The following is a 109,895-nucleotide window of genomic DNA, read 5'->3' as shown; positions in this document are numbered from 1 at the left end:
TGTAAGACCATATGAAATAGTAGTATTAAGTCATTGGACCCATTGAGTCTGCTGTGCCATTTGATCACAGCTGATTTATTTGCCCTTTCAAGATAGTCAATCACTCAAGGTCTCGATCTCTCATTCTCCCTAATGTGGAATCAGGTCCTTAACAAGCATATTTCCACAACCTGTCCTGAAGGCTTTCATGCTGGACAGAGTTCCCTTGAAGTAAATCTTAGAAACTGTAGATGTTTGATTTGTATGTTATGTAGGACTAGATGTTAATATCCCTTATTTGCACTCCTGAGACATGCTGCCTAGACTCTGTGGGGTAGCCAAGTGAGTGGTGGTATCTTCTGGGTTATCAAGTGGGCGCCCCCTTTCCTCAGTGTTTTGCTGATAGGCCCACGACACCTCCAGAGGGTTCAGCAGTGAATCCGGCATCCCAGGCTCACCCCCTAGATGCCATTCACTCACTTGGGGGCCCAGATGGAATTCATTCTCTTCATCCAGAGCCACTGACTACCCTTTTCAGCAGCTCTGGAGAGGTCTTTTTTTTAAATTTTTTAAAATTAGTTTTTCAAAACATTTTACAAAATTAAAAACCCCAAATCCCAATGAGGAGCATTAATACAGTGCAAGATTAAGCATACAATAACAATATGCTACAAAGGAAGAGAATTTAACAAAAAAGCACCTAAATTAAAGACGTGAGCTTAGTGTCCTCCCCAAGCCCCACAACACAAGAAAAAAACAACAACAACTCCAGACCAACCACCACACAATATAGAGAGTATAAGTCCGGACAGTCAAACTTCCAGACTGTGAATACACTTAGCAACAGAGGATAATAATGCCTGCTACCAGAAAAAAAAGGGAGCTGAAAGCAAGAGACCGAAAAGAAGAAGAAAAAAAGAAAAAAAAAACCCTAGTCAAGAGGAAGGTTATGAAAGTACTCGATAAAAGGTCCCCAGACCTTATGGAACTTTAGATCCGAATTAAGAACTGAATAATGAATTTTTTCGAGGTCCAAGCAGGCCATAATGTCGTTAAGCCATTGCGCATGAGTGGGCGGGGCAACATCTCCATCTAAGGAGGATCAAGCGTCTCGCCAGGAGAGAGGCAAAGGATAGTATTCGGCATTTGGTCGGACCCAGACATAAATCTGTCTCGCCCCAAAAACCGAACAGAGCAATTAAGGGGTTAGGTTCTAGGTGCTGATTCAGAATACCCGATAATGTAGTGAAGACATCTTTCCAGAATTTCTCCAAGCTAGGACAGAACCAGTACATATGGATGAGAGAGCATTTATCACAGAGCGGACTAATTCCAGGGTAGAATCGAGATAGTTTAGATTTAGACATATGGGCTCTATGAACAATCTTAAACTGTAAGAGGCAATGGCGAGCACAAAGGGAGGTTGAGTTAACCGATTTGAGAACTGAGTCCCAGCTCTCCTCGGATAAGGAGATATTTAAATCCTGCTCCCAGGCCATTTTAATTTTATCCACAGGGGCCCATCGTAAGGCTGCTAGTTTATCTCGGATAATTGAAATTAAACCTTTACCTAGTGGATTAATGGAAAGAAATAGGTCCATAGCATTTTTCGCAGGCATTTCAGGAAAGTTAGGAATTAAAGAGGCAGTAAAGTGTCGGAGTTGGAGATATCTGAAAAAGTGAAAAAGGTTGAACTTAACGGACAGCTGCTGAAAAGAAGCGAAGCAATTATCAATGAAGAGATCTTCAAAATGTCTAATGCCCTTCCTGTACCAAACATGGAATGCTGAATCGTACGTAGTAGGTAAAAAAAGGTGATTATGTGCGACAGGGCTAGAAATGGAAAACCCCTGGAAACCATAGCATTTCCTGAACTGAGCCCATATACGCAAAGTGTGTCTAACCAGAGGATTAGCTATTGATCTGGGCAGACTGCTAGGGAGTGCAGAGCCAAGAAGTGCAGATATAGATAATTCTTTAGTGGAGCTCAACTCCATTGCCACCCAGTTAGGGCACTCGGGTTGGCCGTGGAAGAAAGACCAGAAGGCAGCACAACGTATATTAGCTGCCCAGTAATTTAAGCGAAAGTTAGGTAAAGCTATGCCACCCTCTTTTTTAGATTTTTGGAGGTGGATTTTATTAATTCTAGAGCGCTTATTCTGCCACAGATATGACAAAATAATAGAGTCTAAGGAATCAAAAAAAGATTTAGGAATAAAAATTGGGATAGATTGAAATAAGTATAAAAATTTGGGGAGAACATACATTTTAACAACATTAATACGACCTACCAAGGACATAGATAGAGGTGACCTTTGTACCAGACTCTGTTTTATAGCATATGAAAGATTGACAAAGTTTTCACGAAAGAGATCTTTAAACTTCCTTGTGACTGTAATTCCAAGATAAGTAAATTGATTATGGACTACTTTAAAAGGGAGATCACGAAATATTAGTTCTTGTGCTTCTTTATTAATTGGGAAAAGTTCACTCTTATGTAAGTTGAGTTTATAGCCAGAGATCTGGCTAAACTGGTCAAGAAGTGAAAACATTAGAGGTAAGGATGTAGACGGATTTGAGAGAAAGAGTAATAAGTCATCAGCATAGAGAGAAACTTTATGCTCAACACCCTGGAGAGGTCTTTGACTGCTTGTCGGTGTGTCTTTCCTTGCACCCCCAACTCCCGGAGTAGCCTTGACATTTATGTGGCTACAAATCCTCTGCAGCCTACTTTGACCGGTCACACCTTTGCTTTCCAGCCAAGTTACTACACATTGACTGCAAGCTCAGCGTACCTCAGCTTCTTGCGGTCGTAGGCCTCCTCCACTGCATCCTCTGAGGGCACTGTAGCTCAATAATGTAAACGAGATGGAGTGAGGCTGACCATAGCACCAGGTCTAGTCTGAGGTTGGTTTCCATGATTTCAGTTGGGAAACAGAGCCTCTGGCCTAAGATATAGAGGCAAAACTAAAAAATAACTTGCACTCAGCCATTGCAGAGTGCCTTACAATATACCTACCTCATCTAGTGTGAGAAAACAATACAAGTCTTATTTTCTGGTTTGAGTACTGTAAATGTACTGGATATCAAATGAAAAAGTATTTCTTTGCTTCATCGGAAGGCTGGCTCAATTTGGTGTTGATGCTCTGAAGTAGCTGTTGTTAATGTAGATGCCTAAATGCCCGAATTTTAAATTTTCTTTACAGGAAAAGGTTGGATTAGATTAACATGCCACATCATATTATCTTAGGTGCATGTAAATTCCAGAAAGCTGATAGGATATTTTACCGTACAGCGGTTCATCATAATATTAACCACTTTGAGAGGTGGTTATCAGTTTAGCTAGTTGTGATCAGAGCTGTAATGTCTTTGGATGCTGAGGCGTTATCTACAGATGGTGGAATACAATAGGCATAATCTGTATTATAAGATGCATCATAAAATGAATATCTCAAATGTTTACTTCAGGTTTCAAGATGGGAGTAGTTGTTAAGCACTGCATATTTAATGTAACATGAAAATTAGATGCTTTGCTCATCCCAAATCCCACAGCTTTAAGGAATTAGTGGATGTAGAGGAGGATGAAGCACAATTCTTTGAAAGATGGATCTGGTACAGATGGGAGAGGAGGTTTGTCATGCAGTGAGAAGGGAGGATAAAACTTATAGCCAGTGAGTTCAGTATATGAAAGTTACTTTTAAAGATTCTGGCCACAAGGTGGCGCTGTATTAAAATATTACCAGTACAACATTGGAACACTTGCTGGACCCGATTCATTTCTGATATTTTCTATTGCTTGGTTTTCTGCCACTTAGCTTCCTAATTCTGGTTGATATTACACTCACTTATTCTGCATGCCTAGATTTATGAAACTCTCAGCTACTGAACTGAAATATAATATTTGCAGCCACTTAAGGTGTTATATGTTGAAGAAAATGTGCACAATAATTGCAGCCTAAATGGAAATGTTACTGTTTATTTCCTATGCATTAATAAGGCACCTGATTGCTTTTTTGAAAAAAAGGCAAATTACTTTATTGAGAGTAAAATGTTCCTCCTTCGTCATATTCCATTGGCAGACAAGATTGCTGCATTTTGTGATCAGCTTGCAAGGTTACTTTGAACTAAAATGTTAAGTGTTATATATTTCTTTATTCTTGGTGTAATATTATTAAGACATACTTTGATTAACAATTCCCTCAGTTTTGCTAGAAAGAATTAATCTTGCACAAAACAAAATGCCCAATTTGAAAGAGAGTACTTGAACTTTTCAGCCTAATAGATTGCTTTTAGTTTTTGGCTATTTTATTAACTGTGTAGTTACAGGACAACAAATTATTGTAAATGTAGAAAATAGTATATAAAATTAGAGCCCGAATCTCAGGTTAAAATCACAAAATTATACGGGACTGATAACCAGCAAATTGTTTTAATAACATCAACAAGACTAGAAATAAAGAAAACCTAAGATATTATAGTTGAAAAAGTTGCTCTCCTTTGCACAGTTGGAAATAATATGGAAGGATAATTAACACAAGTCCGGAATCATATAATTTTGAAATTAGCCCAGAGTTAAAATTAAAACATAAACTCCTACATGATTTTTAATGAGCCCAATTTTACAAAGCAAGCACCATTTTAACTAAATTAAATAAGGATATGCACCTAGTGACTGAACCTTTCTGAGGTAAAATTATTGATTTGAAATTGACAGTTGGATCAGCTTGCAGGTTATATCTAGCTACCTATCGAAGGATTTATGTTGGTGGACAGGTCCTGTCACGTGATGGACATAATTAAAAAGCTCTATGTTGTTCAGGGCTTCACCAGTACGATTGGAGCTGACTTCACTAAGAATCTGCTTAAGATAATAGCTTGGAGAGCAGATAGGTTTAGCATCAACAAGAGCTATTCTGAAGAATTCTGGGCCATTATACACTTTCCTTTTATAATATATGGTCATTGACTTTAAATGTTAATTTCGTTTCTCTGTTCATGGATGCTAACTATGTTGCTGAGTGTTTAGAAAATAAAACAGTCAATCCTTTAGCCAATGCTCTCCAAATGCTTTTACCTTTAAGAATTTGTCACAAAAGTCCTGTCACATGACTTGGTCACTTTGTGGCCTATATAGCAACTGTTTCCATCTGTTATCAGTTGCTTTCGACCTGTGAAGCCAAAATGCAGTACTGCCAGTTAAACACAGACTGAAACATTTATTTTACTGAAATCTTCTATTTCAGTATTCAGATAAGTACTTGTATCTCATAAGTGTCTTTATCTGCCACAGGGTAAAAACTGTAGAGTTCACATTGAATTTATGCATTTTAATCAATCACAATATGTATCTCAGGCAATTCTTGATCCAGAAGGTCATAATATATTATTTACTTTGTGAAGAACTTAATTAAAAAAACAAGTTACATTTTAAACTGGAGTAGCCTACTCACCAATTCAATAAGATCATGATTGATCTGATCTTTGACCATAACTCTTTGATTTCAAAGCCAGCCATTCCCCCATGGTCCAAAAATCTGCCTGACTTAATTGCTGTTCTTGAAGCACAATAAATATTGATTGTTGTGCTTGCCCCACTTATTACCAAAAGTTTTCATGGAAAAAAACCTTGCTCTTAAATTATATCACATCAGTTGATCAAAAACAGAACCCAGGGCGATGTAGATTAAGAAAATTACACAGGTTTGTTTGAGTTCTTTCTACCTTATCACTACATTAATAACTTAAGTATACCATCTGATAAAATTAGGAGCCTTATTTGTAAAACATTATAGTTGTATTTGAGGACAATGTTTTGTAAACTTAACATTTTAAATATGTATTTTCTTGGGCTCAAAAATAGACTTACATGAAAGTAAGAAAAGATCCCCTTAAATGTGAATTTATTTCTCTTTAATTGTTCTGTTGTACAGTCTGAGGAATTTGTTTCATCTTTTTGGCTTGGTTGTCTGCAATCCAAAAAGATTGTACCATTTGCTAATCTTTGGCTACAAACAAACTCATTTTTAGAAAGGATTAAACTATTGATGCCCTAAAATACACCACAACAAATTCAAGTATTATAGAATTACTGATTGGAGTACGTGAGCTTCTTGTCCATATATATCAAATATTTAAATAATAACTTTTTGCCACTTGTAATCTTTTGAAATAATGTGTTGATATTCAAAGGCATATTATCTGTTAAACATCAACATACTTGAAAAGCCAGGGTTAAATTAATTACACCTTAGAATGAATATTCCACTGTGTACATGATTTTTAAAATTCAGAGAATAGAGAAACATATCTGAATATGCTTTTTTAGCTGTTTCTGTTATGGAAATATTGTAAATTCAATACAGTACTTTCATAAATTCTTATGTTTGTTTAAGTGTGATCTGATACATAAGTAAATCGGTTCCTACAAATCTTGATGTCAGCTCTGTAGAGCTCCACCAGACTAATTGAGGGTATGGAAAATAGTTTCAGCATACCATGGCCTCCTTTTTACATTTCATGTGGTACCGTGGCTTCCGTTATGTGTGTGCTGCATGCAAGTGTGTAGCTGATCCCCGTGGGGTGGTAAACCATATCAACATCAAATTGCCCTTGTGTCTTGTTGTGAGCCTTTTGTTTGTAGTGATGGCTCAAATGCACGTGGCATAATCAATTACTACAGAATGAAGGCATTTTATCAGTTGTCAGGATAGTGGGTATTAACCTGAATGAGTTGCCACCTTGTTTGTAGGCGTGCTGGAAGTTATTTTTGCCGGTGCCTAGCTAAACATGTGAACCACTTTCTAAAACTGCAGTCATTCTGGGAAATCAAGGCCCAAAAATGCTGTTGGGTCAAGACATCCAGGATTTAGATCCAGCAATTGTGAAGAAAGTGTATTGTATGGTGTTCAGCATGAAAGGAATGTGTAAGTGATGGTCTTTCCAGGAACGTTTGTTGCTCTCTTAATTAGAGGGGCACCACAGAAATCAGTGCTATGGTTCCAGTCACAATCAAAATCAATGATACAGCCGCAGGGCTCAAATGCAACACCAGACTAAGTGTAGATATCAGTAGCAATTAGGATTCATGGAAGCTTCAAGTGGATATAGACAAGCTCATTGATTAGGCAAAAACATAGTAGATTGAATGCAATGCGGAAAAGTGATGTTTGTCCATTGGTGGGAAAATCTAAAAGACTTTTCAAATGGTAAGAACTGGGAAGTATTGATGATCAAAGGTCCTTCTATAAGGCACTGAAGAAAACAACATTAATGTGCAGCAGGTTTCTGGGAAAGAAGATCACTGTATTAGCCTTTATCACAAGAATTTTTGAGATTAAGTCTTAGCGTGTCAATCAAATGGTCCGAGAAAGTTCTATCAAGGCCCGTGCCTTGCAAATAGATAGTGGAATGTGAATAGCTGAAAAGTAAAACTAGTTTAGATCTTAGTCTGGGGTCCAAGTTTCTGGAATTCTCTTCAAACCCCGTAAGTTTCTATTTCATTTAAACTCATTTTAAAAACATTCTACAACGGGTTAAGGTGCTGCTAATTAGTTTGGTCGAGTTCCTTTAAAGCAGTGAGAACTAACTGTAGCAATTCAATGATGTTATTCTGTTTTAACAGGATGCATTTGGTAGCAGAGTTTGCTGGGTAAATGCAGTAGGCGGCGTTGTTTGCACAATGCAGAGAGGAGCATCGAGGGTTCTGGGCTGGACGTCAGTGTCCCGCAGCGCACGGATTTTTCACTTTCAGCACCAAACCTGTTCAGTCTGCGGCAGGAGCGCTCTCTGGTCAGAATCTACTGCAAAATCTTCCCCTTACCAAACGCCATCTTGTGACATTAGGTGCTTTTATTGTAAAGGTAAAAACCACCTACACTGTAAGTATGCATCAAAGAGCATAACACCAAACTGTCACATTTTATCGAACGTAATTCGGACGGTCTGGATTTCAACCGACGTCATTTAGCTCCAAAAAGGCAACATTCGACTGGCATTTCCAATATGTGAATTGTCTGACTAATATTAATTCGCGTCGAGTCAATATGAATGTAACGGAGTGCTAACCTTTTGCGGAACAATTACATTTTTTTCTTTATGATTTATCATGGTTGCGTTGAAAATTAGGCAGGTATAAATGATACACCGTGGATTCCAGATTAGTACAGGTGCTGTGCTTTGGTGGGCGAGCTCGAAGGGCAGAGAAAATGGCAGTGGGGTACGGTCATCCACTACATGCGGGAATTATATTAAATACTTTGTTAAAGTGCAAGCGTTCGTGTTTCGTCTTTCCTATCTGGGGAAAAATTCTTCACAATCAAGTCGTAAGGAGTCTGTACGCATAATCTACAAGCCGACATATCGACAACAATGCAGTCATCGTTCGGAATGCAGATCCCCAGACATGAAAACGCGAATTCTGCTCCTCTTTGTACTTAATAAATGTCACATAGGAATGGGAACAAGTTCAATTGTGCGGGCTTTTTTCTATGATCGGGATTGTATTTAGTCACGTACACAATTCTGATATGTATATGGATGTAATGTTGCACGTTGCGTTGGCATTAACGAAGATTTTCTTTCGTACGCTGGCTGAAATTTGTCGGCTTGGAGTCGAGGATCCTTGTGTGTTGTTGTGATGGTTAAATTATTTTATTTAACATACGACGCTTTATTAATCGCTTTGGGATTTATTACAGCACGAAATAAATCAATTAGTATTCTAACCTCGTGCCAAATCCTTTCTGAAAAGAAGATGGCATTGTACTGAATTCACGGTGTGGATTTAAAAGGGAGATACGTGGAAAGGTTTTCTGTAAGAGTCTACTGTGTTCTTTCTGCTCCGTGTCAAAACACTGCTTCTCTCTTTCTCTTGTTTTCCCAGGATTTGGAAAGTACGTGAAGTAGCCGCCCTCGTGAATAATGGTGAAGCTGGGGAGTAACTTGAATGAAAAGAATGCCAAGCAGTCTTGTAGCGATGATAATTTTCACACCGTCCCTTTGATCACACCCTTGGATGTGAATCATCTGCAGTTCCCCGCTCCAGACAAGGTACTAAGCTTCTTCCGTCAACTCACCGCAGAGCTGAACCACAGTAATACAAACGAGCTCAGCTTTTGAGTCGTGTATAATTTATTGAATAATACTAATTAATTGCAACAGCATGAGGAAAGGATAATGTATTACCTGGGTCCATTTTGGTTATGGCTATGATAGAGTTCCAGGGGCTACTATCGGTCAATCAAAAGTTAGTAAGGACTAATGAAAATTGACCGAATCAGCGCATTAGGTTGTTTGGTGTTGACTCCGATGAATAAACACTGGGCCGAACAGCTGCGGAGGGGAATCGGGTGGGGCAGGAGGCTTGGGTTAAAGAATGCATCACAATTGCGGTGCATTTTTGCTATCGTTATGTTTATACATTTTCAGTATTGGTTGAGAGTAGCTTTGTAGGTTAAAGAACCGGCACGCCCTGATTTTTCCTTTATTATAGGTTGTGGTGAAAACGAGAACCGAATTCCAATCGGATCAAAAGAACAAAGGGAAACTGCGGGTACCCAAAATAGCTGAGTTCACTATTAGCTTCAACGACGGAGTGTCCGAAAGGCTCAAGGTAAAGGTTTCAATACTTGTTCATTTTATCATAATGGAAACACATTTCAACACATCTTCGGTCCAGTGAAGTATTAGGTACATAACCAACCGAAAAATCCTGCATTAAAAATCATCAAAGAAAGATATTTACAGTGGAATAAATGGGGAACCATTTATATCTTTTCCAGAATTAAACACATTGGTATATGTATTTTTTAATAAAATTGAATGTATTGTAACACCAACTTTATTTCTCTAATTTTGAGAAACGTTCATATTTTTTCCTGAATCAAAGTACTTATGATTATATAGAGAATAATATGAAGATCGTACCTGTCAGAGAAAACCATTTTATTGTAGATGGACTGAAAATGTTTCACATATCTTGGAGATATAGCCAGCGAATTTAAATGAATGGAATATTTCACACACAGCTGGCATCTATAAAATATATATTGAACATAGGAAAGTAGTCACTTTTTAAATTAAGAATTATGATGTAGTACAAATTCTCCTCAAGCACAAAACAGATAGATGACACAATCTATCCTTTAAAATAATCTAGTTATGCATGCAGACTAATGATTAAGGGGACTTGGCATCTATTGTTAATTTCAAAGGGCTGGAAATTACCCAGCTTACAGCAAAGAGATCCGCAAATAAATATTGTGGCCAAGTTGCTTGGCTTATAAAATACAAATGCTCAAACCAATCAAAAAATTGGTGAAAAGTCATCTCTGTGAAATGCTGACTTTGTTTCTCTCTTCACAGATGCTGCCTGACTTTTGAGTATTTCCAAGATTTTCAGTTTTTTTAAAATTTAAGTTTGCAGCTTCTGCAGTTCCCCCCGTTTTTAGGTAGTCCGTCAATTACATGCAGGTTGGTTGCTGACTGTTTCGAAGATGAGATTGGTTGTTGAGAAATATCCTTCCTGTGTGCAATCTTCATGCAGTTTCAGTACTTTACAGGGAGTTGTAATGCAAAAGTAAGATATGCTTCCTGACATCTAAGGTTCTTGTGAGTTCTGGTGATAGTTCCTCTTGGTGTGCATGAAGAGTCAGTATGCAGAGAGGACCTACTAGAAGAGGGGGAGGAAAAGAGCCTCAGCAGAATCTATTCATCAAGCGAGCATGGAAAGTAGTTCAACGTGCATCTTGCAAGGAGCAATGCCTCGGAGGGCTCTATGTTTGAAGGGTGATGCTATATGGGATGTGTCACAAAGATAGTTGCAACTCGTCTGCACCGTTAATCAGAACTATGTTGCCAGTGGTTGTAAAAGGCCAGGGTGAGCATTAATTTCAGTGTTTCTGCATCATTCCTGATGGGTTTCAGAGACATCAGAAATGCTTTTCTGTTTGTAGTATGTTCTTGCATTAGGAGACTCTTTTACTTCTGGAGAATGGTATTCATTTCCTGTCACTGAAAGCTGTGAAATACTGCAAATGCAAGAGTGCATTGATGACCTTTTTCAGTGGATTTTTATTGTCACTGCCTGATGCTAGATAGCAGCCACAATCTATTTATTTTATGACATTCCCTCCATCTTTCACTGTGGGGTGTCTTCTCATCAGCAAATTCTTGACTCCTATCAGAACCACATACAGAGGGACATGGCAAAATTCAGAGTGGGTATAGTGCTGCTGCATGCAACCTCCTAGAATAGATTGTTATATCCACACAATGCTTTCACTGCCTAATTTGCTCTGGTATAGGATGCACAATGAAACTGGACTCCAGGTTCTATTTTCAGTTGTATGTTTCATACCTGTCAGTTATCATCTTGCCAGCAACCTGAAGGTAGTAGGAGAACAGAAAGAAAGGAGGCAATGTTAGGATCCGTTTCATGCTGTCAGTGATCACATCTGAATTATCTTTTTCACTATAGTTCCTATTTTACTGTCCACTTAAACACATTGAACAACAAAAGTCAACACCAAATCAACAGTTCACACTTTACATCCAATTATAGCAAATGATTAAAATCTAAAGGAAATACTTTCACTGTTTAAAAGCAAAGGAGGTTAGTGCCCAGTGGAATCATTACCTCTCCCTAAGGGATTATAGCCCAGAAATCCTTGTAGTCTTTTGAAGAACTGGTTACTGGAATAGTGATACATTTTCAAAGCTCTTTGAAATACTGCTGTACAGAGCCATAATAACACCATTTTAGTTCTTATCTAGCATTTTTTGGCTGTTGACTTTAGCATGTAGTTTACTTGTGGCGTCTGCTTCTGCAAGTAGAAGATAGGAACTCACCATCAGATGGTGCATGAAATCTAGGTCAAGAAGTGCCTTTGTACTGGAAAGGACGGGTTCTAAGTTTTGTGTAGAGCCCACTAGTCATAACTGGATTCCTGTGTGGTTCCCAATGTTGCATGTGTGTTTTTCATCCAGTTGTCCAATCCATCAGGCATTTTGCAGTGCATTCAGCCTCCTATGGGCTGCTCAGAAGAGTATACTGAATGCACTGTGCTTCAGAAGTTTATACTTTAGCTACCTTTTCCCTTTGCCCTTGCAACAGCCCATATGTGCCCGGTAACACAATATATGTGGGTACAGCTTCTGAGCTGACATCTACAATATACAAAATTGCCAGTAACTACTGGGAGTTACATCTGTCAGGTAGATTAATAGGGTGTCTTTGCCCCTGTTATTTTGCTGTTAAGTTGTCTCCTGTCCATGTTTTGTTGTTGGCTAACTGAAAATGAAATGCCATTGTGTAGGGTTGTGGAGAGGTGGAAAGAGCTTTACACTATGTGTATCTCTTAATCTGAACAGATTCTGGGGTGAGTGAGAAATGGGAATTTGCATTATATTGCATCATATCATCATTCTCAAAGTAAGGATTTGACCATTATCTCTATGATGGCTTGCGTCAGTCCTCTAGGGTGGTTAGACATTGTAGCCTTGAATTTCCATTTCTTGTTTTGCTGCTGTGGCACCAGTTATGTGCCTCCCCATTGTGCAAGTGGAAGTGTATGGTTATGTTTATCATAGTTAAATAGGGTGTGCATTCTGTGAAATGGGGTTGTGAGACTTAGAGCGGTGCTAGATGTGTAAGAGTGTACTTTGTCATATGAACATTGAGTTCAACCTATGATTTATGAAGACAATTGATAGCTGAGTGATGGGCTATGTGGTGCATTGAGTAGTGTGTGCGTTTGGTTCCTCATATGGAAAATATCATTTGAAAATCATTTCCCTTGTGGTCATTAAGATTGACACCACTATGTCGATGGCCTTGGTGCTGGACTCTCCCTGTTGCCTTGCCAGCTACTTTTGGCCAGTGGTATTTGAGCATATACCTGGAGAGATACTCTTACTGAGTATCTCTTGCCATCTTAATTGATAAATGTTGTGATGGAAAATAACTGGTTCTTTGAGTCTCAACAGTAGAGGCCTGGACACACACAGTTTTAATAATAAGGAATTTATTTACAAGGGGAAGTCGGGTCAACACAAGCAACTACAATACACAGGAAGCAGTGTGGGGACAGGGTACGGTTACACAAACAAAGAACAAGGGAAAAGCACTACGACAGCTATCCCCCTTGACCTTGGATAGCTGCAGCTCCCTTACCAGGACAAACGATAGACCTTCCCAAACATAAATCAATGCACTTACCTTTAATGAGGTGGTCTGTAAGAGAGAGCGAGCCAGGCACAAGTCTCACCTTTTATAGAATGGGGCTGGGTGAGATAATCCAATTAAGGTAACCAATAATTTAGGTGTGCATTGATTAGTTGGGAGGGACCAAATGTTGATTGGCATGTGGTGTGTCCTCCGACCAGCCAGGTGGTAGTTCGTCTGTCACGTGACCGGTATCTCAATACACTCCACCCCTCGGAAGACACACCACATAGCCAACACACATAAGAGGGTGAAACAATATCACATACCAGAAATAACCATTTTTAAGCAGCTAAGTAAATGCAGAGACACTCTTAATCAGCTGGCATGTGCAACATAGTATAGAAATGGCTATGATTACAAGAATGAGTGCGATGGACCAGTGAATGACAGTTGCCCACCACCCCCCTGGTTAAGCCTTGGGTTCCAAAAAGTTCCAAAGACCTCCACAATGACTTCTATTAGTAGTTTTTGCCACCAAATTCCCCTAAGTTAAGAAGTGGAGACTGTTTTTAATAATTTGAAACATCTTAAAATACTACTCCATAAAAATGACACCCATGATCATGCTCCAAGTCAATAAATAATGTTGTAAACATATTTGCAATCACAGTAATGATTAAGCAGTACCAAATTTGCTGCATCAAGCCAAATGGACATGTCTTAATTGTGCTTTGTGGCTCCAGCTCCTGTCTTTCAATACTATCCAGTTTTTGACTCTACTGTATCTATTCAGACATCACAATTATCTTGTCAAGATGAGTCCTCATTGCCTTGAAATAATTCTATTAATTGGATGAATGTGATAAAATTCCATCATGCCATTGTCAATAGAATTAATTTGATTATTAAAATAGCAAAAATGACAACAGAAGAGCAGCCAATATAACAAAACTCAATACATTTTACAAAATGTAGTAAGTAATGATGTGTTCCTTGCCAAATATATTTATTTAGATGTAAAATTAATAACGAAGCATGAGACTAAAACAATATATTTTGGGAAGTAAAACCACGTAAAATATTTTTAAAACTTTGTTGGCACCTCTGCCTGAGTAAACTGGATTGCTGCCTAGTTCTTTCATTACAATCTAGTTATATCTTTCTCTTAGTTCTTTGCATATATTTCGTTCAAACAGGTGAGATAGAAAACGTAGCTGCTAACTCAACTCCTGATGTCGATTGAACTTGAAATCTCTATTCATCTAAATTTTTATTTGCTTATTTTTAAATATTTCTAACATCACTAGATTAATAAAAAGGGTGGGATCATTTTTATTTTTTAAAATTTTATTTGTATTTTTGTGAAATGCAGAACTGCAATAAATGAGTGACAGCACACACAGCTAAAATCTCTATGTAAATGTGAATTCCGAAGGTCAACAGAATACAGGGAAACAATTTATAATCTCCACATGGCAAAAGTAAAGTTTATATATTGAATTTCACAAAATCATCGACCTTGTTTGATGCTTGTTTGGTAGAATTATGCACACATCTCAGTCTCGAGGCTTGGCACCACAATAGCTTAGCAGTTAGTGCGACAGTATCACAGCTTGAGGCAATCTGGAGCTCAGTTTAATTCCAGCACTGTTCTGTAAGGAGGCTATATGTCCTCCCCATGGAAAGTGTGTTTTCTCCCCGGGTGCGCCGGTTTCCTCCCACAGTCCAAAGACTTACTGGGTAGGTGAATTGGTCATCGTAAATTGTCCTAAGATTAGTGTAGGGTTAATCAGGTTTGTCGGGGGTTGCTGGGGCAACATGGCTCGAAGGGCTAGAAGGGCCGACGTTATACTGTACTGCAAAATAAATAAATATATATGTGGGTTGATATTCCAGTTCACTACTGAGATCCCATCCATTTGCCTATGAAATATTTTAGAACAGGGATATTTTCTCATGGGCAGAATCTAGGTCTTAATCAAAATTACTTTGAAAAAGGTGGATTAATCATACTGCTGCTTGTGGAATTTTAGTGCACCAATGGCTACCAGCTTCCCTGTATCACCAGGGTGAATATATTTCACCACGCGAGGGATATTTGTGAGAGAACAGTATATGCAAATTAGTGGTTGCCTTTCCCACAGTACCGTTAAAGGCATTATATCAGAAGGGAGTGAACTTCTTTAGGACATTCTCTTGTTGTGAAAAGCCCTACATACATGCAGTTGTTTTGTTTTATCTTGTTCACTTGAAATTGCAGCTCTCCTGATTCTCATTACCTGGCTCGATATGCTTTGAGAAACATACAGTTAGTGTTCTGTTTTTGACAGGGTTCTTAATGTTCAGAGGAGAATTTCTTTCTTCTGTTTGGGCATAGTGGTAACATCATTGCTCCCTTTACTCATGTCACTGTTGATCCAATTTGATAAGCTCTTAGTGGTGCCAGGTCATGACATACTATCTTTGATAGAAATAATCCTTTTGATAACCTCAGAATATTTGAAGTGTGTCACAACCCATGAAGTAATTTTGAAATATATTCACTGTGGTGATCCAGGGAAGCTGGTAGCCATTGGTGTACAAAAATTCCACAAACAGCAGCATGATTAAGCACTAGCCAAGACTCTGGAGTAACCCTCATGAAGTTCTTGCCATGATTTTTAAATGTCTGGCAAAACCTTTCCAACAGCCATTGTATTCAGCTCTCTGGAATAATGGTTAGCAGCACTAACAATAATCAACTTTAATATCAATCGGACTATCTTCAAAATACGCAATATCTCTGCACATTCTGCATTACACTATTATCACAGTAGCACAGGTTCATCGTGAATTAGTTTAAATTTCCTATTTGTAAATTGTAGTCAAATTAAAAGTCAAAATAAGAAGATTCTACTTATCAATTACATAAATTAACCCGAATGTAGTTCTACTTCCACAATTTTTTGTCTGTAGTTTGTACCCCTCGAGGAAATATATTTTCAACTATCTTTCTAACATGGTAATCCTGAAAAGTTACCCTTTTCACAATAACATGATTAAAGCTCAAGTTTGTGTCTAAATAACTTAATTCATTTTTAAAAAATTTGCAACGTCCAGTTTCAATATCTTAGGTGCTTCAACTGGATTTTTCAGGCAGTGGCAAAATGTTTTCGCAATTGATTTGATTTAATATTTTCAATTAGTTATGAAATGGTAGAGGAAAAAATTTAATAGCTGAAAGGTAGGAATAAGTATTTTATCTTAAGAGGGTGTTAAGTGGAGAGGGAGGGAGAGAATATAACATAAGAACAGGGAAATATCACTGGATTTTTAATTTATTTAGATACAGTTTGGAACAGGCCCTCCCGGCCCAATTAGCCACATTGTCCAGTAACTCATCCATTTAACCTTAGCCTAATCACAGGACAATTTACAATGACTGATCTATTAACCAGCACTACTTTGGATTGTGGGTGGAATCTGAGGAAACTCATACAGTCATGGGGAGAGCGTACATACTTCTTACAGATGGCACCAGAATTGAACTCTAAACTCTGATGCCCCGAGTGGTGATAGTGTTGTGCTAACAGCTACGCTACTGCGGCACCCACAGTTTTGACCTTGTATTATAAATCTAAGTTCATCTTTTTTATATCTTCATTATCCAAAACAATCTATTTTTTCTCTGAAAATATTGTTGTATATTTACATGAAGCATTATTTTCAGATGCATTGTTGAGAAAATTGAATCAAATTATAGAACAGTACAGCACAGGAAAAGGTTCTTCAGCCCATGATGTTGTGTTGCCCTAACTAAACTAATGACACTTAATTAAACTAATTCCTTCCATTCTCTGCATATTTATGTGTTTTTATAAAAACCTCTTAAATGTCTCTATCGTATTTGCCTCCTCCATCACATCTGACATCTACCACTCTGTGTGTAGTTGGAAAGGAAACTTGCTTTGCACATCTCATTTAACATTCCCCCTTTCATATTAAATGCATGGCCTCTAGTATCAGACATGTAAAGCCTCGGGGGCGGGGGAAGATAGTTGCTGCCTACTCTATCTAAACCTCTCATTATTCTATAAACTTCTGTTGGTATCCCTCAGGCTTCCACTGCTCAAGAGAAAACAACCCTGATTTATTCAACCTCTCCTTATAGTGCATTCCCTCTAATTCAGGCAGCATCCTGGTAAACCTCTTCTCCATCCTTTCCAAAACCTCCACGTGCTTCCTATAATGGTACCAGCAGAATTGAATACACCACTCCAGACGTGGCCTGCCTTGAGTCTGATTCTTGAACTCATTGCCTTGACTAACTTGTGCTGCCTTTACCACCCTATCAACTTCTTGTGTAGCCTCTTTATGGAGAGTGAGTTTGAGAATGATGACTTTGTTTGAGAATATTTTAAGCTAAAAGTTTCATGTAAAGTCATTTCAGCTTCAAATCATTGTAGGTCTAGTGCCAAACCAAGCATTCATGCACTAAACTTATTTTCAGCAACCTCTTGTCGGAGCAGAGACAGAGTGGAGGTTGAAGGGAAAGTTGTGAGCAGGGTGCACCCAAGGGAGAGGGGAAGAATCTGTTCCTGAATCGCTGAATGTGTGCCTTTAGGCTTCTGTACCTCCTTGATGGTAGCAATAAGAAGAGGGCATGTCCTGGGTGATGGGGGTCCTTGGTGATGGACACTGACTTTCAAGGCACCACTCCTTAAAGATGTCCTGGATACTATGGAGGCTGGTGCCAATGATAGACCTGACTAATTTTACCACTCTCTGCAGCTTACTTTGATCCTGTGCAGTAGACCCCCATAGAAAATGTTCGCCATGCTGAAACCTGTAGAAATTTGTGAGTGATTTTGGTGACATACCAAACCTCCTCATACTCCTAATGAAATATAGCCCATGTCTTGCCATCATTATGGCTGCATCGATATGTTGCATCCGGGTTAGGTCCTCGGATATCCAGGAACTTGAAATTGCTCATTCTCTCCACTTCTGATCTTTCTGAGGACTGGTTTGCGTTCCCTCATCCTACCCTTTCTGAAGTCCACAATCAGTTCTTCGGTCTTAATGATGTTCAGCGCAAGGTTGTTGCTGCGACACCACTCATCTAGCTGATATATCTCGCTCTTGTACGCCCTCTTGTCACCATCTCAAATTCTGCCAACATTAGTTGTATCTTCAGCAAATTTAAAGGTGGCATTTGAGGTATGCCTAGCCACACAGTCATGGGTGTAGAGGGAGTACAGCAGTGCACAAAGGACACAGGACACATCTGAGGTGTGTCAATGCTGATCGTCAGCAAGGAGGAGATGTTACTTCCAAAGGATGCCAAAGGCAATATTTTATGGTATTCTCACATTTGAAAGTTGCAGTAGGATTTATGAAAGTGTTACTTTTCAATCAAGGAAACAATCGTCATTGTAAGTTGACCAGAAATATCTCTGTTTAAAGCAGTAAATCTTATGGTTTGTATCTTAGGCTAGACACATAAATATCTACCTTTTGTTGCAGATTAAGTGTTGTGTGGTACAGTGTTTTATCCTTTGTAAGAAGAATATTCTTTAACTTGGAATAACCTGACAAGTGTTATAGTATGAATAAGTTTATTATAAGCGAAGATTTTGGTGCACTATAAAATTGACTGAATATTGGCACATAGCTCGCCCAGTTTCCATTCCATTAATTTTAGTGGACAAGAAAATCCAGCAGGAGATTTAACCAGTGGTTAATCCATCTATTTCATGGTCCCAAGAAAGTTTCATCACAAATACTTTAAAAATAGTCTAGGATTCAAACATTGATTGTTTAGCAATATACTGGTATGGCTTTCTGTTAACTAAAGTGTTGAATGAGTTTTTCTATGACTAGAAATTCTATTATTTTGAACTGAAACCAACCAATTTTCAAGGAATGGGTTGTATAGTATTACATGTATTATTCCAAAGAAATAACTTCTGTTAGCCTCCAGCATTGATTTTGGAAATGGCTTTTATTCTTCAGTATGTGATTAAAAAGGCAATGTCGCAAATAGCAAGTTATCCTTCCTTGTTCAGAAATGACGCCATTTGGCGACACATTTCTATAATAGGAATAAAAAAAATTGGAAATATGAAATAAATGCATATTTTGCCAGAAGTGTACATTGGATGCATTAGGTATTCCTAACAAGAAAATGCAGGGCAGCTATTTAGATACAAATTCTCTGTTAATGGCTCACAAACCCAGAGCATGTGAACCTCTTTAAATATATTGATGGACATCAATTATTTTGAGTAAATCGTGTTTCTATTTTGGTTACTGTTACAGTTTATTCCATATATCATATTACTTTGGGGAGGGGGGGGGGTAATCTTTGCTTCCTAAATTTGTTGTATGTCTCATCATTACTGATTTAGACCTATCTGTCTGCTCCATTTTTTTTTAGATATTTCACACTTGGTACAAGTCTTTAAACAGAATATTTACTTTGACCTTTCAGAAAACCAAACTAATCCTCTCTTTATTTCCTTTTTCATCTCATGTGCTTTGGAACCCAGCAGCCTTATAAATACATTATACTGCAACTGTACTTTGCATCTTCATTTAGACATTTTAATGGTCAGGAAACCAGAATGCTTACAGAAGTTCAGTTTTCAATGAAATTTTGTTCCACTCTTTCCAACATGGAATTTTGATGTGACTGTTTTTCTTTCATCAAATACAAATTCAATTTGCTAATTTTACTGCGTAATTCTATTGATTTGTTGACTGTCAGTTTGTGGCTAACCCACATCAACATACATTAAGTCCCTGGATGGATTTTCCTTTGACTATTCATTCTGATCATTAGATAAGACATGCTTTCGTAGCTTGATATTGACTGGCTCATATAAATCAGCTTTCATTTCTTTGGCATAAGGCTTCATTAGATGTGAAGCAAGCATTTTGTCATATATTGTATATTAATCCTTAATACAATCTACTATGATAGACAACTCGTTTCTGTATTTATTCCAAATAAATAGTTTTCTTTTTCTTCTGTTTAATATCATTACAGTATGAATACATATCTTTTTTGAGATTTTGCATGAAAGTGCAGAATGGAAGACATTTTTTCATATAACAGTAACAGCTAAACCAGAAAATTTATTGCATTCCTCATTAGATATTAGTTTTATTTTGTAATACAGTTTTAGATTCTTTCACATTGTTTACTATATTTGAAAGCTTTGATGTTTTGATCCAAAATCAATTATGCATAAAGAGCTTTGAGGTTAATGCCTTGTATTTCCATAATTATGGGATAGATTATTCAAAGAATATCTGTAGAAAAGCATGTTTTGAGTCAAACAATATTTTGCAATAGTAACCTTTTTTTAGCTGTACCTAATATTTTTTGCACACATAATTAGTTATCTATTCTTTCTGTTTAATTATTAAACCTCAGAACTGTAAAGGTTCAGTGGAAACTAAAGTCTCCATCATACATTGATGATATCAGTGCATAAATGTGTTTTCACTTCTGATCTAAATTTTTGTGATTTAATGATGCCATTCTAAATTACAATGATAGTTTTAAGCAGTATGTCCAGAGTCTCTAATGATCTTAACAGGCTTCCGTAGTGTGGTATGTCTGTGCACAAGGTAGGGCATTGTGTCAGTTTGCATTGTCTGGGTGGATTTGGCTAAACATTCCATACAGCATGATTTACGAAGCTTCAGTATCTGGTTCCTGAGTAGAATGAAGGCAGTGCAGTGAATTTACTGGCCTGGAGCTTTCAGTTCATTTTTAGAATGGTGGGTGCCTGGAATGTGCCCCCTGGGCTGGTGCCGGAGGCAAGTACGAGGGATGAGCACATGAATTTGCATGAAATGCAAGGATATGGACATTGTGTGGGCAGAGGAGATTAGTCTGGCATTTGAATATAAATTTAATGAGATGGCACATCATTGTGAACTGAAAGGCCTGTTCCTTTGCTGTACTGTTCGAGGTTCTACATTGCCCTTCTGTATTCTATGAGGTGGGCATGCTCTGCACATGTGATACCTGCTCAGTGGAGAGAATAAACCTGTGTGTGAGCCAAAGCAGTCCGTCATCACTTGCTGTTCTGTAATCTTGTTTATTACTTACAATTAGGCCAAATTCAACTCATAACCGCTCCCCCCAAAAAAAGTGTGATTGACCTCCACATTGCCTTGTTGCCATTTTGGGAGATAAACTTCCCTGTCCATTAAGTTTGCTGCTGAGCTAGTCAAGGAGTAAATACATTCTAATGTCCTGCTGTTTAGTTTATTAGTTCCTCTATGGACCCTGACTTTACATTGTACAGTATTCTCTTTGTCACCAGGTACTGCTGCTGCCTCTCTGATTCTTTCTTAAATATTGATGTGGTGATTTCCTTTCTCATTGAACCATGCATGAGCTTGCTTAGTACGTGGAGGCATAGACATTCTAATTAAACATATGCTTCTGTTGCTGATGTGAGGCGATCTGTGTCCTGATTTCCTTTTCCAAACTGGTTGTAGAACAAATACCAGCAGCTTGCATAAAAGAAAAAGGCACTGCAAAATAAATGTATAGAAATTCATTTGCACATAAAACCATGAATGAATTTGATGCTGTGCAGAGTATCCATTGCAATGACATTAGCAAAATATTTTCATTGTCAGGTATTGTGCAAAGCTTCATGCCTGAAATTGGTCCAATTCACAATTTTATTTTTTTCAGGATTATACAGTTGTCTTAATTTTGGGATTTGAATGCAGTACAGTAAGTAAACCTGAACTGTCACATGTAAAGGCTGAAACTCCTAAAGCACAACAATCAACTATATTGTAAATTGTGAAAAATGCTGAAACATATGGAAGTGGACACTCTGGTTTTCTGCCCTTGACTTTGGGATTGTGCAGATGTGAGCATCTATACTGACTGTCCTCTACCCCTTTCAGCAAAAGGTCACATTATCCATGAATGAACCAAAACGTCTTACTATGTTTGCAGCTCAGCTGAGTTCAGTGTGAAGTGGCGTGCGGCGGTTGATTCAAGTGTGTAGTATGTGATCCTTGGACTACACTGTGATATGTTCAGGCAGCTCCAGGCATACCACTAGGAGGGAACTATCTGATCAATAATTTTAGGGTGCACTTGCACCACAATTATCTTGTAGCATAAGGTAATTGTAATGCAAGTTTAAGATGATTGCAATTATCTTGTAGCATGGAAGTGCACCCTACCCCTATAAACTACATTTTTATCCATTCAAGTACATACCCAATTTAATTAAAATAAGCCTGCTACTACCCCCTTTCAGTCAATGCATTCAAGGTCAGATGACAAAAATGTAATAACTGAATGATAACTAGGGACAGGTGGGAATATTAATTTAAGGAGGCAGCTGGATCAACTATGAGCTTTTGAGTGATGGAGTAGAAACTAGTGGCCTGCTGATGTTCTTAATACCTATGTTTGCATTACACTATGTATGGATATTCATCTTTAACAGGAAAGAATTGTATGTAATCTTCAAGAGCACAATGTACGACAATCACTAATTTCATTGCTGGATAAATCAACTGTTATTGTTCTACAATTTACTGCTATCATATTTGTTATGATTGCTTTTTTGGACACAGATACTTGGTTGAAACTTGCAGCTAAATATTAGCTAATTTCTTTCTAATTTTGTTGCTACTTTGAAACCGTGGACAATGTAATGATCTTGTTAGCCCAGTAATATTCTACATCTTATGAGGCTGCTGTCGTAGTCAGTGCCCCAATAATCAACAGATGTGTTAGTTGATACTGGAAGGTTAGAATTAAGTAAGCTATGCTCAGGAATATGTCTACATACTCTTAACTAGCAGAAACCCTGTAACCACTGCCCTAAAGATCATTGAGTTTCAGCAGAGATAATCCTAATAATAAGGGCCTTGGCTACCAACCATTCTTTGAAATACAATATTTTTGTTTGCCGATCTGTTTTAGGTTCTCTTCCCCTGTTCCCTCTGAGCTGATTGTGGAGAGTCTATGGCAGATGGTTGATTGGAAAAGGGAACTAGAATTAATCTTTTAAAATACTTTAAATTTTAATTATTCCATGTATTTCATTACTAAACATGGGATGTGATTGGATCCCACTTAGGAAGAATTCCAAAAATTTGGCTTCTATGCGGCATCACGTTTTGTGCAGTAGTTCATTACTAGCTAATCTCAATGAAGAGGCTGCAGTGGAGCTATCCCTTACACCAGGTGAAATGTACACTGCCTTTATTTGAATAGAGTTAGTAACCACTCTAGTACATTTTTATTTATTAGCCTGTCTGTTGTTATAATCCATAACATCAGCAACAGCTGGGACTCTTTTAATGCTAAGCTGTTTACAATAGTCATTGTGGGCATATATAATTCCTTAAAGTTCGGTTGTCACTTACACTGAATCATGTCTGCTCTGATCATAAGAATAAGGAGGTCTTGCTTTGCATTGAGAGCAGTGGTTCCTTTCAGTTCCCTCTTTACTTTGTCAGGACTGCCTTGCCGGGCCTCTGACTTTAACTCCTTTTGTGAAAAGAAGGCCACTGTAGCTGTGGAAAGACTTTAATGTTGCCCATTAAATAAAAATCTACATCTGACATATGGAGCTCTGGCTGCATTTGCAGACTGTAAGTGGTAGAGGGAGTGAAAGTCTACAAGCAAATAATTCTCCTTATTTGTCAGGAATTTTGTGATTGATATGTTAATTATTTTTGTACGGCAACAGCATTGATTTTTATAATATCACTCCAGTATATGCTAGATTACTGATAATCAGGTAACCATTAACGGTGACATTACTACATTAAATGGAATTAGGTCTGACTTCTGCATGTGGAAATGGACTAACATCCTAGCAGGAAGGTTTGCTAGGGGGTAAACGAAAGTTGTAGGGGGATGGGAACCAGAGTGCCAGAACAGAAGGTTGTGGAGACGTTAAGACTTCAGACAAAGTCAGGAATCAAGATGTTGAGCATGGTGTGACTAATGTTCTGAGCTCTGTATGTTTCAATGCAAGTAGAAAAGGCAGATGAGCTCAGGGCATGGATCAACACATGGAATTATGAAATTGTAGTCAACAGTGAGACTTAGTTGCAGGAGGAGTAGCACTGGCAGCTCATTATTCTGGGGTTCTGCTGTTTTGGATGTGATAGAATGGGAGGGTTGTGTTACTAACCAGGGAAAATGGCACGGCAGTGCTCAGTTAGGGAACACTGAGAAACTTCTAGTGATGCTTTATGGGTGGAACTGAGGCGTAAGAAAGGTATGACCGCATCAATGAGGCTATATTGTAGACTACCAACAGTCCGCAGGACTTGGAGAAACATTTCTGTAGAGAGGTCGCAGACTGTTGCAGGAATCATAAGGTTGTTATCATTGGTAATTTTAACTTTCCACATATTGACTGGGAATCCCATACTATAAAAGGACTAGACGGGATAGTGTTTGTCCAGTGTGTTCAGAAAAGTTTCCTTCTTCATTACGTAGAAGTCCCAGCATGTGAGTGTGTCTCTTATTAGGAAATGTGACAAAACAAGTGACACAAGTTTGTGTAGGGGGACACTTTGCATCTAGTGAGCATAATGCCATTAGTTTCAAAGCAAATATGGAAAAAGATGGGTTTGGTCTGTGGATTGAGATTATAAATTGGAGAAAGCCCAATTTTGATGGTATCAGAAAAGATTTGGAAAATGTGGATTGGGACAGGCTGTTTTCTGGCAAAGATGTACTTGGTAAGTGGAAGGCCTTCAAAAGAGAAAATTTGAGAGTACAAAGCTTGCCAAAATAAAATGTGAAGGTAACAGGTTTAGAGAACCTTAAATTTCAGGAGATAGTGAGGTCCTGGTTAAGAAGAAGAAAAGGAGGTACACAACGGGTATAGACAGTTAGGAACAAATGAGGTATTTATGGAGTTTAAGAAATGCAAGACTTGAGAAGGCAATCAGAGGGCTAAAAGAAGGCATGAGGTTACCCTAGAAAACCAGATGAAGGAGAATCCTAAGTGATTCTAAAGATATGTTAAGAGCAAAAGGATTGTAAGGGACAAAATTGGTCCTCTGGAAGATCAGAATGGTAATCTCTGCTCGGAGCCAAAAGAGATGGGGGTGATCTTAGATGGATTTTTTTCATCTGTGTTTACTTGGGAGACGGAGACACAGAACATAGAAGTGAGGCAAAGCAGCAGTGATGTCATGGACCCTACACAGATTATCGAGGAGGAAGTGTTTGCTGTGTTGAGGCAAATTAGGGTGGGTAAATCCTCAGGGCCTGACAAGCTGTTCCCTCAGACCCTGTGGGAGGCAAGTGCAGAAATTGCAGGGGCCATAGCAAAAATATTTAAATCATCCTTAGCCACACGTGAGGTACTGGAAGATTGGAGGATAGCTAATGTTGTTCCACTGTCTAAGAAAGGATCTAAAAATAAATAAGAAAATTATAGGCCAGTGAGCCTGATATCAGTTATGGTAAAGTTATCGGAAGGTATTCTAAGGGACAAAGACATGGACTGATAAAGGATTGTCATTATGGCTTTGTGCATGTTAGTTATAACTAACCAATCTTATAGAGTTTTTTTGGAGAATTTACCAGGAAAATTGATGAAGACAAAGCAGTAGATATTGTCTACGTGGACTTTAGCAAGGCATTTGACAAGGTCCCGCATGGGAGGTTGGTCAAGAAAGTTCAGTCCCTTCTCATTCAAGATGGTTTAATAAATTGGATTAGATACTGGCTTGTGGGAGAAGCCGAGAGTGGCAGTTGATGGTTGTCTGTCTGACTGGAGGCCTGCGACTAGTGGGTCATTGTCGTTTGTTGTCTGTGTACTGTATATCAATGATCTGGACGATAATGCAGTTAACTGGATTAGAAAATTTGCAGATGACACCAAGAATGGGGGTGTAGTGGACAGTGTGGAAGACAGTCAAAGCTTGTAGTGGGATTTGGACCAGCTGAAAAACTGGGCTGAATGATCTCAAATGGAATTTAATGTAGATACGTGTGAGGTGATGCACTTGGGAAGGACAAACCAGCATGGGTCTTGCACAGTGAATGGTAGGGCACGGAGGAGTGCGGTGGAACAAAGATCTGGGGATACAGGTGCATAATTCATAATGACATCACAAGTAGATTGTTTCATCAAGAAAACTTCTGATTAAAGTATTCAGTACAGGAGATAGGATGTTATGTTGAAGTTCTCTAAGACATTGTTGAAGCCTAATTTGGAGTATTGTGTGGCAGTTTGGTCACCTACCTACAGAAGGATGTAAATAAAGTTGAAAGAGTACAGAGAAACTTCAGCAGGATGTTGCTGGGACTAGAGGACCTGAGTTATAAGGGAAGATTGTATAGGTTAGGACTTTATTGCTTGAAACATAGAATATTGAGGGGATATTTGATAAAGGTATACAAAATTAGGAGGAGTCTCGATAAGGGAAATGTAAGCAGGCTTTTTTCACTGATGTTGAGTGGGGCTACAAGTAGAGGTCATGGGTTAAGGGTGAAAGATGAAAAGGTTAAGGAGAATGTGAGGGGAACTGCTTCACTCAGGGCAGTGAGAGTGTGGAATGAACTGCCAGTGCAAATGGTGCATGTGAGCTCAAGTTTAAGAGAAGTTTGGATAGGTACATGGATGGTAGAAATATGGAGGGCTGTGGTCTGTCCCAATGCAGGTAAATGATTCATCATGGGCTAGATGGACTGTAGGGCCTGTTTCTGTGATGTACTCTATCCCGTGTTTTTGGTGATGTTTAGAAGAGGTCAGAGGTTTCCAGCGCTTTTGGACTTTTCGCATATCAGAATAGAGGCTCACTTTCAGAATGACCTAACAAAATAGTGCAAGATTTTTAATTGATATATTTGATTTATTAACAGACTCAAATAAGTCATGGGAGCATTGGAATTTTCATTCACCATTGAACAGTAATATGTTTGACCAGTTGATTTTGATCTGTGTCAGGATGCTATTTGTGCCTGTACTGGGGATGTTACCCATTACAGCAGGTAGCCAGCACTGATGATGCTTGGTACATAACTAGAATGCTGTACAAAATATTTTGAGGTTATGCAGGAAGTGAAGTATTCAAATTTTTGGATGATCCTTGTCCATTTTTCTTTTCAAGGTTTAAAGATGAATCAGCATGGAATCCTGATTATCACTTGCCTGCTGAGTGTACATTTTTCTACTTCTCTGATTTCCAGGATATTGCAGAGAGAGAGGGGGGGGGGGGGGTGTGTGTGTGTCTGTCTGATAATTTTACTAATCTCTTGGTCTGCAATGCTTTGGCATCCTATCATTGAACGGGGACTATCTGATCTATTACTGTAAGAGGGAGAGAGAATTAATTAATTATCTGGTCAGATTGTATACAAAAGCCCAGCAAGTTTTCAGTTCATAACTCAATTGCACCTATGCTCTGGTGAGAAACATTTTAACAAATAAAGACAAACTTCCCTTTTTCATGGCTGCTTTCTGGGGATCCTTGAATCAACTGCCCATTTATAAAATCTAACCCTCAAACTTAACAGTTGCTATTTCAGACAGTAGCTATAAATGATATGATACCTTTCAGTTTATTGGCCATGTGTCTCCCTAGACTTGGATGGAACCAAAAACCCTAACCTTCTGAGTCAGGTGAGAGCATTACCTTTTAGCCAGTGTATTTTCCTATTGGGTTAATATCCAGTGATGATTGGAGAATATTAATTTCTTCATTTAGTATTGCAATCTATTTGGGCCATCTTCAATCCTTATTTATGGAATATCCCTCACCTCATATAATTTGGAGCCTCATGTAATTAAAAAAAAAATATGTTTATTTGCACCTGTTGCCAAATGGACCCTTTGCATTATATAGCATTGGAGATTGAAAAGGGTTTGCAATTTATTATCAATGGCATATGTTGTGAAATTTGTTGTTTTGTGGGAACAAATGAGAGGAAATCAGTTTGTTTACAGAAATGCTTCATAAATAGTAGCAACATCAGTGAGCAATTAGGTTTTAAATCTCTAGTTGGTTTAAGGATAAACATTGGCCAGAACACCAGGAGAATGTCCCTGCACATCAAATGACGAGGCCATCTTTTATGAGCAGCTGACAAGGGAGCCAGGATATAGATTAGCGTCTCATCTTAGTGCTGCTTGACTTGTTAAATCTTCACCCATTATATGGTTTCCCAAAATATTTAATCAGTTCCTTCGACCTTAATAATTTACAGAAGTTCGTTTATGTCAAAAATAATGAAGAAAGCACTGGAAGTTCAATATATAGTTTTGCTAAGATTTATAACCTACTAATGAACACTAGTCATGAATGTCAAGCATTTTTGATATATAATATTGCATTAAAATAAAATCTTGTAACAAGTCTCTCATTATTCTGCCATGAAAAATTACCTAATCTTGGCAAACACATCTCTTTTTGGTTAAGGGAATTCCAAGGAGATGTGTGGGGCATGTCCTTCAAAAGAGTGGTAATTGCCAGGGCTACTGGTGGAGGCAAATACAACAGAGTTTAAAAGCTTGTTGCTTGAATGTGCAGAGAATGGAGGGATATGAACATTGTGTAGGCAGAAGGAATTAGTTTAGTTAGACATATAGTTACTAGTTTAATTAATTCAGCACAATATCTTAGGCTGAAGGGCCTGTTCCTGTGTTCTGTTCTGAGTGAAAATTAAGTGCACTGTGTAAGTTAAGAGCTTGTTTACTTGCCATATATCCTCATGTGGTGTCATTGGTAAGGTCACTATTTATTGCACGTCCCTAATTGACCTAAAGGAAAATTGTAGAGATCCAACATCTTGAACTGCTGCTTGTCTTCCAGTGAAGGCGTTTGCAATGAAGGAGCTGCAATATATTTTCAAATTGGGATAGTGCAATTTGCAAGGATACTGCAGGTGAGGCACTTCCAAGCACTTTTTTTCATTAGATGTCCTGGATTTGGATGAGGCTGTTGGAGCAACCTTGGCAAATAATTGTAGATTTGAACAAGTGACTACTTAGGGTCGTAAGTGATGTGGCAGGCTTCTTAAGTGGTTGGACCTGAACTCAGTGATATATCTACAGAGCATCTATTCAGAATTTGGTTCCATAATTGTTTTCAGAATGCTCCCAACTATTAGAGGACACTTTCATCCCATCTACCTGGACTGAGTTTGAATGGAAATCCTGGTGGTAAATATTCTTAGTGTGTCATTACACAAAGAGGCTGAGCTTATCTACAAGAGATGCATTATAATCTTCCAAACTAAGTGGCAGTGATAATTTAATTCTTTCTACTGTACAAAGTACAAAGTAACTTAGGATTTAAAATGAAAAATAATTATTTGAGAAGTCTGACAGAGTAGACTCTTATGATTATCTCACGACACGGTGCAGTTTTGTTATAGTTTGGAAAAAAACATATTTAACCACTTACCATGGAATCACAAAATCTTCAGGTAGAAGTTCACTGGGGGGAAAAAAGTCCCATTATCTCTGTTCTTTTACTCCTTTAGCTATGCCTTGATGTCTTCTCCATTTCAAGTAAACATTCAATTTTCTTTTACCATTGGAAAATAATTTATCGAGTGCAGATAGATATTTGGTTCACTGCAAGCCATGCAGGTTTTAATGCTCCACTCTCACCCCACCTATCTTCTCATCCTTTCTATTTATTTCTTCTTCCTAGTTTATCTGCATTCCCTTTAAACAGATCATACTTCCTTTCTCGGCTACTGCTCATGTCAGTGAGATTCACGTTCTTGCCCCTCTTGGGATAAAGAAGTTCCTCATGAATTTCCTATTAGATATATGAGTAATTATTGTACATTTCTAGTTTTGCCTTTTGTTGATCTACTGTCGAATCTTAGTTAGACCACACTGCTCTCTCACTATAAACAGAATATAAAACACAGTAAGACATAGGAGCAGAATTAGGCCATTCAGCCCATCAAGTATGCTCCACCATTCTATCATGGCTGATCCCAAATCCCACTCAACCCCATTCACCTGCATTCTCGCCATATCTTTTGATGCCCTGATTGATTTGGAAATGATCAACTTCTGCCCACAGACCCACAGACTTGGCTTCCACTGCAGTCTGTGGCAGAGCATTCTACAGATTCACCAATCTCTGTCTAAAAATATTCCTTCTTGCCTCTGTTCTAAAAGGTCGCTGCTCAGTTTTGAGCTGTGCCCTCTGATGGATACCCCCACAATGGAAACATCCTCTCTGCATCCATTGGTGAAGGTGTGAAAAAAATTTAGTGAAATGATTCTATAAATACAGTGATCGTGATTGAGGAAATGTCAAAGAAGATAAGACAATTCCTCCACATTTAGCTCAGCAAATTACTTCACAAATTTATGGATCTCCTCAGAACTGTTTTTATTATTACTGAAGAAAATAACCCCAGTTTCTTGTCCAGTAGTGCCCTGAGGTATAACTTTATATGTTGGTTGGTTGTTGGAGCTCTGTGCTTCAATTTATATTGAGAAGGACAGAAATAAGGGATTTATGATGTGACATTATTAGATGTGTGTCATTCGTGCTAGTATGAACAGCACACAGACTACTCCTGCCCATTTTGGTAATCGGCATGATTTTATGCAGAAGTGATCTCAAATGCAGTATAAAATATTTTAAAAAAATGCTTCTCTGCAATGCCAATCCGGTTTCTAAATGTTAATATGACTCATGGGAACTCTCTAATGGAAGGCTGATCCATAGCTATTAATTTAGGTTTTTTATCAATAGAGTGATGGCTATGCACTTGAACTAGATGTAAATGCAGTTCAGGAGTAATGCTTCATCCTGAGATCCATTCACATACTTCACAAAGATCAAAGTAAATTTATTATCAAAGTACTTGTATGTCACCTTATACAACCCTGAGATTCATTTTTTAGTGGGCATACTCAATAAATCCAATAACCATGATAGAATCAGTGGAAAAACTGCACCAACTGGGCATATAATTAGTGTGCAAAAGACAATAAACTGCACAAACACTAAAAGAAAAAAGTAATAATAATAAATAAATAAGCAATGAAGAATCATTGAAAATGAGTTCATAGGTTGTGGGAACAATTCAGTGATGGGATAAGTGAAGTTATCTCCTCTGGTTCAAGAACCTGATGGACGAGGGGTAATAACTGTTCTTGAACCTGGTGGTGAGAGTCCTAAGGCTCCTGTACCATCTTCCTGATGCCAGCAGCAAGAAGAGAGCATGTTTTGGGTGGTGTGGGGTCCCTGATGATGGATGCTGCTTTCCTGTGACAGTATTCTGTGTAGATGTGCTCAGTAGTGGGGAGGGCTTTACCTGTGTTGAACTTCTGTATCTACTGATTTTTATAGAATTTTCTGTTCAAAGGCATTGGTGTTTGCATACCAGACTGTGATGCAGTCAGTCAATATACTCTCAGCTATGCATCTCTAGAAGTTTGTCAAAGTTGAAGCTATTTTCAGGTTTTCTTTATGCCAGCTTAACTATATACTTGGTAATGTTATAAAATATACATTTTAAGACTATTCAGAAAGCATTTCTTATTCAAGTATAAAGCTTCTAACTAAAAATGATAAAAAAGAAATTGCAGATTGTACCCAAACTGTACTTCTGTTGTGGGTTTTGCACAATATTTTTTAAGATGGTAGACAGCATTGTGAATAGAATACAACAGGAAAAAAATCTTTTTTTTTGTCTTAATACTCCAAGGCCCAGAAAATTCTGAGCCTATCCAGGCCCCTCTGATGGTTCAATGAGTGGTTGAAGTGTATACATTAGTATTTTCATGTATTTGATGCCTGAGTGCACTATACTTGTTTATTCAACATATGGCTGCGTAAATGAGCCTAATGCTTCTGGATTATAGGGGACAAAATTAGAATACTTAGAATAAGTTTTATTCTGGATGTAAATTCTATATAGAGTTATGAGAATATTGGAAATCAGAAGGATTGGGTTTCCCAGAAGTCTTGTGAATATAAATGCAGCGTTACTGACAAATGAGAAGATTTTTGGATGGGCAATCTCCTTCAGAACACCATGTGAGCAGAAACACCGGAGCGAGGGAGAGAACTGGAGTGGGGGCTTGGTTGGGGTGGTTCCAGTTGGAGCGGAGACAAAACTTTGAAGCCAAGCACGTGAGGGCTTATATCCTGTGATCAGAAAATCAGAATCAGGTTTATTATCACTGGCATGTGACGTGAAATTTGTTAACTTAGCGGCCGCGGTTCAATGCAATACATAATTTAGAACAGAAAAAATAATAAATAAAATAATAATAATAAACAAAATCAATTACATAATTTTGCCAAAACAGAAATACTGTATATTTTTTTTTTAAAAAAGTGAAGTAGTGTCCAGAGATTCAATGTCCATTCAGGAATCGGATAGCAGAGGGGAAGAAGCTGTTCCTGAATCGCTGAGTGTGTGCCTTCAGGCTTCTGTACCTCCTACCTGATGGTAACAGTGAGAAAAGGGCATGCACTGGGTGCTGGAGGTCCTTAATAATGGATGCTGCCTTTCTGAGCACCGCTCCCTGAAGATGTCCTGGGTACTTTGTAGGCTGGTACCCAAGATGGGGCTGACTAGATTTATAACCTTCTGCAGCTTCTTTTGGTCCTGTGCAGTAACCCCTCCATACCAGAGAGTGATGCAGCCTGTCAGAATGCTCTGTACGGTACAGCTATAGAAGTTTTTGTGTGTATTTGTTGACATGCCAAATCTCTTCAAACTCCTAATAAAGTATAGCTGCTGTCTTGCCTTCTTTACAATTACATCGATATGTTGGGACCAGGTTAGGTCCTCGGAGATCTTGACACCTTGAATCTTGACATCTTGAAACTGCTCACTCTCTCCACTTCTGATTCCTCTATGAGAATTGGTATGTGTTCCTTCGTCTTACCGTTCCTGAAGTCTAAAGTTAGCTCTTTCGTCTTACTGATGCTGAGTGCCAGTTTGTTGCTGCAGCTCCATTCCACTAGTTGGCATATCTCACTCCTGTACACCCTCTCATCACCAACAGAGATTCTACTAGCAATGGTTGCACTGTCAGCAAATTTATAGATGTTATTTGAGTTATGCCTAGCCACACAGTCATGTGTATATAGAGAGTAGAGCAGTGGGCTAAACCCACACTCCTGAGGTGCGCCAGTGTTGATCGTCAGTGAGGAGGATATGTTATCACTAATCTGCACAGATTGTAGTCTTCCAGTTAGGAAGTCAATGATCCAATTGCAGAGGGAGGTACAGAGGCCCAGGTTCTGCAATTTCTCAATCAGGATTGTGGGAATGATGGTATTAAATACTGAGCTATAGTCGATGAATAGCATCCTGACATAGGTGTTTGTGTTGTCCAGACATTTTGAGGTTTAATGGTGGTCGATGGGACAGACAGATTGTGGAAACAAATTCGAATCAGATTAATTAACAGTGACATATGACATCGTATTTGTTTTATAGCAGCAGGACAGTGCAAAGACATAAATTTAGATTTAGATTCAGATTTAGTTATCACGTGCACATCAAAACATATAGTGAAATTACAATAATATATAAAAGTAATTAATGCAACAAAAGTATAAGAGATAGCGTTCATTGAACACTCAGAAATAAATAATTGTGTAGAATTTGATCACTGTCTTTCTCCTAGTGTACATAAGTGTCTCCACACTCATTATTTGATTGTCAAGTCAAGTTTATTGTCATTTCGACCGTAGACTGCTGGTACAGTACACAGTAAAAATGAAACAACGTTCCTCCAGGACGCTGGTGCTATGTGAAACAACACAAAGCTACACTAGATTACGTAAAACAACCTAAAAACTGCACTAGTCTACAGACCTGCACAGGACTACATAAAGTGCACAAAACAGTGCAGGGCAGTACAATAATTAATAAACAAGACAATTGGCACAGTAGAGGACAAATCACAATATAATAATAAATGTTGTAGATGTCGGTCTAGACTCTGGGTATTGAGGAGTCTGATGGCTTGGGGGAAGAAACTTGCACAGTCTGGTCGTGAGCCCTTTTGCCAGATGGCAGGAGGGAGAAGAGTTTGTGTGAGGGGTGCGTGGGGTCCTTCACAATGCTGTTAGCTTTGCAGGTGCAGCGTGTGGTGTAAATGTCCGTGATGGCAGGAAGAGAGACCCCGATGATCTTCTCAGCTGACCTCACTATCTGCTGCAGGGTCTTGCGATCCGAGACGGTGCAATTTCCGAACCAGGCAGTGAATGCAGCTGATCCTCTGTAGAATGTGGTGAGGATGGAGGGGTGGAAGATGGACTTTTCTCAGCCTTTGCAGAAAGTAGAGATGCTGCTGGGCTTTCTTGGCTACGGAGCTGGTGTTGAGGGACCAGGTGAGATTCTCCGCCAGGTGAACTCCAAGAAATTTGGTGCTCTTAACGATCTCAATGGAGGAGCCATCAATGTTCAGCGGAGAGTGGTCACTCCATCCTCTCCTGAAGTCAACAACCATCTCTTTTGTTTTGTTCACATTCAGAGACAGGTTGTTGGCTCCGCAACAGCTGATGCACCTCCTCTCTGTATACTGACTCGTCGTTCTTGCTGATGAAACCCACCACAGTCGTGTCATCGGCGAACTTGATGATGTGATTCAAGCTGTGTATTGCTGCAGAGTCATGGGTCAGTGGACTGAGCACACAGCCCTGGGTGGCCCCCGTGCTCAGTGTGATGGTGTTGGAGATGCTGCTTCCGATCTGGACTGACAGAGATCTCTGTCAGGAAGTCTAGGATCCAATTGAAGAGGGAGGTGTTCAGGCCCAGCAGTTTCAGCATTCCAGTCAGGTGCTAAGGAATGATTGTGTTGAATGCTGAACTGAAGTCATTGGACAGCATTTGAACAAATGTCTTTTTTGTCCAGGTGGAGGGTGGTGGCAATGGCGTCGTCTGTTGAGCGGTTGGGATGATATGCGAACTGCAGGGTGTCCAGTGAGGGGGGGCAGTAGGGGTCTTTATGTGCCTCATGACGAGCCTCTAGAAACACTTCATGATGATGGATGTGAGAGTAACGGGATAGTAGTCGTTGAGGCAGGACACTGAAGACTTCTTTGGCATGGGGATGATGGTGGCGGCCTTGAAGCACTTTGGAAAGACGGTGCTGCTCAGGGAGATGTTGAAGATGTCAGTGAGAACATCTGCCAGCTGGTCTGCACATCCTCTGAGCACTCTGCCAGGAATATTGTCTGGTCCAGCAGCCTTCCGTGGGTCAAACATCACCTCCACTGGCTGCAGGCCATCTGACTTCTCTGCTCCCACCTCTCCAATAGCACAACACCACACTACCTTTGATAATCTAAAACCACTCTCAGAAAAGCCTTATCATCTGACCTCCCCACTTTCATTACATGATACCACAGCCCCATACCTATCTATCGATTATCTGACATTTTGCCTGCACAACACATGACCCCATACCCAGAATGATATAGCCACTGTATTACTGACTGCAGCTACCTACAAGTTCTTCCTTGTTGGCAGACAGTTCTCATCCTGACCTTTTTATTCCAGCACCAGTCTTCGCATAGTATTAGATAGCTCCCAGACTTGGCCATGGTCATCGGATACCTTTGTGCAGTGTGCAGAGAAAATATCTTTTCATGTGTGAGGCCAATACTCCCTGGGGTGCTATTACAGGTGTGAAAATTCTAAACTCATTACTGGTAAAATTTCACAATAATGTTTAAATGATTAATCCACTTCTCACTGCTAGATTATCCTTCTGCTGTGTCTCCCTTCATTAAAACTGGTAGTTAAATGATTCATTTTTTGTTCCAGGGCTGATGGAATTTCAGTTAAGTGAAAAGCGGATGATTACCCTTGGCCTTCTGCAAAATCCCTCGTTCTAAAAGCCAGGTTCCAGCTAATTTTGTTTACTGCTTATAATGCTAAGAAGCATTTGAATGTACTGGTCTTGAAGAAGGTTAAAAGAGAGCATTGTGATGGTGCTGCTCACTACAGCAAAGCAAGCCAAGCAATTTCAGAGCAACACTAACAATGGCAGTGACTCACAATATGGAGCAATTACCCGCTGTGCAGAAAAAATAATCAAAACCAATCAAATTTCATCAATTATCACTGTCCTAGTTGTCAGTAAGTTATGGAAGAAGTTACCAGCACTGAAAAGGCACAACCTATCAGTAATCTGTTCAGTGATGTCTAGTTTTGTTTCTAGAATTTCAAAAGATAAATGCCGAAGAGGAATTGAAAGGATCTCCCCTTAAACTCCAATAGTATTTGATCAAGTATGACACTCAGGAATAATAGCAGAAGTGTGATAGAACACAAACTACTTTTCTACATTACTCAAGCCTTCAGCTAGAACCACTGACTTCACCGTTCACAACCACAATCATCTCTCTTTGTGTCAGTTATAATTTAAGCCACTGGGACCTTTCATCTTGATCACTGGTGACTCTGATTTTGCTGTAGCTTCTTGATGCCATACTGAATCACCTGTGCTTTGATGTTAAGACAGAAATACTTGCAGTTACATAGCATTTTTGATAACTTCAGGGCATTTTTTGAGATATAGTCACTGAGAGATGTGGCAGCCAACTGGGACATGTTAAAGCTTCAATGAACAGTTTCTTGCCTAGAAATTGGATTGTGCTAAACAGGAACATAAATCTTGCATTGTATGTTGTGGGTAGAGTTGAGAAACTGCAAGGGAATTGTATACAGACCTCCAAACAGTAGGCATGATGTGGGAAACAAATTACAATGGGGGATAGAAAAGGCATGTAAAAAGGGCGATACTACAAACTTCATGGTAGATTTCTATATATAGGTAGATTGGGAAAAATCAGATTGGTGCTGGATTTGAAGAGAGGGAGTTTGTAGAATGCCTTTGAGATGGTCGTCGAGAGCAGTTTGTGTTCCGAGTCCACTGGGGGAAAAGCAGTTTTGGATTGAGTGTTGTGTAATGAACTAGATTTAATTAGGGAGCTTAGGTAAAGGAGGCAGTGATGATAATATGATAGATTCACCCTACAGTTTGAGAGGGAGAAGATAAAGTCAGATATTTCAGTATTACAGTAGTTAAACGGAATTATAGTAGCTTGAGAGAGGAGCTGGCCAAAGTTGATTGGAAGGGGATGGCAGAACACCAATGGCTAGAGTTTCTGGGTCAATTCAGAATACGCAGGATAGATAGATCCCAAAGGTGAAGTATTCTAAAGGGATAATGAGGCAACTGTGGCTGACATAGGATGTCAGACATTATAAAAGGAAAAGAGAGGGCACATAATATAGCAAAAATTAATGCAAAGTGAGAGGATTGGGAAGCTTTTTAAAAACCAACAAGGTAACTAAAAAGGTCATGAGGATAGAAAAGATGAAATATGAAGATAAGCTAATGTATAATATAAATGAGGATACCAGACATTTTTTGAGGTGCATAAAGAACAAAGGAAAATCGAGAATGGACATTGGATTGCTGGAAAATTGTGCTGGTGAGGTAGTAATAAAGGGGGTGGCAAAGAAATGGCAGATGAACTTGAATATTTTTTGTCAGTAATGACTGTGGAAGATACTAGCAGTATACCAGAAATTTGAGAGTGTTAGGGGATAGAAGTGAGTGTAATTGCTATACTAAGGAGAAGGTGCTTGGGAAGCTGAAAGGTCTAAAAGTAGCTAAGTCACTGGGACCAGATGGACTACACCCTAGGGTTCTGAAAGAGGTAGCTGAAGAGATTGTGGAGCCATTATTAGTGATCATTCAAGAATCATTAGATTCAGGAATGGTTCTGGAGGACTGAAAAATTCCAAATGTTACTTCACTCTTTAAGAAGGGAGGGAGGCAGAAGAAAGGAAATTATAGATTAGGAGTTGGGAAGACCTTGGAGTCTATTGTTAAGGATGAGGTTTAGGGTGCTTGGAGGCACATGATAAAATAAGCCAAAGTCAGCATAGTTTCCTTAAGGGGAAATCTTGCCTGACAAATAAGTTGGAATTCTTTGAAGAAGTAACAGGCAGGAGAGTTAGTGGATTCCAATCTGTTGCACATGAGGCTGCTTAACGTGATAAGGGCCCATGGTATTACAGGAAAGATACTTGCGTAGATAGAAGACTGGCTGAATGGCAGGAGACAAAGAGTGTAAATAAAGGGGGCCTTTTCTGGTTGGTTACCAGTGACTTGTAGTTTTCTGCAAGGGTCAGTATTGGGACCACTTATTTTTACGTTATGTCAAAGATTTGGATGATATAATAGATGGCTTTGTGGACTATATGAAGTTAGGTGGAGGGGTAGGTAGTGTCGAGGAAGCAGGGAGTCTGCAGAAGGACTTGTACAGATTGGATGAATGGACAAAGAAGTGGCAGATGGAATATAACGAAGGGAAGTGTATGGTCAGGCACTTTGGTAGAAGGAATAAAGGTGTAGACTATTTTCTAAATGGGGAGAAAATTCAAAAATCAAAGGTGTAAAAGAACTTGAGTTTTTGTGCCGGATTCCCTAAAGCACGGGTTTCCAACTTTTTCTGTGCCATGGACCAATACCATTAAGCAAGGGGTCTGTGGACCCCAGGTTGGGAATCCCTGCCCTAAACATTAACTTGCAGGTTAAGAGTGGATTATTTATTATTTACCATTCATTATTTCTCATTCAGAATTCTATAAAGGCGCTGAATACAAACACGGTAATTAAGTTAAATCAAGACTGACTGCATATTGATCTGGATTTGATGGGAAGGAGAATCGCCTGTTTAACCAACTGCACTGTCATTCAAAGAAATAATGGTTGGCGAATTTTGTCAATTTTGTTATATCTAATCCATTTTTCTCAACCTTTTGCTTCACAGGTAGATAGGGTAGTTAAGAAAGCTTATGGGGTGTTAGCTTTCATAAGTAGAGGGATAGAGTTTAAGAGACGCGATGTAATGATGCAGGTCTATAAAACTCTGGTTAGGCCACACTTGGAGTACTGTGTCCAGTTCTGGTCACCTCACTATAGGAAGGATGTGGAAGCATTGGAAAGGGTACAGAGGAGATTTACCAGGATGCTGCCTGGTTTAGAGAGTATGGATTATGATCAGAGATTAAGGGAGCTAGGGCTTTACTCTTTGAAGAGAAGGAGGATGAGAGGAGACATGATATAGGTGTACAAGATATTAAGAGGAATAGACAGAATGGACAGCCAGTGCCTCTTCCCCAGGGCACCACTGCTCAATACAAGAGGACATGGCTTTAAGGTAAGGGGAGGGAAGTTCAAGGGGGATATTTGAGGAAGGTTTTTCACTCAGAGAGTGGTTGGTGCATGGAATGCACTGCCTGAGTCAGTGGTGGAGGCTGATACACTAGTGAAGTTTAAGAGACTACTAGACAGGTATATGGAGGAATTTAAGGTGGGGGTTATATTGGAGGCAGGGTTTGAGGGTCGGAACAACATTGTGGGCTGAAGGGCCTGTAATGTGCTGTACTATTGTATGTTTCTATGTTTTTCTATGATGGTAAGGAAGGCAAATGCAAAGTTGGGATTCATTTCAAGAGGACTAGAATATAAAAGCAAGGATGTAATGCTGAGGTTTTATGAGGCATTGGTCGGACCGGAAGAATATTGTGAGCAGATTTTGACCCCTTGTCTAAGGAAGAATATACTGGTATTGGAGAGGGTCCAGAGGAAATTCACAAGAATGATTCCGGGGATGAAAGGCTTAACATATGAGGAGCATTTGATGGCTCTGGGTCTATACTCGCTGGAGTTTAGAGGCCTAGATAGAGTGGATGTGGAGAGGATGTTTCCTATAGTGGGTGAGTTTCAGACAAGAGGGCATAGCCTTAGGATAGAGAGATGTGTATTTAGAGCACAGATGAGAAATTTATTTAGCCAGATGGTATTGAATCTATGGAATTCATTGCTGCAGCCAGCGGTGGAGGGCAAGTCATTGAGTATATTTAAAGCAGAGATTGATAATTCTTGATTAGTCAGTGTATCAAATGTTACAGGGAGCATGCAGGAGGATGGGATTAAGCGGGATAATGAATCAGCCACAATGGAATGGTGGAGCAGACTCGATGGACCAAATGACCTACAATACTGTGCAAAAAATCTTAGGCACATGCAAAGAAAAAATTCTGTAAAGTGAAGATAATGAAGTGAAAAGTTTCTATAGTAAATATCAAGAAATTTGCTGTGAAGAGCAGTAAACAGTAAAAAAAAAGCTATTTTGGTGTGACCACCGTTTACCTTTAAAACTGCATCATTTTTCTTGTGTGCATTGTTGTGCAGTTTTTTAAGAAAATTGGTTGGTAGGTTGTTTCTTCAAGCATCTTGGAGAACTTGCCACAGTTCTGTAGACCTTGGCTGTCTTCCTTGCTTCTGTCTCTCCACAGCTTCAATGATGTTGAGATCAGGTCTCTGTGGAGGCCATAACATCTGTTTTAGGACTCCTTGTTCTTCTTTTCACTGAAGATAGTTCTTTATAACCTTGGGCATCTGTTATTGTAGTCATTGTCCTGCTGCAAAATCTTCCCTGACGGTTGTGGTAAACTATGCATAAGTGTCTGGACACGCCTCCCTGCTGACTGCTCCTGATGCTCCTCCCACAGACCCCTGTATAAAGGCGATTGGGGCACTGTTCCTCCCTCAGTCTCCGAGATGTCGTGCTCCCTTTTTGCTGCTAATAAAAGCCTATCGTTCACTTCCAGTCTCGAAGAGTTATTGATAGTGCATCAACGGTATTGTGTGATGGATGAGAATCTACTTGTACTTCTCTCAGCATTCAGGATTCCATTAACTCTGACTAGATCACCAGCTCCATTCGGCGAAAAGCAGCCTCACACCTGCAGGGACCCTCTGCTGTGCTTCACTGCTGGCTGCAGACACTCATCCATGTAGTGCTCTCCTGCTCGTCTATAAATAGACTGCTTCCTGTTTGAGCTAAAAATGTCAATTTTTGACTCGTCAGTCCAGAGCATTGCAGTCATTGTTCAGCACCTTTGTCCTTATGTTTTTGTGTGTAGGTGAGTCTCGGCTTTGTTTCCAATTTGGAGGAATGGCTTTTTAGCAGCACTCTTCCCTGAAGACTACTTCTGACAAGACTTCTCTGGATTGTAGGGGGTATATTTGGGTTCCAGTGGTTTCTGTGAGTTTTGAGCTGATGGCAGTGCTGGACATCTACCAGTTTAGAAGGAACATTAGTTTGATGTACAGGCAGTCCCCGGGTTATGAATGAGTTCCATTCCTGAGTCCATCTTTAAGTCGGATTTGTATGTAAGTTGGAACAAGTACATCCAGTATTATTTAGTGTGCGTTAGTCAAATGTTTGTCTTAGTATATAGTATATATTTTACCTTTCTATGCATATAAAGCACTTAAGAAACATATGTATTCCAATAATTAAACCACTGTGTTGCTTACTAATAATTGTAGCTTTCATCAGGGCAGGGCCTTTCACATGCTCCATTATTCTCACTTTATCCGTTATCCTTTAAAGTTGTTCTGATCATTGACGGACTGTAGCCTAACGCTTTTCCAAAGACCGATGGCATTTCACCTCTTTCGAAACGCTTTATTATTGCCACTTTATTTTCAATCACGATCGCTTCCCATCAACGGAACAGAAATACTGCGGGCAGCGGGTCCTGAGGACCACCGCACTGAATTCCCTGGGTCCGAAAGCCCACTGCACGGAGACAGGTTAAATGGACAAGTGGGGGCTGTGTTGGGTTTGGGTACTGTATTTGATCCTCCACAATATTCCGCGTGGGAATTTAAACTGGAGGTGGCAGTATTATTTTTTACGAGCTCGAGTTGCGCGCTCAACATCAACCCGGCACAGATGGTACGGGAGTCACTGGATTGACATCAACCCAGCACGGGAGTGGTCTGTCACTGGATTGAACTTGGGAAACTCTGTTCTCGAGCCTGGCGCTGATCTCACTGCGCCACCAGCCGACCGGAAAGTGGGGGGGTGGAGGGGTCAGGGTGAATCTTGCTAAGAAAAATTTAAGCCAAGTACAAAGTTACGACTTAAAATAGTGAACGGTGTTCTCCTTCCTTAGTTCATAAGTACGAGTTGTCCGTAAGTCGGACGTTCATAACTCTGGGACTATCTGTATTTTTTCTTCTGCTGCACTCAGTTCTGTTGCTGTCCACTGCATTTCTGTTCCTCAACTTTGCCCATTTAATGTGCTTCTTCAGAAGAACTTGGACAGCACATCTTGAAACTCCTGCCTGCAGTGAAATTTCTGCTTGGGAGATGACCACTTGTGTCTTGTTGCTGTGCTTGCTCTTGCCATGGTGTAAGAGCTGATGATTTGAAGGTTAAACTCGCACGTTTGCCACACCTTCACTTTATAGTTTGGTTATCCTTCGCCTAGTTTGGTTCCTTCTACACCAGTTTCTGTTGATAATCATTTCAGTTCATTCAACTCATTATGTCATTGATTCTGAGCATCCTGTTTGCTAGCTTTGTTTAATCAAGCACTGGGTAAAACACCTACAAAGTGATCAAGTTTTATTTGTAAGTGGTTTATTACGTAATACGTTGCTTTCTTTAATGAAATACAAAAAAATTCTTTAATGTTCAAGTTTTAGAAAAATGGATGTTTGGAAATCATAAATTTGCTTTTTTCTGCTGACACACTAATGAAGAAGACAACATGTAAGCATTTAAAACAAAATTTATATTAAAAACAACCTAGGCTGCCTAAGACTTTTGCACAGTACTGTAATTCTGCTCCTATGTCTTATAGTTCCCAGCATTTGGAATGTTAATCGCAGGCTTCCATGATGCTTGATGCAGTAGAGAACAATTAGTTCTTGAAAACAATGCCACTTCATTGAGTCAGAGAGAAGCACAACACTGAGATAAGCTCTTTGGTCTGTCTAATACATGCCAAAACCATTTAAACTGTCTACCTCCATCAACCTGCTTGGGAACCATAGCCCTCCGTACCTCTACCATCCACGTACTTATCCAAACTTCTTTCAAATGTTGAAATTGAGCTCGCTCGTACTACTTGTGCTGGCTGGTCATTATCTCACATCATGCACAAAATGCTGGTGGAATGCAGCAGGCCAGGAAGCATCTATAGGAAGAAGTACAGTCAACGTTTCGGGCCGAGACCCTTCGTCAGTCCTGATGGTAGAGGTATGGTGGGCTATGGTTCCCAAGCAGGTTGATGGAAGTAGGCAGTTTAAATGGTTTTGGCATGTATTAGATGGGCCAAAGGGCCTGTTTCAGTGCTGTGCTTCTCTCTGATTCAATGGTCATTGTAAATTGTCCCATGATTAGGCTAGTATTGTGTTGGTGAGTGGCCAAGTGGTTAAGGCATTGGTCTAGTGATCTGAAGGTTGCTAGGTTGAGCCTCAGCTAAGGCAGCATGTTGTTGCCTTGAGCAAGGCACTTAACCACACATTGCTCTGCGACGACACTGGTGCCAAGCTGTATTGGCCCTTGCCCTTCCCTTGGACAATATCAGTGGTGTGGAGAGGGGAGACTTGCAGCATGGGCAACTGCCGGTCTCCCATACAACCCTGCCCAGGCCTGCGCCCTGGAAACTTTCCAAGACGCAAATCCATAGTCTCTCGAGACTAATGGATTCTACAGGCTAGTATTAAATTGTGGGATTGCTCGGTGGCGTGGCTCGAAGGGTTGGAATGTCCAATTCCATGCTAAATCTCAATCAACCAATCAATGAATAAAGGATGTTGACAAGGGTACAGAGAAGTTCACAAGAACGATTCTGGGAATAAAAGGTTTAATGTATGAGGGGAGTTTTACGGTTCTGGGACTATACCGCTGGAGTTTCAAAGAATGAGCAGGGATCTCATTGAAACCCATCAAATATTGAAAGGCCTGGATAGAGTAGATGTGGAGAGGATGTATCCAGTAGTGGGTGAGTCTACAATCAGAGGGGACAGTCTCAGAATAGGGGGATGTCCATTTAAAAATAGAGGTAACAAGGTATTTCTTTAGTCTGTGGAGTTCATTGCCATGGTGTCTGTGAAGGCCCAGTCACTGAGTATATTTAAAGCAGAGGTTGATAGGTTCTTGATTAGTCAGGACATCAAGTGTAGCAGGGAGAAAGCAAGAGAATGGGGTTGGGATGGATAATAAATCAGCCATGATGGTATGGTGGAGCAGACTTAATGTGCTGAATAGCTTAAGTCTGCTCTTATGTCTTGTGGTCTCATTCAATTGGAATAAATGATTGTGTTTTGTTCTCTGACAAGTCGTCATATATATACTAAAGTGTGTTAAAGCATCCTCTCAATGAATCTTCAGTAGGATCAGGATGAGAATCAGAAACTCCTTGCACGGGTAGGTAAGTAGACACTAAAATCTTGTTATAAATACAACAGAGTCTGCAGATGCTGGAAATCCAGAGTAAACACAAAATGTTGTAGGAACACGAGCTAAATTTCATGTTCATTCAACTGTACACATGTATACCACCAAACCAAACAAAACAATGTTCCTCTGAAGCAAGGTGCACAACACAGTACTCACACATATAGCTCACACACACAAAGCAATGTTGCACTAGTAAATAAACAATAAGCTGTATTTATGACACATTTTGAAATTAATGCTACTGGCGCTTTATACATGGTGAAACCTGGATGATGGCTGTGAGTTCAGTAGTCTTCCAGCCTGGGGAAAGAATCTTTTTCCCATCTTAACCTAACTCAGCATATTAGGCAGCATCTACAGAGGGGAATCAGCTGTTGAAATTTTGGCCAGCACATCATGGGTATCAGAGGATTTCTACTGCTGTTCTTTAGAGGAAGATGACCAGCTGGTGTGCCCAGTTTTCTTTTAGTGGAGTCCATAAGACCGTAAGACCTAGGGGCAAAATTAGGCCATCTGGCCCATCGAGTCTGTTCTGCCATTCAATCATGGCTGATCCTTTCTCTTTCTATCTCCTTCTCAACCCCAGTTCCTAGCCTTATCCTCATAACCTTTGATGCCATGTCCAGTCAAGAACCTATCAATCTCTGCCTTAAAAACGCCCAACAACCTGGCCTCCACAGCTGTATGTGGCAACAAATTCACCACCCTTTGGCTAAAGAAATTTCTCCACATCTCTGATTTGAAAGGGGGCCCCTCTATCCTGAGGCTGTGCCCTCTTGTTAAAGCCTAGTCACTGTTAAGGCTTTCAAAAACATTAGTAAGTTACACTAAAATAAAATTACAAGTACAAATCAATTAATAAGAAAGAACAGCCCTTTAAAAATCATGCTTCTGTTGGTGAATAGTCTGATGTCGTGCTCCCTGGTGATTGATCAATGACTTTAGTGAAGTAGAACAGTACGATCTAATTTTACCTGGCAATGACGTAAATGGTGAATGATGTCAGCCTGTATCATGCATATTAAATGCCTGACCTGTTCTGGTGCACATTTTGATAGGAAGGTCAGGTCCAGTTTTCCTAGACTTTGATAATGGCTGGATATTTGAACTTTACATACATAAGTATTGATATCCAGTTGCACTTTAGTACATGATCCAACCTTAAGGCATTTATATTTTAGGTGTCACTTGAGAGTTAACTCCTGGACATCAGAATTTACCTTGAAGTTTTGCAGGAGGGTATATAGTGTGGATCCGACAGGCCTCAGTTAAACGTGCCATGCAAAAAACACAGCTGCCATAATGTAACACTCACTCAGTACTAAAGTGCCAACCAGCAGCATGATTTATATCTGACACAAAGCTGTGTGATTGTAAAAGATGCTAACTGCTGCATTTCCATTTCTGAGTGGTTAGTGTTAAGGGCTTTACTGAGAAGCATGGGTCCTATCACTGAGCCTAGGCTGACAGTAAACAATGGGATTCATTCTTTGAGCATTCAGCTCCTTCAGATCATGTTTATACCAATCTGTGATGAGGCTTGTTAATGAGTAATTTTCACAGTAGCTGAACAGCGCAGGTTATTCTTTAGTAGGTGTTTATTGATGAGAGTGTTGGTTTCAATCTATATGTTGTGATCAGATATACAAACTGACATCATTATAAAGTTGTAACTTAATAACAAATATTGAGCTTGCATCTATAAAATACTCCAGTATCACTGTCAGTCGCTTTGATTGTTACTCCAAGCTACCAATAATCTGTCCTTATGACACCAGTTTGTTTTCTATGACATATTGGGTATAAATTTCATTGAGGTTGCTTTATTTGTTTTCTGTGTGTGTGGAGGTTTTTGTACTTCCTCAATGGTACATAAAATATTTGGCAGTGTCTATTTAACTTGCTCAAGCAGCAAATTTTATAAAAATAAAAGTGACCGGGATAGTCCGTCTTTTTCCTTGAAATTTTGCAGGAAATTCTGGTGGGATGGGAGAGTTTAAAGGAGGTTTATGAGGAATTAATTTATTTTTAACAGAGTGGGTCATTGCTGGAAGGGAAGTGGATATGATAATGTTTGAGGCATTTGGGTAGGCAGATGAATGAATAAAGAATAGAGTGATACAGCCCTTGAGCAGGCAGATGGGATTAGTTAGGCATAGACATTGTGGGCTGAAGGGTCAGTTTTTGTGTTATCTAATTGAATTGAAATAAGTACAGTAGAAGGTGTTGGATCTCTGTTATTCTTCTGATCCATAGGATTCTTCCGGGGGTCAAGAATAGTGAGGAGTTTTATTTCTTAATGATCATTTATTTTAAAGTTTAAACAAGCAACAAATACTAAGCAAACTAAGTAAAGAGCTGAGAAGCAAAGTAGAGATCCAATGAAAAGCAAAGTGTTGAAAAATGTTGAAAACATTAAAAAAAGATGCGGCATCTGAAAAATCCATCAGCTGTATGATCGAGTTAAGAGAACTTCCTTGGCTAAGAATAATCCAATCAATGATTGCATAATTACATCACTTGGAGAATGTGCTAACACGTAGTCAATGAACAATGGGAAAGGTGGTACACTATTATGCAACAGCTATACTGCTTTCTGCCAGTAAATGGGGATGCACCATCACTTACTGTGGAAAATACATGGGTTTGTTAAAAAAGTGCAGATGATTAAGCTACGACTTTAGTCTTGCATTAATTTATCTCATATAAAAATTATTTTAAAAAAGTGGATCCCAACAGAGGTACATATGGAAAGCCATAACAGATGGAATTTAATCCTGAGAAAAATGAGTTAATGCATTTTGGAAGGTCTAATAAGGATAGGATATACTCGATGTATGGTAGGACACTAGGAGTATTGAGGAACACAGATCTTGGTGTATCTCTGCAGTAATCCCTGAGAGCACAGGTAGATAAAGTGGTTAAGAATGCACTCGGATAATTCTGTTTATTCGCCACAACACTGAGAAAAACAGACAGGAAGTTATTTTACAGCTAGATAAAATATTAGTTAGACCACATTAGACCACATTGGTCTCTGCCCTGTGGAAGGAATGTATTTAACTCAGTGGTTTGCGGAGATTTACCAGGATGTTGCCTAGAATGGATTGTTTCAGCAATGACGAGAGACTGGATAGGTGATGTTTATTTTCATTTGAACGGAGGAGGGCAAGGGAAGATCTGATTTGGGTTATTCAAAATTATTGGGGAGCAGTAGGGAAAAGGGAGATTAAATAGTGAAAAGTGTTTTCCCCTTAACGGAGATCATTCTCCTCCCTATCAGATTCCTTTCTCTTCAGTCCTTTACCTTTCCTACCCATCTGGCTTCACCTATCTCCTTCAAGCTATTCTCCATCTGCTCCCACCTTTTTATTCTGGTGTTGTCCCCCTTCCTTTCCAGTCCTGAAGAAGGGTCTCGGTGTGAAACTTCTGACTGCTTGTTCATTTTCATGGATGATGACTGACCTGCCGATTTGCTTTAGCATTTTGTGTGTGTGTGCGCGTGTCCCAGAATTAGCAGAATTGTCTATGTTTAGTGGATACATGTTTAAGTTAAAATGTAGGAGTTGAAATCTGGATTGTATTGCCTGAGGGGCTGACAGAGGCCGATACCCTTGCAACATTTAAGTATTTAGATTGAGCACTGAAAAGGCAATGGCATAGGAGTTTATCAACTGAGCACTAGAAAATGTGATTATTCTAGACGGTTATTTCATGGCCAGCGAGCCAAAGGGATTGTTTTTGGGTTGTTTGACCTTATGGTACTGAAACAGAAAACTGAGCAAAGTTTAATATGACAGCTTTTCTCCTTTTCTTGCTTTACTTTTCATTTTCCATAAAAAGTGGGAGCAAAATGCATGACTTTTTCATAAATCTACTCTGGTTATTAAGGATATTATTGAGCTTTCAGTGAAAGATGCCTCAGTATTCTTCTGGGTGCTATTAAAATTGCCGAGTGCTGGAAACTCATCCACTGACTGATATTAATTCAGTGATAGAGCAGTTAATCTCTTTGGTGCAGCATCTTTTTAATATGCATTTTGCTTTTGTTATTGGTTCAGTGTTGATGTTATTTGGTGAGGATTGCTTGGGGGTATTGGCTTTCACCAGCGACAAAGGACCCTACCAATTGCCTGGGTGCTAATTGCCATTTTAATCAGTGGAACAGTACTATGGCTAGGGGATTTTTAAAAATGCATGATTGGTCAACTGCTTGTAAATCTATCGGGCTACATTCCTTACGTTACTTTTCCGTCATGAGGAATTAGAATTGCGGTGTAAAAAAATCAATATAACACTGTTCTGTCAATATTTAAAACAAAATGAAAATTGATATTGTTTGGTGTTCTGAGAGTGAAATGTGATTGCAACCATTTCTGAGTCATTTTGCCTCTCTCCAGGAATGTGAATGATGCAGTTCCTCATTAAATGTCCTTTCAGTCTAAATCAGATTTATTATCACTGACACATGCATGAAATTTGTTGTTTTCCAACAGCAGTACAGTGCAAAGACATAAAAATCTATAAACAAAAAAAAGGTGCAAAAACATGACAGACAGACATACCTTATTGATCCCGAGGGAAATTGGGTTTCGTTACAGCCGCACCAACCAAGAATAGTGTAGAAATATAGCAATATAAAACCATAAGTAATTAAATAATAATAAATTAATCATGCCAAGTGGAAATAGTCCAGGACCAGCCTATTGGCTCAGGGTGTCTGACACTCCAAGGGAGGAGTTGTAAAGTTTGATGGCCACAGGTCACTGACTTCCTATGTCGCTCAGTGTTACATCTCAGTGGAATGAGTTTCTGGCTGAATGTACTCCTGTGCCTAACCAGTACATTATGGAGTGGATGGAACTCATTGTCCAAAATGGCATGCAACTTGGACAGCATCCTCTTTTCAGACACCACCGTCAGAGAGTCCAGTTCCACCCCCACAACATCACTGGCCTTACGAATGAGTTTGTTGATTCTGTTGGTGTCTGCTACCCTCAGCCTGCTGCCCCAGCACACAACAGCAAACATGATAGCACTAGCCACAGACTCGTAGATCATCCTCAGCATCGTCCAGCAGATGTTAAAGGACCTCAGTCTCCTCAGGAAATAGAGATGGCTCTGACCCTTTTTGTAGACAGCCTCAGTGTTCTTTGACCAGTCCAGTTTATTGTCAATTCGTATCCCCAGGTATTTGTAATCCTCCACCATGTCCACACTGACCCCTTGGATGGAAACGGGTGACCGGTGCCTTAGCCCTCCTCAGGTCCACCACCAGCTCCTTAGTCTTTTTCAGATTAAGCTGCAGATGATTCTGCTCGCACCATGTGACAAAGTTTCCCACCGTAGCCCTGTACTCAGCCTCGTTTCCCTTGCTGATGCATCCAACTATGGCAGAGTCATCAGAAAACTTCTGAAGATGGCAAGACTCTGTGCAGTAGTTGAAGTCCGAGTTGTAGATGGTGAAGAGAAAGGGAGACAGGACAGTCCCCTGTGGAGCCCCAGTGCTGCTGACCACTCTGTCTGACACACAGTGTTGCAAGTGCATGTACTGTGGTCTGCCAGTCAGGTAATCAGGGAAGCATCCACCTGCATCACTGTCAGCTTCTCACCCAGCAGAGCAGGGCGGATGGTGTTGAACGCACTGGAGAAGTCAAAAAACATGACCCTCACAGTGCTCGCTGGCTTGTCCTGGTGGGCATAGACACGGTTCTGCAGGTAGACGATGGCATCCTCAACTCCTAGTCGGGACTGATAGGCGAACTGGAGGGGGTCTTAGTGTGGCCTAACCATAGGCTGGAGCTGCTCTAGAACAAGTCTCTCCAGGGTCTTCATGATGTGGGAGGTCAATGCCACCGGTCTGTAGTCATTGGAGCCACTGGGGCGTGGCGCCTTCGGTACAGGAACGAGGCAGGACGTCTTTCACAGCACAGGAACCCTCTGGAGATTCAAGCTCAGGTCAAAGACATGGTGAAGTACTCCACATAGTTGGGGGGCATAGGCTTTGAGCACCCTGGGGCTGACACCATCCGGGCCTTGTTAAGAAATAACGAGGTAGTATCCGTGGGTTCAATATGGGGGAAGTCAGACCGAGGTGTCCTGGGAGCCAACACTGGTCAAGTTCAGGAAAAAAGTGTCTTGCTAGCAAAGTGGATTTGCTTTCTTTATATAGCCATAATCCATCAGCTTCTCTACCACTACACTCCCCTTCCAAACGTACAACCCTGCACCCATGCCTTCAATCTTCCATTCACTTCGTCTCCCAAAGCCCATCGCATTCTCTGATCCACTACCTTCTGTTGTCCTGACCCACTGCCCAACTCATTATTTCACGGTCTCTCTGATGTCTCTGGTCATCTCTTTGACCCTGATCCTATGACCTTCTGATCCTTGTCTTTGAGACCAAATTTGGAGTATTGTGTGCAGTTCTGGTCACCTAACTGTAGGAAAGATATCAATAAGATTGAAAGAGTACAGAGAAAATGTACAAGGATGTTGTTGGTCCTTAAGTATCCGAGTTATAGGGAAAGGTTAACTAGGTTAGGAATTAATTCTTTGGAGTGTAATTAATTTTTTAAGAAAATGAGGGTAGATTTGATGGAGGTTTATAATATTATGAGGGGCATATATAGGACAAGTGCAAGCAGGCTTTCTCCACTGAGGTTGGGTGAGACTAGAGTAAGTCATAGTTTAAGGATGAAAGGTGAACTATTTAAGAAGAACCTGAGGGGGAACTTCTTCACTCAGAGGGTGGTGTGACTATAGAGCAAACTGCTACCAGGGGAGCTGGATCTGGGTTCGATTGTAGCATAGCATTTAAGAGAAGTTTTGATATGTGCATGGATAGGTTTATTGAGAACTATGGTCCAGGTGTGGGTCAATGGGATTAAGGAAATATAACAGTGAGGTATGGATTAAATAGGCCAAAGAACCCATTTCTGTGCTGTAGAACTCTATGACTCTTGATTCAATATCAAGTTTTCCCCAGTCCACCATCCATTCATTTACATACCTTCCTAATGGACCCACCATAATTTGTTATCTCTGATCCTTTGCTCCTGACCTTAATCCCAAATGGCCCACTTTCCATTGTGCAAAGTATATAACACCCCTGCATGAGTGCCTGAAGCCTTGATCCTACACTTGCTGCACTATGTTACAAAGCCCATCTAGACTACCTCTTTTGATGTACTGTAATTTTCTAATTCATGAGCACAATTATTTAACCTCAAATGTCTCGGGAAATAATGAATAAAGTGTTTGCAACTTAATTATTTTCGTATCCTTGGGGGGAAGCCATCATGAGCTGGATAATATTAATCCTATTAATTTTAGTCATTTCTATGATAGTCATTCTACCCTGTAATAATTTTTTTCACCTCCTTGTATTCTAAGCAGTTTTGGCACAATCCATTTATTTAGCAAACTGAAAACTACCCTCTTCTACATAAAATTAGTTTTAGCCATCTCACACAGGCAGATTTGGGTCAGGTAGGAGTTTAAAATACTGAAAATTTAATACTGGAAACCCAGCCTGAACCTTAGAGGAGAAAGGTCAGGGGAGGGTGGCCAATTAGCTCCTAAAGACTCTACTGTCAGTAAGGTCTCTTGAGGACTGTCCTCCATTTTAAATCAGGACTGAATTCCATTTACTTTTATCTAATGAAGTGCAAGCAGTTGAAAGAACATCTAGTTGCAATACTATTTGTTGGCCCAGAGAGGCAGGGACATCTCTGTTCATCATCTTTATGTAATCTGGAATCTCTCATTCACTTCAATCCTATTTACTTCCATCTGCTTTTCAACGTCTTACTCTGCATTTGAAACAAGACCTGTCAACCTGTCTGGTTGTCAAGTGAGGAACCTGCTTGAGAATATAAGGAAAAGATTCGTCTGTTAATTACTGCGAATGTGTAGAAAAAACACAGATTTTAGATTACATATTTGGAAAACCATTTGGACCCCTCCAGTCCCAATCACTGTTCACCCCCTTCCACGTCCGCACCCATACGCATACATTCCCGCAATCAAATCCTAAATAAATATTGGTATCTACGATTCCTTCAATATATAATGCTTGAGTCGTGCTTAGTTTGGAGTCAAGTGGTTGTTACAAAACGCCCTAAGCCTAAAATGTGCTTAAGTTTGAATTATATTCAGGATTGTAGGACCTTCAAGTGCTCACTATGGAAATCTACCAGAATGCTAGAAGGAATAAATGTATAGTTATACAAGAAAAAATTAAGTACATTTTCAATTGCAGCAAACTATAAGAATGTTTAATAAGGCTTTTAAAGTTAGAGCTTTGAGTTGGTGAGTAGGGAAATGCTGTCGATGACAGGTCATCAATTTAAGCTTATCTTCATACAGAGGGCACGGAGAACTTTATCTGTTGTCATTATGACAGCCAACATTTCAACTTTGATGAAAAATTCATTAAGTATTTGAAGTGAAATAAGGTGCAGTGTTTCAGTGAGAGAATAGAGGAATGAATTGCTCTAGCAAAGAGGTAACTGTGACCTAATACGATGAATAGCTTCTATGGTTCTACTCTGTTAATTTCCATTGAATCAGATTTCTTGGAAAAGTATAATTTGTTGGCAAAACTATTCTGCATCTTACTACTTTTGTACCTATTCAACAAGGCAGATATAATGTTTTAATCAAGACTTCTAAATGGAAATAACTTTATGATTCCTATCAAAAAGATTACATTTTTTACTTGGTAGATTTATTTGACCAGTTCTGGAAGTATGCCATTCTTCAATATCACTCAAGCAGAGCATGAATACAAAGACTGAACAGTAAAATCATTTAATTTGAATTCCATAAGTATCCAGTTAGAATTGCTTAAGTTTGTAAAGACCTGATGAAGAAGATTTTTTCCAAAGTGGCTGGTCAGAAGTTTAGTAGTTTCTATCTGTGCAGCAATGGCAGAGCAAGAGCAAGCATTTGCTTACGCTCTCATGTCAAGACAGCATGTGCTGCAGTAGCACTTCAGTAGTCTCAGGCTTGTTCTGGGTACAAACTGCCTCAGGACATTCTAAAAGATCTGAAACTAGTCACTGCTTTACAGCGCCAGTGATCACCAATTGGGGTTCAAATCCTGCTGATGTTTGGAAGAAGTTTGTATGTTCTTCCCGGGACTGCACGTTTCCTTTTGGGTGCTCTGGTTTCCTCCCATATTTCCAAAGACAAATGGTGCATTGTGGGCATTCTCTGTTGGTGCTAGAAGCATAACGGTACTTGAGGGCTGAACCAGCACACTCCTAGGACTGTGTTGGTTGTTAACGCTTCCGAAGCCTTTCACTGTATGTTTCAATATACATGGAAGAAATAAAGCTAATTATGTAACCTCAAATATGTTTGATATTAAAGCAATTACTACTTTTTATGTTTGTACAGTACATCCCTAATATGTTCATTGAGAAGGAAAGACGAAAAGTACTTGGGCATTCTCTTCTGCTGAAGTAGAGGCCACTGAAGTACCTATCAGTAAACTATCCTGTGTATGCAGAATATTATGTCCTTGGTTTAAAGAAATTTGTAGTTGGGTGTTGCATTCTGCTGCAATGCCTCTTAGATCATTATATTTGAATGATCATAATCTAGCTTTTTTAAACATTTCTTTCCTTTCATAATCGTAATGACTGAACAGTTTGCATATTAAGCAACCTGAACTGCTGAATTTATATTGATTTGCTGGGCTATTCTTGAAATTTCAACTTTCTTATTAGGAATGCTAAGATCACGTGGGAAATCACAAATTGTGATTGTGCTGAACCTTTGGGAGCAATGCAATCATAGATTAAAGTTTCAAACACTTTGGAAAACTTGAGATAATTATTAGGAAACTAATTTCAAGAACTGAAATTTGGAGGATAAGAGATGATGTAAGTCATATTGAAATGTTTGGCTGTTCCTGGGTGAATAATATAGCTTTGGACCAGACAACCGTTGCACTCCCCTTCACCCTCTGGCCTTGCTGCCATGATTATCAGTGCCTACTTTTCTAATTAGCTGCCTTCAAGCTTCCGGGAAGAGAAAGCTCTATCCCTCTTTTACAAATCAGATGCCTATCTCAAATCCCTTTCCACTCAAAGGTTTGGAAATGTTCTGTTGTTAAATTTTTGCTCATCTTTTCCACAATGTGCAATACCAAGGTGGCTCTTATCAAGGTCACTAATTACTTCCTTCATGACTATGCAAAGGTTAAAATGTCCTTCCCTATTTTTGATGTATCAATGATTTTGACATGGTTAATTATGCAATACTCATTAATCTACTTGGGTAATTCTGTTCTGAGTAATCCAATGGAATCAGTATGTTTGGCGCATGCTTAGTGTTTTTACAGTCTTTGGAACTTCCTATCTGCAGCTGAGCTGAAGGCCTGAGTGCAGATCCTGGTCAATTTCCAGAGCTGGGCCAAGGTTTCCATATGGTAGGTTAAAAGAAAACACTAGAGAAATGTGGGGTGGGCAATCAAGCAGAAAGGGGCAGTGAGTGATGGAATATAGGGAAAATGAGTGAAAGATTAATGAGAAGTAAGTTTGACTTTTATTCCCAGTTAAATGTTGGGAATTCCAAAGCAATTTTCCTCTGATCCCTGCGTAAATATGATCTCCCACTGCTATTTCTGTTGCTCCTTCCAGCTCTAACATTACCTAAATAACTCCTTCCCTTGACTCATCTCCTGCTGGAAATCCATCCATTATGTACATTTCATAAACACAAGATTCTGCAGGTGTTGGAAATCCAGAGTAACACACACAAAATGCTGGTGGGACTTAGCAGGTCAGGCAGCATCTAAGGAGAGCAATAAACAATTGACATTTCAGATTAAAACCCTTCATCAGTCCTGATGAATAAGTACTTTGCATGCATTTGTTGTCTTTGGAGTTTATATTCCAACAAACTTCTGTCTGTTTACCAGATGCAGTGGTGCTAGAAAGTTTGAGAACCCTGTAGAATTTTCTTTATTTCTGCATAAATACTACCTAAAATGTGATCAGATCTTCACGCAAGTCCTAAAACTAGATAAATGGAACCCAATGAAATAAATAACATGAAAACATTATATTTGTTCATCTATTTTTTGAGAAAAATTATCCAATATTATATGTATTTGTTGGAAAAAGTATGTGAACTCCTGGGGTAATGCTTTCTACAAAAGCAATTTGGAGTCAGGTGTTTACATCAGTGAAATGAGTCACACCAGTTACTGAAAGCACGGGTTCTCATTCTTTTTCTAACAAATACATGTAATATTGGATCATTTTTCTCAATAAATAAATAATTGAACAAGAATAATATTTTTGTGTTATTTATTTAATTGGGTTATCTTTATCTAGTTTTAGGACTTGTGTGAAGATCTGATCACATTTTAGGTCATTTATGCAGAAATAAGAAAATTCTAGAGTTCATAAGCTTTCTAGCACAACTGTACCATCTTTCCAGACACTATTATTTTTTGACTTACACAGAGGTCTGTACATCCATGAACACTATTGGCTGACCAATATTGTGTTTCTTTTGTGCGGTGTATCAGTATTAAAATTCTCAGCTTTGTTGACATTAATATCCTTTAGGTCTGTGAATCTCTGAGGTATCTCTGCCAATTCTAGCCTCTTGAGCTAACTCTGGCAACTTTACTATCAACATTTTAAATAGCATTTTATAAACCATTTTCTATCAAAGTGTCATAAGAAAAGTATGCATGGTCAACTTTGAATGTATTGAAAAGGTACAGTATCCAAGGGTATGTAGAACATGTACAGTATGTTGTCTAGATTTCAGAAACATTTTTGATACTATTCCATATAACATGTTAATGAATGAGGTCAGAGTATGTAGAATTGGGGGTTGAGGAGCAGAATGGATAGTTGGCTGGGTTCAAGAGAAACATCAGAAAATAGCAGTGAAGAGTAAGTATTCATCATAATAGAAGGTACAGCATGAGGTTGCAGATGGATTGGTGCTGGGATCCAAGTCCATAATTTATATCAGTAATTTAAATTTTGTGGTCAAAACTGCAAATACCTAGAAAATTATTTGGGGATATGGTTAACTCTGAGAAGTGCAATGGCTCATTCTTCATTAAGAAGATACCAATAAACTTTTAGAATGAAAAATGTACTTCAGGATTTATGACTGAAGTAAGGAAAAAAGCTTGAATATTAGATAACTTGAATCCAGACTGGGAGAGAACAACAAAGGTGTATCACAAAAAATGGAAGCACAGATAAATGAGGATATAAAAGACAAAACCAATCAAGCCCTGAGATTTTAGTTTTGATATGCATTAATTTTTATGGTAGATGGCTAAACATCATCAAAGCAGTTTCTTGCTAATTAACCATCCCCTACTCCTAAATTCAGACTGAGGGGTCCCAGTTGGTGGTTGTTATTTCAGAGTTCAGATTATGTTATGTATCAGAGTGTATGATTAGTTGAATGTCCAGTTGCCTGAGGGTGAATCAGTTGTGTATTTAATATTTAAGTACTATTTGGTAGTATTTGAGTAATATTGTAAACATATTAAGTATTCTTTGATGTTTAAATAATTCATTATGAGTTTTATGTAAGAATACTTGAATTGTATATGTCATCATGTCACCACATAATAACCGCGTGCTTCACTTAAAGTAAAAACGAAACTAAGACAAGTTCTCCTGGGCTCCTGTCTTTTTGCTTTCAGTAAATTTTCTGTTTTGGAGTTACAAAACATAATGGTGGTGATGAGGACGTTTTAAGTGAACCCGAAATGAGTATGTGCATGTTGAAGTTCAGCATGATGTTTGAATTTTAAAAAAATGTGAATTGAGAAATGGTTGAGTACTAAAAGCAGTGTAGCACAAGCTTCTTCAGAAAAGAAAACAGACACAGTCAAGTTTATAAAAGGCAGAAAATGGACAAATTCATGTGTTCATAAACAATGAGTAATGGGTGATAATCATAAATTTAAAAAATGGCTGACTATATTGGAAAGATTGACAAGTTTGATTGCACAAGAAATAACTTGGTAGTGTTTACAGAGCAAATTGAGCAGTATTTTGAAACAAATGAAAGAGCCATTGAGAAATGAGTGTCAATTTTGCTGAGTGCATTGGATTTAAATGCATACTGTTTGCTTGGAAGGCCAACTGCTCTAACCAAACCTGCTGAAATGAGCTTTGCTGATATCTTGGAAGAAATACAGAAAATGCAAGAAAGTAGGACACATACAAAGAGCATGTCGTCCAGACAAAAATAAATGGGCTGCACAGAGAAGATAAAAAATTAAGTTACAATTTCAAAAAGAATACTAGTCTGCATGTTGTTGATGAAAAATCTGATGATTGAGTGTGAACACAGGAGTGGGTAGTCTTGAGATCTGTAACGTGAAAGCTAACGTGATAGACAACATGCTTACCCCTGAAGTAAATGGCAAATTAATTAAGATGGTATTGGGTTACTTGTTGATGGCAAATGAAATAAGGGAAAAAGTCCAAATACATAATTAATCACACTTTTTCTGGTAAATGGTCACTATAAGCAATAGTCTGTAAGTTCCCTGTTGGAGTTGAGCTTTTGAACCACCTGTCTGACCTGGCATCTTTCCAGTGTGAACTGAAGTCTCAGAGGTGCAGGAAAGTTGCTGTAAAGCATATACGCATGGGCTGAATCGAGGTGGCGGGATTCGGGCCGGAGAGCAGATAATGAGCCAATGTTCAGCTATTGCTGGAGTGGACTGGAAGGCAGTTTGAGGCAGAACTGAAGTGAGGTGAGCAGAAGTGAGGCGAGATTATGGAAAGACTTGAGTTTGATTGGTTTAAGTACTGAGCCGAATTGGAAAGATTGGGTCATGGCGAAATAGAGGCGGCAAGGCTAGGGCCTGTGAGCATATTGAAGTGGCAGGGCTCGGGTCCAAGAGTGAAGAACAACCCAGGTTTGGACCATTTAAGCACCGGGCCAGATTGAAAAGGTCACGGTATCGTGACCAGAGGCAAGGGACGGGCTGGTTCAGCTTCCTACTCTGAGGTTTACTTGTCTCTGCACTGAACTGAGGCTGTGGCCTGTAACTAATGGACTTCTGTGGACTCACCATTGTGAACTTTAGTTCTGAATGCTATTTACCAACTTTTATATTTTGCATGACTTTGTTTTTTTCCCTCTGTACATTTGGCGTTCGGTCTTTTATTGTTTCCATGGGTTCTATTGGGATTTTTTCGTTTTGTGGCTGCCGGTAAGGAGATGAATCTCAAGGTTGTATGAAGGATACATACTTTGATAATAAATGTACTTTGAACTTTGATTTTTGGAGTAATATCTGCACCTGCACTTTGGCAGAAAGGTATCGACCAGGTAGTGCAAGGCTGCCCAGGGACTCGCTGTTACTAAGATGACAGCATTGTTATTGGTAAGGATGACAAGGGACATTTCAAATCTGAGTATTAAGAAGATTAGAAGATTATGGGCTCAGAGCATGATGCAACAAGTGTGAATTCTTTAAACCAAGCATCACTTACTGCGGTTACACCATTGATGCACAAGAATTACACAAGTGTGCTGAAAAATTCAAGCAGTTTTGAGGGTGCCCCAAGGCTATAGTATGTGTCACAGTTGCGAATCTTTTAAAGATTTGTCAATTACTATAACGGGTACCTTCCAAACCTGGCTACTGTGCTCTACTCCTTGAAATCACTACTACAGTTCGGGAAGAAATAGCAATGGATAAAGCAGTGTGAGGTGGCTTTCCAAAAGATAAATGAAATAGTGACATAGACACTGTACTTACACATTATGATCCACATCATTCAGTGATGTCTGCAGTGCACTGTTTGGGATGCCAACATAGCCAGAAAAAAGGTATCCATAGAAGTCAGAACCAGTTCCTGCAGTGCCAGAGTCGTCACCTGCTACGCCCATGGTGGATGTCCCAGAACCTGAGATCATTGTACAGCCACATACCTCACCTGCCAAACTGAGTGGATTTTCCCCCCTCCCCCCCACCAACTCTTTTCAGGAAAGACGTTATCCCACAGAGTAAACTATTCTCTACAGTGATTAATTCTTTAGGCTTGAGTGGGACAGTAAAAAATTTACTATGCTGTGGATGTCTATATAGTAGTTGTATTATATTGTTTACTGTTGTGTACTATATTATTGTTGAGTGCCATCAAGTATACTATACTTATGGATAGCATAGTTTTCCATGGGGTTTTTGTGGCAAGTTACGGAAGTAGATTGCCAGTCCTTTCTTCCACGGCTGCTGCCCAGATTGAGATCCAGCTGGATTCAAACTCAGAACCATCTGCCTTGCAGTCCAGTGTTGATGCCAGTATGTCACTGGTTGGCCCATATATACTAAGTAGAGATGTATTCTTTATTGAGTTGGAGTTTATAGCCAAGCAGGGAGGAGTGTGGTCTATTTAATGTTTCAGTAATATTTGAGTAATATTGTAAATCTGTTGTTTAATTCATTACAGTTAAAGTTAAAGTCTGTCCCGAGCCTTATAGGCTCATCAGGCCGATGTTTATGCCGGTTTCCGTGGCGTGAAGTGACTGAGAGTATGAGACTCCTCACCCCCCCCCCCCCCCCCAGATAGGATGCCAGTCTATCGCGAGGTTAACCAGCATTTTGCCGGTACCTGTTTTCAGCTGGGTGGACTGGAGCAATGTGTGGTTAAGTGCCTTGCTCAAGGACACAACATGCTGCCTCGGCTGGGACTCGAACTCACAACCTTCAGATCACTAGTCCAACGCCTTAACCACTTGGCCACGCGCCGTCACGGGTTGTATATAAAAATCTGTGAATTGCATACATCATGCCACCACGTCATGAGTGCATGCCTCACTTAAAGTAAAAATGAAACTAAGTCAGGTTCTCCTGGGCTCCCACATTTTGCTTTCATGTTTTGGAGTTGCAAAGCATAACAAAATGTAAATATATTCCTTATATTTTGTGGAGCCCACATGTTCCATCTTCTCCCTGCAGCATTCGATGTATGGTGCCCTAATTTTTGAGGTGAACTTTCTGTTGCAAATATCTGAGATGGATTTGGAAGTGTTTAAGATGGAGGTAAATACATTTTCAAAAGAAGAGGGAATTGAAGGTTATGGAGAAATGGCGTTGAGGCTAATGTAGATCAGCCATGATCATATTAAATCGCAGGGCTGGACTGAGCACATGGTGGCCATTTGTTCTTATTGTCTTGTATTTTTCTTGTATCTAGGTACCGCTGGTTAAAGATTTTGTCTGCACTGAAAATCCTATGTCATCAGAATTGATAAATTGACTTATTATTGCCACATGTACTGAGGTGCAGTGTAAATCTTGTCTTGCAGAAAGCTATGGACCAGGTGCTGCAAGGCTGCCCAGAGTACATTATGTGGATCATAAAGTACTCGCACGTTATGATCCATGTCATTCAGTAAAGCTTGCAATGCACTGTTTGGGATGCCAACATATCCAGAAAAAAGGTATCCATAGCTGTCAATTCATTGCAACAGTATACTGAGGTAGTACAAGGGAAAGCAATAGCAGAGTGCAGAATCAAGTGTTACAGTTACAGAGCGCAGTGCAGGCAGACAATAAAGTGCAAGGTTATAATGAGATAGATTTTGAGGTCAGGAGTCCCATTTTTATCATACTGCAGAATCGTTAATAGTCTGATGACAGCAGGGTCAAAGCTGTCTTTGAGCCTGCTTTCAAGCTTTTGTATCTTCTGCTCGATGGGAGTGGAGAAGTGAGAACTTCTGGAGTGGGTAGGATCTTTAATTATGCTGGCTGCTTTACCAAGGCAACAGGAAGTGTAAGGAGAGTCCATTACAGGGTGGGGGTGGGGTGCAGGCTTCTGTGTCTGTAACCCTCTGCAGCTTAAAGATTAGCTTTATTTATCAATTGTACTTCAAAGCATGCAAAGAAAAGTGTCATTTTGCATCAATATCACAGTCCAAGGATTGTGCTGGGGGCAGCCTGCAAGTGTTGCCACTCTTTCAGCAGCAACATAGCATGCCCACAACTCACTAACCTTAACCATACATTTTTGGAATGTGGGAGAAGGCTGAACCACCAGTGCAGACCAACACGGTCATGGGGAGAACATACAAATTCCTTACAGACAGTGGCAGGAATCGACCACTGATCAGTGAATCATTGTTGCTGTAAAGTGATTGTGTTTACTGCTTTGCCCCTTCTTGTAGTTTCAGGCTGAGCATTTGCCATACCAGGCCAAGAGGTATCTAGATAGGATGCTTTCTGTGGTGCATAGATTAAAAATTGGTGATGGTCAAAGCAGACGTGCCAAATTTACTTACTGCCCATTATGCTGCTGGCATTTTGTGCAGCAATGAAGGTCTTCCATCTCTGTCTGTTCATACCATCGCACACAGATATAGCAGGATTCTTCATTGCTAGTTCCATAACAACTTTGTTTTACTAGCCAGGGTTGTTAGCTCTGGGCTGAACCCCAAAAACTTGGTGGACCACTCTTAGTCTGGCCTCTACCCTTTGACCTGTTTGGCATGGGTGACCCTACCAAGAGCCAAAGCATAAAGCTGTGATTCTAGCCAACATAGCTGTCCAGGTCATTGAGGCACAAAAGCTTCCAAACCCTAAGACAAGGTTGTGGTCCTCTTTGAGGCTGTGGAATTTCTTTAGCTGAATTTCTGAAGTTGTAGCCTAGTCGAACACCAGTATTGAGGATGATTGTGGAAGAGAGTATGCTGCCTATCGTTTTTGATGGCTGTCTGTTGATCAGGAAGTCAAGGATCTAGTTGAAAATGGAGGCTTTGAGTCCCAGGTATAGGAATTTGGATATGAGTTTGCTTGAAATTATAGTATTGAAGGAGGAACGTACAGTCAATAAACAATTGCTAAAGTAGGCACCTTTACTGGCCAGATACTCCAGTGATGAGTGTAGGACTAGGGAGGTGGCATCCAGCATAGATCTGTTTTAGAAGTAGGCGAATTGTGGTGGGTCAGGGTTATCTGGGAGACTTGAGTTAATGTGTGACATGAAGTATTTCATGATGGTGAGTGTTAAGAGTCACAGGGCGGGAGTCGTTGAGGAACACTACCTTGAGTACTGGGATGATAGTGGTCTTAAAGCAGGTGGGAACCCCAGATTGAAGCAAAAAGAGGTTAAAATTGCTTGCAAATTCACCTGCTATCTGATCTACACAGGATCTAAGGACATGGCTGGGGACACCATCTGGGCCCAATGCTTTCTGAAGGTTTACTCTTACATCTGCAATGGTGACTATGGGTTTGGCTGCATTGGAGGCTGTCTGGAATGGTGATGAAATTCCAATCCTTTTGTGTTCAAGATAGGTATAGTATGTATTATGTTCATTAGGAAGGGGTGCACGCTTGTTGGCAATGCTATCTGACTTAACCTAGTAGCCAATTATAGCATGTAAGCCCTGCCACTACTGATGGCTAATCTGAGACTTTATTTTGGACTGGTATTGTCTCTTGGCATCCCTGATAGCTTTTTACAGAGGTTGTATCTCAATTTCTGGTAAAGGTTAAGATCCCCTGTTCTGAACGTTGCAGTCCTGTGTTTCAGTAGGGAGTGGATCTCCTGGTTCATCCATTATTTCTAGTTTTGGAGTACCTGAATTGCCCTCTTTGGTATATGGTCCTGATAAAGTTTGTAATAGTGGTGACATACTCATCTAGACTGGCAGCTGAGTCTTTGAACATGGACCAGTCTACTGACTCAAAGCTGTCAAACCTGGAACATGCCATACAGTACCACAATAAGCAATGTGCTCATCCATGGCATTCACAGAAAGCCTCAGTTGTAGGGTGTTTTTGTTCTGGACAAAAAAGATTCCTTGAGATGTTGCCTGATGCATTAATTTATAATTATAATAAAACCTTCCAAATTGATTTTTGAAAATTACTAACATTTACAAATTAATTTAAAAATTCTTACAGGATTGATTTTAAACATATTGTATATAAGAAATCCAAATAAAAGTCTGACAAGCAATAAAATATATTTGCACTAAAACTTTGTGGATCTGCTGAGCTGCAGGCCTGTGTTTATTGTTTCCCAGTTGTTGCCAGAATCAGATTGCTCTTTGTGTACAAGGACCCAACACTGATTGCACCAGAAATGCAACTAGCAGGATTTATAACATGTGATTCTGTGGTAACTTCTACTTTACAAGAAGACCACTTGACAACTTGATGGCCAAAAGAGCATCTTTATCTGGGACGGCAAATGATATTCACAATACAGAGGCTTCCAGGTACCTCGTGCGGCATGGGTGAAGGAACTATATACAATGCATACTGGGAGTAGAAAAAGCGGAAGTAAAGACCCCGCCAACCCTGGATCCTACCTCTTGCTACCAACAACTTCCCGATTAGTATTAACTTACTTTTAATAATACTCACATTACAACAGATTCCATCTGCCAACCTTTTTCCTCTTAAAAATCTTAAAAGTATTTTCTTCTAATAGATTTTGTATTTGCTGAATTAAGGAGATTGTACTAAGCAGTAAAAAATAAACAGAATGTACTCAAGATACTCTGCAGGTCAGGTTGTGTCTGGAGGACAAATCAGAGTTAATGTTTAAGATCAAATTAAGGAAAGTTAGAGAACAAATGCGTTTTATACTGCAGAGAAACAGAAGTGGTGGGGAGAACAAGAGGAATGTCTGTGATGGGGTGGAAACAGATGGATTGAATGCTGGTGGTGTCAGCTGAGAGAGGGTCTGCCTAGATGAGATTTAAATAAAAGTGGATGAAAGTGGACTGAGAGGAAAAAAATCTAAACACTGGAACAGTGAGTTACTGAACATTGAGGCTGTTGTAAATCTGAAATTGAGAATACCAGGCAGCATCTGTGGAGAGAGAAAATGGAGTTAATGTTGCAGGTTGATATCTTTTTAGTCCTTAGCCATTGAGCAACAGTGCAATCCATAAGAGACTGAAGATTTCAATTGTAGTTTCAAAGATACCAAAATCATTCTTTGCAATGATTTCTCAAAAATGTATACTGTATGTAATTTATAATCACTTAAAATGATTTTTGATATATTTACAGGATTTATTATAACAGAGTATTTTGTTATTCAAATTCTGTGTGAAAACCTACTAAGTAATTTATATACAATGTTTGTAGAATATAGATGAACAGATTTAATGTATTTAAGATGTTTAATACAGTAACAGACAAGCTAATGACAAGACCCTTAATTGTGCTGATGTGCAAAAGGATCTTGGGGCTCAAGTCACTGCCTCCCTGAAAGCAGCTAGACAGGTTGACAGAGTGGTTTAAAAAAAAGGCATATGTCATGCTTTCCCTTATTACTTGAACTGAGTTCAAGAGTTGGAAAGTTACGTTACAACTTTATAAATTTCCAGTTAGGCAACATCTAGAGTATTGCAGTCAATTCTGGTTACCAGTTATAGGAAGGATGTGGAGGATTTTTTTTTGAGGGTGTGGAAGAGGTTTACCAGGATGCTGCCTGGATTAGAAGTGATGTGATATGAGGAGAGGCTGGACAAACTTGGGTTGTTTTCTCTGGAATGGAAGAGGCTGAGAGAAGATCTGATAGAAGTTTAGAAGATAATGAGAAGTATGGATAGACGATCAGTATCTTTTCTCCAAGATTGAAATGTCTAATACCAGAGGGCATGCATTTAACGTGATGAGGAGTAAGCTCAAAGGAGATGTGCTGGCTAAGTTTTGTTTACGTAGAGTGATGGGTGCCTGAAATGCACTGTCTGGGTTGGTGGTGGAGGCAAGTACAATAAAGTCATTCAAGAAGTGCATGAATGTGCAGAAAATGTAAGGATATGGACATTCATTTAGGCAATTGGGTGCTTGATTACCAATTTAATTAAGTCCAACATAACATTGTGGGCAAAGAGGCATGCTGCTGTTCTGTCCTGATCTATGTTTTAAAAACAGGGAGTAAATCCACAGGCACATCTTCTGGCATATGAACTAAACATGAATATTATCAAAGCATTCACCCTTGCACAACTTTATTATGCAGTCAAATAAGGTTGGTTAAATATCTTTCCTAGAAGATGTGCCTTTTTGTTCTTATTATATTCTTTAGAGAAAAAATCTTCCAGTAGTAACAGAAAATATCCTCTAATGGACCCAGATCAACTTTTACCTTGCTTCCAGTATTCTGGTCCATTGATTGCTCTGGTGGCATGTGTGTTTATTGGTATGAATCAAGGACAGATAATTGACCTGGCATTTTCTAGCTTATTTCTTTTATTTCTATTTTGACAGCCAAAGGCTGTTTGAACCTTTGGGGTTACTTATTTTCAGTAATGACATACTTCGGTGAACTGAAAAAGTTGATTGAAATGGAAAATGTTGAATATTGTGCTAATAAAATTACTTGTTTGCATTTAGCCTCTCAACTGTTAACAGTTCCAGTAATCCACATGGAAGAGTTGACTGCTGGCTTTTTCCATACAGATGCGTTTCTAGTAGCCAGTTTCTAACCTTCACAGTTGATAGTAATGAGCTACTGTTGTATAAAAAACACATTTTGAATTAGGATTGTGGTAAGTGGAAGCATCAGTCGACATAGCACATTTTTATTTTCTCTCTGAAGAACAATGCTTTGAAAATTGTTGAAATCTGAAATTTCTGTATATTTAATCTAAAATGGGAAGCAAATCTTGGATGATGTGAATCTGCATCAGCGTTTCCTGCCTTGTATTTCCACTTGCATTTAAAATCATGACGAGCTTACAAATTGCAATGATTTCCTCAGCTCCAGTGCTGCAAGAATTTAACTTTGAAAGGCTGGGACATTGTTATGTTTTGTTATTCCAAAACTAATTTAAAAAAAACACACCAGAGCCCAGGGATAAAACATGGCTACTTTGTTCTTTACTGAGGTGCCCATATATGATGTGGTACTGTAATGAAATATGCTGTTCACATACTTCTTGCATTTAATCCTTAGAGTATTATATAAATAACAAAGAATCCTTAATCAAATCATCTATTTACAATATAACTCAAATATTACTGAAATATTAAATAGACAATACTCTTCCCTGCTTGGCTATAAATTTTGAACTCAATATAGAATGTATTTCAACTCGTGTCTCACACACATGATATATAATCGCTGTGGAGAATTTCTTACTCTTGTGGAATAACATCTTTCCTGACAAAGGGATCACTCTTCTTGGCAGGTGAGACCTGTGGCTGCGAAACAATCTCAGATTCTGGTGCCTCCTCCATGGTGGTTGTAGGAGTTGATTCTGGAACTGCAGGGAGTTGTTCTGACAATTATGAACTACATTGCTTTCTAACAATTGACTCTGCTGTCCTCGACTGACCAATGTGTCGTCTCCAGTTCACATCAGACACAATGTGTAGCAGAGTGGTCCAGTTCTGTCCTTAATCTTTCCAAGTACCCATTTTGATCACTTAAATATTATCTCTCCAGGACTGCTTGTCCAGGAGTGAAACATAGAACCTTCTTGTGTGAGGAGCCCTCAATTTGTCTTAGCCATTTGTCCTTGTCCTGCATACTCCTTTTGTGATCGGGTTCAAGGAGATCCAAGCATGAACACAAGTGATGATCCAAGAACAGCATAGATTGGATGTAGAGTACGCTGCATTGTGTTATGAAAGCAGAAAATTGGCGAGCTTCTGATTCAATGTCAGTGTAGTGTGTTCTGCTGAGTTCTTTAAACTCTGGGCAAAACTTTCCACCCAGCCATTTGTGGCTGGGTGGTACAGTGTAGATGTAATATGTCTTATTCCATTCATTTTCAGAACTGACAGAAACTGTGGTTCATTGTTGCTGACTAAGAATTGTGGAACGCGAGTCCTTGAGGAGAGGGTTTTCAACACATTGACAATGTGTGATGCTATAATGGAGGCTATTTGGAGCATTTCTAGCCACTTTGTAGGTGAATCCACAACTACAAAGAAATTAGTGCCCATGAATGGTCCAGAAAAATCCACATTTATCATTTGCCAGGGCAATGCAGGCTATTCCCAGGAATGGAGCAGCATCTTGGCATCTTTTTCGATTAGTCACAAGGCAAGCGGCTCAATTGGCTGATCTATCCCAGGCCACCAGACAAAGCTTTGAGCCTATGCTTTTAATTTGACCGTGCCTAGATGACCGACATGTAGTTTTCAGCTTGGATAGTACAACATCTCTCAATCCCCACATGAGGCAAGCCTGTCAAAAGAAAGTTAATCTCTGTGCAGGTGAAAATGGGGGAGCTGGAGTTTCTTCTGCACATTCTAGCCATTTTAGGTAGCTATGTAGAATTGAGACAGAGTGGGGTCTTTTCTAGTTTCCTTTTAGATTATCTCTGCTGTATTATGGGGACTTCCAATTTACAATGGGAAGAATACGTCAAGAGGCATGATATCTTCTGTAAAATTTTCCTGTATTTGCTTTTCCAAGGATAAAAGGAACAAACCATCAGCATTTCCATGATTAGTTGTCCTCTTGAATTTGATCTCGTATTTGTGTCCTCCAAGAAACAGCCTGTCTCTCCATTTGTGCTACTGTTAGTGGAACTTCCTTTTGTGGATTGAAGATGGACACCAGTGGTTGATGATCAGGACAAGGGTAAACTCTCTGTGTGAACTTTCTCAGCACAGTTGTGTAGTCCTTGTGCATCGGTTGAGTGACCACAGTAAGTGATGCTCAGTTTAAAGAATTCACGCTCTGAGCTCATAATCTTCTAATCTTTTTAATACTACCTTGAGATTATGGAGATGTTCCTTGTCATCCTTACCAGTAACCATGATGTCATCCAGATAACACTGAGTGCCTGGGCAGCTTTGTAGGACCTGGTCCACAACTTTCAGTCAGACTGCAGGTGCAGATGCTATTCCAAAAATAAGCTTATAAGCTTCTTATAGCAGTAAAGCCCTTTGAGTGTTTATGGTTAGAAACACTTTGGACTGTTATTCCTTCTCTATCTGTGGGTAGTCCTCAGCTACATCCACTTTGCTGATGTATCTCCCTTCAGAAAGATTTGCAAGTATATCCTCTGTTCTGGGCAGAGGTTATTGATCTACTTTCAGAACTGGGTTGACGGTGATCTTAAAATCACCACGGATCCATTCTTCTTGGTTACTGGGTCTACTGGCATTGCCCATGGGCTCCGCTCAACACTGGAATGAATTCCTCCAGCTTCCATGCAGTCTAGCTCACTGGCTACTTTATGATGGATGGTAAAAGGAACTGGATAGGCTTGGCAAAATGTAAGTGTGGCATTTTCATTTAATACTATTTTACTCTTGATTTGTTTTGAGTTTTCCAATGCTGTCCTTGAACAGTGCTGTGGTACAACTACTATCTTTCTTAATTCGCTTTCAGTTGACTTTATTTCAAGGGATGTGGCATGCAAATTGTGTATGGATCTCCTAGCTGTCTCAGCCATTTGCATCCCCACAATGCTGACCCTCCTGTTTTTACTACATACAAGCCCAATGTGGCTTGTTGGTTGTTGTATTTCACTTTTACAAATGTCATTTCCACAGGATGTACCTTTACTCCAGTATAGATTTTTAGTTGGATATCTGCAGGTTTCAGTTTTGTATCTTTGAAATGCTGTTCAAACTCATTTTGTGGAATGATGTCCAATTCCATTTGAATTATTTGCCTTTCGCGTCTGATGTAAGCTATATTGCTTGACAGTTGTTAGTTTTCACATTATAAATCTCAATGCTCTGTCTTGTTTCACTTTTACCATCACATATTTCATCAACAAGATGCAGATCAGTGCTCTCTTTGAAACTGCAAATTGACTTTTTTTTTTCTCTTCACTGTGGTTGTTTGCTTGCTTACTACCTGTTGTACAGCTGGTGCTTAGGGCAGCAGTGTAGGCCTCCAAATTCATTGCTGTTTCTGTAACAATTCTTTTGACCAGTCGTGGTTGATAACCCTGAGCTGAACCCCTGAACGTGGGGGACCTGTGGACCACTCTTCGTTTGGCTTCTACCCTTTGATCTGTTTGGCATGGGTGACCCCACCAAAGCCCTGACTCCAGCCAATATAGCTCTCTGGGTCATTGAGGCACACAAGCTTCAAAACCCTATGACAAGGTTGTGGTCCTCTTGGTGGTCTTCCTTGTGCAGTCCAGTTATTTTTGTCTGCCTGACATGCTTTTTGTATATGTCCTACTTTGTTGCAATCTCTGCAAGTTTCGCCTTTAAACCTGGATTGGTCTGGTGTATGAGAGCCCTTGCCACAATGGTAAATATTACTGAAATACTAAATAGACTAGTCAAGATTTTAAATATTACTGTTATTTTTTAATTAAGTTCATTAAATTAAATGAACATTAAATATTAGGAAACTGGGTAAATAGGATGAGGATTTTTCTTACATTACAGGATTTTTTCAAAGTATTCCATCGTTATTTTATATTGCCAGTGGTGCTCAATTATTTTAACAAGACTTTGTTAATTTATGGATTTGAGTTTTAAGCATATGTCAGGAAAGTGTTCATCTATCATCAAATCCACTGCATGATTTTGTTAATCCTGGACTGCTCTCTTTGTGATGCATAGTGTTTTATATGTACTGTTTCCAATTAAGGTTTATACACACACCCCCCACCCACACCAAAAACCTTCATTTAAAATAGTCCTTGCTTTTCCTGACCCTTTAAGTGTTGTATTTAGTACCCTAAAGACTTTGGGTTTACTTCCTAATACTTTCTAATTCAACTTTTACATGTTACTAAACTGACACTTCCATCAGTTTTGTGACTCATGTACTCAGGACTGGCTGAGCCTGTCTTTGATAATTCAGGCTCCATTGGGAACATTTCACAAACTCACTTGCTTACAGAGAGAAATAAATGCATCTTCGTGGTACCTCAGGCTTTGTCTGGTTCATTCTTAATATACAAGCTTTACCCAGCACACCATACCATAGTGTTAAGTGATTCCATTAAGGTTTAATGTGTGTTTCAGTTTGTATATCGGGAAGCTTCATAATTTAAGGTTTAAATATTAATCTATGTTAAGAGCTATTTAAAATCATGAGGTGAAAATCTTTCTTAGCTTTTATGCTTGACATTTCTGTAATGTAAGTGAAAGAGTGTTGGTTCTATTTAATGAGTGAAGAACCACTTTAAACTGTTGGAATGAGGTTCCACTTGCAATTCAGATCTAAATTGTCCCCAGAACATTGGATGCATTGAGTAGAATTATGCACTCTCTAATTACTCTTCAAACATGTGCATGCTGTTGAATCCAAAATGTGACATAAACCTCTGCAATCAGACAGTTTTAGAAAGTAATTTTTGGAAATAAGTGCATTTAGATTTAGAAAACATCTTCCTTGTTATGGTTGAGTGGCAATCTTGCATGGTTTCCTTAGTATAGCTGAAAATGCATTTGTCACCAAAAAAAAGGCGACAGAGTGTGAGCCACCAGATTTTTATAAAACTGGAAGTGATGTGTTTAAAAATAAATTGGCATAAACAGTCCTTCCAGGTGAGGCAATAAATCTGATGGGGTCATCTATGTGTCCAGTGCTCTCAATATGGCCTCCTCTACATCGGTGAGACCCATTGTAAATTGGGGGACTGCTTTGTTTGCCAAAAGCAGAACTTCCCAGTGGTCAAGTTTACTTAGTGAATGAAGCTTCTCCAGTCTATAACCTTCTGAGGTAATAGTATTCTTCTTAGTCTGGTTTCCTGCTTATTCTTTGTGGTAGTTTAATACAGAATTGAAAAGGCTGGAAATCCTTAGCAGATTGGTTAATATCCATCAAGAGAGAAACAGAGTGAATATTTCAGGTTTATAAAATCAGAAAATAGACAGTCTGATGGCCAGGCAGCATCTTTAGAAAGAAAAAGTTAATGCTTCAACTGGTAATCAAATGGCCAACTAAACTAATCTCTACTGCCTACACAATGTCCACATCCTTCAATTTTCCTCACATTCACATGTCTATCTAAATGTCTTTTAAAGGTCTCTGTAATATACCTGCCTCTACCATCACCCAGGCAGTGCATTACAGGAACTCGCCACTCTGTGTGTTTTTTAAAAAAAAGAGAAAGATAAATAAATCTGCTTATAAATGACCCTTTCTCATCTTAAGTGCATGCCCTTTGGTATTAGATATTTCAAAAACATTAGAAAATCTGCAGAAATTGAAAGTAACACACACAAAATGTTGGAGGAACTCAGCAGGTCAGGCAGCATCTGTAGAAGTGAATAAACAGTCAACGTATTGGGCAAGATCTTTCTTCAGGATTGGAAAGGAAGGGGGAAGGCTCCAGAATAAAAAGGTTGGGGGAAGGGGAGGGAGGATATATAGAAGGTGATGGGTGAAGCTAGGTGGGCAGGAAAGATAAAAGACAGGAGAGGAAGGAATCTGATAGAAGAGGAGAGTGGATCATAGGAGAAAGGGAAGGAGGAGGGAACCCAGAGGGAGGTGATAGGTAGGTGGGAAGAGATATGAGGCTAGAGTGGGGAATAGAAGAAGAGTGCACTAAGCGCTCTAGAATTAATAAAATCCACCTCCAAAAATCTAAAAAAGAGGGTGGCATGGCTTTACCTAACTTTCGCTTATATTACTGGGCAGCTAATATACGTTGTGCTGCCTTCTGGTCTTTCTTCCACGGTCAACCTGAGTGCCCTAACTGGGTGGCAATGGAGTTGAGCTCCACTAAAGAATTATCTATATCTGCACTTCTTGGCTCTGCACTCCCTAGCAGTCTGCCCAGATCAATAGCTACGGTAATCCTCTGGTTAGACACACTTTGCGTATATGGGCTCAGTTCAGGAAATGCTATGGTTTCCAGGGGTTTTCCATTTCTAGCCCTGTCGCACATAATCACCTTTTTTTACCTACTACGTACGATTCAGCATTCCATGTTTGATACAGGAAGGGCATTAGACATTTTGAAGATCTCTTCCTTGATAACCGCTTCGCTTCTTTTCAACAGCTCTCTGTTAAGTTCAACCTGCCTAACGCTCACTTTTTCAGATATCTCCAAATCCGACACTTTACTGCTCCTTTAATTCCTAACTTTCCTGAAATGCCTGCGAAAAATGCTATGGACCTATTTCTCTCCATTAATCCACTAGGTAAAGGTTTAATTTCAACTATCCAAGATAAACTAGCAGCCTTACGACGGGCCCCTGTGGATAAAATTAAAATGGCCTGGGAGCAGGATTTAAATATCTCCTTATCCGAGGAGAGCTGGGACTCAGTTCTCAAATCGGTTAACTCAACCTCTCTTTGTGCTCACCATTGTCTCTTACAGTTTAAGATTGTTCATAGAGCCCATATGTCTAAATCTAAACTATCTCGATTCTACCCTGGCATTAGTCCGCTCTGTGATAAATGCAAGAGGGGCGTGGCCTCTCTCATCCATATGTACTGGCTCTGTCCTAGCTTGGAGAAATTCTAGAAAGATGTCTTCACTACACTATCGGGTATTCTGAATCAGCACCTAGAACCTAACCCCTTAATTGCTCTGTTCGGTTTTTGGGGCGAGACAGATTTATGTCTGGGTCCGACCAAATGCTGAATACTATCCTTTGCCTCTCTCCTGGCGAGACGCTTGATCCTCCTTAGATGGAGAGATGTTGCCCCGCCCACTCATGCGCAATGGCTTAACGACATTATGGCCTGCTTGGACCTCGAAAAAATTCATTATTCAGTTCTCAATTCGGATTTAAAGTTCCATAAGATCTGGGGGCCTTTTATCGAGTACTTTCATAACCTTCCTCTTGACTAGGGTTTTTTTTTCTTTTCAGTCCCTTGCTTTCAGCTCACTTTTTTTTCTCTGGTAGTAGGCATTATTATCCTCTGTTGCTAAGTGTATTCACAGTCTGGAAGTTTGACTGTCCGGACTTATACTCTCTATATTGTGTGGTGGTTGGTCTGGAGTTGTTTTTTTTTCTTGTGTTATGGGGTTTGGGGAGGACACTAAGCTCACTTGTCTTTAATTTAGGTGCTTTTTTGTTAAATTCTCTTCCTGTGTAGCATATTGTTATTGTATGCTTAACTTTGCTCTGTATTAATGCTCCTCATTGGGATTTGGGGTTTTTAATTTTGTAAAATGTTTTGAAAAACTAATTAAAAAAATTTAAAAAAAAAAGAAGAAGAAGAAGAGTGCATGAGGAGGGAATTTTTTTTACTGGAAGGAGAAATCGATATTCATTCCATCAGATTGAAGGCTACCAGAAAGAATATAAAGTATTGCTCCTCCACCTTGAGGGTGGTCTCATCTTGACAGAAGAGGGGAGGCCATAGGCCGACGTGTCAGATTGGGAATTGGGAATTAAGATGTTTGCCCGCTGGGATGTTCTGTTTTGGCGGATGAAGTGGTCTCCCAATTTACAATGGGTCTCACTGATGTAGAGGAGGAGGCCATACTGGGAGCACTGGACACAGTAGATGACCCCATCAGATTTGTTTCCTCACCTGGAAGGACTGTTTGGGGCCCTGAAAGGAGATGAGTGGGCAGTTATTGCCTTCGGAAGTGCTGGGAGGGATGAATGGACAAGGGAATGACAGAGGGAGTGATTCCTGCGAGAAGTGGGGTGATTGGGGTAAGGTAAGGATATGTTTGGTGGTAGGATCCCTTTGGAAATGGTGGAAGTTACAGCAAGTGATTTGTTGGATGTAGAAAGTTCTGGGATGGTTTGGGATATTTCAACCCTGGGAAAAATATGCTGTCTGTCTACTTTATCTATGCCTCTCATAATCTTATGAACCTCTATCCGCCCTCAGCCGCCTCTGTTTCAGAGAAAACAACCCAAGTTTGTCCAACCTCTTGTTGTAGCATAAGCCCTCTAATGCTGGTAACATCCTAGTAAACATTTTCTGTACCCTTTGCAAAATCTTGACAATCTTCCTGTAACAGGGCAATCAGAACTGTATGCAGTACTCCAGATGTGGTCTAACTGGAGTTTTATAAGGCTGCAACATGACTTCCTGACTTCTGAAATCAGTGCCTCAACTAATAGAGTCAGACATGCCATATGCCTTCTTAAGCACCCCATCAACTTTTATAACCACTTTTAGGAAGCTAGGAGCAAGATCACTCTGTTCATCAACACTTACAGATCTTTATCTATAGCTATCTCAAAACTTTGTTTCCACTGAAAGGTCGATCACCTGACCAGGCTCATTAACTAACAGCAGGTCTAGTATTGGTTCTATCTACGTATTGATTTTAAAAATCCTCCTGAATGCCCCTAACAAATTCTGCCACATTTAGACCTCTTCCATTAAGAGGTTCCCAGTTTATATTGGGGAAATTGAAATCTCCCATGACAACAATCCTTTTGATTTTACACCTTTCCTTTATTTGCCTGAATATCTGTTTCTCAGTGTCCCTTTGGCTATTGGGAGTCTATAGTACAATCCCATCAAAGTGATTGTACCCTTCCTATTTTTGTTTTTGGCCCATATAGTCTAGGTCATATGTGTCAAACACAAGGCCCGTGGGCCATATCCGGCCCGGCGTACAATTATATCCGGCCCGCGAGATCATTTTAGATAGATCTATTATTTTAATTATTAATGGCCCGGCGATATGAAGCGCTGATAACACACAAACTACAGATCCCATAATGCAGCGCAACAGCTGCCGATAGGCTACCCGGGAACATTCCCGCGTCAAGCGTCTGTTGCTGTATACAACGGTATTCTTCGCACTGAGTTCGCACGGCGCTTTGGTGACTTTGAAGCACAAAAAAATTAATTTCGAGCTGCTTCGCAACCCATTTGCCTTCGACGTGGAAACTGCACCTGTACAGATTCAGATGGAGCTGATAGAGCTGCAGTCTAATGGGACACTAAAGGCAAAGTACGACAAAGTACAGTTTATTCGCTCCATTCCTGAAGCAATGCCTCAGCTCCGTCTACATGTGGCTCGAACCTTGTGCATGTTTGGTAGCACATATCTGTGTGAGAAGCTTTTCTCAGTGATGAAGATTAACAAAACATCACACAGGAGTCGTCTCACTGATGAACACCTGCAGTCCATCCTGAGAATCTCCACAACACAGAACCTTACACCAAACCTAAACGAACTTATTGCTAAGAAAAGATGCCAAGCATCCAGCTCTGACAAAACGGCATAAGAGCAAAGAAAACTGAGTGTTTTGATTTGTTGTTGTTTTAACTTTTGCTGAAAAGCACAAATTTTATTTATATTTTCAGGGTTTTTTTGCAGCATGCTCATATTTCTAACTTGTATAATACTGACAGGAGATATTTTTATGGAGAGCAAAATATTTAAGTTATTTAAAGTTTTAGTTTATTTTTTCTGGAATTATATTCCTGTCTGTTTTTATTCATATTTATGTTCAAAAAATGTTTAGTTTTAGTGTGTTCAATAAATGTTTATCCTGTTCGGCCCGCGACCTAAAGTGTGCTTTGAGTTTTGGCCCCATGTGCAATTGAGTTCGACACCTCTGGTCTAGGTGGACGGGCTCTCCATTACGTCCCCTCTGAGTGCAGTTGTGATATTGTTTCTGATTAGCAGTGCAACTTCCCCTTTCCCCTCTTTTACCTCTCTCTTTATCTTTTCTAAAACATCAAAATGTTAGGACGTTAACTGCCCATTCCGGACCCTCTGTCAACCAAGTCTCTGTGATGGCCACAACATCATAGTTCTGGGATTATACACACTTCAAACTGTATGACCCATCATATATATTGCTTTGCTCCTGCCTGGCTTTACTGGCCTTGACATCTATACCTTACTTTCCATCCTCCATTTTCTGACCTGGTGCTTTGGTTTCATCCCTCTGCCAAAACTAGTTTAACCCCTCTCAAGCAGCACTAGTGAACCTCCTGGCCAGGATATTGGTTCCCCTCCAGTTCAGGTGCAATCCACCCGAGAGAGCGAAAGTAGCAAATAGTAAACATGAGATTCTGCAGATGCTGGAAATCCAGAGTAACATATGAAATGCAGGAGGTATGCAGGAATAAAGATTCGATGATTCAGGGCCAGACCCTTCATCGGGACTGGAAAGAAAGTGGGAAGAAGCCAGAATGAGTGGGTGGGGGGGTGTGGAGAAGGAGTACAAGCTAGAAGGTGATAGGTAGAGTCATGTGAGGGAAAAGGCAAATGGGTGGTGGGGAGGAGTTGAAGTGAGAAGCTGGGAGGTGATAGGTGGAAAAGGTAAAGGGCTGAAGAAGGAATCTGATAGGAGAGAAGAGTTGATTGGTGAAAGAGATATAGGGTTGGAAAAGGGGGAATCTGATAGGAGAGGACAGAAGGCCATGGAAGAAAGAAAAGGGAGAGGAACACCAGAGGGAGATTTTAGGCAGGTAAGGAGGTAAGGTGAGAGAGGGAAGTGGGAATGGTGAAGGGGGTTATTACTGGAAGTTTGAGAAATCGATTTTCATGTCATCAAGTTGGAGGCTACCTAAATGGAATATAAGGTGTTGCTCCTCCAACCTGAATGTGGTCTCAACACAACAGTAGAGGAGGTCATGCACTGATATGTTGGAATGGGATATGTTGAAGTGAAATTAAAATGGGTGGCTGCTGGGAGATTCTGCTTTTTCTGACGGACAGAACATTGGTCCTTGGTGAAGAGGTCTCCCAATCTGCATTGGGTTTCACCGGTATACAGGAGGCTACACCGGGAGCATCAGATGCAGTAGATGACTCCAATAGAGTGAGAACAAGTTCAGCCGGTATGAATGTGGTGGCGGAGAATCTGGTTAAGCCACTGTTCAGGAAGAACTGAGTGGCCCTTTGGCCATCCCGTCATCTTGCTTTGAGAAGAATTACAGTGTTAAGGTATTATGTAGAACTTGAGCAGTACCTACTACCAGCAGGAATCATCTACCTCTGACACATAAAAGGAAACAGTTCATTGATTAAATATTTTGCCTGGTAACATTTTTCACTTCACTGGTCACTTCATCATTCTTTTGATCAGTTTAAGCTGGCTGCAGAATTGGCAGATAGTTAACAGTGAAATAAAAAAAAATTAGATGTTTTTGCATTCATACTTAAATTCTTTCTGGATAAAAGAACTTTGTCAATTTCTCAAGCAATGAGATGAAGAGGGATCTTAACTAATTTCTGTGTCAGGTAGCCATATTTAAATGATTCTACAAGGATTGCTTCAAAGGACATGACTTTATTAATGGATACAAAGGCACTGGAATCAAATGCCCTTAGTCTCTTTTGATAAATTGTTATGTCCTCATCAAAAATATAGACCAGCAGCACAGAATTCTCTTCTTAGCACTACAGTGCCTGTTGGTTGACAGCTTGGATTAACTGTTCTAAATGTCATCACTGTTAGCTGGTAATTCTTAAAGGTCTTGACCTCTTAGTTCTTTGCTGCTGACCTTTCATTGCTACAGTTAGATAGATGGGAAAACGGTCTGAGGTGCATTGGCTTTATCACACTATAGAAAGTGACATTTGCGGTGTGTAATTGATGTGCTTCTTTCATTCTCTCAGTTACTGTCCAAAGCCTCTGTCAGGGAAAATCCATTTATATATTGGAAACTGCATGCCTACAAAATCACCTTCCAAAGATTAGTGTCACAGATGTTTCTGTTGTTATTTTGGTAGAAAAGTACTTAACCCTTACTATGCTAATGAGGATTACTTCAAAAACAATTAAGAGCAGTTCAGTTTTGAAGTTCCAATTAACATAAACTATAAATTAAAATCAAATATTGCATAAAGGAATTGTTTGCTTTTGTACCTAGCTGAGTGAATGTCAGTGTTTATATTCTGAATGTTCAAAGAATTTTGTAAAACATGCTAATGAGCAAGGAAAAACCCAAGAGAGAGCATTTTGCATTTCCACACACATTTGTCCAACTGTTACATATAAATCATGCGGGTAGGTTGCCAAAGTACTTATAGCTTCAGACAGGCAAATAATTGTTTCATTTTCTATTTGAGAATAACAGTATCTCATATTCATTAAGATTTATGCCCCGGTCCTCTTCAGTCTTTTTGCAGAAAGGAAATGGGTAATGCAAAGAGGAAGCAGAAGATGAAAAAAAGGACATTTTCTGTAACTCAATAGTTTTTCACGCTGCAGCCTTTTGCAAGTTGCTTAAACTCAAACTACAGATTCAGTTTTGAGCTTTGCGTCAGTCTTAAGCATTCCTTTGTATTGCTTTGTATTCTGATGATAATGCTTCATTTAAACTCCCTGTTTCCATTTTAATGTGAGAGTTAGAAAGTTAAAATATATGTGCAGGCAGGCCCTTGGCGTACTGTGCAGAGTTTTGGTCACCCTGTTAATAAGAAAAGCCTTGTCAAGCTGGAGAGGGTGCTGAAGAGATTTAGGAAGATGGTGTCTGGACTAGAGGACCTGGGTTATAGGGCGATGCTGGATCTTTATTCCTTGGAGCACAGGAGAATGAATGATGATGTCATAAAAATATATAAAATCATGGCGTATAGGGGTAAGGTGGACTGTCCTAGTCATTTACTCAGGGTTGGGAGTCCAAAACTAGAGGGCACAGACACGAGATGAGAGGGGAGAGAATTGAAAGACATAACTTCTTTATTCAAGAGTAGTGAATACCCGCAACAAGTTTCCACAGGAAGTAGTCAAAGCATGTACAATTGCAACATCTATAAGACATTTGGAAAGGTACCCGGGGAGAGGAGCTTTGAGGGTTACAGACTGAACATGGACCACTGTGACAAGCAGAAAGGATGTGATAGTTGGTGTTGACCAGTTGGGCTGAAGGACCTGCTACCATTCTGTATTACGCTGCGGAGTCTCACGGAAAGGCACAGGTTGTGTCTGATTGAGGAGATTTTTACATAAGGTTCTGATTAGTGAACATACATCACACAGAAGCAGGCTTATAAGAAGGCAAGAAGAAAAGTCAATTACTTTTTTTTGTGACCAATGCAAGTGCTTCTGTGAGTTGAACTTGTAGCTAACTGTAGATTGTGGATTGTCTATAAACTTTGGCCTCATTTCCTTTTATACTGAGCTACATAATCACTTGGTGAAAGGTACCCAGACACTAATAAGTCAAGTGTCAACCATACATAAAATTGTGAGATAATACTAGATGTGATCCACGTTTTCTAAAAATGTTATTACTAAAAGAATGCATGCTTTAATGAATAAGCAAGTCCTGCTCAGGTGAAAATATAATGAGCACGTCTTCAGTTAGGTAGTGTGAATTCTTTACATGCTTTGCAGTAAATTTCATTTAAAAGATATCCTCTTATGAGAAATTCTTGATGACATTGTATGTTGCTTACTGATGTACTCATGACTTGATAAAATTCTCCAATATTGTAATAAAAGTTGAAGTTCTTAGCAGCCTGCCATTGGGCATGATTGAATGACAGTAAATATTGGCAATAGAATATTTCTTCAAGAAGCCTCTGATTAGTGTTAGATTGTTAATTGGCTCTCGGGCATCTTTTTATTGAACACACCATAAAGTATGAATACAAGAGTCATGAAAACTGTTAAAGCAGTAAATTCCATTTTAAGATGCTAATGAACAACTAAGAATTTCGAAGTTAACATTTGGCTGTCACTTTTTCTATGTGTTACAGGTTACCATACTCATTTTTCTTGCTCTTGCATTTCTTGCCTGCATTGTATTTCTCGTGGTATACAAAGCCTTCACCTACGATCACAGTTGCCCAGATGGATTTGTGTATAAGGTACGGTTGCAGTTTGTGGAATGATTCCATCTTGTTCTTGTATGAATAACTCGTAGATTTTTGGAGTCGTCAGCAATGGCTGTCACCTGTCATTTTTTATTGAGTTACATCATACCTTGCATGTAAAAATACAAAATATGATTAATTAATTAATTAATTAATTAATGCATCTTTTATCACAAAATTATTCATGCATGGGGAAGATTCTGTGTAAGAATATTTTTATCAGAAGTAAGATTATATTTGCATGTTTGTTCTCATAAAGAAGATTCAAATGTAACATAAGAAGTAGAAGTCATTTGAGCCCATGATACTGTACTGCTATTCAATTCTTTGGTGATCTTCTACATAGGATCCATTTTCCTCCACTGTCCCCATATCCTTTGCTTCAAGCAAAGTCAATGACTGAGCCTTCCAGGTAGAAAATTTCAAAAATTCACCACCATTTGAATGAAAGAATTCCTCATCATCTGTGTCCTTAACTACCCATCCCTTTATTCTGGGATCGTAGCCATTTATTCTAGACTTCTCAGCCTGGGGAGCCACTGTTCCTGCATCCAATCTGTTGAATAGTGAAAGAGAAGGTGGAATTAATGTTTACATTTATATTTGAAACTTATTATCAAAGTAAATTTATTATCAAAGTACATATATGTCACCATATACAACCCTGAGATTCGTTTTTTTTGGGTATACACAGTAAATCCAACAAAAACAATAGAATCAATGAAAGACCACGCCCAACTGGATGGACAAACAACCAATGTGCAAATACAAAAGAAAAATATTAATAATAAATAAATAAGCAATAAATATTGAGAACATGAGATGAAGAGTCCTTGAAAGTGAGTCAATAGGTTGTGGGAATGGTTCAGTGATGGGGCAAGGGAAGTTAATCCGTTCTGGTTCAAGAGCCTAATGGTTGAGGGGTAATAATTGCTCCTGAACCTGGTGATGTGTTTCTGAGGCTCTTGTACCTCCTTCCTGATGGCGCAGCAAGAAGCATTGTGGGTGACCTTGGTGATGGATGCTGCTTTCCTGTGATGGCACTCGGTGTAGATGTGTTCAATGGTGGGGAGGGCTTTACCTTTGATGGACTGGGCCATATCCACTACTTTTGTAGGATTTTCCATGCAAGGGTATTGGTGTTTCCATCCCAGGCCATGATGCAACCAGTCAATATACTCTCCACCACACACCTATAGAGATTTGTCAGTTTCAGATGTCATACCAAATCTTTGCAAACTTCTAAGGAAGGAGAGACACTGCCATTCTTTCTTTGTAATTGCACTTAGATTCTGTGCCCAAGATAAATCCTCTGAATGATAATGTTCAGGAGTTTAATACTTGCTGACTCTCCACTGCTGATCCTCTGATAGGGACTGGCTCATGGACCTCTGGTTTCCTCCTCCTGAAATCAATAATCAACACCTTGCTCTTTCTGACATTGAGTGAGACATTATTGTCATGGCACCACTCAGCCAGGTTTTCAGTATCCCTCCTGTATGCTGACTTGTCACCACCTTTAATTTGACCAGCGACAATGATGTCATCAGTACACATAACAAGTTACTGAAAGCCAGCCTGCAGATATATCAAGCAAGGCTTATAAACTCTAGAGAATAAAAGGCTCATCTATTCCATTTCTCCTTGTATGACAAATCTGCCATCCCTGGAACTAGTCTTCACTGAATCAGATTGACTCCCTAATGCTTGTTTTCCTGTTATGCACTAAAGAGGTGATTTCACATTCATCTGTTTTATATTTTTCTCTGTGTTCTTACTCATTAATTCAGCTTGTCAATATCCCCTCAATCTCTACATTATCCCTCCTAGTTACATATTAGCTTCAGTATCGATAATTTAGAATCATAGCAAATTTGGAACATGATACCTCAGTCACATCATTGATGTAGATTGTGACTAGCTGGGGCCCAGATGTTGATCTCTGTGACACCCCACTGATCAAAGCTTGCCAACCAGTGAAAGGCCTGTTTATTTCCACTGTTTGCTTTCTGCTCAATAACTAATTCTCAGTTCTTACATACAGTATATATTATTCCCAATACTACATTGTGGAACGGCCTCCTCTGTGAGGCCATATGGAAAGCCTACTGAAAATTCAAACACAGCAAGCCTATTGGTGGTTCCTGATTTATTCTTCTAGTCATGTCCTTAACGAACTCCAGCAGATTAGTCATACATATTTTCCTTACATAAAGCCATGGAGACTTCACTCTATCCTATTAATTATTTCAATATGTTCTATAATTGCATCATCCATTATGCAGTAGATCACACATTTTCCCACCCATTGATATTAGGCGTAACATTATTCATTCACTGTCTTTTGTTTTCCACCTCTCTTAAATTGTGGGGTTAGATTTGCTACTTTTCAATCCAAAAGAATAATTTGAGTATCTGTAGAATTTTGGAAGCTGATAATTAGAGGATTCACTAAGTCTTATTAATCCCAAGGAGTTTGTGATGAACATCCTTCCTATATCTAAACACTGGGATGTAAATCACCAGGTACCTGGGATTTTTAAATTTCTAGCTCACTAATGTCTCTGGCACTAGGTTTTGACTGATGCTTATTCTTCATTTCTCTCGTTCTTGTCCGAACTCTGATTCTTCAATATTTCAGGCAGCTATTTTTGTTGCCTTTATTGATAAATGATCCATTGTTGTTTAATTTCTCTGTCATTTCTTTTATGTTCATTATAAATTCTCCCATCCCTGATTTAAAAATGCCTCACATTTTCTCTTTAGTCTTTTTCATTTTAAATATCTATAGAAGCACATCCAGCTTTTTAAGAATCTGGCCAATCCACACTCATTGTATTTTGCTTTTTTAAAACCAGCTTCTTGGTTCTTATTCACTGAGTGTTTCCAATCCTTAGGCTTTATAAGCCTCTTCCTCTGGTTTTATTCAATTTCAGACACAGATGTTTTATCCTCTTAAGCTAATACTTCTGCTAAACAATGTTAGAAGTTTGAGTTTTGATTATCAAGAAGTTCAAAGTTTTGAAAGCAAGGTTGAATAGTCAAAAATATTGTCCTGGAAATTCCTTGACTGTCAGTAGTGTGATATAAGAGCAATGGGCTAGGGTTTGTCTGTCTGAAGTGGAGGTCTCATCAGAAACCAGCTAGTTGTCATAGCACTGAGAATGAATCTTATCAGCTGGGGACTTTGTACCTTGAAAAAAGTCGGGAAGGAATGGACAAAGGCTGTTTAAATTGTATCCTGTATCTGTAGTGACAGAACTGAGAGAAACATAGAACAGGCCTTTTGGAATCTATAGCTCATTCCATCTGCATATTCATGCTCCAGATCCCTCAATTTCCTGTATGTACATCTGTTAAAGAGAAAATGAAATAGCTAGCTCCAGCAATTGATAGGAAAACACATTTATCTTCACTAAGTTTGAATGTACCTCATAGAAGGGGGTGGGGTTGCTAAAAAGAAAGTATGCAATAGCATATTTCTTGTGAAGGTTGCGGCAATGGCTGAGTAGGATGGCTAAGAAGGAAGCTGAAGAGCAGGATACTTTCTTGATCCTTGCTTTGTTGCATAGCTGGTCAAGGAAAGAATTTTTGTTGTTTAAACACTTATTGATGATCTTGATACTGGGATGCACAATGACGTGGAATCATTTACCCCTGTAATCATAGGAATCTGGCAGCTTTGAGAAATGCAATGCTTCTTTCAATCATTTAAACCAAAGCACCATTGATGAATGTTTATAACTGAAATAATACTCTGTCAAAAGCAACAATGTCTTTTTTTAGTATCTTTGAGATATTTTTACCTCAGCTGTGCACCCTGTAGATACTCCTGTGCAATTCTTTCCGTGAGTAATGCAGATTGTAGGATGAAGCTTTGAGAATAAAGTTGATGATGGAGAATGGTGGAGGAACACTTGATCCTTCCTAATTTTGCCTTTTGTATGTATCTGGCACCCAGTGAGGTTTACGGGTTCTACTTTAATGAAGTTTGAAGCTCCAGTGAAGTTGTAGAGCTGTGTTACTGTAGTAAGGATGGAATGTACTTGGAGGTGTCAAACATTTGTGCCCGCATTAGGTCCATTCCAACCCAAGAATTTTCCAGCCCTGCTATTTCTCAGTGCTAAGTTCACAAAATTAAAGGTATGTGGTTTCACAATATATATATTCAACACTTAACTAGGTCACTTATCAAAGATGTGATGTACAATTGAAAGCTTTGTCACACTAACATCCAAGAATAGAATCACATCACAATTTATGCATGATTTGTACCTTGGTTGGCTTACAATTTGCTGTGTATATGTGAATTGATTAACAGCATTATCTTAAAATATACTCATGTAAAGCTAGCCAAGGCATAATTCTAGCCACAATCCTGACATGGGGAAAATATTTTGGATAAGTACAAGGAATTAAGACATCTTTGATGTGATTCAGTTGACCATAGACCTATATGGGTGATAACAATAGATTCCAACAGCTCACCTCTAATTTCATAAGTTCTTACAAGACTTGATTTTCCCTTCGGTTTTGGAGGACAAGTCATTTGCAGGATAAGCTGATTAACACATTTCTGATTGATTAAGTAAAAACATAAATTCCCTGCGATAAAACACTCTGGGTATTTGTTGCCAACTTAACCTCAGGATTTTTCAAGCATATTCCCTATTCAGTTGTACCCGTAGAACCATAGAAAATTACAGCACAGAAACAGGCCTTTTGGCCTTTCTTGGCTGTGCCGAACCATTTTTCTGCCTAGTCCCACTGACCTGCACCTGGACCATATCCCTCCATACACCTCTCATCCATGTACCTGTCCAAGTTTTCCTTAAATGTTAAAAGTGAGCCTGGCAGCTCATTCCACACTCCCACCACTCTCTGTGTGAAGAAGCCCGCTCAATGTTCCCTTTAAACTTTTCCCCCTTAACCCATGTCCTTTGGTTTTTCTCTCCCCTAGCCTCAGTGGAAAAAACCTGCTTGCATTCACTCTATCTATACCCATCATAATTTTATATACCTCTATCAAATCTCCCCTCATTCTTCTGCGCTCCAGGGATTAAAGTCGTAACCTATTCAACCTTTCTCTGTAACTCAGTTTCTCAAGTCCCAGCAACATCCTTGTAAACCATCTCTGCACTCTTTCAACCTTATTAATATTCTTCCTGTAATTCGGTGATCAAAACTGCACACAATACTCCAAATTCGGCCTCACCAATGCCTTATACAACCTCACCATAACATTCCAACTCTTATACTCAGTACTTTGATTTATAAAAGCCAATGTAACAAAAGCTGTCTTTACTACCCTATCTACCTGTGATGCCACTTTTAGGGAATTTTGTATATGTATTCTCAGATCCCTCTGTTCTACTACACTCCTCAGTGCCCTACCATTTATCTTGTATGTTCTACCTTGGTTTTCCCTTCCAAAGTGCAATACCTCACACTTGTCTGTATTAAACTCCATCTGGCATTTTCAGCCCATTTTTCCAGTTGGTCCAGCTTTGAAAACCTTCCTCACTGTCCGCTACACTTCCAATCTTTGTATCATCAGCAAATTTGCTGATCCAATTTACCACATTGTCATCCAGATCATTGAAAAGATGACAAATAACAATGGACCCAGCACTGATCCCTGTGGCACACCACTAGTCACAGTCCTCCACTCAGAGAAGCAATCCTCCACTACCACTCTCTGACTTCTCCCATTGAGCCAATATCTAATCCAATTTACTACCTCACCATGTATACCTAGCGACTGAAACTTCCTAACTAACCTCCCATGAGGAATCTTGTCAAAGGTCTTACTGAAGTCCAGGTAGATAATATCCACTGCCTTCCCTTCATCCACTTTCCTTGTAACCTCCTCAGAAAACTCTAATAGGTTTGTTAAACATGACTTACCACGCACAAAGCCGTGTTGACTCTCCCTAATGAGTCCCTGTCTATCTAAATACTTCTCGATCCTATCACTTAGTACTCCTTCCAATAATTTACCTACTACCGACGTCCAATTTACCGGCCTGTAGTTTCCTGGATTACTTTTAGAGCCTTTTTTAAACAATGGAACAACATGATCTATCCTCCAATCCTCCGGCACCTCACCCGTACATACCGACATTTTAAATATATCTGCCTGGGCCCCTGCAATTTCAACACTAGTCTCCTTCAAGGTCTGAGGGAATATCCTGTCAGGTCTTGGGGATTTATCTACTCTGATTTTCCTCAAGATAGCAAACACCTCCTCCTCTTCAATGTGTATAGGTTCCATGACCTCACTACCTGTTTGCCTTATTTCCATTGACTCCATGCCAGTTTCCTTAGTACATACAGATGCAAAAATCCATTTAAGATCTCCCCCATTTCTTTTGGTACCATACATAGCTGACCACTCTGATCTTCAAGAGGACCAATTTTATCCCTTACTATCCTTTTGCTCTTAATATACCTGTAGAAGCTCTTTGGGTTATCCTTTACTTTGACTGCCAAAGCTACCTCATGTCTTCTTTTAACCCTCCTGATTTCTTTGTCTTTTTTGCACTTTTTATACTCCTCAATTACTTTATTTGCTCCCTGTTTCCTATACATGTCATACATCTCTCTCTTCTTTATCAGAGTTCCAATATCTGTAGAGAACCAAGGTTCCTTACATCATTGTATTCAGCATCATTGACAAGGTACACATTTGTCAATGATGCAGAAATAAAATGTTATCTGTATTTATTAAACAGAGTATGAGTGAATTACACAGCAGTTGGGCCAATGGAGGGTTCTGGGGCTGGATGAATAGACAATGTTAAAGAGTCACAAGTTAAAATGTGAAATACTCTGAACAGAAACTTGCCATTCCTCTGCATAACCATACCCAAGTAGCGTTTGTAGTGAAAATGTAACATGTATTTAAAAACATTGCCAAGTAATTTCCAATTCACACACAAGTGATACAAAGTGTCTGGTTGTGTTTTTACTAATAATCTATATATGTGAGGACCGAACTTTAAAGCCACAGATTTTCCTAGTGGGAGTCGGGCATCAGGGTGAGGACTGGGCCTCAAAGCCATGCTGTCACCTAGTGGGCATTGGGGGCCAGTCGACAGATGATATCAATGGGCTGGGGGGGTTTGGACTACATATATATGCATACTCAATGTTGTTGTATTTTTACTGATAGGCACCTGTATAGGTTTGTTGACTTGTATGCGTCAAACCATGGCATCGCCCGGGGTGGGTGGTAGGCTTGGGGGGTAGGTGGGCAGTTATTACATGATTGTGATCTTGTGTGCGCTTACTATGTTTGACTGTTGGTACTGTGTCTTTGCATCTTGTGTCATTTGGCTGCATTCATGAGTATTCATATATGAAATGAGAATTAAACTTCGATGACACACTATGGCCCAAAGCCTCAGTATTCAGTTCATCATGTTAGTGGGGAAGATCACCACAAAGTTCACAGACACAAAGCACAAGAGCTGGGGGCAATCTTGTAGCCTCAACATCACATTTAATCAATGGAGTCAACGCATTTTATCATTGGTGTTGTCAACATGCCTGTAGCTTTTTTATCCAGTTGAGGAGTGGTGTTGGTGGAAGCTCAGGATCTATCACCCCTTCCTTGAAAGAAAGGTATTGACCATTTCCTGCTGAAAGTAGTTCCACACTGCTTTTGGGAAGCGAGTTCCAGAATCTAGACATAATGATAATGAAGGAATGCTCACGTACATCCAAGTCAAGATGTTGTGCGACTTGGAGAGGGACTTGGACCTTGGACCTTATGTTCTTGCTATTCCTTATGGCAGTGGCTGCTGTTTTGCAGCTAGATTAGACTGGAAGAAGAACTGTTGTAAACTTTGCAGATGGTGCACACTGTGTTAGCAAAGAATTGAATGTCGAGGATGCTGGCTGCTTTGTCTTGGATGATGCTCAATTTCTTCAGTGTTGTCAGAACTACACTCATTTACACAATTGTAGAGTATTCCATTACATTTCTGACATGTGCCATTTTAATATTGGAATGGCTGTTTGTGTGTCAGAATGTGAGTCACAGGATACCTAACTTGTAGCCTGCCGTTGTAAGCACAATATTGATTCTGGTAGACCTGTTGAGTTTCTGATCATTGAAACCCTAGTGATGGTGTGAGACTCTACCAGTAAATGTTTAGATCCTTCCTAGTTGTAGATGGGTTTTGTCTGGCCCTTCTGTGACATTAAGCTTAATGGCCACTTAGCAGAGTGAGTTGAAAACTGTTAGGTCTTGATGCCTGCTGGAGTGGACTGCGCCACTTGCAGAGGAGCTGGACACTGGTTTTGAAGCTCTGGAAGGATGGTTACTATTGAACCAGATGACTATGATGTCTTGCGTAGAGATTATTGGTTTCCAACAGACACAGTTATTACCCTTTGTATTAGGTATGACTCCAATCATTGACCTGTCTCTGCATTGATGTGACATTGACTTCAGTTTTACCAGGTATCTTTGATGCCATGCTCTGAAAACTCCTGCTTTGGTGTCACAGGCAGTCACCCTCATCTCACTTCTTGAATTCAGCTCTTTGATCCTTGTTTAGACCAGGGTTGTGATAAATTCTGAAGTCATATGATGCTGGGAAAAACCCAGACATCAATAGGTTAGCAAAGAAAAGGGACTGCTTGATAACACTGTTAACAATGTCTCCCATTGATTTACAGATGAGGGAAAGTAGATTGATTGGACTGTAAGTAACTTGATTGGATTTATACTTGTTTGTAAAGAGAGCAACCCAGAAAATTTTACACAGTATGTGGCAGATGCTAGCATTGTAACTGAATTGGGACAATTTGGCCTGAGGTTTATTTAGTTCCAGTGCAGATTTCTGAACTACAGCCAGGATGTTGGTTCATCCCATCCCCTTTGCTGTGTCTGGTACTGTGCTGCATCTTGATGTCATGAGAAGTGATTCAAGTTGGCTGAGGTCTGTTTTCAGTGACGGTAGCGTTTTCGAGTGGATGCAGAGATGGATCATCGGCCTGGTACTTCTGGCTGAACGTGGTTGCAAATATTTCACACATGCTCAGCCATGCCAGCATTGAAGAGAGGCATATTCCTGGAACCTTCACCTGCCATCAGTTGCTTAATTGTCCAGTACAATTGATGGCAGAACGTGGAGGAGCTGCAGATCCTGGGCCCAGTCCTTTGATTTTGAGACTCTTAGCTCAGTCTATTGAGTTGTTTTTCAGCACACTTGTAATCCTCTGTTTCACTTTCATTAAGTTGACTCATTTTTAGGTTCATCTGGTACTGCTTCCAGTCTCTTCAGGACTGATCGATCCCCTGCTCTGACTGTAATGGCCAGAATGAGGGATGTGCAGGGCCATGAACATTCAGGTTATGGCAGTGTACAGCTCCGCTGCTGGTAGTCGTCAGCACCTTCTAGATATCTTTGTTCTGCATCCTTTAGCGTTACTGCAGTAGTATAGATGGAGAGTATCCTCAGTATGAAGATGGGATTCTGTCTTCCTGAGGTTGGGTCCAGTGATCACTTCTCCAACTGATGTAATGGAGAGGTGCAGCAGGTAAATTAGTGAGGATGGCATTTATCTCTCATGCTGGATCACTCACTACTGCCCCAGATTGAGCTTGACAAATATATCCTTCAGGCCTCTGGCAGCTTGGTCAGTGGTGGTGCTACCAAGTCACTCATCATGATGGATATCCTCAGAGTGCATTAACTTTTGGCACTTCAGTGAGGTTTCTTTCCTTGGAATAGAAGGTGAGAGAGAAAGAAATGAGGATAGAAAGATAGGAAAGGGAATAAAGTGAACTGTAAGAACAAGGGGAATGAGGAAGGTGGATGAAAGTAAGGGTGGGGGGTGGTAGCTTGGTACCTGCTAAGAGTCCTGACAGGTGCTAATCTTTATGACTCAGAAACCATTGAACAGCATTTCCTGCAATTCAAAAGGAATGCCTGTATGAGATTGATATGGGTACTCCTAAGGTGCACATCTTCCAGCACCATTACTGGTTATCCATCAAAACTCGGCTCCATTTCTTTTCCTCCCTTGACAACTGTCCGGTATTACCCAGTTCATCATGATCTGGGCTACACTTCAATTACACTTCTCTGTTACTCATTCACCTCAGGCTTCCACAGGCATTGCCCTTAAAGGCTTTCTGACTGCTTCTGTCATTTAAATTCTTTTGTGGACCAAGAACCCCACTTATAAAACCATGCCATTAAATGCTGCAGAGAATTCAAGAAACCTGTTTTCTAATCTCTTCACACTTACCTGTACAGAGTTTGTCTTTATCCTAAAGTCCAAGCTGAAACCCCACCTTGAAGGAGAGAAAAATGACGATTACATTTAATTTTTCACAAGGATTTGAAAGAGAAATTAAGGTTAAACTCCTACCAGCTTGATTGTTGCTTTCTTTGGTTCAACTGCAAGTAAATTTGACCAGCAGTTTTAGTTTGCATGCAATACTTTTCCAAAGCGCTTTGTCCATGGTGGTCATATGTACTTTTTAGCAGCAAGTGGCTTGCTATATCTGGAGTCAGATATAAAATCTGAGCATGAAGTTTTGAGCAGAAGTGATGGAAAATTAGTTTGAGGATTTGCAGTGCTCATGTAAAAAGTCTAAATGTCAAAGATCAAGAGTTACAATATGATGCAATGTTACATTATATTAGTGATACCAAATAAATATGGGGCACATTACATTGTAAATTTGTGAATTATTTCTATTTGACTAAACATAAATATAAAAGATTGTGACATTCTGATTTGTTTAAAAATAATGTAGTTGATTCAGGTATTGTATAATCGGACATTTTCTTAATAGACTGAAATTATTTTTTTAATTCAATGCTGTACCTCGTGCTGATCGCAAGCAATTACATGCTACATTTCCCATATGTGTAATCACATCTAATTCTTGTTGATTTTACATCATTGAATTATGTCATTTCAAATTAAACTAGGTTGCCATTTCTACTGTGTTATTTAGCTAAGGGAAATGATGTTGTCACTATTAATAGCCACTGGGAATATATTGGAAGAATGAAAAAAATACTCTAAAATGTGCACAGTTTGTATTTATGTAAGTCAAAATGTGTAAGCAAAGCCACACAAATTTTCTATTCCCGTATGAAATTGATCGAACATTATGTTGTTTTTCTTTGATCAGCAACAGGATGCTATAATTTTTGTCTGCCAAACTACTAAAGAAAAACAATTCTGTGTCTTATCCACAAAGAGCTCAAGGCTGTGAAGGCTTTTTAGTTGAAGCCCTTTGATCAATAAGTTCAAACCCAACTGTGGTGAATTATGAAACTAGATTAAATAAGTCTGCTTTCAAGGCAGGTGCCAAAACGATATCATGAAAGTGGGCAGAATATTATAAAATCCATTAGGTAAACCAACATTCTTCAGTGAATGTGTTCTACTGCCCCTGGTCCTATAATTCTAAGACCTAACACCATTGGGATACCTTTGCAAAAACCACATCATCACAATAATTGCTATACTTTAAGGAAAAAATTCACTGCATTTCAAGGCATTTTGGAAAAGTGCAATACGAATGGTCTTTGTGACCCACATTCTGAAAGCAAATTTCAAAAAGAATTGGAAATCATAATTGTATCAGCTGATTCTATTGAAATTCAACATAGGGTATCACAGCAGTCTTGTTTTTGGCTTTCATTATTACACTTGGTACAGGTTCTGTCGACTGGAACTGTTATTTCGACTTGTGCAAAACCATGTAATTTTGACAAAACATTTGAGTACCCTTATGCTGTTTGTAGTTGTGCAAGAAATTCTCTGCTGGAAAACTAAATACCTTTTATTTAAATTAGTTTTATATTATGGCAAAACTATCCAAGAAATGCTAATTATGTTTTCTTCCTCCTGACAGCATAAACGCTGTATACCAGCATCTCTTGAAGCCTACTACTCAGCACAAGACTCAACTTCCCGAGGGCGGTTCTACACAGTCATCAGCCATTACAGCCTGGCTAAACAGACCACCTCCCGATCAGTTTCTCCATGGCTGCCTGCTACATCAGCTGAGAAGCCAGCAGAACATGATTCAAAATCCTCAACCAGTGACAGTCACTGAGCAACTTCCCCTATGGTGATGGTTTTTTTTAAAACATAAAACCAAGTGAAAGATGTTAACATTGCTAATAATGGGACTGTTGTTGCAGTTCCAAAATGAAGCAGTATTTGGAACATACAATAGTTGTTCTTTTGTCCCTTGTCTTTGTTGATTTGTAATTGATTCTGAAGTTCTTTTGTACAAAGGCATGTTTGGTGTTGCTGCAGTTCATATTATAAACTCATTTTTAAATAGGTAACTTGAAGAAACATTTCGTCAATAACTTCTTATTGTTTGATTGAATTTCAAGAATAATCTCACCAAGTGTCCAGTGAGCCTCTCTGCTGAAGACTTAGGCAGTGCACACTTAATCATATTTTGGAATAGAGCATTTCCCGCATGAACAGTTTATGTGCATGAAATTTTGCACGTTTAGCTAACGTGTACACTTATAATCATATAATGTTTCACCTTCATGGCTGCACTTTTCTAGGAGTAAAAGAGATAAGATAAGCTTATGTAACACAGCCTTTGGTTGATGAGCAGTTGATAACATATTTCTCCTTCACCTGCAGTCACATAGGTGTTCTGCAGTTCCTGCGTTCTATAACAATGCTAATGCTTGGAAAAGGATAAAGTGTTGTACATATGAATCCTTAATATTAAGGGATGCAGTGTGAGGATTTAAGCATTAGATTTTACATGAATTATCAGATTTGTAGCTGAAGCTTGGTAGAGAATTGTAATTAGTATTTAACACAAGTGCAGTATCATTTTATGTTTTCACATGTAATATATCATTGTCAATAGTGTTGATTTTCAGCTAATGTTAAAAAGAGGAATAATTTATAACTCCTTGTGGTGTATTTTTGTCACTATTTAGCAGAAACTAAAGTATTTTTGGTTGTGTTTCTTGGGATTTTTCCGATGAAGAAATAAAGCTAGGTGTGTCTGACATTTCAATCTTTTTCTGTTGGATTTTCCGCTGTTCATAAATAAAACAAATTGAGCAAATATTTTATCATTCACTGCTATTAACTATGACTTCACTGATCTAATGTCCATTTCTGCACTGCCATATTTGTATTAAACTTTCCTTAACTACAGTTGTACCAAAGCATTGAATGCCCCTGCATCAAACCCTATCATGGAGAAAGCAGAACAATACAGCAAGTCAAAGAACAAGCAATTGATTTGATCTTCCACCAAATTAGCTTCTCATCTAAGAATACTACGGATAAGGCTATGCAAGCATCCTTGACAAACTTAATAAATCCCTTTTCTCGGTAAAGATGATAAAATACTTTTAAAGCCTGATAAATCCTACTTACTTAATTCCAGATATACTGTATAAAAATCTACCACCCCCTCCCACCAGCCTATAATTTTTGCCCAAAATGTTAAATCTGTGATCCTGTAATCACCCATAAATGGAACAGCACTCTCAATTTATGACATGCAAATCAGTCATGCTCTTGCATGTTCCAATTAAATCTCCTCGAGGTCTCCTTTATTCCCAAGAGAATGAATTCCAGTCATATGTTTGAAATCCTCATCCCTGGAATCAATCTAATAAATCCTTTCTGCTTCTACTTCCTAAAGATAGATGACCAGAATTGGATGTGAATGCACCAGTTACATTTTCGACAGGTTCAACGCAGTTTTCCTGCATTGTACTCTAGTCTCACTTCAGAACCTCAGGATCCAATACGCTTTATTAATAACACATTCAAAATGCACTTCCGTTTTCAATCCCTCTTGCTGCACATTATTAGTTAATATTGGAGCAGACTTACCTGTTCTAGGCCTGCTGTTTGTTGCAGTTGTCCCTGTCTCTCCAGAGGTTGGCCTCTAAAACTTGAATATGGCTGAATGCAGCACATAGGCTGTCCTAGTGCAGGCACTCAGCAGTGCTTGCAAAATGGCTGACAGTTACCAATGCCTTTTTCCTAGACTCACTGGTTATTTGACATTCACAGCCACTTACCTGTTAAAAACTGATGTTATATTTACCTCAAAATGCATCATCCACGAGTACATTAAAACTAATATCTAATAAAATAAACTCTCTACTAGTTCAGCCAGTGCTGTCTGCCATTCATTGTCTGGGGACTACTGGAGTGCCATGTTTAAAGTGGTGCTGGCGCTTTCGGCCAACTTCGCAGTCTGCGAGCGGGAAATCAGGCTGTCTTGTTTGGCTCAGTGAGGAGACCGGCGAAGCAGCAGAGGGGAGCAGGGTGAAACATGTCTGAGGTCAATGCAGGTGTTTGGAATGGGGATGTTTGTGATGATTTTCAAGTTCATGTCAGTATAAAAAAAAATGTCAAAAATGAGGATCTGCCCTGCTGACTCCTTATTCTTTCTACACATATATATCACTTAAAGCTTCTCTATATTCTGGTACTAGTCTACCTAAGTCATCCATATTCTTTTGCATTCTAATTTGCGTTACTTGCAAGTCTATAATTTTTGCCTTACATTCTCATATCTAAGTAATAGTGACATGACACTGTTTATTTGTGTAAGGATGCAGCACAAAACAGGTCCTTCTGGCCCAATGAGCTACATCACCCAGCAACCCACCTGTTTAACCCTAGCCTAATCACAGGACAATTTACAATGACCAATTAACCTACTGACTAGTATGTCTTTGTGGGAGGAAACCGCGTGATGGGGAAAATGTACAAACTCCTTACAGATGGTGTCGGAATTGAACACTGAACTCCGACACCCTGAGCTGTAATAGTGTTGTGCTAACTGCTACACTAACATAGCACCCATTCTTGCAGATATCTCAAATTGCTAGCCAGGACTGTTCCTGCTTTCTGTGTTTGAGCCAATTTCCTATCCTTTCTACTGAATATACTATTTTAACAATTTACTAAAAAAGATTCATATATATTAATGGTGTACAATTTAAAATTGTAAATACTAAAATTATAAAGAACAGAAGCCCTGCTAAACCAATGTGCTTGTATTCCTACATATGCATTTCAAATGTATGTCTCCTCACACTGGTGATGAGAGACAGCTGGTGGAATGTTCCGGCATTATTTTGCATTTTCTATTCCATTTTCTGCCCCATTGTGTTCAAACTTTCTTAAATCATCGAGTGCCTGCTGACAGTATTTTTTTCTTTTGGACTGCCAAAGTTGTAAGTTTTCCTGACATTGTTTGTGCCTCCTAGACTCCAATTATGACATTCATCATGCAAGCAATTTCTTCCTCCCTCTTCTCTCTGTGGGGAGTTGCAGGATGTAAAACAGTCAAAAAATAGCTTCTGTGTTATGAAGAACATCTCCAATTAGTCGTGGAGCTCTGAATCCAAAAACGTATCATTGTCAACATTTGCTTTTGTTATAGGGAGTTTCATTAAGTGGATATTCTCTAACTCGATTGTTAAATTTATGACCAATTTTTGTTAACAACTTACTGTGCGTACATTTCAGTGTGCTTTTTCCACACGTAAAATGGGAGAAGTGTAAGATGTGCAAGAAATAAGAGAAAGGTTAATCAGTACAGGCTGGTCTGGCATGCTGGTAAAGAAAGTGGCCAATGCAATCAGTACAATGGGTTAAATTGGCAAAGATACTGACTGTACTGGTAAGAACTTTGATACTTTCACGCCTGAGTGGTCAACAAGCTGTGAGTGTAGCTCCAGCAATCCAAATTTAGTTCTGACCACAGGTGCTGTCTTGAGTGACGTATGGTGTTGTTCCTTTGCCTAGATAGGGTTCTCCCCATGTGCTGCGGTTTCTTCCCAAATCCTAAAGATATGTAGCTAAATTAGTTGGACAGTTTAATTGCTCCCAGTGTAGGTGAAACAGGAGAGAGTTGGTGAGCATACAGGAAAGAACAGATCATGTGACAAGAAGTCCTAAGAGACGGTATAGACCTAATTGGTCAAATGACCTCTTCCAGGTTGTAAGAAAATATGAGAAAGTGCATGGAAGTTGTTTTTGGAGAAAAGAGATACTCATTTGTTAGGGTGGGGATGACATTACAAAAAAAGTAATATATGCTGCACACAAAAGATTTGATTTTAATTTATGAATTTCATTTTATAAAGATAAGCATTTTAGTTGGTGAAAGGAAGAACCTTCTAGCGCAAGACTTGTATAACATCCAAATAATAATGTATCTAAGTTCATCCCTGACTGGAATTATGTGTGCAATTATTGATTGTCTAATTTCATCCATTAATAATTCTTCAACACAGCTCATCATTGTGGCCTCTAATGGTTGAGCACCGAATGGCGCTGAGTTTAGTTGTGAATAACATTGATTTGAAGTTAGAAATTAATACAGAGAATGGAACCTGGCAGATTAACTATTTAAATAAAAGCAAATTACCTGATTGGTCTTGCCAATAGCAATATTAAATTGTTGGGGTGGTTTCACTGGGTGGGTGGGGTAAAGGCTGTGTTTCTAATGGCTCCCTGTATATACAAATTGCAAGGGCCATCATTCCTTGAACATCTAAATGCAGTATCGTGGTAGGATTCTGGAAGGGTAGGAGTGTTGTTGTCACTGCATTGCTATCCAAAGCTGTGCCTATCTATTTCAAGATGTGAGTTCAAATTCCATCATTGGGGAATTAAACTTTAAGTAACTAAATTCAGCTGATGAATTAATGATGGCTAACTACAAATACACAGTTGTAAAAAGAAAACACATTTGGTTTATTTATGTCTTTTGGAGAAGAAAATCTGTCCTTAATTGATGTGACTGATATCTGTATCCAGACCCTTTGAAATAGTTAACTCCTAACTTCCTTGTAAAATTCAGTAGTTCTAGGGATGGACAATATATACCCAACCTGTCAATAATGGACATGTTCTGTGAATAAATGAATAAAGAAAGAAAGGATCACGTTGATGCTTGGACTGATAGACAGATCAGTGGACTCCAAGGGAGACAACAGTGATCGGGAGCAGACAGAAAAGTGGAGCTGAAGTCAAAATTGGATCAGCCATGATCTTATTGAATAGTGGAGCAGACTTCAAGGCTGTGCTACCCAATCTGGCTTCTACTTCCTATGTCAGAATCAGAATCAGGTTTATTATCACCGGCATGTGATGTGAAATTTGTTAACTTAGCAGCAGCAGTTCAATGTAATACATAATCCAGCAGAGAGAGAAAAAATAATAACAAATAAGCAAGTAAATCAATTACATATATTGAATAGATTAAAAACACTGCAAAAACAGAAATACTGTATATTTAAAAAAGAGGTAGTGTCCAAAGATTTAATGTCCATTTAGGAATCGGATGGTAGAGGGGAAGAAGCTGTTCCTGAATCACTAAGTGTGTGCCTTCAGGCTTCTGTACCTCCTTCCTGATGGTATCAGTGAGAAAAGGGCATGCCCTGGGTGCTGGAGGTCCTTAATAATGGATGCTGCCTTTCTGAGACACTGGTCCCTAAGGAAGTCCTGGGTACTTCGTAGGCTAGTACCCAAGATGGAGCTGACCAGATTTACAACCTTCTGCAGCTTCTTTCAATCCTGTGCAGTAGCCCCTCCATACCAGGCAGTGATGCAGCCTGTCAGAATGTTCTCCACGGTACAGCCATAGAAGTTTTTGAGTATTTTTTGACATGCCAAATCTCTTCAAACTTTTAATTAAGTATAGCCGCTCCTGCAATGCCCACTACATATAGGCTCCTCTGCCACGCCAAAGCTAGCAACAGGGGAACAAGGGCCTCCACTCCTCTGCCACACTAAAGCTAGCAACAGGGGAACAAGGGCCTCCACTCCTCTGCCATGCCAAAGCTAGCAACAGGGGAACAAGGGCCTCACCTATATTCTTGCTTCTCAGCTGCTCAGCCCAAGACTACAAGAATTTGCAGAGTGAAGTTAAGGCACCCCAGTCGATCACACTAACCAGCTTCCCCTCATTTGATTCCGTCTACAGTTCCCACTGCCTTGGCAAGGGAACAGACATAATCAAGGATCCTTCCCTTCCTGGTCATTCTGTCTTTTCTCTTCACCCTTTGCATAGAAGATACAAAAACCCGGGAGCACAAACTAGTAGACTCAAGGACAACTGCTAACCCACTGTTATTGAACTATTTTATACAAAAACAGTTGAACTCCTGACTTCTAAATCAACCTTCCTGTAGCCCTTTCACTTCATTTGTCTATCTTCACTGCCATTTCTCTGTAACTATAACACTATAATCTGCAACCTGTTTTCTTTCTAAAACCTCAGTGTAGTAATGCATGGCAATGAATTAGCTGAATGGGACACATAAGCTTTTCACTTGGTTAATGTGACAATAATAAACCAAAAAGAATACTTTAAACTCCTCTAAATGCATTTACAGGCTTCTTGTTTGAATCTCATTTTTAGTGGATAAGGGTACATCACTTCAATGAGGACACAATGTGAACATATTGTTGACCTTGAGCCACCAGCTTTCATTTGTTCTTGTCTCCCACGTGTTGAGACTGCAATAGTATCTTGAGCTATATTCAACCTTGCCTTTGCTCTCTAAATAGGAATGCCAGAGAGAGTTTTTTCACTAATTTACATAAATGTCAGAGGTTATTAGCAGTAGAGTGTAATTAGAAGTGTGCAAAAAGAAGACACGTGCAACCAGATTAATCCTGAACTGGTGTTGGTTCAAAGCAAGCACATTCCAACTTGTAGTGAAGTCCTAATGTGCATCAATTGCTTCTTACAGAAGGTACGTACAGACTTCAGTGAAAAAGCAAATTTGGACTTCTATTTACAGAGGTGGCAATTGATTAATCAAAGAGTGATAAATGGGAATTTATTTCGTGAGGGTAATTTGCTTGATTAAAAAAATTCAGAACAGACAGTTTCAAATGAATGTAATTAAAAATATGACAGTTATATTAAAAAATGGCACCATGTATATTGGTCCAGACTAATTTTATTGGCCTGGAAATTACAATGGGAAATATTATGACACTAACGTTTTTCAAATAAGCAAACTGATACCACATTTTAGGTAGCAGATTATATATTGTACGTGTACACACACACACACACACACACACACACACACACACACACACACACACACACACACACACACACACACACACACACACACACACACACACACACACACGCACAATCATTCACCTGGATAATATCGTTACTGGTAACTTTTAGGTTACATTAAATTTCTTTATAACAATGGGGAATATTTATAAAGCATTTGCTAACTGTCAAATATTAAAATTCTGACTCATGTATGAAGCAACTTGAAGCAAATTGAAGAAAATCAGGTGCATCTTCTTAAACTAAGTGCACTGACAAAACAGAATTGGAAATAAAACTGCTCATGAAAATAAACACATATCTGTTTGTTCCAGTGCTATTATTTCTTGCATTTTGTCTCCATTTTTTGCTGGATAAGTACTAAAGAGTATTCAGTGTATTGCTCTGCTCCTTAAATTACCTTATATGCTGGTTATTTACACGGCTGCATGCTTCTGCCAAAATACTTAATGTCTTTATGTCCTGAAGTGAAGGTGAGTATTGAAGATATCCATTTCCAAAGGCCATTGGCCATCTTAAAAGACTTTGCAAGGGGGATGGGACCCGGAGCGATAGAGCAGAGAAAAAAGTGTATGGAGTAAAGCCAGATCTAACATATAGAAAGGCTTTGAGGTAAGAGCAGCAGAATAAAGGGTATAAAGGTAGTAAGGTAGAAGGGCTAAAGTGTGTGTACTTCAATGCAAGAAGCATCAGGAACAAAGGTGATGAACTGAGAGCTTGGATACATACATGGAATTATGATGTAGTGGCCATTACAGAGACTTGGCTGGCACCAGGGCAGGAATGGATTCTCAATATTCCTGGATTTCAGTGCTTTAAAAGGGATAGAGAGGGGGGAAAAGGGGAGGAGGGGTGGCAATTACTGGTCAGGGATACTATTACAGCTGCAGAAAGGGTGGGTAATGTTGCAGGATCCTCTTTTGAGTCAGTATGGGTGGAAGTCAGGAACAGGAAGGGAGCAGTTACTCTACTGGGGGTATTCTGTAGGCCCCCTGGTAGCAGCAGAGATACCGAGGAGCAGATTGGGAGGCAGATTTTGGAAAGGATAAAAAATAACAGGGTTGTTATCATGGGCGACTTTAACTTCCCTAATATTGATTGGCACTTGATTAGTTCCAAGGGTTTAGATGGGGCAGAGTTCGTTAAGTGTGTCCAGGATGGATTCCTGTCACAGTATGTTGACAGGCCGACTAGTGGGAGGAGTCAGGTGGAGAAGGCAGCATACATGAGGTTTAGGAAGCAAGGATCAGATGGGTCTATTGAGGAATATAGGGTAGCAAGAAAGGAGCTTAAGAAGGGGCTAAGAAGAGCAAGAAGGGGGCATGAGAAGGCCTTGGCGAGTAGGGTAAAGGAAAACCCCAAGGCATTCTTCAATTATGTGAAGAACAAAAGGATGATAGGAGTGAAGGTAGGACCGATTAGAGATAAAAGTGGGAAGATGTGCCTGGAGGCTGTGGATGTGAGCGAGGTCCTCGATGAATACTTCTGTCCGGTATTCACCACTGAGAGGGAACTTGATGACGTTGAGGACAACATGAGTGAGGTTGATGTTCTGGAGCATGTTGATATTAAGGGAGAGGAGGTGTTGGAGTTGTTAAAATACATTAGGATGGATAAGTCCCCGGGGCCTGATGGAATATTCCCCAGGCTGCTCCACAAGGCAAGGGAAGAGATTGCTGAACCTCTGGCTAGGATCTTTATGTCCTCGTTGTCCACAGAAATGGTACCGGAGGATTGGAGGGAGGCAAATGTTGTCCCCTTGTTCAATAAAGGTAGTAGGGATAGTCCAGGTAATTATAGACCAGTGAGCCTTACGTCTGTGGTGGGAAAACTGTTGGAAAAGATTCTTAGAGATAGGATCTATGGGCATTTAGAGAATCATGGTCTGATCAGGGACAGTCAGCATGGCTTTGTGAAGGGCAGATCGTGCCTAAGAAGCCTGATAGAGTTCTTTGAGGAGGTGACGAGGCATATAGATGAGGGTAGTGCAGTGGATGTGATCTACATGGATTTTAGTAAGGCATTTGACAAGGTTCCACATGGTAGGCTTATTCAGAAAGTCAGAAGGCATGGGATCCAGGGAAGTTTGGCCAGGTGGATTCAGAATTGGCTTGCCTGCAGAAGGCAGAGGGTCGTGGTGGAGGGAGTACATTCAGATTGGAGGGTTGTGACTAGTGGTGTCCCACTAGGATCTGTTCTGGGACCTCTACTTTTTGTGATTTTTATTAACGACCTGGATGTGGGGGTAGAAGGGTGGGTTGGCAAGTTTGCAGATGACACAAAGGTTGGTGGTGTTGTAGATAGTGTAGAGGATTGTCAAAGATTGCAGAGGGACATTGATAGGATGCAGAAGTGGACTGAGAAGTGGCAGATGGAGTTCAACCCGGAGAAGTGTGAGGTGGTACACTTTGGAAGGACAAACTCCAAGGCAGAGTACAAAGTAAATGGCAGGATACTTGGTAGTGTGGAGGAGCAGAGGGATCTGAAGGTACATGTCCACAGATCCCTGAAAGTTGCCTCACAGGTAGATAGGGTAGTTAAGAAAGCATATGGGGTGTTAGCTTTCATAAGTCGAGGGATAGAGTTTAAGAGACGCGATGTAATGATGCAGCTCTATAAAACTCTAGTTAGGCCACACTTAGAGTACTGTGTCCATTTCTGGTTGCCTCACTATAGGAAGGATGTGGAAGCATTGGAAAGGGTACAGAGGAGATTTTCCAGGATGCTGCCTGGTTTAGAGAGTATGGATTATGATCAGAGATTAAGGGAGCTAGGGCTTTACTCTTTGGAGAGAAGGAGGATGAGAGGAGATATGATAGAGGTGTACAAGATATTAAGAGGAATAGACAGAGTGGACAGCCAGCGCCTCTTCCCCAGGGCACCACTGCTCAGTACAAGAGGACATGGCTTTAAGGTAAGGGGAGGGAAGTTCAAGGGGGATATTAGAGGAAGGTTTTTCACTCAGAGAGTGGTTGGTGCGTGGAATGCACTGCCTGAGTCAGTGGTGGAGGCAGATACACTAGTGAAGTTTAAGAGACTACTAGACAGGTATATGGAGGAATTTAAGGTGGGGGGTTATATGGGAGGCAGGGTTTGAGGGTCGGCACAACATTGTGGGCCGAAGGGCCTGTAATGTGTTGTACTATTCATGTTCTATGTTCAATAAAACATAGGAGCAGAATTAGGCCATTTGGCCCATCAAGTCTGCTCCACCATTCACTCATGGCTATTCCTTTTTCCCCCTTCTCAGCCCCACTCCCCACCCTTCTATCTGTAACCTTTGTTGCCGTGTCCAGTCAAGCTCTGCCTTAAGTACACCCAACAACCCGGCCTCCACAGCTGCCTGTGGCAATAAATTCCACAAATTCACCCCCTTCTGGCTAAAGAAATGTCTCTGCATTTCTGTTTTAAATAGGTGCCCCTCTATCCTGAGGCTATGCCCTCTTGTCCTACTCTTCCCCACCATGGGAATAATCCTTCCCATATCTACTCTGTCTAACCCTTCCAACATTTGAATGTTCAGCGAGATCCCTCCCCATCCTTCTAAATTCCAGCGAGTCCAGACACAGAACTATCAAGCGTTCCTCATAGAATAATCCTTTCATTCCGGGAATCACCTCTGAACCTTCTCCAATGCTAACACATCTTTTCTTAGATGAGGAACCCAGAATTGTTCACAAGACTCAAGGTGAGGCCTCACCAGTACCTTATAAAGTCTTAGCATCACATCTCTGCTCTTGTATTCTAGACCTCTTGAAATGAAAGCTAACATTGCATTTGTCTTTCTTGCCATCAACGCAACTGGCAAATTTGCCTTTAGGGTTTTCTGCACAAGGACTCCCAAGTTCCTTTGCATCTCAGATTTTTGGATTTTCTCCCCGTTAAAAAAATGGTCTTCATATTTATTTCTACCATCAAAGTGCATGACCATGCATTTTCCAACATTATATTTCATTTGCCACTCTCTTGCCCAATCTCCTAATCTGTCTAAGTCCTTCTGCAGCCTCCCTGTATCCTCAACACTAACTGTCTCTCCTTCAATCTTCATATCATCTGCAAACTTGGCAACAAAGGAATCTACTCCATCATCTAAATTATTGGTACACAGCATAAAAAGAAGCAGACCCAACACTGACCCCTGCGGAACACCACTAGTCACTGGCAGTCAACCAGGAAAGGATCCTATTGTTCCCACTCAGTGCCTCCTGCCCATCAGCCAATGCTCTAACCATGCTAGTAACTTTCCTGTAATACCATGGTCTCTAAACTTTTATCTATCCTACTTGTAATTTCCTCAAAGAATCCCAACAGGTTCATCAGGCAAGATTTTCCCCTAAGGAAACCATGCAGACTTTGTCCTATCTTATCCTGTGTCACCAAGTACTCCATAACCTCATCTCTAACAATTGACTCCAAAATCTTCCCAAAAAAGCATTATAGTATTGCAGCAGAAGCAGATTATACACTGTAAATTGAGCGGGTTGTTCAGAGATTGTGGTGTCATTCTTGGAGGCTGAGGAAACCAAAGTCAAGAATTAATTGACATAAAAGAGGTAAAGTCCAAATGGAGGAGATAGGTAATAATCAAAGGGATGATCTGAAGATCTGGTCCCAATGCGAGGAAAAGTGCGATGACCTCATTCTTCTGGCCTGCTTAGTGGAAGCAGGAGGATTTTCTATCAGTCATCACATTATTACACACACTCATTTTGCAGTAGTTCAAAATTTATAATTTAATCTTGCAGCCCATTCACTCTTTCAACTACCCAACAATGCCAGGGATAACACACATATACATTTTAACTGGACATATGGACAATTTTCCCTTTACTTTGATAGGAAATCATTGTAGGCACAAATAGCTGAACACCCTGCTTCTTCCACTTACTTCCTTCATATTACATGGCTAATGTCAATTTGACAGTAATTTCAGGGGATCTGAGCAGCTTCTAAAACTAATTTGCACAAATGCATTGATTCAGAGTCATTCAGCAATGAAGTAGGCCGTTCAGCCCACCTGCTGACCGGTGTTGAATTGATGAACAAATAAAAGACAACCATAAAAGTTGATATCAGAGGACGCTGGGATTACCAACACTGTAACACTCATTGAGGGTGGAGGGGACTAACAAACTAATTACTAGCCAGTAAACTTGAGCTGTGAAAAGTTTTGCAATCAATTCAGAGAAATTCGTTTGGAAAGTCACAAACTAAACAAGATTCATGGATTTGTGAGGAGCAGCTTGTGTCTAACTAGGTGAACATTTTTGAGGAAATAACAAGGAGCGATGATGAAGTCAGTTCATTTGGTGTAATCTACATAACAGGAATAATAACAAGATTTCGGACAAAGCCAGTCAGAAAATAGATCCCAACATGAATCTTTGAGAATGCCACTTTGGATTGTAAGTTAGGTTAATGTCAGGAAACAAAAGGCAATTGCGGATGGGTGTTTTTGTGATAGAAAATCTGTTTCCAATGGGATTCCACGGGACTCAGTTCTTTACTTACTGAATTAAATATTAATGATTTTGACTAAATGCAGGTGTCATTGCAAATTTACTTGCATAAAGTACAACAAATAGTCATATGGTTGTCAATGAGAAGGAAAGCTTTAGAATGCAGGAAGTTGGAGATGGTCTTCTCCATTGGGAAGAAAAATGGCAAGTGGAATTTAATTCAGAGAATTGTGTGGGAATGCTTTTTGGGAAGAATTATGAAGGCAAGAAAATATAAAATAAATGGATGAACTGTGTGGCTAAGCACAACTCAAATGCCATCTATAAATTCACAGGTGACTTCACTGTTACTGGTAAGATCTCAAGATGGCAATGAGGAGGCGTACTGGAGTGAGATTGGCTGGTTAAGTGTGTTATCTGTTTAATTTTTCTGTAATATTTGAGTAATATTGTAAATATTTTATTCAACATTCTTTATTGTTTACATAATCCACTGCTGGTTATATGTAAAAGCAAGTGAATGGCATACGTCATCACGACACTACGTCACGCATGTACGCTTCACTTAAACTAAAAACAAAGTTAGACACATTATTCCTGGCTCCGTGTTTTTATTTCAATTAGTTTTTATGTTTTGGGAGTTACAAAACCAAAGAATTGATTGTTGACTTCAGGAAGAAGAAGTTGGGAGAACACACATCATGTCCTCATCGAGGGGTCAGCGGTGGATAAGATGAGCAGCTTTCAGTTCCTGGGTGTCAACAGCTCAGAGGATCTATCCCCGGTCCAACTCATTGGTGCAATCATGGGAAAAGCATGCCAGGGGCTCTACTTTGTTAGGAGTTTGAGGAGATTTAGTATGTCACTAAAGAATCTTACAAATTTCTGTAGATGCACTGTGGAGAGCATTCTGAATGGTTGTATCACAGCCTTATATGAAGTCTCCAATGCACAGGATCACAAGAGACAGCAGAGAGTTGTACTCTCAGGCAGCTCTGTCACTGGCACAACCCTCCCCACCATGAAGGACATCTTCAAGAAGCAGTGCCTCAAGAATGGGGCATCCAAAACCAAGGATGCTCATCATCCAGAAAATGCCCTTTTTTTGCTATAACCACCAGGGAGGAGATGCAGGAGCCTGAAGACCCACAGTAACTGATTCAGAGGCAGATATCTCCCCTCCATCATCAGATTTCTGAATGGCCCATAAACACACACTACCCTGTTATTCCTTTTATTTGCTTTACTTATCTACTTTGTAATTTATAGTAGTTTTATTCTTTGTACTGCTGCTGGCACCGTAGCATAGTGGTTAGTGCTGCACTTTACAGTATCAACGATCTGGGTTCGATTCCCACCGCTGCCTGCACGAGTTTCCTCTGGGTGCTTTGGTTTCCTCCCACTGACCTACCGGTTTGAAGGTTCACTTGTCATTGCAAATTGTCCGGAGATTAGGCTAATGTTAAATCAGGGGATTGCTGGATGGTGTGGATTGGAGGACTGTAGGGGTCTATTTCATGCTATATCTCAATACATCAATAAATAAATAAACAAATCAATCAATCAATCAATCAATCAATGCCACATCATGTACAAGAGTGGTAATAGGTCTGATTCTGATACTGAGAAGGATGGAGGAACAGAGGGAGCTCGGACTGCATGTCCACATTTGCTTAATGTTATCAAGCCAGGTCAAAGGGTACATAGGATGACTTCCATTGGAACATAAGAACAGGTGCTAAAAATGAACACAATACCAGTTCATAGTTTGAATGCTGAGTACGTTCTAATAGCACTAATTCCTTGTTACAGGAAAGCTAAGTTTGCAATGGACAGTGTCCAGTGGATATTTATGAGGATATTACCAAAACTGGAAAATGTTAGTATGAAATAGTGTGGATAAGATGGGGATGTGTTAACCATAGAACCATAGAACACTACAGCACAGTACAGGCCCTTCAGCCCTCCATGTTGTGCCGGCCCATATAATCCTTAAAAAAAAGGTACTAAATCCACACTACCCCATAACCCTCCATTTTTCTTTCATCCATGTGCCTGTCCAAGAGGCTCTTAAATACCCCTAATATTTTAGCCTCCACCACCATCCTTGGCAAGTCATTCCAGGCACTCACAACCCTCTGTGTAAAAAACTTACCCCTGATGTCTCCCCTAAACTTCTCTCCCTTAATTTTGTACATATGCCCTCTGTTGTTTGGGATAGAGGACCGAAGGGAGAACTAGTTCAGGTGTTATATAAGAGAAGGATTATTGGGTGGAGAGAGTACTTAGGAAAGCTTGTTTCCCTAGACAGGGAGATCAAAAACCCAAGATAGATTTAAACCAGTTGGTTTGAGGATATAGAGGAAAAGGAAAATCACGCCGGAGGTGGGTCTGGAACGTACTGCCTGAAAGGGAGTTAAAAACAGACATCATCATCACATTTTGGAAAGTACTTGAGAGCATACTTGAAGAGCCCTGCAGGGCCACAGACTTCATGGCGAAGGTAGGGTTAGCTGGCCACAGTTTTCTTTTGAATGGCCTGGCATTATTAGAAATTGTAGTGACCTTCACCTTTTCAAACAGATCTGCTCTGGGCCGATTGTGTAGTTAGATCTCTGTCGACAGAATCTGACAGGTTTCTGACTACGCTTACAGAGGCCCTGGATAGAAGGAGAACAAAATGTTGCCCTTTGAATTTTGTTGAGGGTGGGCTCCTTCTCTTGCCCATCTGAAACCTTTGGCCCCTTTCTGCATGCTCCTGGTCACTCTAAAAAGTTCAACTCCTTTCTGGATCCAGTGAAAGTCCCTCTCAAAGCTTTATTCAGCCCTCTACGTACCTGAGCACAGTTATTCTGTCTCTCCAACTATCCTGCATGTGATTAGATAGATAGATAGATAGATACTTTATTCATCCCCATGGGGAAATTCAACTTTTTTCCAATGTCCCATACACTTGTTGTAGCAAAACTAATTACATACAATACTTAACTCAGTAAAAAAAATATGATATACATCTAAATCACTATCTCAAAAAGCATTAATAATAGCTTTTAAAAAGTTCTAAGTCCTGGCGGTAGAATTGTAAAGCCTAATGGCATTGGGGAGTATTGACCTCTTCATCCTGTCTGAGGAGCATTGCATCGATAGTAACCTGTCGCTGAAACTGCTTCTCTGTCTCTGAATGGTGCTATGTGGAGGATGTTCAGAGTTATCCATAATTGACCGTAGCCTACTCAGCGCCCTTCGCTCAGCTACTGATGTTAAACTCTCCAGTACTTTGCCCACGACAGAGCCCGCCTTCCTTACCAGCTTATTATCTCTTGAAACAACATGGATGTTCAGCTTGACTTGTTTGTTCACATCTACTTACCAATGTGTGCCTGAATGATACGATTACATGTAAATCAATTTAATGGATTTAAGACAACTCATTATTGCAGGACCATGGACACTACATCTCCCAGGCACACCGCATGGTTAACCATATATTTATTATGTTTCTGGAAGTGTGTATTCAAAAGTTGTACCAAATGTTATGACTACCACAAAGTTTAATAATAGTGTTTTTAACATTTCAAGTTGCCATCCCTCTTATTAGTTCCAAAAAAAATCTGAACCATAAAAATATTTCTTATTTCATTTTGGATCAGTTAGCTTGAAATTTAATCCAGGTTTAATGGAGCTCATATCATAAAAATGATCCTTACTGCTTCTGTAAACCAGGATTTTCCATCTTGCTTGAAATTACATTCTATCAGTAATGGCAAATCATGTTATTTTACATATTTCTTCCTATTGTAGGAATGATGTCAAATTAGCTGTGCAAATTTCTAATACTTTCTGTTCAATATTGTTTAAATATTGCAAAAGCTCAATGAATATACTAATTTGTTTGAAGTGCAATCTTCCTAAAGGAAACAAATATTAAGAGAAAACAGGATAAGGCTAATATTAAAAAAATGTCTCAGCCAAATGAGTTTCTAGTGTTGCTTAAAAAGCTCAATTAAAAGTATTTGGTGATTCTGTTTTTTCAGTAATAAAATATCTTTGAGTTGAATAAAATCTAACGTTGTTCAACCTTGCACTAGGTCAAGAGAGGTGAGGGTTGTTGGGGTAGGGAGGGGAGTGTGGTGTAACTGACCAGATGCAATATTGATAGGTGACTCAATAGTGAGGGAAGGGTCAGGTTCAGAGTCACGAGTCCAGTATGGTATGTTGCCTCCCTAGTGCCAGGCTCAAGGATATCAAAGAAAGGGGAGGGTAAACAGCTAGAAGCTACCTGTAAAACCAGACGTCTTCAGTGATGTGATATTGTCTGGGAATTAACAAATTATTTCTTTAACTTTTCCTTACTCAGCCCTCTAGTTCTTGAACATAATGGGTCAGGATACAGGCCAGTAGTCTAGTTAGGTCTAGTCTTTTGTTCAAAGTTCAAAGTAAAATTTGTTATCAGAGTACATACATGTCACCCTGAGATTCTTTTTCTGTGGGCATACTTGGCAAATCTATAGAACAGTAACTGTTAACAGGATCTCTAAACCGTAAACTGTAAACAAACTGTGCAAATGCAGACAATAAATAAATAGCAATAAATAATGAGCTTGAAATAAAAGAGTCCTTAATTGAGTGTAGTTATCCCCTTTTGTTCAAGAGTTTGATGTTTGAGGGGTAGTAACTGTTCTTGAACCTGGTGGTGCAAGTCCTGAGGCTCCTGTACCTTCTACCTGAAGGCAGCAGGGAGAAAAGAGCCTGGCCTGGGTGGTGCAGATCTTTGATGATGGATGCTGCTTTTCTACGGCAACGTTTCATGTATATGCGCTCAATGGTAGGGAGGCTTTGACCAGTGATATACTGGGCCAAATCCACAACCTTTTGTAGGATTTTCCGCTCAAAGGCATTGGTGTCCCCATTCCAGGCCATGATGCAGCCAATCAGCATACTTTTCATCACACATCTATAGAAACTCGCCAAGGTTTTTGATGCCTCCCGAGGAAGTAGAAGCACTGTTGAGCTATTTTTGCAATACTACTTATAAGACGGGTCCAGGACGGATTCTCTGAAATAGCAACACCTAGGAATTTAAAGTTACTGACCCTGTCCACCTCTGATCCTTCGATGATTACTGGCTTATGGACCTCTGATTCTCCTCTTCTGAAATCTATAATCAGTTCCCTGGTCTTACTGACATTGAGTGAGAGGTTGGTGTTTTGACACCACTCAGTCAAGTTTTCAATCACCCTCCTGTATGCTGATT

General features: G+C 39.7%; 1 protein-coding gene across 3 annotated transcripts; it reads left to right on the top strand.

Annotated features, from left to right (window-relative positions):
- Window positions 1–7,659: 7,659 nt before the first annotated feature.
- nsg2 (neuronal vesicle trafficking associated 2) lies at window positions 7,660–93,113 on the top strand. Of its 3 annotated transcripts, none has more exons than XM_073067698.1 (5): window positions 7,660–7,838; window positions 8,861–9,027; window positions 9,470–9,589; window positions 79,958–80,068; window positions 91,968–93,113. In XM_073067698.1, exons 2-5 carry the CDS (start codon window positions 8,899–8,901, stop codon window positions 92,169–92,171), a joined length of 564 nt encoding a protein of 187 aa, XP_072923799.1. In that variant the 5' UTR covers window positions 7,660–7,838; window positions 8,861–8,898; the 3' UTR covers window positions 92,172–93,113. The 3 variants fall into 3 exon arrangements, with proteins under 3 accessions (XP_072923799.1, XP_072923798.1, XP_072923801.1); XM_073067697.1 differs by having other exon boundaries at window positions 7,662–7,856; XM_073067700.1 differs by lacking the exon at window positions 7,660–7,838 and adding an exon at window positions 7,963–8,194.
- The last annotated feature ends 16,782 nt before the right edge of the window (window positions 93,114–109,895 follow it).

The sequence above is a fragment of the Hemitrygon akajei genome, chromosome 15 (assembly GCF_048418815.1).
Source record: "Hemitrygon akajei chromosome 15, sHemAka1.3, whole genome shotgun sequence".
NCBI lineage: Eukaryota > Metazoa > Chordata > Chondrichthyes > Myliobatiformes > Dasyatidae > Hemitrygon > Hemitrygon akajei.
This window is presented reverse-complemented; position numbering and strand designations above follow the sequence as displayed.

Coding starts and splice junctions, on each gene's coding strand:
- nsg2 (XM_073067698.1), top strand. CDS start 8,899: ATGGTGAAGCTGGGGAGTAACTTGAATGAAAAGAATGCCAAGCAGTCT. Junction 9,590..79,957: donor GAGTGTCCGAAAGGCTCAAG/GTAAAGGTTTCA, acceptor TATGTGTTACAG/GTTACCATACTCATTTTTCT. Junction 80,069..91,967: donor CAGATGGATTTGTGTATAAG/GTACGGTTGCAG, acceptor TCCTCCTGACAG/CATAAACGCTGTATACCAGC.